General features: G+C 41.6%; 3 protein-coding genes and 1 long non-coding RNA gene across 6 annotated transcripts; 2 read left to right on the forward strand and 2 right to left on the reverse strand.

Moving 5' to 3' along the window:
- Window positions 1-1,344: 1,344 nt before the first annotated feature.
- Window positions 1,345-11,229, reverse strand: HEXD (hexosaminidase D). 3 transcript variants are annotated; one of them, XM_062591491.1, is made up of 12 exons: window positions 10,968-11,229; window positions 10,791-10,900; window positions 10,603-10,690; window positions 10,029-10,193; window positions 8,715-8,898; window positions 7,200-7,271; window positions 5,812-5,905; window positions 4,975-5,057; window positions 4,082-4,160; window positions 3,903-4,004; window positions 3,384-3,473; window positions 1,345-2,928 (listed from the first exon to the last, which is right to left on the reverse strand). In XM_062591491.1, exons 1-12 carry the CDS (start codon window positions 11,046-11,048, stop codon window positions 2,760-2,762), a joined length of 1,317 nt encoding a protein of 438 aa, XP_062447475.1. In that variant the 5' UTR covers window positions 11,049-11,229; the 3' UTR covers window positions 1,345-2,759. The 3 variants fall into 3 exon arrangements, with proteins under 3 accessions (XP_062447475.1, XP_062447474.1, XP_062447476.1); XM_062591490.1 differs by having other exon boundaries at window positions 1,348-2,928; window positions 5,812-6,007; window positions 10,968-11,228; XM_062591492.1 differs by lacking the exons at window positions 10,603-10,690; window positions 10,791-10,900 and having other exon boundaries at window positions 1,348-2,928; window positions 5,812-6,007; window positions 10,968-11,227.
- A 44-nt stretch (window positions 11,230-11,273) lies between these two features.
- On the forward strand, window positions 11,274-58,961 carry OGFOD3 (2-oxoglutarate and iron dependent oxygenase domain containing 3). The gene is made up of 9 exons (XM_062592124.1): window positions 11,274-11,365; window positions 11,606-11,826; window positions 20,109-20,184; window positions 21,188-21,230; window positions 27,071-27,135; window positions 27,745-27,801; window positions 35,889-36,042; window positions 43,419-43,542; window positions 55,794-58,961. Exons 1-9 carry the CDS (start codon window positions 11,274-11,276, stop codon window positions 55,928-55,930), a joined length of 969 nt encoding a protein of 322 aa, XP_062448108.1. The 3' UTR covers window positions 55,931-58,961.
- Window positions 58,962-67,887: 8,926 nt separating this feature from the next.
- LOC134149024 (urotensin-2 receptor-like) lies at window positions 67,888-68,967 on the reverse strand. Its single transcript, XM_062591788.1, has one exon. The coding sequence runs from the start codon at window positions 68,965-68,967 to the stop codon at window positions 67,888-67,890; it is 1,080 nt and encodes a 359-aa protein (XP_062447772.1).
- A 1,789-nt stretch (window positions 68,968-70,756) lies between these two features.
- On the forward strand, window positions 70,757-73,602 carry LOC134149174 (uncharacterized). Its single transcript, XR_009960372.1, has 4 exons — window positions 70,757-70,887; window positions 71,819-71,926; window positions 73,276-73,356; window positions 73,532-73,602. It is a non-coding gene; the product is annotated as an uncharacterized LOC134149174 (long non-coding RNA).
- Window positions 73,603-143,423: the final 69,821 nt, after the last annotated feature.

Below are 143,423 nucleotides of genomic sequence, written 5' to 3' on the forward strand. Positions count from 1 at the left end.
GATGCCATACCTGTATGTATATCACAATTTGATGTTATTCTTCCTGATCCAGGTTTTGAGCTTCCTGTCTTCAAAAGCTGGTTTTGTCTTTTGTAGTTGGAACATGCATCCAGTTTTGTGTTTTACTGTAACCACATGCATGGAAGATTAATTTGCAGATTGCAGTTAACATTTGGCTTTAGCAATGTTTGCAGATTCATCAGTGATCAGATGCAGAATGAAGGAACTGTGTTTAGAATAGCAGTTAGGTTGTATTCTTACCTCTTTCCATTAATCCTCTTTCAGCTCCTCTTTTCTTGTCACTTTTCACTGTTTTGCTGAAATTTTTTGAGCAGTGATTTTTTTTCCCCCACTTCTGTTGGCCTAGCATATTATAAAGCCAAGTAAATGTAGCCTTTTGGGCATCTGATGCGAAGTGGCTTGTACTAAAAGGAATGATGAATGAAGGACTAGTTTTGGCTAGGAAATTACATGCTTTTAGAAAAGTATTACTGGAGATTTATTTGCTTAGTTTTTTTACATCTTTGGTTGTCTAGTAACCTGAGTCTGGACAGCTGTAGTTTACATGTGACTTATTTATAAATATGATTTAAAAACCATTATAAATGACCTTAAATTAGATCTATCCCTGCTTTTCCAAACATCTTCCATTACATCCTTTACAACTGTATCATAAGCATCATTTGGCAGATGCTTCAGCTTCTGAAACTTCTATGTGCATTTGAAATTACTTATGTGTATGCAGTTGGATGTGATCATAGGTTCAGTTCTCATATGGAGAAAAGCATACTCTAAGCCATAATCCATATTTTCCCAAAATGAGATGTTTCACTAACTAGTATCAATTGTGTAAATCTCAAGGTAAATCAAAGTATTTATACTGTATAGCTGAGATCTGACTTCTGTGTTATATTTACAAAGTTACATAGATGTCAAAAAACCAAGCTGGGTTACGTATAAAATGATGAGCGCTAGTTCTGATGCTGTAGTAGATTGCTCAGAGGCAAAAATACTTCTGGAAAATGTTTGTTTAGAAATTACTTTTCTACTTTAATATTGCAAGTAGAATTTTAGCAAGGCCTCATATGTATTTTTTTAAATGACTATCAATAAAATCAACTTAAGCTTGTTCTGTGTCAGTGTAGATTGGTCATCCTTATTAAAATCTATAAAAATACTGATGTTTGTCTAAACTACTGCTTGGTGCAGGCCTATTGAAGGAGCTATTGGGAGTGAGGACAGAAGGAAGGAAACCCAAATACCTAACCTGTTACTGACCCGGCTTTTACTCTTTCACAGCAGCCTAGAAGCCTGAGTTGTCTTGTTTTTATATAAGCTACTAAGTGACTCTTCACTGGTAAATATACTTAGTCTTTTTTTGTTTGTTTGTTTTTTTTCTCCCCTTTAAACCAAACTGACAAGCCACTTGCAAAACAAGGGCAGGTTTCAAAAAAGATACTGTTTTGAATATGGAAGGATTTATTATGGTGATAAACTAAGATGTTGTTCAGTTCCTATTTAGTCCCAAAGTATGTGACTTTAATTAAAATGTACATGGCAATCAATTTTTGTTAATTAAAGATCTGCATATGAAGTTAACTCTTGTAGCTTTTTCTCATATAACAGCAGTTAAAGATTTGTCTTACACTGCACTTCTTGCACTTTCAGTAGCTAGATCATAGTACTGTTAAAATATATTGTTTCAAGAAAATGTCCATGTGTGTGCTGCTTAAATAGAAGACTTTCAAGAAAGCAACAAAGTAGGTGAGATTTATTTTCCCTTGCAGTGATCGTCTCAGTGGTATCGCTAAAAATTATTGAATGTTCAACATAAAAGCAGAATGAAACTTAGCATTTTTCCTTGAAATTCAGGAGACTTTAGATTTGCTTCAAATACAGAAGCAACGGCAGTTCCAATCGGATTTTTGCATAGCTAAGTCAGTATATGCCTTAAGTGACTTGGATGGTGCTTTCCTGTGGGCATGAAACTACGCTTAGATGAAGTTTAATGAAGTTTCAAGAACCCAATATGTTAAGGCAGTCTTAACTACTGGTAACAAGCTCCTCTCCTGAAGCTCTATCATGCTGTGTACTGTCATGTACCTCCCCTGTGCAGCAATTCTGGCTTTCTGAAGAAGTCTGAGCAAGCACTTTCATCTTCTGATCTGAAGCTGAACCAGAGCTGGATTCAGGACTGATAGTTTTATATATTTCAAAAACTGATAAAAATCTGATACAGAACAAATCCACTGCTATGTGCTGCTGAGGGACTTGTGATGCTATGGTAAGATACATCTGTGAACATAGCTGATAGAGAATGAGTCACATTACAAAATAAAGCACATGCAAAGTATCTGAATCTTCCTAATAGAAGTTGCAAGGAGAGGACATGCTGGCTACTGACTAGAACTTGTGGAATTTCCTCAGGTTGTTGTTGCACATAAAATGCATTATTACCACAAATACCAAATCTGGAAAAATGTGTTTTTCTCCTGACTTATACAGCTGAATGCTGCCTCACTCCTGCTTGCTGTTACATAGGGGTCCAGATCTGATTATTTACAGGGCAGGTGATTTAAGATTCAGAGGAGGAAAAAAAAAAAAAGTTGCAGCTATTACACTAACATTCTTTTATGCTTTCAGGTCATTTTTGTTTAATGACAGTTGTTGCTTCAACTCTTAAGATGACAAATTTTGTTTAGCTGCAGACCTCTACTAGCTAAGTTCCCTATACAAGACAGACTGCAATTAGGACACTCTTAACTTTGAGCTTTTATTGCCTTATCTAAATCATCCACCACTTGCTGCAGCTTTTGTAGGCTGGGGTGGACGTTCTCCTCCATCCACTCATCTATAGTACACTTGTGGAAAACTTGCTCCATGGCTGCTTGGAGATCTTGCACCACAGCATTCCACTTGGATAGAAGACTAAGCAAAAATCAGAAGGAAGAAATGAGCATAGGCTGCCACAACATACAAGGCACCAAGCATGTTGGTCAATCATTGCATTTGCAAGTAAGCTCTACCTCAAGGAAAGACTAGCTACTGGGCTTCTGAAGGGAGGACAGTCCTTCTTAACTACTTTACAAGAATAGAAGCATCTGTACAGGAGTAACTACATATACAAGGGAAAGCTTTCCAGAGGCCAATTTTGTACTTGTACTCTATGAATTTGTTCAGCAGAATTCAGACAAAGATTGTTATATAAAGACTGAAGGTGTTCTTCTTTTAAACTGTATAATTTCATATTGATATTTTTTCCCCCAGTGGTGCTGCTGAAATATTAAATGCTGAAAGAGGCAAGAACTCAAAGCTATACATACTTGAATACCTAAATTATGACAAACTTTATTTCCCCTGTAATGCAAAATAAGTGGCATTACCTTACTGCATCTGGCTGAAAGTGATGCATTATTATAGGGTGAATAATTTTCCTCTTTCTGTGGTAGGGACTGAACCAGCCCGTGACATATCTGAAAAGGGACAACAGTATAAATGCTTTTGGAACAGCAGTGATATAAATGTTTGCAGGCTGACAGGGAGGTGATAAAGCTTTAGCTGGACTTGTCTTACACTGATTCATGTAATTTCAAAGGAGTAAGTAAATCTGCATTTTTGCTGCCAGTAACAGTAAGGCTTAATTCACTGAAGAACTTAATTCTTGAAATAAGACAGAACACAGCATTTAGGAATTCTGCTTAAATAATTTGCTGAATTTGCCTCTAAATACTAAGCTCTGCTGAGATGTCAGTATATAGGGATATGATACTTGAAATCAAGAGCTTGATGGTTAAATGATGAAACACCTTGCTGGATCTACCTGGATGCATACCCTCATTTCTGGAATACATGGCCTCCACGCTCTGGTTAAACAGTAAGAGAATCAATATAAGTCTTATTACCTGTTCCTTTCGAGAAGTTCATCTATTGATGATCTGAGGTAGAAACTAACTTGCGTCACAAGTGTGAGGATGTTGCTTCCTGGAAAGGTCCCCAAACTTGTGCTGTCCAAACAAAATTCATTAGTTTCTGAATGTACCATGTAATTAAAAGCATCTGAACATAGCAGCTGGCATTTTACCTCATGAAAGTATCAGTTTCCAGATTAGACATTCCCAGAAGCTTTTCCACATTTTCTTTAACCTTTTCAGAATAGCCACCTGAGCAGAAGACAGAAGTATGTAAAAGGAGCCTAACCAGCAAAATACTCTTTATGAGCATTTTCGTTAGAGTACTCAGTATTGGCCTACTTCTCCCTGGATGAAGTTTTGTTTGTTTGTTTGTTTAAACAAAGTGTAAAAGGAAGCAGACCAAGAAAGAACCACTGGAACTAGGGGGAGAGGGAAGGACATACAGGGATAGTTGGGGGAATACCTTAAACCTCATTCACAGATTAATTGAGCTAGTTAAAGCACTTTCTAGCTATGAGCTCTTTGTTCAGAGTACTTAATATTTTTGTGCCTTGTTTAAAAATAAACAAGCAGTCTTTTTTATTTCTGAAAATAAGAAATGCAAAATATTTATTTGCAACTGTCTGTGAAGAAACGAGAAACTACAGGAAATATTTACCAGACAGTGTACTTGTGTCCTGTATCAGTTTTAAGAAAAAAGGTTAAAATGACAATTTTCCCATGTAAATAAGATTTAAATCTAAATGTAATTGGTCTCACTTATGTACTCGCAATGTCAAGTCAGCTTCATAAGCATACGGAAGTTTGTGGCCATCTGCAGGTTAAGAGATTGTAACAATATATATAATATAGCTACGTGAAAATACATAGGCCACAAGGCTTTCTCTCCCATATTGCATATATGGCAATTGCCATCATCTGAGACATGCCATATGTACAGTTTATTGTTCATAATTCAGGCCAGGATCAGTTGAACACTTTCAAAGTATAATAAGCCTGTGCTAACCTTGGGGCTAGGCCACTTCACTCTTTAGGGCTAGAGAATAGAATTGTCACTATGTACCATTCTTTAGTGCCTGTAGGCATATACCCAGTGATGGAATCCCCACAGGGAAGAGCTCACACAAAACAGAGAAGTGATCATACCTAAATAAGAGAACATTCATTAGACATTTTAATAGTAAAACACACTAACACAGTGGGAATATTTCAATCACTAAAAAATAGAGAGCTTTAGAAACATCAGTTTCTCTCTCAGAGAAGATACCTTTCTTCTTAAAGGCTCAGCAAGAACAAATACCAAACAAATGACCTACTCAAGCCAAATTAGGGTCAGAAATTAGAATTCAGTTCTCTAGTATTCCCTTAGACCACTCGACTGTTGCATAAAAATCCTTTCTTACTTTGATAAACTTTTCTCTTCTCATGCAACCTCATTCTATTTGAATCCATGTAAGACATTCAGATACTAAGTCAAGTATTGCATTAACTATGCCTTTCATTTTCTTGGGCAGTAATTAGGTACCGGAAGGAGTTATTCAAAAATACTGCTGGATATTCATTTCAAGGATTCAACAGGGCTGCAAGAGTTTGTAGTCTGAGCTGCCTTTAAATTCTCTGGTCCTGTACAGCTAGCGTATTTTTTTTTGTAAATATTTTCATGCACTTTCTCACTTGTTGCTCTGAATGTTAAGAGTCAGGGGATTACAAGAAGAACATAACTGGTGTGGGCTAAAAAAGCCCATTATACAGGTGTCTAATAGTAACCAATAGTAACCAGCAGTAGAAGTTGCAGGATTGCTAAGTTCCCATGGGAACTTCCTTGCACTTGTTTTAGAGTTTTTGAGAAGAAATTTGCTTCCATGTAATTCTTGGAAACATTTAAAAAGATGTTCCTTACCTTTGCCAGCCAGTCAGTGCAATACCTTGAAGCACATCTGCAGGGCTATGGCTTGCCACTTTCAGCCACTGAAGATGGTTTTTTAAGTGATGTCCTATAAGAGTTAGAGACTGATTCACTCCTGTAGCTCCTTTGAAAGCACTAGCAAACCACACCTTGGAGAAGCCACATCTACGATACTTCTCTATGAGAAGCACTGAAATAAGACACAAAAGAACACATACAGCACAAGTTTTCCTTCATTTTCAGCCTAGACTGTAATGTTCCAATTAAAGGAATTCTGAGCTTGGAACTCTTCTGTTGGAGAGGCAGCTATAAAGCTTACTGGCATGTGAGCAGCTGGGTCATTTTTGCTGATAATACACGTTATATGCATCATAAGCTTTAAGAGAGGCAGGCAACTCTCCTTTACTTCTCTGTAAAAATTAGACGCTGGTTCTTAAAAGTTAAAGTTTAAAAAGAAATCCCATGGGCAGGGAGGGGCAGCGGCTGTATCTGCTGCCTTAAAGGGATATTTCACAAAAACTCTCAAATGATAAGAATTGCAGAGCTGATCTCTTGGAAGATACCTCTGGACTGAGTCTGTACAAGATCACCACCTTCTCCACCAATACAAATCATACCTATTTTTTTTAAGGCACTGGAAACTTCTAAAGGAATCTTAAAATGATAGTTAATCATGGAATCACAGAGACTTGACAGGAGCTCCAGAGGTCATCTAGTCCAACCACCTGCTCAGAGCAGGTCCAGTAACAACAGGCTGCACTGGGCCCTGTCCAGCTGAGTTTGAGCATCTCTAAGGATGGAGATTTGACATCCTCTCTGGAAGCCTGTTTCAGTGTTATACTGCCCTACTGTTTTAACGTGCCCTAGGACTATATTCTATTTTCCTTGAATTGCTAAATTGTTAGAATGCTATGAAAAGTGTGTATGTAATGAGCACATGCAACACCTGACAACTGGTTCATGTTTCAACAAATAAGTATTTGCATACATTAGATGGCTGATACAGTCTCTCATGGGAATCTATGAGGGTTTTTTTTGGAATTCTATAGCCTTGAAGCTTCCTTTGTAGAACTGTTCAGTATGGAGCTATCTGCTCAGCAGTACTGATTGTAGTACTGATTTTAATGTGAGATGAGCTAATGTAAAACAATGCTTTTGAAAACCCCTTGCTCTTCCGTCAGCAGTTCTGCAGCCCTCTTTTAAGGAAACAAGCAGCAGACAATGAAAATCCTTCATAGAAGAAACATGAAAAGAAAACTACGTGAAATCAAACAAGGATCTAGCTATGGTATGTTTGAATCATATTGATTTGTTATGGCTGTTTTGATCTATAGGTAACACAGCTTTGCTTTTTCCAAGCAGCTCACCAGAGAAGTACAAACCTTTGCTCTCCACATCAAGGTCTGCGGCATAGTCCCATATCATTGGCTCCACAAGCTGTGGGACCCCAGACTCTGAAAGGAACAGAATTCTTTTAAGTAATACAAAATGGCCAGTTAAAGGTGAGAACTAAGTAAACATCAGTGGTGCAGTAACACATAACTAAAACTACTTATGGCTTGTTACTAGAATTCTTCACCTACAGCTGAAGTGTCTAAGTGCCCTTTCAGCCTCGCCAGGACTTTGCACATAAGGATTCAGTTCATGGGCCAGGGCTAAGTCCTTTGATACCTTGAAACCACTAACGTGGGGATCGTGATGGGAATCAGCAGGGACAATTCATGAGAGATCCTCTTCATCCCAAACCCATCCTATTCTCAGTCCTTTGAAGCTATCTGTACACCAGAAGGTCTAGAGCTGCAAATTGTACATACAAGATTTCAGCTGAATTCAAAGGAAGTAATCATCCTTTAAAGCCGAGACTGTCTGCACAGAACAGCATTTCAAGATGCTTTGGAAGTACAAATGACGACAGACATTTGGTTTCAAGTTCCTTTGTAACCAACGCCCTTACTAGATTTAAACATGAAACACTGACCTTTGAGGAAACTGCAGTAAATTGAGTATTTTAACTGCAAAAAAAAAAATCAGTATTTTAACTGCATCTCATTTCACTTTGTTTAGTCTGTTATTGGCTGTGGCAACAGAGTGCAACTGAGCTAGAAGCTGTGTTTTTCTTGTGGAAACTGCATGGGTCCTATCTATGTTTTGGGGATGATTTCCCACTCTCACAGCCATATGGCTAAATAAATTTCTACTGGAGGAGCCACAATGACACCATCTAAATATGTTTAGAGCAGACCTGTAAGGTGGCTCTGAAAATGCTGAAACTCTGTCTTTATTAGGACTACTCAAATGTTAGCAGTACTTGAGTATTTTTCAATGGACAAGGTTCACAAGGATCAGGGTCACAGACCTATCCCACAATTCAGTGTTGAGAGATCCTCATGATGTGTGCACTATGATCAGCTACACTGTCAAAGATGCAAGGTGACAGCTTCTCCTCGTGAATCTGCTCCACCGGAACACAGCTGCAGCTGATGCACTGAGCAACAACTAACATTAGAAAGCACTGAGATGCATAGAATCTTAGGCTGAGACCACAAATACTACATATATATTTTTAATGCATAGAAGAAATAGAATTTATGGCAAAATCCCTCCATGATGACTTATCTTAAGTTTGTCACCTATATATTACCATCTGGAAAGCTAAAGCACATGCAGTATGACACTTGCCCATGGTGACAAAGAAAGTCTGTGACAAAGCTAGAGATTTAGCTAGAGCTAAATACATGTCTCTACTTATTAGTCTAATGGACAATATCTCAGCTATCTTTCTATTTGTTTTTTCACTATTTTCATCTGCCAGCAAATCTGTTTCAAATGCTTGTGTAAACTTTTTTGTATGCTTAAAAAAAAAAAAAGAGAGACTCACTCCATCACTGATCACACACCTGACAATATTTCCTCACTAATTCCTCTCAGCATATCATCCCACACAATAGGTGTCACGGTAGGATAAGATGAGGCGATACAATTCGCAACTGCTTTTATGTGGGACAAGCACAGCTTCTCCGGAGTGTTCTCTTGTTGCTGCAGCCACTGTTTTGACTCCTCTCCTTCACCAAGGTAGTAGACCTGAAATACAAAGCAAATAATCTTGACTTCTTGTATAGGAATAAGGGGGATCAAGTTCGACAGTGTCATGGAATCATACAATATTCATGAACTACTGCACAGATGTGACACACTGTGTGGATAGATCTCAAAGCATCCCTTGATGATATCGCAAGCATCTCTGTCAGCTTGTGGGAGACTAACCCTGACTAAACATGTCAAGTAAGGGAATTTTCCTGCAGGAACTATAATATCTAAAGAATAATTAAGGCACGCTGGGTGAGTCTTTGGAAAGACTGCCCTTGAGGAAGTCGCTCTCATTAGTTTTACTTGGTTCAAGAATTCCAGCAACCCAAGAGGTCCTAGATTAAATAAAATGAGGTTCCTGTCTTGTAAAAGCAAATTCATACACGGATCTAGAACTGACTTGGGAGACCAAGAGTCCTATGCAGACAGAAAACTTGGGCCTGTTAAGATGGGTATGCATTTAAACTCTTTGTTGTTTTAGAGTAAGTTTTATCCAAAATGTGTTTATTCTATGTAGGTAATATCTTGCTTTACAAAAGCTGGCAGGTCCCTATCTAACCCTGCCATTATGACACAGCAGAACTCTAAAGCGCTGAACTAAGGCCAACACTGCCAAGACGATCACAAGGAATTTCAGGGCTCTGCATGCCATAGAGATGGCTTTAAGAAAGCCAGAAGAAGGAGAAAACTTAAGGCTCGCCTTCTCAAGGGGACACACTACTAAAAGAACAAAAAATACTTCCCACCACACAGTTGATTTTGAATGAGATAAAATTTGTCTAGAACAATAAGCCAATGTCCTACATGAAAACTCACATGATTCTTAAAGAGTATTTCCAAATTAGTAATTCAGTTTAAGTTCTCATTTGACATAAAACCAAATGCTGAGTTAGCTTTAAGAGACTGCATTTAAGACTTTGGGTTTCTACCAGTTAGATCAACAGAAATGACATCCTGTAATACTGGAATCATTAAGCGTTGAAAAGACTTTTCTACATTAGCTTCTTTGAAGGTGATGTTTTCTGTCATCAAAATTCCACCCAAGCAAGTTCTGAGACACAGGAGCCTCAGACCCTCATCATTATTCCTCACAAAAGAAATTCCTGCCTCAAGAGAGGTCCCACCTCATCACATCCTATATGAAACCATTTTAAGTCTTCATGCAGTGTCATGACATGGTCAATCATGGCTTTGACCAAAGCCCGGGACTCCTCCTTGTGTGGGTTGAGGGCGTTGGGAAACGTCTTCACCTCCCGGAGATGAGCGAACTCCTTGTGCTTCAGTACGAACTGCAAAGCAAAGGAGAGCTTGAGCGGGGTGGGGTGGACTAGATGATCTCCATAGGTCTCTTCCAACCTCAACCCTTCTGTGAGAGCTCGGGCACCAACTGCACGATGAAGGCAACTACAGCATCTTCTCATGTCACCAGAGTGCTGCTGATGGCTATGCAGAGAGAAACTGAGGGGGACTCTGGCCGCATGTGTGCACCAGGGAGGGCAAGTGGCCTCTCACCAGCGGCAGGGTAGGACGCACCCCGCTGCCCCACTCTCTGCCGCTCCGCTGGGGTCACAGACGCCAAACGGGTGCTCAGTATCGCTTCGGGGTCTGCAATATGCAGCCGAAGGGACACGGCTTAAGATGAGGCTTTCCCGACGGAAAAGACCGGTCACGGCTGCGAAACGAGGCGGCAGCGCTCACCTCCAGGTGCCCGAAGGTCTGCACCAGCGGCACCACCTCCAGCCCCTGCGCCTTGGCCAGCCGTAGAACCGCCCGGATTTCCTCGGCACTGCGGAGAAGGAGGCAGCGAGGGAGCGAGAGGCGGGGGAGCGGCGCTCGCCGTTAACGGCCGCGCTCCGGCTCTAGGCAGCCGTTAACGGCCGCGCTACCTGTAAGCGTGCTGCGCTCGCAGCGGCTCCAGCGCCCCCGCGTAGGGAAACGTGTCCTCGTACTCCAGCAGCAGCCCGGTGGCGCCCAGGGCGCGGAGCAGCGGCAGCACCTGAGGGAAGGGGAGGCGGCAGGACAGCGGGCCGCAGCCGCAGCCGCCCCGGCCCGCTGCCGCTTACCTCCACCACGTAGGAGGCGCGCGGCGGCGCGCCCTTGAGGTCCAGGTGCACCAGGCGCCGCCGCAGCCCGCCCGCCGCCATGCCCGCGAGCCAGAGCTGCTGCCGCCCTCGATTGCTCTGGTCTGCAGAGCGCCTCGCCACCGCCCCCGGCGCACGCTCCGTATGGCCTCCGCCCGCTGCTTCCGCGATGCGCCGCTCGCGCCTGCCCCGCTGAGGCAGCGCCGCTAGGCGGCCGATTGCTCTCCCCGGCTCCCCCCGCAGGCCGCGCGCCGCTGGCCGAGCGCGTCGCTCTGTGTCGGCGGCGCCATGGCTGCGCAGCGGCGGGTGGCGCCGCGCGGCCCCGACAGCGGCGGGGCGTATCTCGGGGACCATCACCACCGCCGCCGCCGCCGCCGCAGGTACCGGCGCGGCCGCGCGAGGGCGGGCAGGGGCCGCTGCGGCTGTCCCCAGCTACTGCCGGGTGGGCTCGGGGGACGCGGCCTGGGCGCCCGCCGGTGGCTGTGACAGCGGGCGGCGGCGGTTAGGGCGAGGCCTGTAACCACCGGGCTTGGAGAGGGGGGAAAGAGCCGCGCATGCGCTTGGGGGCGGGGCGGGGGGCCCCGCGCGCCTCACGCGCGCCTCACGCGCTCTCCCCTCAGCGGTGCGGGGAGCGGCGCCCCGCGGGAGCCGCGGCGGAGGTGGCTGGCGGCGGCCGCGCTCCTCCTCCCCGCCGCGCTTCTCGGCGCCCTCCTGGGCTGGAGCTGCCTGCGTGCCGAGGAGGGCGTCGCCGAGGTGCTGGCTCGCCACCAGGAGCACCTGCGGGACAGGTTCGTCGAGGTGCCCTGCTCTGAGGACTATGACCGCCACAGAAGATACGAAGGTACTTGCGTGCGATTAGGACGAAGCAGCGTGTAGAGGGCTGCAGCAGGCCCAGCGTGTCCAGCTGTCTTGCACAGCTCTGGCTCTTCTAGCAAACACCTGCCTCTGCACGTTACCTAAACCCACAGATCTTCACGCGTCTTGGGGCAGCCCAGAAGCTGCTGTTCCTGAGAGAGCATTTTCCATCATTCCTCTGTAATTTTTTTTTCTGGAGCCGCTTTGTGTAGGCGGTGTGAAACAAACCTTTTGCTAAATCTGGTTCTCTCTCCTTTTCTTGCTCTGCCAATAGTTGTAATGTGCTTGTGGGGGAGTCTGTTACCTGTAAATACCACACAGTGTGGAGTGAAGCCAGTTTGGAACGTTGTTTGTGCTGCCAGCATGTGGTAGTTGCACAAGTGCCAGCTCCCAGTACATGTTTTGAGATGTATATGTTTTAGTTAAAAACAAAAAACCTGACAAAAACCAAAAAGGAAACCACAACTTCCAAACCACTGTTTTCCTGTTAATGTTGTCACTGGTTGTCTGTGACAACCAGTGCTGTCTGCAGTAAGCTTCTCTCTTCCATCTATGCATCTTCCAGCTGATGGTGTTGTCTGTCAAATAGGTATTTGTTTCCCTTGGTACTTTTTTCTTTGGAGTAATGAGCAACAAGAGTCTAATTTATGTTCTGCTGAGGATAAGCTATGCTGATTTTTTTTTCTTTTTCCTTAGACTTGTGAAGTATATCTTGATGAACACTTTAAGCTGGTACTGCTGCCAGAAAGCAGCAGATTCTTTCTTTTTGCTAGTCTGCCTGTCTATCCAGCTGTGCGTTCAACTTGATTGGTGAATTATGCTATCCGATTTTTGTTTTCTTTTTTGAGTTAGTTTTCAGCCAAATCAATTGTCTGTTTTGGTTAGTTATGTGGCTGCCAAAATGCTTACTGACACAAATCTGAAGGTAGTATGAAGGCTGGAGGAAGTTGCTGGGTGCAGAGGAAGAATGACTGTCTTTCAGTGCTCATTCTGGTAGGAAGTATTCGTAGGAAGTGTTCCTCAAACTACAGTGTAGAAGCGGTGCTCCACAAATGTGGAGGTAATTTTCCTTTCCTCCTTCAGGAAGCCGTTCTGAGTACCGTTGGTTTGTAATGTAGCAGCAGAGGTAGTGCATAATCTGTGGTCAGATAGTTTTCCTCAGTGCTGCTGTTGTAGTGTCTGCCCTGGATGAGGTGTTTGATAGGATTTTGCAGGCACCATCCCAGATGTTACTGAGAACAACCAAGCTGCTGTCTGGAAGATACTAGTAAGGGAGCTTTCTTAGTTTGGAGACTTTTTGACTCTGAACCCATGAAAACACATGTTCTGTTTTAACTTTTTTGTGGTTACCATGAGGAGAAATTGGCTTTACTTTTCCACTTCCACAGGCAGAGAAATTTGTGCAGCTATTGTTGCTGCAGATTTGGCAGTTAGGACTGAACTACGGCTGAAACTATCCACGTTCTGTTATCAGGGCTTTGGCTTACCAAAAGAAATCCAAAAAGAACAACTTAACCTTCCCCCCCCCCTTCTCTGGTTTGTTAGGGGAATTTTCCAGACTGGGATTTAACTTACTTTTGGTCTTGGTAATTCCATCAGCTAACCTTTTCCTTGCAAGGAATCAAGGAAGTTTGAGTACACCTCTGCTTGGGAGGAGGAATGAACACATTCTCTAGTCTTGTAATGCAGTGGGGTGCACACTCTGCAAATGCTGGCTTCAGGGTGAAGTGTGACCTGCCTGAGCTTCCACAGGCACAAAGTGGAGTCATCTTCTATGAGTTTGTATCCACACTTTCTAATTACGCTTGTGCATTCCTTTTCCAAATTTACGTTCAATTTTGCCTTTTGGCGGATGTTTTTACATGTATTCCCCTGCACTGTGCTTTGAGAAGGAGATCTGTGCTATTAGACAAGTGTGAACATCTGTTCTGTTGAGCAGTAAATTGAATCTATACTGTGGTAACAAACTTTGCGGTTGTTTTTTTTCTTGTCTTTTGCTCTGTGTCCGCAAGAGGGTGGTCGTGAGCTGGCTAAGTTTCCTCCCTGTCTTGTGACTGTCACACTCCTTGCTCCACATGGGGGTTGCTGATAGCTTTGTGAGGCAGTAAAATGTGGATTACAGTTCTCTGCCAAACTGGATTCATCTCTGGGGCTCTAGTCACTTTGCTGGAAATCACTATCTATCACTGAGCAGCTTTTGATTTTCTATCTTTACTCTGGCTTGATATCCACAGCTGCGGGGTCTTTGTCAGAAAGAGGCACATTTCCGTCATCATTCGATATCTGATGCTCAACTGCAAAGGTCACACAGTTAAGATGAGCTTTTTATTTATGTACTTGTCCCTGCTTCAGCCATGGCTAGCCCAACTGAGCTTCTAGTTTGCTTCAGTGGAGACAATAGTTGATGTCACACAGCAGTGAGTTTATTTTCATAGCAGTGCCTGCCAGTAAACATCTCATCCAGAAATGGAAGGCATTATTTGTCAGAGACCAGGCGCTTAGCTTAGTATGTTAGCAGAAGATATGATGTTCTGTGAACAGTTTGGCTAAATCGTGCAGCCAAATCTCAGCTATTTCTGGCTCTCTTAAGACATGGTTTACTCCTTAAAACTACTGTGGCTTCTAGCTTGTCTGATGAAACTTCTGCATTGTCTCGTGTGTATGCTGACATTTTCTATGTCAGGGTACAAAGCATCCATGATGCCAAGTTGCTTAGGAGGCAACTGTAAAATGCTTTTCCAGAGACCAGATCCATGGACTGGAATTCAGGGAAGTGTATGAGCAGTAGAGGAAAAGGGCAAGCACCTAGACTGCTGCTGTTACTGTGGGAATGTCACTCAAACTATCTTTGTTTTCTTGTCCTGCCGTTTGTACTAGTTGAGCATTGTGATGGGACTTTTGTCTCTTGAGAATCATTCCAGTCCCTGCAATGAGTTGTGCTTGAGTAAGTACCTCTGTAAGTAGGAGACAAAGCTGAAGTCTGGGCACTTGGACCCGTGTCCCGTTGTTACTTTCTGTGCTCTGTGTGCTGAATAGGAAAGGTGGCTGTTGGAGATGCTTGTGTGGTTGCGTGCTTAGGTATACATCTCTTGCCTTGCCAGAAAAAATACTGCTCTCAGACCCAAAGCTGAGTAGCTCGTTAGATATGTGAATGATTTTATGTTCACCAGGCACAAATTTGAAGAAGCTACTGAATACTTTGTAATACTAGACTGAATTTCTAGTGGGTATATATTCTCTGAATATTTTCTTAACAGTTCGGTGGTTCCATCTATAGTGTCTTTTAGACAAGAGTGACACGTTTTTTAATGCTAAAATTGTTTTCAAATAAACAGGCTTACTGTTCTGATCCTTCATCAGCTTTGATCCAGTGTTTGTATCTTAACGTTGGCATGTGACTGGCTTTATGCTGGACTATCTTTTCCTTCTCAGCTTGAAAAAACTTCTGCTATTACCTTCAAAATACCTCCTGCTTTGAGCATTGTCTTTGCTGATTCCTTGTCAAAGACCCTAGTCATGCACTGATTGTCCTCTGTAATTATAGCATTTTGCTAAACTTGGATTCTCCAGTACCAGCCTTTCCAGAAGGGCAAGTCCTGTTTGCTGCTGGGAATGCAAAGTACAAACCTCTTCTGTAATCAGAAGTCTTTGCTAGTTTCCTCTTTCAGAATGTCACCCCCTCTACATTCAGATGGGTTTGTCCTGGAGTAGTGATGATCTCCTTTGGGTTTACTTGTCTCCACTTATTCTCTCCTTGAGCATCAGCTTCCCTTTATCTCAATTTTCTTTGTCTTTCAAGAATTAAAGAGACTTTTTTCAATAGCAGAAGGAAAGTCATTTCCCCTTTTTATCTCTGTCAGCCAAAAGAGTTTCATTGCTTTTCTGTGTTCAACTTTCTTCTGGAGTCCTTAAAATCTCACTTTTCTATCAGTCTGTTAGCTCAACCTTTTTTAATCCTGTTTTATAACAGGACAACTGAATTTTACACTACAGGTTTCCACAACTGTGCTTGATAAAGTTGTTGACATCTCTATTCCTGCCACAACAGAACTTTAGCTGCAGTGTGTAATATGCATTATGTGATTTGTGATTAGTGATAATGGTTCTGCAAATCTTTGAGATGTTAGGATTGCTAACTAAATATTTAGCCAAACTAACTAAATGTGTGGTAAGTGAATCAAAATTAATTCCTTTTGGCTGCTTCTATGTGTGCAGCTGTAAATTTAAAATTGGATGATGGAAGCTGTTACTGCCTCAGTCGTCTGTCCCACATTTGCTAGCCTGCAGGCAGGGATGTCTTGATTCTTGTCAGTCAGCTTCTGGGATGCTCTTCAGCCTGACACTTGTAATTGAGTATCTGATTTTAATCTGCCACTGGTGCACATACATTGGAGCCCTTCAAGGCACAGTAACATAAAATGTGTACTCTTTAATATTAGGACACACAAAGTAGTTTGCAGTGTTTGCTGGCTACTACTTGTTGCTATTCAGAACTGCTAGGTTGTTGAGCTCCAGATGAATACAGCATTTCCACTGCTTGCGTTTTTCTTGTATGATCTGTGGTGTTTGACTTGCAAATTGTCAGTTCCTGGAATTAAGTGATTGAAAAGTGCCAGAACATCCGCAAAAACTGTATCTAGCCTTTATGATTGCAGGAAAAAAAAGAATTACCATGTGCCTGGAATATGGCACAGAAGCTCCTCTTTTCTTCCCTCTCCCACTCCCAGATCTGTAACTTAGAACAACCTTCCCCCTACAAAGCCCTTGTGGGTTTTTGTTTGTTTTTTTGTTTTGTTTGTTTGTTTCTGATGGATCTGAATTCTGTACCTTTGAGGCCGATATTGTATTGCAAAGTGCTCTCTCTATGCAAAGCATCTTTGGGTTACTGACTGAATCTTACCAGTCTTTTATTTTTTATTATTATTATTTGAAGACATTACAGTTTCTGAGGAATAGTATGATTCACTTCTGCTCTTCTTCCCTTTAATTTATAGGGTCACGAGAAAACTGAGCTAGAGGAGCACTGTTCCTAGTTCATTCCTGTTACAGTGATGGGTTCAGTGCTGCCATTGCAGTCTGGATGCTTAAGAGCATAGTGTCTAGCATTATTTTAGGCTACTAATTTCTGAAGTCATCCTGAAATAATTTAGTATGTGCTCCCTGGAACTTGAACCTTCAGCTGACCTCAGTGAATTGTTGCTGGATAGTTAGAAAATGCATTGGATTTTCTGGAATGTAATCCAGTCAGATGGTCTTTCCTGATCTTGGTCTGCCCACTATCTTTTTATTCCAGTGGCATAGAAGAAGAAAAAAAAATATCTTTTCGAAGTTGTCAGGGATGAGTTTTTGACTACATATCGTCATGGTGGCTGACCCGTGAAAGTGATTGATTTTTTTGGTATGGGAATAACTGAAGTCTGAAAAATGATTTGACTGGTGGAGAGCTTGAACAGAGAGAGCTGTATATGTGCACACACAAGTGTGTTTGGGGAAGGAGGTGCTCTGGATGCTTATGTGTGTTTAGACAGTCTGTTTGGTGTGGGTGCCTTTGACATACGTTTAAACTGAAGTCACCAAGTAGCCTCCTTTTCTTTTCCAAAGCAAGGAAACTGTATATACAGATTGGTGTGTTGTTGTCTGTACTCAAACCACTCATTTATGTATCTCTTTCTCATTGCTTCTCTCTTTCTTGGAATGCTGGTGTCTTTGCAGCGCACTCAGAGATGCAGCCAGAGCAGGACTGTTAGGATAGAGTGTGAATTCCTACAAAGCACTTGCACTGTGACAGATTCCTCTTTCTATCATGTTGTGGTCATTGTTTGAATTAGTTACTTTTGATCAGAGCAGATGGAGGCTTTTGACTTGGATGGGTGAATTGACTGATTTTTCAGGAGTGTTTTGCCCCTTATGTTGTGTTCTGATAAGCAAATAATCCTCCAAGAGGAGCTCAGTTCAGCAGCTGTAAGTGTGTTGGCACATGTCAGAAAGCACATTCACCCAAACGTTTCTATCACATTACATCTATACATGGACTTCCCTGAGCAAGGTGCCAAATGCCACATCCCAAGGTCACTCAAAACTGATCATTGTTGTTGTTGTTATCTAAAGATTGCTCTGGACAGGACTTCTAATTCCATAAGAACTTTCATATACTCTTTATCTGGAACTCTTACTGCTGGCTTTTTTCCATAAGCTTTTAATATTAAATGTTGCATTTCTCTGAAATGGACTTGATTTTTTTTTTGGGGGGGGGATACATGTCCAAACTGTGTGTTTTTGATCCAAAATCTTGTATGAAAAACTGCCTTTCAAGATAGATTTGTTTAGACACTACATACAGAATGCTATTAGCTCTTTTCTGACTCATCTGCATTTTTTTTTTAAACGCTGCTTTTAATATCCTGACAGTATGGTAGGAACATTGTTCTGGTATTTTAATTCACTATTTTCTTATGTTACTGTTGCTCTTCTAGTGACTTCAAGTGGGCAAATACAGTGGTTCTCAGCACTTGCCTACAGGAATCTTTGTTAATAAACTGAATCATTTATGATTGACTAGAGAAACCTAAGTTGAATTAAGTTGCTTATGTATTAATACAAGAAATAGCAATGTAAACTAAGGCATATTGCTACTATGCAAAGACTGTATATCTATGAAGGAACCCTCGTTATTTGTAATATCTCTTTCACAGCTTGAACTCTTAGCTGTTTAACATATTTTTCTTCTGTCAAGCAGTGATTCCACTGCTTTGTGCAAGATGTGCTCTCTCTTCCTTGTTATCCCAAGAGTTTTTCAGCTCTTGGAGCATTAGTGGCAAATTGAATCAGTGATGCAGATACAGTACAAATTATACAGAACAGCATCAATTGTAATACCTCTTGGTGCTTTGCTGGGCAGTGGCTGTGCTTCTCTGGACCAAAATCATTGTAAATGTCACTTGATTATTAGTATTTCTTTTATTGGTTTTCAATTGATATTGGTTTTATTTTTATCTGCTTTTCTTTCCTTTTGCTTGTGTCTTTGCCTGGTGCCAGGGTGACTCTTGCAGACAGGTGGGAACAAAAGGAGTAAGTTATCATTTCACAAATTGGTTACTACGATTTCAAAAGAGCGGTTTTAATTTACTCCTTTTCCAGATTTTTGTATAACTTCTACTGTTATCAACTGCAGAGCAAGGTGCTCTCCACATCCTGAATCTGGATCTCTTAGATGGCGTGATGCTGCTGCAGTGGCAAGTCCCTTGTCTGCATCCAAATATCTCTTCTCTTCTGCAGCTAGTTTTCTCTTCCAGGACCTTTCCCTTTTCCCTTTTCCCTTTTCCCTTTTCCCTTTTCCCTTTTCCCTTTTCCCTTTTCCCTTTTCCCTTTTCCCTTTTCCCTTTTCCCTTTTCCCTTTTCCCTTTTCCCTTTTCCCTTTTCCCTTTTCCCTTTTCCCTTTTCCCTTTTCCCTTTTCCCTTTTCCCTTTTCCCTTTTTTTTCCCCCTGATTGACATTCTTTGGTTTAGCGACAGAACCAGTGTGTTGGATCTATGTCTATGATTTAAATGCTTATGTGGAAAACCATTTGTATACAGATACCTGATATTAAGTGGTTTCAGTTGCTGGAGATCTTGGCTGTGTTTGAACTGTCAATTCGAGATGGAAGGATCCATGTGGCACTGCCGAGGTCTGAGCTCTCTCGTGTTCTTGCCCTGCCTGTCTGAAGGCTGAAAAGGAGTATGTAAGATCAAATCATCCAAAATAGTTGTCTTTCCAGAGAACAGTTATATAATCAGGAATTTTGGTTTTAACTGCTGCACTTAGCAAGAAGGGCAAAATCACTAGATATATGTATGTCTATGTATCTCCATACAGATAGAAAAAAAATACATGTGTGTCTATTATAGCCTTACTAAACAGCTCTAAGCAGTTGATTTGAAAACTGACATCATCTCTACTGTATCAGCTTGCATTATGAACTTACCCATTTTGACAGAAAATAACTTCTCAGCTTAGCTGGTGTAATTTGGGTGAGTGTAGGCTGGGACTTGAACCTGGGCAGAAGCAACAGTGCCATTGCTTGCTTTGTCTCCTCTCTCTATTGGTTGAGGTGCAAAACCCATTGAAGTGGAGATGTAAATTCATGTAGTTTGAACAATCTAAAATATTCTGAGACCAGCAATATCCCTTCTGAATGTTGTGAATTTGAAAGGGGAATAGGAGAATATTAATTGATACTTGTTCTGAACCTCTCTTGAAAGACTGTTTCTTTTCTTTTTTGTGATGCAGGGTGCACTCCTAGAAAGTGTGGAAGAGGCGTAACCGATGCAGTGATCACGAGGGAAGAAGCTGAAAGAATCCGTAGGTAATCTTTCTTTTCTTTCCATTTTCTTTTTAGTAGGATTTTAGTTTGAATTATAGAAGCAGGCACATGCTGATGGTGTGCTAGTGTTGGAGGTGCGCTTGTGGCACAAAGCTTACTAGCTGAAGGAGGAGGGGTTAAACAGGCTAAAGCGTTGACCTTATTTTCTAAGCCATTTTATATTTTTGCTGTAATTGAGGCTTTTCTCTTTCATACAGAATCTGCCCAGTTCAGTGTGGGACATGGCAGCTGTAGAGAGTAATTTATGTCCAAAAGGAAGCTGTTATGCTCTGAATTAAATATGTTTTAAAGAATTTTTCACTTGGCGTTGTGTTCCACCTGGTCTTTAAAAACAACAAAACACCAAAATCCTCCTTTTAGCCTTGTGTCTTTCTGGATAGTCATGAGCTGGTGCTGACCATGTAACATCCTTTATGAATACAAAGTGCTGGGTTTTAATCAGATAGTAGGAGACACTGTAAAATTACAGTTAAGAAGGTGATCAGCATCTGAGTGCTATATGCACTTGACAGTCATGTAAGTGGGAAATATCACTGTAATGCTCATCATGCTCCCAGTCCTCAAGCTGAGGTGCAGCTGGTATAGTGCTTTGTTCACTAGTCAGGCTGGTACTTTGGCCATTTCAAATTCTGGGCTCTTATTTTTGATACAGCATTTCTGTGTTATGCCCTTTAAAATGAAAATATGATTTGTGTGTGTGTTTTATCTTATTTGATCAGGATCTATTTGAAAACCAATTTTTTTGGGGTGTTTTGGGGATTTACAAAAAAGGACTACAAGCTCAGAAATATTCTGCCATGCAGACACTTTATTTTCATGACAGACTGCATGATTTAAAGAGTTTCAGATAAATGGCAGCTTCTCCTTTCCACTCAGTTAGGTTATATGTGATGCATCAGCTAACATTTACTGAAGAACTATTTAATGTCATTATTTACAACATAAACAAATCAGTTCTCACTTGAAGTTATTATTTTGCCCGCAGAATAGCAGAGAGGGGACTGTCCTTGGGAGGATCTGATGGAGGGGTGAGCAGTGTTTTTACATTCTTTTGCTGTAACCAAACTTTGAGATTATAAATGCATTTGGGGCTAGAGTGGTGAGGAGCTGAGATGGAGAATTTTTCTTTACATTCAGATTTGGGAAAGTTTCACCTGTTATCATTGTTTCACCTGATGTTATTGTACTTATGATTGCTGAGAAAAATGTGTGAACAAAGGAAGCCGAGAAACTTATGCAGTGTTGTCAATCTGAAACAATATATTTAAAAGATTTAACTTTCTCTATTCAACTCATCAGGATCCCTTGGATTTTTTCAGTTTTGTGGTTGAAAAATTTACCTTTTTGACTAGATTACTCAGACTTTTTACATGTACTGCTTAACTCCTGTCAAGAGTGCTGTCAAGACAGTTTTCTATCTTCTGTTCTCTTGGGACCTACATGGGATTTTCATTAGACTTCCATGAAGAGGGATTAAGAGGGCAGTGTATAATGCAGACACTGTTTTATGGACTTGGACCACAGAAGGTTGAGAGTTAGTGTCCAGCTGAGGGTCAGGAAAGTGGGAAAGCTGAGGCAGGGAAGGCTGGGAGGAGTGATGAGGAAGGTGAAGGCTCCAGACTGCACAGAGGTGGGCAGGAATCCTGAGCTAGGTTACTTGGACAACAAGCCAGACTGTCTGACAAATATAAATCCATTATCTGAATCATCTTGGAAGCATCAATGTGTGGATTTTTAAAGGAGAGAGAAACCGGGAAAAAGAAGATTCTGTTGTTGAAACAAAATAAAGTTCTGTTAAGAAAAGTGATGTCCTCAGAGAGGTCTGTGCTGTGATCCAAATCTCGTGTTTCTTATAGTGTACAAATGTGAGAAAGTTGCTGTATACTGTTACTCCAGGTGGGAAGGTGCTGGAGGAACATTTGTGTGGTGCTGCGTTGAGGTTTTATCCAAAGTAGTAGATGAGCACTGAAAGATGCTGACCAGGGTTTTCTGGGGGTTGTGTTTAGGAGAATATATGTGTTTTGGACATAGTCTCCTTACTTTTTTTTTTTTTTTTATATATATATATATATATATATTTTCCACCCATTCTGACTCTTTCTCTTTGTCCTATGATGTGTACGCTTGTATATTCTCCATGTCATGGAGTGAATCAATGACTGATATTGCTGTGTTGGCTACCAGACCTGGTCAAATATTGGTGGATGTGTGCTGATGGTGTATAGGTGAAACTGACTTTCTTTGAGCCTTTATCCTCTCTGAATAGTGTACAAAATGTTTCAGGTCTTACTTCATCTAGCTACTTTGCCCATAAGCCTCCCAGCTTCAAGCATATTGGATTGGATGTGGTCTGTTGCTTTGAATTCCTTAGGCTTTAGAGCATTTTTGGAAAATTCTGCCCAGTTGTGCTTATTGTTCTAAGACAATGTTTTTTTCTTTTCTTTTTTTTTCCCTGAAGATTTGCTTAAACAATTCCTTGTTTCTATTCTTTTTTAGACAATTTGACCTCTTCACTGTTCCTGATTAAACTTCCTCAAATTCTTACTGGGATACTGAGTGCATTTGCATTCTCTCTCTTTTCCTCCTAACCATGTGTCTGACTTATGTCAGTCATACTTCTTATATTTGGATTCAGCAGAAGTGGACTTGTGAGTGTATATGGCTTGGTATAATTTAATAATTTGAAGAGCTAAACATGCAGTTTATGACTCTGTTGGTTCTCCTCCCATTGTCTGCCACCCTTCCTGCTTCCCTGGAGAACTAGTATAGCGTGCACAGTTCTGGTTTCCCTCTCCATCCTTTTGTGTTGAGAAAGTCCTGGCAAACATCTGAATTACTGAAATGTCCCAGAAGTCATGCTCCAGTCTGTCTTTCTTATCTTCCTTTGTAATCATTCCTAGATTTATATATATATGCACTGAGGCTAGAAGAGGCCATTGCAATCTTCTAGTCCAACTTCCAACAGAATTCAAGCAAGGGCATAATACCCTTCTTTCCCTTGTAGGTCTCTGCAGTCTGCGTCTGTAGAATAGTTTTGCACTCCGTTCTTTCTCTCATTCACAGAATGTCATTTATGTTAGTTATTCTGAGGCTGTTTGCCTCAGCCTGTTTTTTTCTTCTTTATCATGACCTTCCCCTTTCTTCCCTACCTAATGTTTTCTTGCATGCTTGTGTTACCCTTTTAGCCATGACTCATTCATTCACATCTTGATAGGTGCTATCGTCATAACTTCTTTCCAGTGTAAATGAAACTTGACTCATTTATTATCAAACCTACTGGCATTTATTTAGAAGCACCAGAGGAGAAATCCTTTGGTGCAACCAGTCAGCTCTCCTTTGTTTCTTGTGTTGCAGCAAAATTGGTAGGAGCTCCTGGACCTCCTTTTTTTTTCAGGGAAAAATAAATTTCTTAGTCACTGAAAGCAGCAAGCAGTGTGTGTAGCTATTATCTCATGCAGCGGTTTCTGATGTGGACACACAGGCTCATTGTTGAACAGCATCCCTGCAGGCAGTATTACTCCTTGCTCTACCTTCAGCCCTCCCAGCCAGACCCTGCATTCCTCCAAATGCTATCAGTTCTGCATTTTCCAGGGGGAGGATAAAGCCTCTGCATAATATTTGTCCTATCATGTATCTCTACTACAGGCCACATAGTTTCCATCCTTCATATTTAGCCTTGTAATACCATTTGTAAGTAGCTGCCACTTCATACTTGGCAGTGCATCCATCACTTTATTATGTTCTCTTAAAAGTGCATGTTGGTGTAATTGGACTTACACTAGGCAGCTTGAGTAGAGCTGGCATGTCTAATCTGTGTCCAGTGTAAACTTTTTCCACGCACTGTAGCCAAATACTGCACTTAGTTTCCACAGTAATTACCTGCACCTCCTGAAATCTGTGTGATGTATAAATTAGATGAGTTACATTTGTTTCTTGTAACTAATCAATGCAACTTTTAAAAGAGGCCTGACCTTAACAAGAATATTAAGTGTTGGCCTTTTACACTCAAGATTTAAGTAGAGAAAGCTGTTTAAAGTAGTATTGTTTTGAGAACCTGACCATGACCGTTAAGTTTGATGTTGCCTAGGAATAGATGGTAATGTAGAGCCTCCATTGCCCTTCCCTTTTCCCACCATGGGCACTGGAGGAGTGGAGAAACTTTTGAGCTCTACCAACTTCTCTATAGAAAAGTAGAAATGAGTTTTGCATTTTTCTCTTCTGGACAGCTTGTGTCTGCTGTTTTCTTTCAAAATCTTAAGTAAACTTTTTAAGGAGTGGAGGAACAAGGTAGAATTGCTGTAGCAATGAATATATAGTTAATAGTTTGCAGTCCCTTCTGGTGAGAATCAAAGCAAGGACCTATGGTGCTTTGTAAGATGGAGAAGGTGACCCTTTTTGCTGTGTTCTGGGAAGTGCTGGTTACTTGCCTGTCCTTCTTGAATCCTTTCACCAATGGGAGGGTAGAGAGACGAACAATATTCAAGGTCCAAAAGCATGTACATTTGTACTTTATTCTTTTAAAGGGAGTCCAATTTCCTCTCTGTAAAAGTTCTGTAAAGTGGGATGTTGGGGTGTTTTTCTCAGAATTTCTCAGAAAAAGGTGTGTGGGTGTATGTTTGCCACTTTTAGGTAAACTTTGTAGAACTTTCAACTTGGGACCACCTACCTGCACTACAGACTGGTGAACTTTGATCAGATAGTGAAGCTGAAGTAACATTGTTGACACAGGCTTCCACTGAGCCTAGGAAATGGTGCTGGAAATGTTTAATATTCTGAAATGGCAGAGGCCAACAGAAATGCATTTCAGTTTCTTTCCAGAATGGCCGTTAAACAAACAGACACTCTGTACCCAGGTATAATCAAGTCTCTGTCTGCCTCTGCATTGAATTATTGTCTTCTATCTGACAGAGCCCTGAGCAGTATTCTTTGTCCTTTTTATTCTTCTTCATCTGAAGACTTCATGTTATAATCATCCCCTTCTTGGCTGGGAATAACCACAGTTCTTGGGGAGAGTCGTTTCTTGATCCAGTTGATCATTTTGGATTCCCCAGAGACCTGTGAGCAGCTTGAGGAAGCAAGAAGAAATACGTATGTTTAGGAGGCATGCTGGAAGTACTTGAGAGGCAATTTTTTTTTAGTTAGATCTATCTTTTCAGATATGTGTCCTGCTGCTTCCCTTTACAAACCACCTTGCCATGATCGCAAGCATATTTTTGCAGCTCGGAGGCAGCAGTTTTACTTGTTTTATCTGTAACTTAGACTATTGCACAGATCTGGAGATTGATGAAATGAGAATGTTTTCTGATGCTTGAGTAAGGCTTGTCCCAAGAGCTGCTCTTGGATGAATGTCAGGTGTCCTTTCCCTAACATTCCTCTGCAGCTTTTGGAGAACTTCTGTGAGAAAGGGAGGTCTGAAAAGCTCATGCTGTGTCCATTGAAATACTTCGTTACTTTTTATACATTTGTAAAGATGAAAGAGTAAACAAAATTATTTGGATAAGGTGTATTAAAGGAAGGTTGTTACTGTCTTTTGCTTTTAAATGTGGACTTCAGTGGGCTTCCTCTCTTGCAGTGCTGAAGCTCAAGGCAATTGAGCCTGCAGGAGTTTTCTTTTGCTGTGAGGTTGTCATGGATGTCTTTTGCAAGTGTGATCCCGAGAAGGAGGGAGAACCGTGCTTGGAGGCTCAGGCTGAATGTGAAGCTGTATTGCTAGCCCAGTGTTGCAGCTCTGACCCTTCTGTGCCTTGAGGAGGGCCTGGGAATGAGTAGCAGCAACATCCCGCTTTTGGGTAAAAAAGGGCACTGTCCGAGCCATGCCCACAAGCTCTTGTGTTGCTGGTCATGTGGCATTTAGCATTCTTCGTAGGCAGTGCTCTGCATCAAGAAATACCAGATTTCACGATGAGAGCGCTTTTTTTCTGGATATTGTACATCAAAGATGTCAGTATAATTTTTGTGCTAGTGAGATTGACTGGGGCTACTTGATGTTTTCAGTATAGAAAATAAGACCTCTATTGAGCAAACAGTTCTTTAAAACTGATGCAAAGTGAACATGTATTTTATGGACAGCAAGGGACATTCAAAAGTGCACTTTATTCAATTTAGAGAAATGTTTTAAAGTCCTGTGAAGACTCTCCCGTAGCAAATCTTAATATTGATCTTTTTAGTTTGGTCTGGAGGTGAACAGAAGTGTTTGGCTTGAATCAGATGGGAGAAATGGATTTAATTTTCATATAGAAAGATTTCACTCTTTGTTCTTTTACAGCAATCAGAATTGTTTTAAAAAACATGCACCATTTGGCTCTAGCAAGCCTTAGAGTTGTAAATGTTCTTTGAAACAGGCTTTCAGGTCTCTGTTATTTAATATGAGAAATGCACAGGAGCTGTGAGGGAGAAGTAGTTTTAGTAACAAATGATGGGCAAAGTAAGTATTGGTGCTATTCAAGCACTTGACAAATATTGGAAAATTAGTCATCTTTGTGTAGAAGAGAAATGTCTTCAGGAAGGGATCCAAGAACACAGTATCTTACCCTAAGCCCATGAAGAAGACTGGCAACCCTGTATGTCAGATTTGAATCTCAGCAGTAGCAGTCCTTTGTCTTACCCATAGTATTTTTATCTTTTGTCCCTATATATGCAGCCATCTAAAGGGGCTTGCAGTAGTAAGGCAAAATAAGCATTAGTATTGCAAACCTAAATTTAGAAAATAATGATTTAATTTGAGAGGGCAAGAAAAGTAGGAACGAATTTAGGATAGTTATTAAAGGTCATAATTAAATAATGACAAAAACTTTTCATGCTTTTTTTCCTCTCTCTCTCTCTCTCTTTTAAAAAAAAAAAAACAAAAAACTTTTGTCTCTTTTCCCAGGCTTCAATTTTGGATTTACACTCTGGAGCTCTTTCGCTGGGGAAGCATTTTGTCAATCTGTATAGGTAAATTGAGACTGTGGCTTGTTGCTTCTCTTGTTATCCTACAGCTTCAGTGCTCAGTTCCTTCTCAGATTTCGCAAGGCCACGTAGACTAAGGTTAACAGTGTCACACTTCAGGAGTTGGATTTGCCACCGTTTCTATGACTTACTAAAAAACTTCTGGGACATGAAAACTGACAACATCTTTTTTTGAACTGGGCTCTTTGATGGCTACTATTAACTTTTTCCCTCCTGGAGTACTTCATACACCAGAAAATATTATTTTTTTTCACAGTTAATGACCTATAGTTTATCAGTAGTGGAAGAAATCAAGCAGCCTGTGAACTTGTTTTAAAAATGTGAATCCATAAGCTTAATTCTTGAAGTGGGAGGGGAGATTTTTCATGCCTTGCAAATTTTATTACCAGTTTCTGTGTCTTGATCCTTTAGTCTTTTAGCATATCATCTTTGAGCAATGCTTTTGGAACATCACATTTCCTACAAATAATGATTTTTAGTATGTTTTAATTTATTCATTGTGGGTAAAGCAGGTGGGTGTGAGACTGCAGCTTGCTTTTGCTGAGGCAGATGGTTTCAGTAACTGCTCTTTTAGACTCTTGTTTATTTTTTCAGGTACTTTGGGGACAAAATTCATGACATCTTCACAGAAGAGGATTTTGCATTATATCGGTAAAGAATTTAAATAACTGCTGAAGGAATGACAAAACATAATTCGGCTTTTTGTAGAGCGCAGATTGGGAAGGGACTGTCTTTTGTGATGGATTCAGACATACAATTTTATTTGCAGCTTAAATTAGTCATCTTTGTGAGAATTAAGCAGGCACTGAGGAAAATAAGTAAAAGGACCTTTTGTTAACTACTTGGTAAGTTCAAAGCAAGCAGCTACTATTTAGCTGCCTCACTGATGTCAGGATGATACAGATTATGTAAATGTAATCAGAACCATAGCAGTTCTGCATGTTTTAGCTTCTTTAAAGGGGTCGATGGTGGTAAATGCTAATTTGTATGACTTACCACTGCAGACTGTCTCTGTAATGCTGGGTTGCCATGAGGCCTGTGAACACTGCATTTTCCCCTTTGTTGGTAAAGGGGGCAGCAACAAAAAGATATACCTACTGTTGAGCTTAACTGACACCTATACTTAATCACCTGTTGTTTTCTACCATTTTGGATAAAATCTCATCACTGTAAGACTTCATATGACTACTAGGCTAGCCATTCAGTAATCAGTGATTTGAGGTATGCTGAATCCTAGTGGATGCTGGTCCTGCAGACCTGTGAACAAGGAGAGCTACTCTGAGCTCTGTGGTTACTCACCAGAGCATGTTGGCTTTAAATGCAAGGCTTAGGGATGTAAAATGTTTCAGCATCAACTCCTGTTTCACACACGTTTTCTAAGAGATGTTGCTTTAAGTGATAGAGACAGCCGTACGCTGTTACCACTTCAGGAGCTTGAGCTTTTTGTGAAGTGTGGCAAACCATTAATAGGGGTAAAGCAGGAAAAGGAAGGACTTCACGTTCCTGATGTTCTGGCTAGAAAAACAGAGAATATTTTCACCTCTAAGAAGCAAGCGTATGAAATGTTGCTCTAATGTAATTCCTTTGGCATGTCGTTATTTTAGCTTTCCTGTAGACCTGCACAGATGCGTAACAAAGATAACAAAGTTAGCGAGTTCCATGTGTCTGTGAAGGTGTATGGCAAACGCTTAGGAGCAAGCGTTCTGTGTTGACTAGACATGATAAATCTTTAGCTATACATTTGAATTGCTTTTTGTAACATAAAATGTACTTGACTTGAACATTTTAAAGTACAAATTTAATGTTTTCTAATTGTTTCTGTAGTTTTTCTTGCCTTTCTGAAGGAATCTGAACTCCGTCTAGTGCCTCAAGTAGTATTAAGTAGCCAGATAGATTCCTTGAATCTATTAGTTATTTCTCTCAAGCATGTATTTTTAAACAGACCTTGGTAGGTAAATGGAAGTAATGAGTGTGTGGAAGTAATGAGGTGTGTGAGTGGAATATATGCATCTTGTTAGTTTTATTACTATAGTAGTTTTGTCTTAAGTGTTAACCAGTTAGAGTGTAAAATTATTTGACTTAACCATTTTCAGATACTGTTATCTTATAGATGAGTTTCTCTTTCAGATGTGCTTAACCTCTGTGCCCAAACACATCACGAAAATGTGATGCTTTTTGATCAGTAATGAACTTTACATGAACACAGAAAAATTAGTGTCTGCCTCACTGTGAAAGTGGAGGATAATTGGAAGACAGTAGGTTTTTTTTGGCCTTCTGCTCTGTAGATGATCAAAGAACCTGTAGAAATTACATGAGTGCTCGGAGCATGTGTCCTACTAAAGAGTTTTTGTGTTTCATGTGAATCAAAATTCATACAAATTATGTAGACATTGAACATTTCTACTCCTTACTCTATGGGGTGAGACACCTGCCTGTGAATATGTATTCTAGGCCGGTATAGGGAATGTTTCAATCTGCTGTATACAAGTCTCATACAGCATAGATTATAAGAAGGTTTTGTTCATATTAATGGCAATGCTTGAGCACAAGCTGTAGTAGCTTATGTCTTCAAGGAATGGTTTTATGCTATTCTTGGGAACATTTATTTTCATTACTTCTATTTACCTACCGAGGTCTATTTAAAAATACACCCTTGAGAGAAATAACTAAATATAATTTCTCTCTGAGTGTTACTGATTACAACAATAACAAATCTGGGTAGACATCCTGAGCCAGGAGGCTAGTTTCTAAACTGTGTCAAAATTACATTGCTTCAGAATCAATTATAGTTTCTAGGCTGAGGCTTTATCTGCTAACTGCCAAGAATATTACAGCAATTCTGCTTGTTTTACACAACAGATGTATCTTTATCCAGAAGAGAGACCTCTAAAAGTGGGTGCTCGGTTTAAAGGTTGTGATTCAGCAAAAAATGGTGGCGGCGAAGATTTTTCCCTGTTCCTCTCTCATTGCCCATTCCCACTCCTCAACCCATCAAGGCACAGACACCAGATGAGTAGAGAGAGCTGGTGGGATTTGCTTTTCTCCCTCTTCCTTCTGAGCATGTGATTTCTGTTAAAACTCTCGGGTTATAGAAGAGCATTGCTTTGTCTGCTTGTACTGCTTTTTACTGGCAACAGTGCAGAGACATTGGCAAGTGGATGAGAAAAGTTGTATAGTTTCCTGGAGCTTTGTGAACATTCCTGTCGCCATTCTTGAAATCCCACTTTGCACAGTGACTCTTAACAGTGCATGTTTTTTGCTGATCTGACAGCGTTCTTATCCTACAGAGACTTTTATTTGATGTTTTTCGTTCTTTTTCTCAGTCCTTCTTTATGCTGCTGCCTGTACATTAAGCTGGAAGCTTCATCATTTAGTGAACATCCTTTCCTTTTAGTTTTATATTCCTTAAGCTTTGAGCAACCTTATTGACTTTTCTTACTTTTCTTCATTCTTTCTCATCGTTCTGATTACGGAATAAGTTTCAATAACTGCTTTTATAGAAAGTGGTCAGACATTCTTTTCAGTGAGTTCTGCTCTGCTTTTCCACACATCTGACCTGTGCGTTTTGCTATCCTCCAGCAATTTACTGAAAATATGCAAGGATTGCTGCTGACAAATTCTAGGTGGAGTTCAGTTTTTACTTATACTGGTGACTGGATTTTTTGCTCATTTATTTATTGCAATAACAGAGCTCTGTTTAGTGCATCTGATCAGAACAGGGATACACCCTGAGCAGTTTAAATGATGAAATGTTCGCAGTGTTTGTGAAAATAAATGCTTATGTTCTCCAGCATAGGGAAGTATTTTCTTTGCACCTATAGTACACCAGAGGTCTCCCAAGAGTTAAGTATGGAAGAAAGGGAGGAAAAAGTGTAAAGGTTGAGAGGGCAAGAAGCAAGGATGGGTCCTGTCTGCGGCTCCGGCTTTTCATGGGTTTATATGAAAAGTACCTGAGAGGACATTGTGGCTTTTACTGTCCCAGGTCCAAGGTAGCCAGAAGTCTTGGGCTCATTTATCACCAATTTGACAGCATTTTCCAGGCCAAAATTTGGGTGATCAACTTGCCACATGAATTATAGATGACACAATGTCAATCCTAAAATACTTTACCAATGGACTATCTGGGCTACATCTGGAATAGCAATGAAGGAAATGGAAAGAAAAAAATGAGTCATATGAAATTGGAAGGGCCAGGTCAGTGGAAAGCAGACTGTACAGAAGAGATTATAGGCTTTGAAAAAAATTACGTGCTGTGTTGAGCATAAACTGCACAGAGTGAGGTGAAGTACATTGATGCATGTTTTTGAAACATGCTCTATAGGATTATAAAGAACATTCTCACCTCTAAAAGAAGACTTGTCTGTGCTCCTATGTCTAGGTAAATGCTTGAGGCCCCCATGTAATGTTTTATTTCCTATCACAAAGCAGGACACAAGATACTTGCCTTATGGTGTATAAAGCAGAGTTGATGTTTGCATTAATAAGTTTATCAGCTGGAAATGGGGTGAACGTGAGTGTGTGAACCAAAGGGTAACTGAGACTGTCACCCAACACCTTGCAAGCCATAGCTCCTGCAGCACACTGCTGGCTTAGTTTTTGGCAGCAGACTTGTAAATGGATGTTTTAATGCATTTTTACATCAAATGCAACCTCAGATCTCCCTGTCATTAATTACTGTAGTACAATGGAATATTTTCTAGTAAAATTGATGTTCTGCAGCTTAAATCCCACTCCTAACCTTACCCCTAAAATACTAAGTTCTTTCATACTTTACGTGGCTTGCTTTTTTAAAATGTATTTTGAATTGTTGCCACGTACATGTGATAAAGTCAGACGTTTGAGTTGTTATTGACATACATTAAGAAACACAGTCTTCCCTTGGCATTTTTTCCATTTTCCTTTTTAGCTTACTGTATCGTGTATTTGACTGATCCCACTTTAATGGGAAGTATGTATTAAAACACCACCTCTGTATAAAAATAAATTCTATGAGCTGGCTCAACGAGGAATTTCATGGAGTTTCTCTAGTTTTCGAACAGTATCGTACATGTTCAGGAAAAAGAAATATTTAGGCCCTCAGATTGCTCTTTGGAGCATGTTTTCAGCAAATCTTTGCCATATTGGCTATTCATTCCAGTATCATGTATAAATCTGCAGTTTATTCATGACTGATACACCCTTTTTAGAGTTTTCCTGCTACAGTTCTGCAAGTGGGTTATTTATTGCATTGAATTACCAGGGTCTTTTATTGTGCAAATTCGTATGCATAGTTTTTCTGATTTAGTAGTTCATGTTAAATGTAAGTTGTTTGACATTTGTTGGAGATTTGTCAGATGAAATAGTTTCCTAGTACATAAAGTGTAGTGCTTAAAATCTTAAGTTTTATCAGTAGGATATGAAGAATTAGGGAGGCTGAGACAGCCTAACATTATTTGATTCATCATCTGTTAAAGAGGTACTACAGAAACCTGGCTAAGTTTAACCCTGAGCTTTGGGAATATTCACTTTAAAGCAGTGTAGATTTATTACATGTAGTTTTTTGGTCACGTATGTGTGTTGGGGAAGACAAAATTCCAGTCTTGAGTACGTACTTCTGTCCCCACCATTTCTCTTCAGAAAGCTCATCCTGTAAAGGGCCTTTCTTATAAGTGTGCAGGAAGGGGGTCTTGTTTCTAATGGCCAGTAAACTAATAAATAAAACTAATAAATGGGTTCTCACTGATTTCAACATGTGTTGGATTAGACCCTGAAAAAATAACTTAACTGTTCCCCTGTTCTCACAAATATATCTAAGAGGGCAGTGAAGGCAAAGTAGAAGATTAAGTGTCCTCTCCCCCAAGAGACTTTTTATGATGCAGCCCACACATCAAGCAACGTTCATTTTGCTTCCTTAGTTTTCAACTTTTTTTATTACGAACAAGTTAACCCCTTTGCTCATTGAGCTCTGGTGCGAATAGTTAATATCCTGTTATGCATTGACCTCTTTTTTGAAGGAAAGCTGTTGCTATAAACTTAATCCCTGGACATGTTAAATTATGATGTGTTCTTAGTATGTGCAAACGCAGCTGTAAGTGCAGAGGGTAAGTATATGGTTTTTGGAGCTTCGTCCAAGATCCGTTACTGTCAGTCAGGCTCTTTTAGTTTATTGTTCACTTTGTTGAACAGCAGATGTCTGGTGCCTGTAAAGTTCTTGCTAATCTGCTTCATCTTCACTGATTCTTTTTGTTAAGTTTTTGGGAGTGATGCTGGGATATGCAGCGTGTTGGCTCGCAAGAAGCAGGAACAGTGACACAATGCTGCCTTAGCTGACCCCTGCTCAGTCGCGCTGAGGTAAGCAGGAGTACGCACAGGTTAGCTCAGGAAATGCAGTGGTGGCACCTGCTTGGCACCTGCTGTATTTGGAGAAGCTGATGTGATTGAAGAGTAGCAATATTTGAAGCCAGTAGCACAAAGGGAAATAGAAAGCCAGCAGCAGGCTCCAACACCCAAGGACCGGTTACCTGCTCATGTGTGAGTCAGCTGAAGGCAGATGCTTCTATGAGAGCAGGATAGGACATAAATTCATGCTATTAGACCTGTCAGCTCAACTGTCCCATTACTCTGTTTCCTCATTCACTACTTCCCTATTCTACTTAATTTATAAACAGGAAGCACAGATTTATCTTTTGAAGAATGTACTTACTTTCTCTTTACAGCATACTTTTGAATTTGTTTTCTTTTGATAACCCGCTGGTTGGCACAAACCAGCTGAATTTTTAGTTGGCATTTTAGCATATTGGAAAGAGTTGAGTAGAGCTTTGTTTCTTGCTTGGTTTGTAAAACACGTAGTCATGCTTCAAGCCGTTGCACATATGTTAAAACTTCACTCCTCTTTGAGTGAAGCTCAACAGGGCCTTTTCAAGACTACAGAGCAAATCTTAATGGAAAGATTTTAAAAGTAGGAAAGGAATCAACTTAGAAGAGGAAGCAGTGTTTCTTGGAAAGCAATACAACTACAGGAGGTTTAAAGTTATGTCAAGGCTGTTGCCTAACTACTTCAGAGTAGATATATTCCAGCTGCAACTGACTGCCCTGCATCAGAACCAGGGAATATACTTTATTATTTGTGGGTTAGGCTGTTAATTCTTGCATTAGATTGTTCAAAGTGCCAGCTGCACTTTGGAGACAATTCATGGTAAAGTGAAATAAGTGGTTACATTTAATGGTTTTTGGGATACATCAGGCAGCCTCTGCTGAAGTCCTGCTTCTTGAAAAAAAGAGATACAGAAAGACCTGCTGGTCCTTTTTGGATGTCAGTCTTACAAACTCATTGATTGTGTAGCTCTCAACTTGAAACCTCAGGTCATTCAGCCATGTAAATACCTGCCAATCTCAGCTCTCACTTCATTTAAAGATTTTGATATTTTGCATGTAAAATAGCTTGAATGTGCGACTCCTAAACACTTAGACTAAGATGGGTCAAAAGTCAAATCTGTATGCATTTTTTAAATTTACTGATTTTTTGCTGAGAGGCGAGATGTGAATCGGAGGAGTATGTAGGATTTGTCAGTGCTTGTGAAAATAGTCTTTAAGAGGCACCACAGTCTAGCACTGTAGATCTGAATTTCAATTCTTTCACTTCCTTTTACTCACTGTTTAAATTCTCTAGGGAACTACTGGGAAAAAGAGTTTCCTGAAAATCTTGCTGAAGTCCAGTGTATCCTAATGGGGAAATGTTTAATGCATAAAAGATGCAGAAATATTAATGTAATTCCATGAGAAACTTCACAAGTGGGTTTACTCCAATTATCTCTTTTAAAGAGTGCTTCTTCTGAAGCACTTGGGAAAGAAGAACAGAAAGATTAATGCAATACCCAAGAATGTGTTAAAACTGGGAGAAGGCAATATAAAGATTTTTATGAAGCACAGGGGATTAAATTTTAAAAGAAAATAATATTTTCATTTAATCTCACTGTGTTATTGTGTATTATATATATATATTTTTTTGAAACTTCCTGAAGGTTAAATTCTAACTGTATGTGTTTACTGGGGGAATTAACCAATGATGTTCGTCATTGTCATAAGTTTCTTTAAGGTCATTGCTTGAACCAATGCTGAGAGTTCTGGACAGCCCTATTCTAGCTCTGTATGTAGTTATCTTTGTCATGAAAAGAAACATAAGATGCGACTGTATAAGCACTACTGTATAGTAATGCATGTGGAATTATTACAGTCTTCCTTCTATTTTTATAACCTAAACACCCCCCCACACACACATTTCCCCCACCTTTTTTCCTAAGAACTACAGGAACAGCCAAGATGGAGATGTATTGGTTGAAAATTTCAGTATAGTTGGGAAAGACATCTCACATTCAATTTTTTTATTTAGGGAAAATCTAGTTGTGATATCAATACCTATGTCAGCCCAGAACTCTGAATTTTTTGGTGCCTGAAACTTCATTGTTTAGTTTTAAAATAGTTGAAAGAGGCTCTTCTCAAGAGGCAACCCTTTAAGAAAATGCAACTTTCTAGTCATCTGCTGTGGACTGAAATTATGTATGTGAAAAATTTTCTCTTTAACTTTTCCATAATTAATAAACACTGAGATGCGCATGGAATTTTTCAGAAAAACAGATTGTTTACACAAAGACATTTTAAAACCTAAGCTGTAAGAAACAAATGGTTTGGAAGAAGCAGGAGGTGTGTGGCTGTTTGAGCTGTGTTTTAGCACTTAGCCTGTTGTGTTGTTTTCCTTGCAGTGATGTAAGGCAGCGAATTCAGCAGAGAATTGCTCAGACGTTTGATATCAGCTCCTCTTCGCTGTACCTGACGAAGCCGACGTTCTTCTCAAGAATAAATAACACAGAAGCCAAAACAACGCATGATGAATACTGGCACCCACACATTGACAAGGTAAGTGGGAGGCTGAGATGGGAAGACAATGTTTCCTCTTATTATTAGATCCTTCTGAAGCCTGGTCCCCAAAGTGTTCATCATTTAGCAAGCAGAGTCAAACATGTTTGATAACTGGTGCTTGCAAAAGTCCTTTGGGGGAGGAACCTAAGGGAAAGATAAATGAATTTATTAGAAGCACAGGCCAGGATAGTCCCTTTTATTTTCTTTACTTTAGTTCTGTAGTATTCTGCTGGAATTACTAAATTGTGCAAATCACTACTTGGGAATCTATGGCTTGTCAGAAACTTTGATTAAATTGCCCATACCTACAAAGTGTTTCGGTTCCATCAAACCTGCATTTCCAGCTAGAGCATTGCTCTCTCAGGCAGCAGATAGCAGGAGCTATTTCAAAGGTTTTAGATTTCAGTTATGTGTAAACTGAGGGTTGTTCTTTTTTTCTTTTTTGTTTCTTTTTTTTTAACTTATATTCTGCAGTGGGAGAATGGAATACTCTTTTTCTAACAATTTGGTCTTTTGTTGTTTTAAGAATAGAACTATTGTGACTTTTTAAACTGTGTAGGGTCTTCTATGTGTAGGTTCATAGGTTAATACTTTGAGTTTATAAATGGATTTAACTGATTTGGGATTGGTATTGAATTTAACTGGGTTCAAAGGGTCTGTACATAATAGCAGAATGCAAAGAAAGAATGGAAAAATCAAATAGCTAATAAAATTCATGCCGTTGTCAGGATTTAAAAGTTAGAATCACTCTAGAGTTCTGGATCGCTCAAGATGGAACCAAATAAAACTGACTCCATCAAAATGCCTCAGTGTTACAACCTGTGTGTTGTAATGTACCTTGAAGTCTGTATCCTGAAACATCTAAAATTACAAATCAAACAGAGAAATATTCCTTAACTTGAAAATGTTTTGTGGTAAAAGAATCAGTCAGAAGGAAACACAGTGTCTGTTGTTCATCATAGCATTAGTACAAGCTCTTGTGGTCCTTTTTTGTCATGTCTGCTATAGAGCCTACATTCAGACAGAGTGACAGAGTGATGATACCTGAGGCTGATGATACCTGAGGCAGCCTCTGCTTAAAGAAGGTGATGCCAGGGACATTGTGCAGTTGCTGCTGTAGGAAAGATGAGACCAGCTTCTGAATGCCTGTATTTTGAAAAAGCTGTGATTTAAACTTTGGATAGCAGTGGACCTACGATGGAGAGGTGGGGATGACTTGTGGAGTGCGGATGATCTTGGCTCTTGCTGATGGGAACTGTTTGCAGGATACAAGTCATGCTGGCATGGTTGATAGGACTTCCATTGTGTGTTACCATCATTTCCAAGGAACAGCAAATAGACTAGTGATTCTACTTTTGCGGAGTGCAGTAAATTAGTAGGTTTTTCATTGAATCAGATTTGACTGCTTCAGTGGTTGATGAAACTGTAAATTTCAGTAGCTGGTGGCTGTTTTTTCCTTTTTCATTTTTTTCCTTTTCTTTCAGCCTACAAAAGTGTATTTTAGAATTTCACACTATCACTTACTCCAGTAATGTGTTTTGTGTCTGCTCAAGCATTAAATTTGCCAATATTCTCATAATTTCCTCACTCTTTTCTACACGTGTATGGTGCTTGAGTAACCTTGCAATTGGGTGTTTCTACCTAAATCTCTCCTACACTGTAGAAGTGATTTTGTTGTTTGGAAGCAAATCTGTTTCTGTGAAGAGAATTTGTTTTCTATGCGGAAGCTGCTTCCGTGTTATGGCATCCTGACAGTGCCTGTGCATGATGGACAGCAGGCTAGATATTTTGCTACTCTTATCCATCTGTTTTGTCCATATTTTGTTTATTATCTCACAGGCTGTCTGTTTTGGGAGCAGACATGCCAACTGATTGGCTTTGGCTTTAGCGTTCTCTAACCAACCTGCTCCCCCATAAAGCTTCTGAAAGCAAAAAAATAGAACCCAAAATGTGGACTCTTAAATTCACCATACATAACCTAAACCTTAATGACTTCTCTTATAATTGTGTAGTTTAATTAATGATGGCAGTGAAGACATAGTTGTCTCAGTTGGGACAATTCCAAAACATCCTGTTCATAATCATGTAGAATTTTGTCTAAAGATCACATACCTGCCGTAAGATATGAAAATGTGACTTATGCTCAAGTGGAAGCTATTTTTTCAAAGAAAATGTTGTTTAGGTTGCACAGGGAGAGTTAGAACTGTAACCTGTTCTATTTATTATATATAGAATAGTTTGAACATTTTTTTCCACTTCTGTAGCAGCTGTCTGACTTACGCTTACATTAAGCTCTCAGTATTGGCAAAGCCTTCAGCCAGCAAAGTGCTTTTTCTCGGTGTCTTAAACTTGTCTTTCCATTTTGATGGGCTATATTTCAAAAAAGTTATTTTAATTTCGTTCTTTAGGAATGTTCCCACAGTAGGGATTGCACATGAACATGCTAAAGTTGGGCCATTCTCTGCTGTCATGACAGCAACATTGTGTGCTGAGCTGAGAGGCTTTCTACAGATAGTCCAGTAGCTCCTGGGAGGACAGGGAACTTGTGGTCGGTGTGTGGATCAGTTCCTTTTCGTTTTTGGGGGAGCACGGTGGAACAGAACATCCCTGACCCTAGCAGCAGGGAAGGGGCTTTGTGGGTGTGGTGAACCCAAGACCTAGAGCAGACTTCTTGTAAGGGCTTCTTGAACAAGTGCTGCCCTTAGTACCTAGAGTGCTAGAGGGAGAGAGAAACCACTCAGGGTACAGGGAGAAACTGTCATAGGCTGGGCCCAGTTTTGTGAGAACTACCTCAACTCAGTGGTTCATCATTTTCTAGGATAAGGGACTTTGATGCCAGAAAAGGTAGCTACTTTCGTAATCTAAATGATAGCAAATTGCATTGCATGGTTGAAAAGTGAGAGTTTGAACCTGAGTAATGGTGCTCTAAGCAGAATCTGGTGTAGTTGGATCCTTGACTTTGTTCACATCTTCATGTCCATCGTGAAAGTCCTAATTACATCATTACATATCATTGCCACTGAACACTCTCCTTTTTCGCTTCTGGTACATCATTCGCTTCGAAGTAGCATCAAAGGGTTGATTTGAATTCTTTCCTTGCTGCATCCATTTTCTCTCTCTATTCAAATTCTGTTTGTGCATTAAAGGTCTGCTTTCATTTCCCCTTAAGTGCAGTTGGAAGAGAGCTATCTGTGAGTATAACATTTGCTTGCATTTGCCAGATCATGTCTTACAGAAAAAGTTACAGTAAGGGTTGAGTGTGTATAAATGTGTGCATATAATTCTGATCAACTACAAAAGTACACAGTACACATCTATATTTAGACTGTTATGTGTGTAGAAAAGGAAAAAAAAAAAGAGCATTTATGGCTGGTCAAGCTATATAGCATTTGGAGTTCAAAGCTATGCAGAAGACTGAATTCTAATGGGAGGGTTGGTAGGCCAGAAAATATTTCAGAAGAGGCTAAATAGGATAGGTTGTGTAACTTCACAGATTGTCTTCAGCCTAGTCAACCTGCCTTGTATTCTAATTTCTCTGGTATAGAACACAAATTAAATTTCACTTAGCATTTACAAGCTGCAGTTGAAAACCAGGAGAAAATGTATAACTTGATCTGGAGTAAGAATTACAGTACAGAGAGATGTAGTAGTATTTCTCTGTGGCCTCCAGAATGGGTCTGAATTTGTGGAAGTTGAACAAAGATTGAAGCATTTATTTATTTATTGTGGCAGTTTGGGTACTTTGTGTATTATTATTCTCTAGGCTTTCCTCTTGTAGTAAAACAGATCACTTTAATTACTGTGCAGGACTGCTTAGTGATGGCTGCTCCTACAGGATTTTACAATCTCCCTCCACCCTTCTTTGCAAAGTAATGGTAAAATCAAGCCTTTGGGAAATTAATCTGATACTTTTTTTTTTGTTTCAAAATCTGACACTGTGGGTCCAAAGATCAGAACCACGTAATATTTTGAAGAAAGTCTGAAACAAAAGGTCTTTTGGTTCTTTCTGCTTGTGGAAAGCAAGAATTAATGTATTCATCTCGAACAGCCTGAAGATGAGAGACAACTGGAGGGTGCTACTGGACATGCACATGTGCAGATTTTCTAAGTGAGGGTGCTTTTCTTGCTCCCCATCTAACAATTCAGCTGCCAAACTATCTTACGTGCACATTAGTATATGCAGATGTAGGTTTCTTGGAGCACATAAATATTCCTCTTGCCTTTTCCCTGAATTGCTGAGTATATTGCAATTATCTCTCTCAGTCACAACATCTGTGGTTTGAAAGATTTGAATTGCGTAATAGAGTAACACAGGTCTAATGTATGTATGTTAGATTTTGTTTCTTCCCTAAAATGTTTTAGTTATACATGAATAGAAACCATGTAACCACCCAAATGAATTATTTCATCTTGTTGAATTTATAAGCAGCTAAATCAAATGAAGAGTGTTGGCTCAAGATGTGGAGTTTCATCTTGGATGGAATTTGTTTGGAGCTGAGCCTTTCGAAAGTCAATGTGGATTTCTAATGGAATTGCTGTTGCATGCTCAAGTCCTACAACAGAATAATCTTACAGTGTTCTCTAAGAGAAGTAACATGGGACTAGAGGAGTTCTGCAGCCCCTTGCCTGGACAAGGATCCTGTCATCCTTCATAGACTTGTCAAGCTCCGTGATAAAAACAGTTTTGTTTTATTTTCCTCAAACTTCTACTATAGAATATCTCCAAAACTTTTTTTTATTATTATTTTTTAAGGCCTAAATTTGTTTATGGACTGTTTTGGACCTGTTTGGGTTTGTATGGACCCTGTCTTTTAACTTACGCAGCTCTTTTCCTCTCCTCTCCCAGTTCTACCTCCTTCTATTCCCACGCATTTATAGGTAGAAATCATATCCCATTTCAGCCTTTTTTTTGCCTGGGCTGAACAAGCTAAGCCTTCAAGGCATATCTGTGATGTGCTCTGTGTGTTACTAAAGAGTCTGGATGAAACTACTGCTCCACCAGACTTTTTCACTATTCTTTTCCTGCTCCTCAATTTAGCGAAATAAATCAAAGGATCTTGCTTCTGCTGTAGGACAGCTTCATCAACAATTTTGGCTTTTATTCCTACAGGGTGTCATGCATCTAGACGTACGCTGATTGGAAAGCTGATAGTTATATTTTTTTTCTGTGATGGAAAGCAGAGAAAGAGTGTTATATATCTTTCCTAGTAACTGCAGGGCTGTTGCACATTCCTGCAACTATGCAGTTTGGAAATTGAGGAGTAAACGTGTCCCCAGATAACCCAAGGGTATCACACTGCAAAATACAGCTGTTTAATTCTGATAATTAGCTGTATTTATCATAGTATCCTTTGAAGAAGTGTCATAAAAGCAACATTACAAGCATCTACCACTAAATAATAACTGTGTTTGACTTACTTGTGTAAAGGGTAGTCAGAAAGAGTGTAGTAGTGAATTTTAAATTGTGCTCTGTGAATTACCAAACTGCACTGAAATGCCTGCATCTTTGCAACTGAGTTGTTCGTAAGGAGCTATAGAAACCTTATGTGCCTGCAGTGTGCCTATATGGCTTATTACCTGTTTTTAACTGCAGCTCTTCTCTCATAATTCGAACACATGGTTCAGGTATTCAGTATTCAGGTACCTGTATTTTTCTAGTACTGGAAATTAACTACAAGATAATAAATACATTTGATATTCACAGAGGGCTTGTGGTATTTTATAGAGACTAGGTGTAATTTAGTGCCTGCTTTCCATAGGGTAAAGTTTCTCAGGCCTGGCTTATTCTGAGAGTTCATGGTTAACAAGAACAGGAATAGAAAGGCCATTTTTCTTTTGCATACTTGACTCCCCAGATTAGTCTATAGAAATTATAAGACATGTTTGATGAGGCCAAAATGGTTTTTAGTCAGACTTAAAAGTTAAGAATTGACGAGGCTCTCCTGGGAAGGGGGGAAAACGCACTGCCGGAGCAAAACTTGCTGCGCAGTGAAGGAGTTCCATACAGACAATTGTAATGCATCAGACTTGGAAGCTTGAGCTGACGCAGATCTCCTTGAACTTCTACACTAGTACCTTCACTTGCCAGAAACCTCCCTTAACCTCACTGGAGGATTTATCACCAATGTAACAAAGGTGAAAGTAGCTTTGCAAAGATGGTTGCAGTAGGAAGCTGCAGAATGGCTACTTTGAAGTGTTGCAATGGCATATGCTCAGTAATTCCCATTTATTCCCTTGTGTCGGTAGGAAGGTTTGGGTAAATATGAGGAGAAAGGGGCTCATTAAAATGTTTTTTTCATTTTTGTGACTTGGGCTTTGTAGTGAAGTGTATCACTAGATTTAGCTTTTTTCTTTTTCTTTCTTTTTCTTTTTTTTTTTCTTTTTTCTTTTTTTTTTTTTTGTCTTTAAGCCCTTATGGTCAAAATAACAAAATGAGTAAGAATGAAAAATATCTTCCTATTCCATCTGTTGCTGTGTTCTCTTTAGTTGTGCATGCAGAATAGTATGTACAACTGCTCTTGAGCCAAATGTAATTGGCGCTAATGAATGAAACTTAAAAAAAAAAAAAAAAAAAGAAAAGAAAAGAAAAATTTTAGAGAACTTGACTTGAGTTTGGAGGTAGTACCTACATCTACCAGTCACTGGGTCAGACCAAATGCTCTACGAATTCTGTATGTTTGTACAAAAAAATGCTGTATATTTATACAGTACAATTGAATACACTCTATACAGCAGTTTACACAATTGTTGCACATTTTTCTCTTTGACAGTGTAATGCAGAACTTGAATGAGTCATGGTATACCGTAGAGAAATTGAAGAATACAGCCATTTTAATGCTGTATCAATAGCATCTTTTAGGTAGATATGAAAGGGAAGTATTTTCGGAATCTAGCTAAAGTCTCTGGAGTATGTAGACAGCTCCTCTCTGAGCATTCATATATAAGATTTCTTTTTCCATCTTCAGCACACATATCAAAATAAATAATATGTGAAAAGAAAGGAAAACCAACGTGTTATACTTAAAAATGGGGTGTTTGATGGCCTGCAGGCTGAGAGGAAATACACTTATAGAAAGCCATCTTTGAAGATTTTTGCTCTAAACATCTATTAAAAAGAGTAAGAGTTCCTTCAACAAATGTTGTCTAGTGTGTGTATATATACATACATAATGGATTAGGCTAACAGACTAGACTAATAGAAATATATGTAATTTCTATAAAAGAATGGTTTATTTCTCAGCTTTTAGAGACTCTTTATTAAATTTGTGAAGATTGGGAAACTAGAAAAGCCTATCAGATCCATTTGCTTAATTATCTGTGTTCTGCAGAGATGAGAGTAGAATTTAGTAATTCTAATGTTAACTTACTCGTAGGTAACTTACGGCTCTTTTGATTACACTTCGCTGCTTTATCTCTCTGACTACGCTGAAGATTTTGGTGGTGGACGGTTTGTGTTTATGGATGCAGGTTCCAACAAGACTATTGAGCCCCGAGCAGGTAAGATAAGGCTCTCTGTTTGCTCACATTGAGGCAGACCGAATTCTGCCCTTTGTTAACCTACTGAGCTGGCTGATGCAGTGGGACTTTGTATTTTGTGTCAGCAGCAAAGGTGGAAGAATGTAGCATTTTGGGGAGTTTTTGATTCCACAGAGTTATCTGGAGTTAAGCTGCACAAATTGACTTCCTTGAAAGCTCTAGGGCTCAGAGCTGCCATCAATTTTTGACAGCTTAGCAGGTAACTATGGTGTAAGGAGCAACGAGAACAGTGAACATGCTTAGACTACAGCAAGTGCAAGATAAAGCAATTTACTTTAGGCCTATTGACCTGAAATTCCTTTGCTGCTCAAGGTAGGCCGCATGAGCTGTAATGCCTGCAGGCGAGGAGTGTGGACAGGTAATGACCACAGCTCTACTGACTTGCGGGACTATGGTGAACCATGGTGACTTGCTTATAAGTCCATAGCTCCTTTCAGAAGGTTTGACAGGATTAACATTTTGCTGTCTGTCAGTTTATAGCTAAGAAAGTCTTTCCTAAAGGCTGGTTTAAGGGTTTTCTAATATATAGATTTGAGGCATTTTGCCTAGGAAGAAAGTGCTCAGCCTCAACTCATCTGTCTGGCAGATAAGTAGTGAGCTGAAAGCAGTGTTTCTCAACCTTTTCTAATGTAAGACCAGTCATATTTTGAGGAAAAAAAATTCAAGAACAACTTTATTCCTACTGTTTTTAGTTTTTAAAAAAACCCTTGGAAGTTGATTCATTTAAAGACAGCATGGGTAATTGTTGACAGGCATTATCCCAAGCAGAATTCTAACTATGCCTGCCTACAGATAGGCAGTGTCTTTTTGCGGTGGATATGGGTTAGCGGTGGTCCACTGACCAACAGTAGCATTAGCGTAGATAAACTCCAAGATTATCTGCCTTCTGGGTTTGGTATCAACAACTGCGTGTATTTGTTCTGTGGTTGAAAATAAATGCTGAATGAAAAGTAACTTCTCTTGCAAAGTGGTGCTGCCAGTATTTTGGAAGAGAGCGATTTCAACCTGTTCATTTCCAGATGCAATTCAAAGGTGATTGGGCTGTTTTTATCGCTGTAGAGGTGCGAGCTGAATTCTGGGTAGCTGGGAGGGCAGTGATCTCCTTGCATAGCGCTAGGGCACTCAGTCAGTCCAGTTGCTCTGTGCAGCATTCCCCTGACTTAATTTAAAGAAGTCTGCAACTGTGAAATTGCAGCCATTCAGCCCCATCCTTTTAATTTGCAGGCTGTGCTGCAAGGTATTTGCTCTTTGTGCTGTTCTTGGGGAGAAAGGGGAGCAGATGAGGCTGAAGTAGAGGGAGGGAGGGATTTTTCACAGCATCTGGTTTTTGGCCATTCCCTTTGATAGGTTTTTCTCCTGACAGTGTTTGTGGTGGAACTGATTTAACAGACCTTTTGAAACGAACCCATGCAAAGCTGGCAGAGAACAGACTTTTGGAGATATGAAACGTGGCACAAGTATGCAACAGAAGGGTTTTAACAGCAGTAACACCTTCCTTCCACAGCCCTCTGCCCAAACACAGGTTTCAGGGATCCCTGGACAGAAAAAAAAGAAAAAGAAACAAAAATCTCACAAGAGCTTCTTTACAAATAAATTATAATTCTCCCTTTAGTGGACATATATAAGTCACCACTATTACACTACTTCACGCATACAGACCTTTGGGCTGTAGGCAGTTGATAGCAGAGCCTGGTAGCAAGGGGGACGTATCATCTTTGAAGCCTATCAGAGCCCAAGAGAAATGCTTATGTGTCTTTCAACTTGAGCTGAGACCTCTGTCTGCTGCAAGAAATTTGCTGCACCAAGAGTAAGAGAATTCCCAGCTCCAAGCGAAATACTAGTTTGAAAGAAAAATTATCTTTTTTTCTTATAAAGATGCAGTTCTAAAGTAGTATCTGTAGTCTTTAAGTGCCCGTTATTTCTGTTTCCCAAACTGATGCATTGGCGTTTTGTTTTCATCCTTTGCTCCATTAGTTCCCGCTCTTAAACTAACTCAAGTGGATTTTAATCTTCTGAAATGTAGGCTGGCAGCTCCCATTTCATTGCAGTTTCACCAGTTTTATTTCCATTTTATTGTTTGTTACTGACTGTCTGGAATCCTATGATAGTCTTGCTTTGCCTGGCATGCTTTTCTATTCTTGTTGGAAGCTGCTATCCTTTTGTCTAGGATTTATTTATTAAAAAAATAAATCTAGTCACTGACTTGTTAAATAAAAAAAAAAAAGAAAAAAAAGATATTGCCTAGTGCCAGCAGACGTGAATGCATTTGTGACTTAAATCTTCTATGGGCTGTGTCTGGGTTATATTTTTATTATGGACTTGTAAAAATGAGATTACATTCAGTATATTCAAATTAAATCAGATTCAGTAAATTTTAGAATCTAATGGTAAACTAGTGTTTCAAGAGGGAAGAAGCTATACTGATCTTTACTGCTGCAATATGAAATCTATTACAAAATAAGCATATTCTGACTGCATTTCTTTTTTTCACTTTTGCCTTTTTTCCCTTTTTTTTTCCCCTGGTAGCCAAGATTACAGTGAAGTGAAAGAAGTGTTAACAGGCATAACTATGCAGAAGCTGAAGAGCTCTTAAAAGAAATTCTTATTTGGGGAAATAAGAAATAAAAATACAACTTTAGGTGTTTTTTCCAGAGTGGAAACTCTAATGTTGTTGTTTTGCAGATGAACTGAGCTAAGCTGTTAAGGCTTGGGAGAGGAATAGCTCTGGTTCAGAGAAAAAAAGAAATGGCACAACAGTTTGAATGAGCTTCTTCAAAACCAAGGCCGTGGCTCTTACTGATCTGCCCTTGCTTGCTTCAGACCTGTTGCGGCAATCTTTAATAGATATAGCTGGATTAAAAAGGCATGAGAGACGTTAAATTATTCCCTTTTTAATATTAAAATCAGTATATTTAATGCTGCTAGTAAATTTTCTGATGTAAGCCATATTTAAAGCTTAGCAATTTCTGAGTCTGTTGCATGAATTTGGGAACTGGAAATACTGGAGATGAGTCATGGACTGCATTTTGTGATGTAGGTGTGGATGAAAGACTGCAACTGCAATGAAATATCTGTACCTATGTTCTTAATGTGCATGTACCTTTCCTGCTTTCTTTATAAGGTGTGCTTCTTTATTTACTGTGCTTGTCTTCAGCTCACAGACAAGTTTGTCCTTTATGTAAGTTTTCTTTATATAAGTCTAGAAGGAAATTTTGCAGTTGTGCTCTGTGTATGTGTAAGAAAAATAATCCATTTTGCAAAATGAATTCTGTACATTGGAGAATGCAAAATACGACTTTTTTTTTCTTTCATTGAATATCAAATTTAGCATGTTTTCATAGCTGTTGGTGGGAGGTATGCATTTCTGTAAGTGTGAAAAATACACAAAACTTTTTGATGAAGGTATGAACTATCTGGGAACTTGTAAGGTTGGACTATTCTTTATTTAGAATGGAAACAGGTGTATGCTGAAAGCCTGAACCATCAATTTATTTCCTGCTCAGGTAAGAAAACCATATGTTTAAGGATACTTTCCTCAGAGTCTAGGGCCTTCAGAGTTTCTGTGTGTACATTTACAGCTGTAACAGTTGCTTTATTGCAGTGGTTAGATATCACATAATTGTCAGATTCTGTAACCACAAGAATACTTGTAGTATTCCAAGTTACATAGTGGAGATTTGTCATATCTTTATTTTATTGTGCTCTTTAAAAAATCATTTTGAAAGAATTCACTACTACGTTATGAGGGAGTGCAGCACAAGGACAGAAAACAATGAAAAATGAGATTGCCAGATTCAGAAATCTCACGACAACATTAAAACAAGATGTGAAAATTATATTAAGTATATATTTAGTGATCCAGTGTAGTTTGTCACATAGGCCTGTGGTGCTTTAAGAATTTTGTGTTGTGCACTAGTTAATTTTTCATTGACTGTAGATACTTTTGATATTTTTCTTCATTGAATCTAAATGATGCCTTATAGATAATCTGGCATTGCTAGCTTTAGTATTACTCCAATCAGGAAAACTGGATCATATCATCCTGATGATAAATCAGGACAGCTGAAAGCTGAGCATGATTTGGAAAAAAAAATCACACATAAGTAGTTGTCAAAATTAGACAAAAATAAATGGAGCCGGCATTAGTAACTGCAGTAATAATGAGCTATGCAAAGTTTGTCAGTTCTAGGTGGGATGGCAAGTGTGATTGGTATTGCAAAGCAGTAAGAAATTGCATATGGCACTAGTAAGTTGATTACAGAGAAACGGTAGGAAGAAGAGGAGCTGTTGCAATCATGACAAAAATAAATTGAAGCAGACACATTCAGCTGCTCAGTAGCTCCTCATTTCTATGCATAGCTCTGAGGACTTTCTTCTGTTTTCTATTTTTTTTTTCTCCAAGGAAGGATAACTTTCTTCCAGATTGTGATTTCCTATTCCAGTGGTGCTTAGTGATAAGTTTTTGATGGTATTAAATGAATTGATCTCTTAACAGGGCCTTTAAAGCAATGAGTAGCTGAAAGGCTCAGCTCAAACCTGCAGATTACATGCTGCTTGTATGAATTACTTTGTATAGAAAACTCTTGTCCCGTTGCAGGCATCTGTTATTCAGGTTAGTTGTGGTCATTTTATTTTAGTTGGATCACTGAAAGGGTTGAGGAGTGTTTACGTCTTGAATTATAGTGCTCCACAGAGCATAGTGGAGCACTGTCAACATCGAAAGTTGGCCTCCAAGGCTTCTCCCTGGTATAAAATACTTGAAGTTACAAGTGAGCAAATGTAATAGGCACCTTTCTTGCTTTCCATTCCAGAAATAATGTAGGGAGTAGAAACTGCAGGTATTTTGAGTAACCAACTGTGCTGTTGGAAGAGAGGCAGGCAGGGGTTCTATTGGAATGTAAAAATGTTCATGTACTTTTAGCAGGAAGTAATTAAGCTATTCATTTATTTTCTTTAAAAACTGTAATTTAGAAGTTTTCAGTCTAAGTGCTTCTGAATTTAAAGTCCCTTTAAAAGTATTGATAATATTTTAGCAAATTGCAAGCCAGCTGTGAAAGAGTTCACCATGTTAATCACTGATCTTATTTATAACATCAAGTAATTCTTACGTCTCTTAAATTTGGAGCAACTTTGTAACTAGTCTAATTTGATATCTGCTGTGGCTTTATTTCTTTTTAGACCTTTATACTTCTGTGCTTGGCATACTTTTCATCTATGTGTGTGGGGAAAGTGGCTAGAGACGTTTACCCCCTTCCTTCTAGCATAAACATTTGTGGAACGTCCAGAATATTGTCCTTGATGTGAGACCGTTAAAGTTACTTTATACCTGGGGCAAAATGCAGATTAGCAGAGCAGTGGTGTGCAGGTAGGTAGGAAGTATGCATCAAATACTCCTTTATTAGGTCTCTTGTTGATTTGATAATTTTTCCGACTCTTTAACGCAGCATTACCCAACAGTGCTGCTGTCATCTGACACCAGCATCTAGCACATGTTGGACTTAAAAAACCTTGACAGTAGAGCAGTGACAGAAGTGCGACCTGCCCATTCATCTCAAGTCAAGGCACTTATGGTTGCTGTAGTTGTGTATTAATTTTATACGATTCACGTAAGGGGTTGCTTAAAACTCTCCCTATTCAACATTGCATTTATTTATAAGTAATTGAATAAGTATATTTATTAAATAATTTTTATTGTGTGATTACAGGAAGTATTATAAGTTTGTTTGGCTATACTGCATGTTTTGGACAGTTTACATGAGAATGAATTAGCAAAAAATCCCAAACAGATGTTGAGAATAAGAACACAATTGTGTGTGTGCAATTTTCCAGGCAGTACTTCTGTCTTGGTGTCGTTCAGCAGACACCCAGAATTAATGTGGGAGAAAAGTGATGGGGTAGAAATGTCACAAACCATTTTTTCCGCTCTTCTCTGTTCCCTAGTTTGAATAAAGTCAAAACTATTCTTGGCTTTGCTGTCCTTTAGATGCTTCTCAGCTATTAATGCTGCATGAATGTGCTAATGATGCAACCCTGAGCAACCTGGTACAACTCTGAAGTTAGATTCAACTTAGAAGTCATTGTGCTCTGAAGAAGGAGGTTAGACTAGATGACCTCCCAAGATTTCTTCCAGCATAAATTATTGAGTGGTTTTATGACATTAGAGGCATAATCTTGCAGTAGTTATGCTTCCTTGGATGCATTGTGGTATGTTAACATTGCATGGTTTTCAAAGTCCTTTTATGAGTTCTCTGCAGCTTATTACCCCTTACTCTTTTTTCTTTTCAGAATAGAAAGAACAGAGGATGGTTTTATCATACTCATAAAGCAACTGAATATGTGTTAACTGCAAAGTATTGTACTGGTGTTTACTAATTAATTTTCACAGTAACCCTGTTAGAATGAGTCAGTATTATTGTCATTTTAGAGACAAGAAAACAAATGAGAGATTAAGTGGTTTCACTGAAGTCACAGTACATGTCGAGGACATAGTTGTCATTGACAATTAAATGTTTCCTTTGTATATTCCTCCAGTCTATGTTGCCTCCCAAGCTTAGCTACCAAATTATAGGCAATTTGTTTATGGAAGTGCCACGTTACGTTAAAATTCAGCCTGGCTTGTCTCCTGAGAGCAAGTCTTAAGGGAATACTGATGCTTTTACTGTGATACGTGGATGAAGGGATAATTCTTTCCCTCTGTATGCTGCTTCTTGCAGTGGTTATATCTTCTGAATTAATCCAAACACACTCATTGCTAAGGGGCAACTACCTGTGTGATAAAAACTGGGAGAGCAAAGGCAGGAAAAAGTAAAGGTTTATAGTATATGTGGGTATTCCCCTAGTGATTTTGTTTTGAGTAATTAAATGGGGTGTCATTGCTGCATAAAATGAAATGCCCTTTGCTTTTGCTGCTTGTTAAGTACTATTCCTGAAAATAACAGTGCTGCTGTATCAAAATTAGGGTTGCATAAAATTCATAGCAGTGAGTCTTGTGTATCTTTATAAGTAATGATTCCTGTGGATCACTTCAAAAACTGAATCTCAAAAAAGAAAAAAAAAAGAAAAAAAAAAAAAAAAGAGAGAGAATTAGTGATTACCTATACTGTGACTAAGATCTTGCTCCCTGTATTTCCTGTCCTGCTTTTCCTACCACAAGGTTTTCTCAGGCTCACAACTTTTCAGAGCTTGACTCCTGTCAGTGACACCGATGCCCGGACCCAGTTTTGATGGATGCTGTGGTGCTCATCATGTTGGCAGTTCCTTGTCCTAGATCAGTGTGAGACTGATGTATTTAAATGAGTTTGCATGTGAATTTTTCCTGACAGCAGTTCTCTCATCTCTGATACAATTTATCCTTTGTTTGTGCTGTTGAGAGCAAATTTAAAAAAGCATATGTGGATGTTTAAGGGGCACCAAGGGATTGAGAAGAAGCTACACCTATGGATGAAACTTTTGACTAATCTTAGTACAGGTTTTAAGCGCATTCTTTGGGTAGAAAAGGGGAAAGATCCTTGACAGAAGCACTTTCAGAATTTATCTAGGATGAAAGTTGTGTGAGTGCAAAGAGTGCTACATGCTTTGTGGCTTGCTCTGTTAACCTCTGCAGTGTGCCTTGCCCGAATTAGGTATCACGGAAAGGAAGGTGGAGGTGAGGAGGAAGGGACAGAGGCAGAAGATGTGGGAGGGCAGCCCATGCTTCCCTTATGGGGAGCCAAAACTCTCTCTTGAGGTTGAGGTACTGGTCAGAGCATAGAGAAACTAAAGAAGTAATGGAGTTTTCTGCATCTTGCAGTGATTGGGAACATACTAGGGAAATATTCACATTCAGGATGAAATACTTCTTGGACTGTAGATTTGGCTTAATGAAAAAAAAGCATTTGTTTTCACCCTTGGCCTGGGAGGATTTGGCTCGTGAGAGAAGCTGCAAAAGAGTGATGCTCCTGGACACGAAGTCCTAACCTCAGGACTCCTCCATCCTACTGTTCATCCTCCAAGACCCTGCTTAGAGACTGGTGTCTTTCTCAAAGCTTAGAAACATGGAGCCTGAAACAGGAGACAACCCCTTTGCTGTTTCTTCTAGTCTCCAGAAGTTCATGCCTTAAGGATCAGGGTTACCATAACTTTCTTTTCTTATTAGGTAGTATCATCTTATAAAATTGTATTGAGTAGCAGCTTGTGATCTCAAGAAAGGCTACATTTTGTGAACACTTATTGTTAAACTGAAATTTCTTTGCCATGAAGTCAAAATTTCATTAATGGAACAGGAAAGTGTGCTGGAAAGAAATCTGTGCAGGCAGATTATGGGAGGGAAGAAGAAAATGAAAAGACCCATTTGAAGCAATTGTTAACTCAAGTAATGAAAGAAAAGGACAAAAGAAGCAGAATTAGAATTTTATTAGAATTTTGTGCACTTTCCCCTGAGCTTTTGTCATTTAAAAAAATGTTTCAGTGGGGAAATTGCAAGTATATATTTATTAGGTATTTCTGATGTACAATGAATGATTGCTTAGCCATTCTTAAGCATTTGTAATGCAACACTAATCTATTATGAAGCTCAAAAATCACTCTAACCATTTTTCATAGACCAGAGAGCTTAGTGGACCTGCTTTATGCCAGTCTTTCCCTCCATTCCCAATTACAGAAATCCTAACATAGATAAATCAGCTGGTTGTGCTATAAGGTAGCATTAAAAATGTATACTTTAAACACCTTGAATGCACAGATAAAGGAGATCCCATGTTGCATATGGCCTTACACTTGCTAACATGGTTCATAGTTTGAAATTTAGGGGTTTAAAATCTTCATTCAAAATTATTCAGAAACTAGCCAGAACAAGGACAGATTATAATATAGGTATACATATGCACTTTTCTAGGGAAAAAAATTACTTGTCCTGACACACATTTTCTTGTAGTGATTTCACTTTGAAGTGGTTTCCATATATTGTGTGTTGAAGCAAGATTATGAAGGGTACCGTCTCAGTGCGTTTGAAACTTCTGTACATCACCCTGCACTGGTACAGCCTTATTTTTTCTTCTGTTTTTCTCCAGAAGTCTGTGGATAATGATGTTACAGTGTATTCCTTGCAGGTTTTGTCAGGTGGGATGAGAATTAACATTCTTTGTAGATTGTGCTCTTCTTGAACAGTTGGACTATTAAGAACAGTGTAGCATAGAAGGAGTGTGCTTTTGCTTCAAAGTTTTGCAAAGAATCACAGAATCAGTAAGGATGGAAGGTACCTCTGGAGATTGTCTAGTCCAACCTGCCTGCTCAAGCAGGGTCACCTGGAGCATGTTAGACAGGGTTGCATCCAGGCGGGCTTTGAATATCTCCAGAGAAGGAGACTTCACAACCTCTCTGGGCAACCTCTTCCAGTGCTCTGTCACTCTCACAGTGAAGAAATTCCTCCTCATATTCAGGCCAAACTTCCCATGGTTCCGTTGTTGCTCATTGCCTCTTGTCCTGTCACATGGGACAACTGGAAAGAGTTTAGCCTCATTCTCTTGACACCCTCCCTTCAGATACTTATCCACATTGATAAGATCCCCCCTCAGTCTTCTCTTCTCCAGGCTAAAGACGCCCAGCACTCAGCTATTCCTCATAGGGCAGATGCTCCAGTCCTCTGATCATCTTCATAGCCCTATGCTGCACTCTCTCCAGTAGCTCCATGTCTCTCTTGTCCTGGGGAGCCCAGAACTGGACGCAGGGCTGAGGAGAGGGGCAGCATCACCTCCCTCGACCTGCTGGCAACACTCTTCCTAATGCACCCCAGGATCCCATTGGCCTTCCTGGCCACAAGGGCCCATTGCTGGCTCATGGTCAACTTTTCATCCACCAGCACTCCCAGGTCCTTCTCTGCAGAGCTGCTCTCCAGCAGCTCAGCCCCCAGCCTGTACTGGTACATGGAGTTATTTCTGCCTAGGTGCAGGACTCTGTACTTGCCCTTGTTGAACCTCAGGTGGTTCCTCTCTGCCCAGCTCTCCAGCTTCTCTAGGTCTCTCTGGATGGCAGCACAGCCCTCAGGTGTATCAGCCACTCCTCCCAGTGGCTGGACTTCTTTCTCCTTGGGATGCAGTGCTCTTGAGCTTGGAGGAAGTGATGCTTGAATACCAGCCAGCTCTCGTGGACCCCTCTTATTTCTAGGGCCTTAAACCATGGAATTCCTCCAAGTAGGTCCCTGAAGAGCCCAAAGCCTGCTCTCCTGAAGTCCAGGGTTGCAATCCTGCTTATTGCCTTACTTTAATGCAGGATCCTGAACTCCACCATCTTGTGGTCACTGCAGCCAAGGCTGCCCCCAACCTTCACATCTCCAGCTAGTCCTTCTTTGTTGGTTAGGACAAGGTCTGGCAGGACACCCTTCCTCATAGGCTCCTCCACCACCTGTGTCAAGAAGTTATCATTGATGCATTGCAGGAGCCTCCTGGACTGTTTGTGCTTAGCTGTGTTGTGCTTCCAGCAGGTATCAGGGTGGTTGAAGTCTCCCATGAGAACCAGTGAAAATCATTTATAAAAGATTCTTCCCAAGTGAGAAAAAGCATCCTCAAAAACAGGCTGTAGCTTTGTTCAGCCACTTGGAGACCTCAACTGGCAGATAAGGGAAGAGATGCCAAAGTAGTTAAAACATACCACAAACATGAAGATGCATGTTTGTTAAAGAAATTAAAACACCTTCTGTATATTCAAAGAATCCAGTTTAATTAACTGGCTTAAACAATACACTGAAATTTGTCTATCTTTTAATTACTACTACTTCTACTAAGAGATCAACCAAAAAAGCTTGAAATTCCATTTAAGGCAAAACTTTAGGTGAATAGGTGATGGATTGATAATGAAATACTTGAATGATGTGCAAATAAGAGTAAAAATAACATTTTCAGGACAAATAGACTTTGTATGAAATCCTTAAGCAGGTAGTTCTGTTCCTTATAGTACTCACAGGATAGGAGTACATTGCCTGCGTTTAAAGTCTTTCATCCATAAGCGCAGGACACCAAAGTGTGTATGAACTGTTCATATAAATTCATCTGTAGCTTTACCTCCTATTGATGTGCAGGCACAGGCAGAGAAGAATGTGATATATGACTTAATGGGTCTGCTTGGCGGTTAGGACTGACTTGTATGAAAGGTTAAATGTGAACTGCAACTCAGTGTGCAAAGGGGTCCAAGTGTTACAGAAAAGAACTCAGACCTTAGTAGGTGAACCAAGCTCCACGCTTGGCTCCACAAACTTTAATCTAATTTAAATAATGGAAAAATTGCATGAGTAGGAAAACAGCTATTGGGATAAAATAGCTGTGCATGTGAGTATTGCTGGCTTTCCAGGAGAGCTTGAGCAGTCCTGGAGTGTTGCTTCCTTTCTGGGTTACTGGCTAGATGTTCAACTTCTATATTCTCAAACAGTTAAATAATGTGAAAGTGCCTGGGGTGCCTCGTTTTGCAGTTGCATCAAGTCGAATGTTAATACACCTCAAATGTCATTATCAGAGTAAGTAGATTTCATCTTAAAGCCACTTAAATCCAGCAGAACTCCAGCACCGGGGGTGGTGGTGGTGAAAATTTAAAGTGATGAAGTACGGGAGTAAACATTTGCTTCTGTGAAACAATTTTGCTCTTTCTAAGGAAAATTAAATTTGTATTCAAGAGTGATAGGTAACTTTTTTAACCTGGCTGAACAGTGAGTGATCTGACTGTGCAAAAAAAGCTTTAGCAAATATTTAGTACAAAGCTGAGAAGCTGCCACAGGTGCTTGTAAACCTGCTGGCTGTTTTTCCACTTAAGATCTTTTTGCCCCCTGTGTAGCACTCGCTCCTTTTGTTTCAAATTAGAGCCTAGATTAGGAGGGGAGCAGGGAGGAAATCAAAATACTTGGCCGACAGTTCAGTCACCAGAAGTTTTTTTGTTTTGCTTGTTTTTGTTTAATTGATGCAACTCAGGACTGGATTTGAATGTTTTCGGATTCCTCCCACCTTTTATAAACTATGAGATATGGTGAAATCACAGCTCCAGCTTTGTAGCACAAATGATTAATGTGTGTTTTAAATAATCCATAAAGCTGTCAGAGTGCAGCATAAGCTCATAGCAGTTTGTCATTGTGATGCCCTCTGGGCCCTCGGGTAGCTGGGGAACAGTTGGACTGAGACAACAATCGCAAAACTGTGTAGAAAGCTGACAGCTAAATGACTCCATGTCACTGATTCAATAATTTGTCTTTACAGGCCGGGTTTCCTTTTTCACCTCTGGATCGGAGAACCTTCATCGGGTGGAAAAGGTTCACTGGGGCACTCGCTATGCCATCACCATCTCCTTCACTTGCAACCCAGACCATGGCATAGGGGATCCAGTCTTGATGTAATTCTTCCTGGGATGGAGCATGAAGTCAAATGGAATAAGAGAAGCCCTGCAAGGGAAGGGGAAAAATATAGATAACATTCTGTTAAAACTCATGTTCATTTCGAATTTCCCAGTTGGATTAATATTTTGTAATGCATTTCGTTTTCATCATGTTGTTTTCTGTAAATGTTGTGAACAATGCCTTAAGGACCATCTTAAATTTGGTATATACTGTAAATGTTCTGGCCTTTATGTTCTAAGGGGATAGGCTACCAACCAAGAAGAGTCCTGGGGTGCTTATTTTTTTCTTTTTTAATTCTTCTGTTTAAAAAATACGAAACATCTTTTGGACTGTGTCCTGATATGACTCCCCGTGCTGCTGTTATTAACAGCTTCAGTCTCTTCCATTACTAATGGGATATAGAAAGTTTCACGGAAATTAATACAGCAGATGAGCATTATTTTGCTGAACATACTTTTTATTGAGAGAGGAATGTATTCTCCTTGGCATGGGCATTAGTTGGCAATACAGCTGTAGGTTGACTACTGGAACTTACTTGAACTGTTTTTTTGTTTGTTTTTTAATTTTTAAGTAAATTGCTATAGATTTTCTGCTACAGACAGGGAGTAGTTAATACAAAATCAGAAATACAATTCTTTGGTTAGCTGGAAAGCACAGAGCTCTTGAATCACAAATGTTGCAGTACACTCGGGAATGGCACCGCATTAGGTCCCTCTGAGCAGAAAACAGCATTCTGAACTTGCCTTCCGTTTCTCTGCACCTGCTTAATGAAAGTGGTTATAGTCTCTTGGACCTTCAATTTTAGTGCCCTATGCACAATGCAGGATTTCACTGGGGTGCCCATGAAGAGTCCTGATTTCTCAGTACTGCTGTCTGTTGTTTCTGTGCCATAGAGACCTTCAACTACTTTGGATGCAGCTGGCCCTGTAGCTTTAGCAGCATGGAGCTAAGCAGGCCCTGCCAGCTTCTCCTTTCTACAGAAGTTGTCCAAATGCTCAGGCAGCTAGTCTGAGCTCCATGCTGTGACAGCGGTACTACTGATGCTGTCTAAACAAGTTAATGTATCCCTCTTGGATTGCAGTAGTGGAATTTTCAGAAGCTCTCAACATTGGTATGTTATTTTCATTGTAATATGAAGTCCACAGGGAGTCAAATTAGGCAGTGCTGAAAACAAGCAAAAAGCCTTCTCTGTAACAAGGTTGACAATCCCATACTATAGCTGAGAGCTCTTTGTGGCAATGGCTTGGCCACACAAGCCTGTCTTTGGAGCAAATATAAAAGGGAGAGACAGACAGAGGTAGTCCATCAGTCTTCTGGATTCATCTGAGTGAGTAATTCCCAGCTAGGACAACAGGACTTGGGAGAGGACATGGCTGAGAAGAAAGCTAATTCCTTTGGTGGTTTTCCATGGACCGGTTCTGGCCTTCTTAGACTGGATCCTGTAAATCCTGATCCTGTGGATTCTGCCTTGGAAGGCTGGGTAACAAAACCACCAGTGAAGGAGATTGGTGTCCTCCTACATTTTAGATTGAAATGGTACGGGGTTGGAGTTGTTATACATCCATATCTGGCTCAGAAACAGACACTTCATATTGAAGATGGTAAAATACTTTGGAAACATGTTTATTGGGCCTAAACTTAAGATTAAATTGAAGGAAGCTCTAATTTTTGTTAATTGTTTCCACAACTACAAATCTTGTGGCATGAAATACTGTGTTTACCTTGTCCAGAGCAATGTTTTAGCTGCTTCAGAAAGTTTCTCAGTAGGTCTTTTTGAACTTCTTGTTTAATATGAAGACTTTTTTCTATTAACTGTGATCATTGGTCTGTGGTGTTAATAGAATAATAAATTCCAAGAACTTCAGAAAAGAGGCATCACATTGTAATGCAGATGAAGTAATGAAAAAAATGTGTAATCTTGTGAACTACCTTCCTTTGTTATTATAGTCAAAGGTGTTTTGCAGAGCAGCACATTGATAAGTAAATGGTAGGAAAAACTATTTTTTTCCCTCAAAATCTAAAGCAAACATGTTGATTCAGTTCACTAATAATCTGTATCATTTTTAAGACAATTTTTGTTAATCTGGAAGTCTGGTTTGATTTTTCCTGTACACAAGTTTCATCATTATTTTAATCTACTTCTAATGGAAATACTAAATATTGGAGGATTACACTGAAAATCAGTATAAAGAGGAGTGATGACTGAATACTTACATCTTTTTTATTGGTTGTATTCTCAGCTGGCACACCAGCAAGATTAGTTTTCTATCATTTCTTTTTTCTTTTTTTCTATCATTTCTTTCTTTTTCTTTTTTTTTTCTTTTTCTTTTTTTGTTTTTGTTTTTGTTCTCAAACCTGAAAGAGACTGAACACTTCCTTGTCCTTGCTAGCAAGGAAGAATTGTTGCAATGGCTGAATGCTAGGAAATAGTAAAGTTAGTTGGGCTGTGTATCTAAATACTTGCTTCAAAGACTGTTAATTCAGTTTGCATTACACTTCAGTTGGTCATCTGTATGAAGACAGATCAACATCACCAGCAACTGATTTATTGGATTAAAACTCAGTTCCTGCAGTCCTCCTTGTCAGTTAAATGCATGGCCTTTTCCACAAAAAAGATTTGATATTACTGGGAGCTAAATACCTGGGGACCGTTAGATCTGGATTGTGATTCTCCAGGTTGAGGTCCTCTGTTCTAAAATTTCTCACTTCCCTGTATGTCCTATCACTGCTCTATGACACTGTCATGTAAATGAATAGTGTTTTGTCACTCTGGAAGTGTTTTTTATTTCCTTCTGTCTATCAGGCTGGCTTTGAGTTACACTAAATGAAAATGACACTTCTTTCAGCGCTGCCCTCCATAAAAATATTGCTTTTCAAGAACATTTTACATCTTGGGGGGAATCTCAGCTAGCCTCCTCTCAGGTTTTAATCTTTCAGAAGTCCTGTGCATTGTAGTAATTTCAGATCACGGTGCATTTCTTCCCCGCTGTGAATTGAGTGACATTCAGAAATAAAATCAACTTGGTATGTGTGTTGTCTGGAGTTCTTAGCTTCAGTAATGTGTTCAATATGATGACCAAACTTGTCAAATGCAACATGTGAAAAAATTGTGTGTGCTGCACCTAGAAGGGAATTCATGTTTTGGAAAAAAACAGTAGTTCAATATGTTGTGTGTTTCAGTACTGAGATTTTGTATTTGAAACTTCAATATCCAGACTGCTAAAAGCAATATCTAGACCTATGAAAAAACTAAATAGCAAATGAGGAAATACAGGACCATCTAAAAGATTCTGACCATAGCCTCTGCAGGAGAACAATCAGCATAGAAAGGCCAGTGTTCCTGGGGCCGATTGGAAATTGCAGAATTCGAGGACCATTAGTAATAATCTCAACTCAGTTTAATTTAGTCCACTTAAATACGTGCAGTAACTTTTTTTTTTTTTTTTTTTTTTTTTAAGAAAAGGTATCCCTCTGCAAATTCTTAACCAGCAATTCTGAATTTGAAACACTTTTTAATTTCTTTTGATATCCCTGTTCTCTGTCAAGTTCAGCTTCCCCATTGCTGCTGGGAAATGCAGTGCTGTTTCTTAGAACTCCGCTTACATTGAGGACGGAATCTGTTTGGTTAAACTAGTGCAAATCTGCTACCAAGCTGCTGAAGACAAGCGCTTTTAATAGAGCACGTGATAACTGCAGAATTTGGCTTGATGTTTCCCAGTCGGGTGCAAACCTTTCTAAAGAGCCCTCATTGCTCAAACAGAGCAAAGAAAGGTCAGTGCATGTTCAGTGTGAGCTGGGGCTAAGTTCTGGCATGAGTTTACAGCCTCATACCTTAAACTGTACTTGTTTATAAATCTTTGGGAATGTTGATTTGTACTTGTAAATAAAAAATATTTTGTAAAGAAAGGTAGAGCCTGTTTGTGTGAAGTATCCCAGGATGAAACAAGAAAAAATGACATGATAGCAAGCCGACATTTCAATCTCTGCTAAGAGATTAAGTGAGGCTTTTGGAGGAGTTTAGTGAAATCGTATTACTTCTAAAGGTTTTGGGGAGTATCTGGAACTTCTGTAAACTTAACAGATACATAAGCAGATTGTCATTAGCATAAACCTGACTTTCCATCCTCTAGCATGCATTTATTTTTTTAAATCCCAGACAGTCTGATCCTAGTAATGTTGAGCGGACGTCTCAGGATTTCTCACATATAAATTTTTCATTTGTGAAAGCGGTTGTAGAATCACTGAGTTTTGTTTTTAATGCCCCATAAACTAAGCGAAGGCCTGGAAAGGTACATTTATGTCGAGAACGTACTGTCCACCTGAAGTATTATAAGCTCTAACTTAATGAATTTCGAGCCCAGAAACATTTGCCAGGATACTCCATTTATAGCAGGATACTAGCTTTAGCTTTGTATCAGTGATTTAGCTTCATTTCTTAGTTACTTGTTTTTATTCATAAGGTCCACATCTCAACAGGGATTGTAGCACACAATTATGCAGTGGAATGAAAGTGTAGCTGAAGTGTCACTGACTATACTGTCAAGAAAACCTGGTTTTGTTTCCTCTCCAGTTAGAATCCTAAGTACCTTTGAATTTCTCCTGAACAGCTTGCCTCTCCCCAGCAAATAAAGATGGCTGTGTTTTTAATACAGAATTCCTCACGTTCCATCCCGAAGAGTTCAGCTGCCCTTATGCAGGGTCTGTATGTGAATTTGATCTCTCTGAAGTGCTCGTGTATGGCTTTGTGCGATATTTCTGTCTTGTCCTAATTCTAGGAATAATAATCAGGAAACATTGCTGGAGGTCAGATTTTTTCTATGCTAAGTGTTGAGGAAGAAAAAAAAAAAAAACAGCACCCTCCTGTCGCCACTTTAAGCAAACACAGAAAATCTCAGCATCTGTCTTTCCCTTTTGGGTCTACTGTGTGGAAATCCAACCAAGAGATTCCAAGAACAGCAGAACGGCTTTTGCTTTTATGAACCGCAGATGCCTCTGGCACGCGTTGATCATCTTAGCCTCATTCAGAAAGGCAGGCTTCTCTGTTCTTCCTGCATCCGTTTAACCCAAATTCTCAAACAAAAAGGAAATCCAGCTAACAGTGATCATGAAGTGATGAGTAAGTCCCTGGCAAGTGCCTACTGCTTTTTGTAAAATACTGTGAAGGACTAGGGCAGAGTCTGCTTTATCTCTGTTTTTGTAGACCCTCTTAAGAAGCTGAAGGGTAACTTTACGTCATGTTTCCTGAAACCTCGGCTCTCTTATAATGACAATTCATTTATCCCTAATGTACCTGGGCAGGCACTTGATCTCTAATTTTCCGTGTGAATTCTGGTGGCTTGTACTAAAGCTTTTCAGATTCTAACACAGATTTGCATTTATGGAATAGGCCAGATTTTTTTTTTCGTCATGGACGGCATGTCCATTGCCTCCCCTCAGATAACTTACTTCATCTCTCAGTTCCATCCTAACACATTTAGTGCGTTTACCAATAGCATGTACTAAGCAATGCAGTCTTACTTACTCACAAAACAACTCACTAAAACTGTTTGGGACATATGTAAGAGACTATGCAAGCAGTTAAGTAAATGGTGCTGCTTCTGTAGGAGTATTTGGAAAATCAGGACCTTGTATTTTGGTAAAGTACATGCATATAGCCTATATAGCCTATTAATAATCCTGTTTTAAAAGGATTTTTAGTGGTGGTAGAACTGTCAAGCATTGCTCAATTTTTATAAGGTTTTTCACTGTTCATCTTTCATTTTGTCCAAATACTTGTTTTTTTATTTCCTCCCATTACAGGCATTAACCATACTTGAAAAGTCACCCTTTATTTCAGAGAGAGATTTATTTCCATCTTGCCTCTTTTCTTACATCCTTGAAATAATGACAAGGTAGAAATCATTGCTGCTTGCTGTTAAGTGTCCTTGTCTTTTCACGATAACTCAGGGATAGCAAGTACTGAATTATGAAACAAAGACAAGAGAAACTTACATTTTTTCCTTTCCACTGTTCTTTGACAGTTACTGTTTCATATTAAGGAACTGGTCTGGTTAGAGGGTCCTGCTGGCAGAGCTCCTCACATGAAGTCTCTTTGACTTTAAACAGGACCCAAACATGCAGATGAGACTGCAGGAGCACAACAGAAAAGGCCTTGCCTAGATGGTTCTTACTGCAAAGGCAATAAAGCAGCCTAGAAGTACCATCTTTATTACTTCTGGAACATGTAGATACCTCCAAACAGAGCGAGAACCTCAAAACATCCCACTTCTGCTGCTGGATAAACCTGAGGCTGTCCAGGGAACCAGCTGAAGCTGTGACCTGCTGGGTAAGATACATTGCTACCAATGGACCCCACTGAGATGTTCGTCTGAGACCTTAAGCCAAGAGGCTTCCTGGTGTGGTAGGAAAGAAGAGAGACATAGAGGAAGTACATGTGAGTTCATGTGTTGAAGTTTATTCAAGTTCACGCGTTCAAGCCTCTGATGCTCAAAGCTTTTTTCACAAATGGATACCCTTGCTATGCTTATAGTAGATTAGTGAGGTATGCTTTTTCTGGACAGAAGCCTTGAGGATTTGGCTCTTTTTTGTTCTTCTGTTTACAGACTTGTATTAAGCAGGTAACTAGATACCAGGACATTGTGCTGATAACTGCACTAAAATCTTGATGTTTGCTTTCAAGACTGCTTTTCATGGCCAACATAAGGTCTCCAGGGTGCATCCACACCCTTCTAGGTGACCTGCTCAGCCAGACAGACCATTAAATAAACAAAGGAGTCCTAAAGTAGTCATCCTGCATGTGATTGCTCTGAATGATGCTTTCTTCCTCCCTCTCCAGCAGGCAAATATTTTCATTTCTGATGAGATATGCTGCTACTGTACCAAGAGGTACATCCTGGGAGTTGTCTTTGTGTACAAGAACTTGTGAACAAGTATGATTCACTGAATATCCCCAGAAAAAGAGACAGCTGCGTTTAGCAGATGATCCGAAACTTAAAAGGCTGCCATGAAAGTAGGCAACCACCAAGCTCAAACAGTCCTTGCACTCCTCAGTAGACAAAAAGGGAGAAAAATGATCTTATACTTGGATTATTTCTGCTTGCAGGCAGCAAAACTTCTACTGTTAAATCCCTCCATGAAACTTTCAACAGAACCTCTTCCTCAGTGCCATTTCCTTATGCTATTTATCCTATCCATATTTGTTTTAATTAATCCGAACGTAGAGCATGCTAAGGCACGTTGGATGCCTCTTTTGCTAGATGACTAGTTGCAGCCATCTAGGAAAAAAATAAGGAACTAAACTTTCCTGAGTGGGTGTGTTATATATTGGCTGCATCTTGTATTTTTTGTGTGGTATGTGCCTCCATCATCCCGCAGCATCTGGCTGCTGAATCTCGTCTAGCGCTAGGCGGGATCTAGACATGGAACGAGCAAAAGTCTAAGGAGAAATTCAGATGGAAATAGTCACAACAATATGGAGATGAGCATCATTCCTCCGCTTGCACACAGGAAAAAGTTGGTATTCTTGGAACCACGGGCAAGGAAAAAGCCTTACTCTTTTTGCAATGCTTGGGTGGCATGTGGGACAGGCACCTGCTGCTCCGGGCTTCCCAGGGACGTGCTGCTTCACATCTTTGGGCTTGCCCCCTACCTGCAACACTGGGCCTCTCCCTGCTCTCTTCCCTTTCCAGGTGGGCACCCAGTTTTTGAAGCTCTTCTCCCATCCAGACTGTGCCGAGGCAGGGGAAAAAAAATCTCATTTTTCCTGCCTTGCCACAGCTGCAGAATAACTGTGCATGGGGATTTCTCAGCAGTGCTGGCCTCATCTGGAGTGCCTGCTGAAAGCACGCAGCTCCACAGGTGATGAAGGCACGCAGATGTGTCACATTGACTGACCGAGAGCCTTGAACCCCCCCGTCTTCATGGCTGCCTGTGAACCGTTGGTGTTTTCACATGAAGACCTGGCGCTGGAGACGTTCCGACTTGGTTTTCTGAATGCTTTTTGCACCTCCACATGGCTTGTGAGTCTGTGAACATTCACAGGCTGCAAAAATTACCACTTTCTGAAGAAGCTAAACACGTTTTCGCTCCGTAGCTGAGATTTTTATCTAGGCTTTGGAGCAGCCAATTAAAGCCTGTCCTCTCTGTAATCGTCCTCCTCAAATTAAATGCTTGCCATTAAGCATGCATGGCGGGACAGTAATTGAAAGCAGTTCTGCGGCTCAGTGCTGTGAGGAGATGCTTGGGAGACACTTGGGTCTGAGCAAATCCCCCTTTGCTTTTGCCGGGGTGGCGCTGGGATCTGCCAGCAGCGGGTCAACTGTGGGAGCTTGATTCCTAACCATGAGGGTGCGTGGTCGTGAGGAGCTTTGCCTCCCTGAAGCAGTGACTTCGAGCACTTTTTTAAAGAGAATAGCCACGAAGGCTTTCTGATCGATGCAAGGATTTCTGGCTGGAAAACGAGCCAGAGCATGGGAGCTAATCCGAGAGGGGAAACGGTGCAGAGCTGAGCTAGCGTTCTGCAATGCCGGCACGTAGCAACCACGGGGCGCCCTGCAAGGACGGGCCCAGGCTGTCACCTCTTAAAATCAACCTGCTGTGTGACAGCCCTCATGCTCTTCAGTGTTTGCCTTGCAGATAAACAGGAAAAAGGAAAACCTGTTAAAAAAATACATTTCTCTTTTTTTTTTGCTATCAGGGAGGCATCCCCCATCTCCGTTGGGTCACGCATGGTGTTTCTTCCCACCATGCTTGCATCTTAGGAAAGCTGCTGCTGCAATTTAATTATCGGCCAGCCAACTGAATGCACACCAGAGCAATTAGCTGCAAGTCCCCCCTGCATCCCCAACTCCAGTTCTCCGGCAAAGCTGGAAACCCTCAGCACCGAGCCATGTTAGGTGGCAAAAAACCTGCTGGGCTGAACGCCGCTGGTCAGTGGCTCTTGCCGTGGGCACCCAATGTGTGCATGAAAACATACTGTGTGCAGGGAGAGCGAGCGGACCAAAAATGTAGCAAGGGTCAGACGGGTCCCACTGCGCCTGGGGAGGGCGAACAGCCCCACTCATCCTGCTGATGAGCAGTGTTCTTCTCTTTTCAACCCTAAACGGGAAAACTGTAGTCACTGCAGTAGAGGTGCAATGGCAGATGCAGGGAAGCAAAGTGCTCTCAGGAGGAAATTGTGTTTCTTCCCCTCTCCTCCTCGTCCTTTTTTTTTTTTTTTTTTTTTTTTTTTTTTTTCCGTATCTCCCCACCCCGACGGGGGTGGAAAAGATTTTCTTGTAATCAGACTGTTTTCTTTTTTGAGAGGCATAGAGAGAGTTTTGCAATGACAAACTGCAACCAAAAAAGAAGAAAGTTGTTGGCTTTCCAAAAATTTCCTAAAGGCTTTTGGAAAAACTAGCTTGGTGCTTATTTGAGCTGGGTAAGTTAAGGGCTGTGCCAGCCCCAGCTGCTATGGCAGGCAGCTATCAGCCAAGGCAGCAGCAGCCCCATTCCAAAGCTACATTGCAAACTACCAGGTTAATTCATATTTTATCCTTACAGGAGACTACATGAAGCCCATCCCCTCGGTTCCACAACTCAAGCACCTACAGCAATGCCTTGGCTTAAGCGACTGCAGAGAAGGGCAGGTCACTCTCTTTTTTTTTTTTTTTTTCCTGAGGCAGAAAGTATCTCCCCTAATGCTTAGTGAGACGTATAGGTCTTCCAGGAGATCTATAGGGCTTTTCCATCACCCGCTTCCCCTTACATACCCATCCACAGATACATGCTGCACCTCACGCCTGAGAACTTCGCGTGCTGCCATCACTGTACTGCACACTTCGCGTGCACTTCAGCAGCCCTGTAACACCATGGGGGGTTATCGGCCTTCACAGCCGTTGTCCACGGGCCAAGTGATGAAAATAAGATCAGCCACCACGGCATCAGGTCAGGCTCTGGATCAGGGTGGGTTTTTCTTTGTAGGGCCATAAGGAATTGGTAAGAGAGGCTGCCTTGTTACTCTGAAATGGGTGGTGACTTCCAGGCTTGGAAATGGGAAGTGGCCTAAGAGTAACAATGACTTCAATGTTAACTGTAAGAACACGAAGTGATGCGAGAAAAAGTCTCTTAAGCTGTCGAAGAGCCCTGTTACCCTGCCAATCCCCCATGTGCGCTGGGGTCTTAGTCCTTCTAGCTCACAAGGACATGGGCACCTCAGGGTCTGCTGATACCACCAGGCCAGGCAGTGATATTATTTGAATATGGTAAAGCAGGTGGCCGTGCCTTGCTCTGTGGTTAAACATCATGTAAGCAATACAAAGGTGAATTACTTTCCTCCCCCCCCAAAAAACCCCTCATCCCAGCCACTGTACCTGTATGAAGCACGCCTGACTCCTGGCACAAGAACAGGGGTCCCTGGTCTCCACCAACGTATGCCTTGGGGGCTTTATTTATTTATTTTTTTAACACTGTGTGCGTGAAACACAGAGTATTTCTGGGCTGTATTCTCTACCCTTCAATCCTTTGCTCCGGTATTTGTGTGGGCAATTTAGCACAAACCTACCTCAAAGTGTGGCTTATGCTGCGGGACCATCGCCCAAGAATCTGGAAGCCCGTTAACACCAGAGTGCTGCAGCGTCGCTCCTCTTTGCTGGATAAGCGCGTCCACCACGAAAGGGGAAATGACTGTACCCGAAGCAATCATCCTTTCGAAAGTCCCCAGAGCTCCCTATCTGCTGACAATAGTTTAAGCAACTCTTTTCATGCTTTCCTTATTCCCAGCATCTGTCCCAGGATGGAGGAAATTACAGCTCGAAACCAACTTCAACCCTACTGCCAGGCGCTCCGTGGAGGACTGCTGAGCACAGCAGCCTTCACACTCGGACCTGCATTCCTCCGTGCAGGCTCAGGAGACCCTGGCAGGAGAAACCTTAGGACGGTCCACTTTTTAATCATAACTTATTTTACGAACAGAGGCTTTACAATGGTTTAGATGCTTACAAGCATGTTTGCTATCTCCTGTGGAGGGGTACCACTAAACGCTAAATGGGAAGAAAACGAGCAGAGTGCACTGGGGCAAGACGAATAGATTTGTCCTTTTTATAAGGAGTCTCACAATACAGTGTTCAGTCATTTTTCTTAAAGTCTCTGACTTGTGGGATTAGAGGAAAAATTCATTTCCAAGGTAAATTTTAGGGTTTTGAAGCCCCAATGACCATAGAGAAAGGGGCTAATTAAAAAAAAACAAAAACAAAACAACCCCCCCCAAAACAAAACAAAACAAAAAAACCCCAAAAAACAGTGGGCAAATGAAAATCACCTGAAACAGAAAACTGAAAAAAATAGCTCTTTTAGATATCTTTTAGATAACGCTGTGCTTTCTGACAGCTTACCTTGTGGTTTTTGAGTGCCTGGAGTTTGTGGTGCTGCTACAGTGAATTTTAAAATAGAGACTTTAAGCTCAATCAAACTGTAGCACACTTCAACAGGAAATAGAAAAGGGGTTTAAAGGTCTATTCACACCCCCGTGAACACTTAACAGTAATATATAGGGCAAAACCAAGGCCTGCAGCTAAATTAAGCAAGACCAGGACAATTTCAGACCTTTGCATATCTGATCCATCTGTTTGTTGCCTGAAGACAGCACTGAGAAATCACATGGGGAAACCGGTGCAGAGCCAGAGCTCAGCAGCATGCAGCAAAGCTTGCAAAGAGTTTGTCAAAGAACAGAATAGTGTCCACCTCATCTTCTGCATGCCAAATGCCTGAAGGATTTTTCTCCAGCACTTGGGAGTGGAGCCCTACGCCAGACAGAAATTCAAATGCGTTTCACAGTACTTGGTTTCATGCAACTTAGTGCCTGGTAAATAGAGTGGCCATCAGAAATGAGTTTTTAGGATCCGACTGGGCTAGGGGTCTCAAAGTCTTACCTTGGACAGATGCTCTTCTGGTCCTGATGTCTCCAGAGTGCCTCCTCTCCCTCACTTGTCCTTCAGCGTGGCCATGCCCAGGGCTTCCGAGCTGTAGTCATACTGGTTGCTGGAAGACATGGACCGTCCCCAGGAGCACTGCAGGTTGGAGCCCCTCTTGCGAAAGGAGGATGTGAACCTGTAGAAGTTGCGGTGCCTGTTGCGCAGGTATTCCCGGTAGTTTTTGGTGAGCAGGGTGTAAAGGAAGGGGTTGATGCAGCTGTTGCTGTAGGTCAGGCAGGTCACCAGGTAGTTAATGCACTTTTGGGTTTGGGTGGTAAGCTGCAGGGAGCTGCTGTAGAGCTGCACCAGCTGCCAGATCCAAAAAGGCAGGAAGCAGGCCCAGAAAACCAGCACGATGCTGAAGATCATGATGAGGACCTTCTGCCTGGGTGATCTCTTGCTCTTCTCCTTGTGGGGTGGGTTCCTCTGGGACTCCAGGTAGGTCCTGGCCAGGCGTGTGTACAGGAAGCCAATGATGATCCCTGGGGCCATGATGCTGGTGCTGAACAGCACCGTCAGGTAGGTCCGGTAGGCATCCATGCTCCAGGTGGGTGCACACATCCTCTTCACCTTGCCCTCCGCTTTGCCCCCCTCAGTCAGCGTGACCATCAGCATCATTGGCAAAGTGAGCAGCAGCGAGACGGACCACACGGCGCCCGCTGTGACCTTCCGGTAGCCGCGAGATCGCTTCAGGGTATCCAGGGGCCGCGTGACGGCCAGGTAGCGCTCGGTGCACATGAGGGTGAGGGTGAAGATGCTGGCGTGCATGGTGAGCAGGTCCAGGCTGAGCAGGATGCGGCACCCCAGGTCTCCGAAGTACCAGTCCTGGGCCAGGTAGGTGCAGACAATGAAGGGGATGGTGGAGAGGTAGAGCAGGTCGGCCAGGGCCAGGCTCACGATGGAGCTGTACATGGGGGCAGTGCAGCGCGCCGAGTGGCACATCACCACCAGCGTGTAGACATTGCCTGCCACGCCGGCCACGTACATCACCGAGAGCACCGTGCCGAAGGCTGAGGGGAAGAGCAGGAGCCCCCCGCCGCCCGCCGCCGCCGAGCCGTTGCCCGCCGCCGCCGTCCCGTTGGGCTCCATGGGCGGCTCGGGTGGCGGCCGCGCAGCGTCGGACGCCCGCGGCCGCTCCGCCCCCGCGCAGGGCGGGTCGCGCGGCCGCGCCGCGCCCCGCGGGCCGTGCCGGGCTGCCGCTCCGCGGAGCGGCTCCGCCGGGCCGCGCCGTCCGGGGGGCCGGGCGCGGCTGCCGCGTCCTCCCGCTGCCGACGAGGCGAGGGCTCGCGCCGACCCCTCGGCTGAAAAGTTTTCCTCGGCGCTGCGCCGTGATGTCCTCGGGCTTTGCAGTGTTAGCGCCTCTGGCGAGCCGGAACTCGTTGCTTTGCTTAATTTTGCGGAGGCAGGTGAGGAGACTGCCCTGGGAAGGACTGTAGGGAGAGGCAGGGATCCCTCTTGCGTTCCTCGGGTGCGTAGTGTTGGAGGTACATTCAGAAACGGACGGAGCTAGAGCTGCCTACGAAACTGGAGTAGCAACAGTCTGCGTTTCTTTGAAGTAGCTTGGATTTTTATATGCATTTTTTCCTTTGCTCTGCACAGCGCAGCAGCGTTACGGCAGGATTTCAGTTTGAGCCGCAGCAACAGCTGATTCATCTGAATAGTTTGCAGTACAGAATGTGATGAGTGAGGTTCGCAGAAACAACTTTTGCAAACAGTTACAGGCAGGCACTGTGGGGACAGTTGCCAAAGCACCGACAGCCTTTGCCTCTCCATCTTCTTCTAAAGAAAGACGAGATTGGGGCAACGCATATTTAAAGGGGCAGTTTTCCATGCCACAAGAGAGAAGCCTCTGCGCAATGCCCACTGATTTCCCATGGAAATGAGCTGCCTTTTGTGCCTTCAAACACTTCTGCACGTAACCGGGCTTCCTCAAGTGACGGCTCTGTGGTTATTTACTTGTTTTACTCCCTGCTCAAAGTGCTTTTGTGAGCTCTGCCTCTCATTCTCTGAAGCCCCCTACAGAGTGGCAAAACTCCTGTCCACTGACATGAGCAGGATTTAGCACTATAAAAATAATTATATTGAGTACACAGGCGTAATTCACTGTGAAGTTAACCAACACATGCCCAGTTCTGCCTCCTACCCGCTGTTGTCCAGGAGTGTGCATGAGTGTGTTGTCGGAGCTCTGCAAATACTTAAATAATGTTGACTAAAGTGGCCCGGGTGAAAATATGAGTTGAACACTGGTGGGGGGAGAAGACTCGCAAATGAGGTTTTTTCAGGTGGTGATTTGCTCTCTTGAGATTCAGCTCTTGCGCTGGCAGAATTGAAACCTGGCCTCTGGGATGGGAGTTTTCTTCGCTCCAAATTGGGGTGGCCTTGCTGGCGGCCGCCGCTTCACCGGGGCTCTCTCCCCACCGCACAGCGCTTCACGGGATCGTGTGCCATGGGCCCAGTCAGGAACTGGCTCGAGGCTCCCGCGCACCCTGAGAATCGGATGATGCGAAGCTTTTGCCATCCTTTCTTCTTTTTTTGGTTTTGAAGCTCTTGTCTGGACTGTTTTGTCTTTCGTCTTCACTTTAACTGCCAGGGCGGGCGGCCAAAAATTCACTGCCATGTTACCAGATTTGTTTTGGGCGATCACGTGAGGTGGTGGGAACGAGCAGACTGATACTTTCTCCTGAACGGAGAATTACAGAATATGTTTAGCAAGAATCTTCTTCTAATCTTTTTTCCCCCTGCAGAAGAGTATTTAACTGAGCAAAACTAAGCATTAATGAGTCCCTGAGACACTTGTTTTCTTAAACATGCAGGATGCCATGGGCGCTTATTCCTCCTCTTCAAAACGAGCCATTCTACAGCTGAGTGAAGCCTGTTCTTCCCTCCCGAGTTCTGCACTCGCCATTTCTTCTGCACCCCTGTAGGGACTGGCACAGCACTTAGCGCCTGATGGAGTTGGGCCTGGAGCATATGACAACTGTGATCAATCAGACTTAGAAAGGGGACGAGGTAGGAGTCTGGAATACCGATGTTTTATGTTTGTCTGGGTACCCAAGAAACACATTTTTAGCAGCGGAGATGACAGGCTCCCGAGAGAAGTGTGAATTTTCTGTTTCTCCAGATAATGAAGAAAGGACTGCAAGTGCCTTTCTGGAAGATGTATTTTAATTGAAAAACAATATGGAGCTCCCTGTGGATTTACGGTCAGAATAAGTCCTCAGGGATGTATTACACACAAAGCCAAGTCATCAAGGATCTAATTGTCTCTTACGAACCTCAAAAATCTGTAAATCTCATGTGTTTTTTCTTGTAATATTCTAAAACGTATCGATATGAAAATGATTGGTATTGTACTTTATATGCAGAAGTTCCCCTGTGGGAGGCATTTCTGCTACTGCACAAAAACAAATCCAGCCATCTTGAACTGTAGCACGATTTTTTGCATTTTATTGCCTGTTTTGAATAGGAAGCTTTTTCAGGCACTCAGTGCCTAATTTTAGAATTTGCTAACTAAACAGTCCGCTTCCGAGGAGGTTGATAATAGCAGTAGATAGTGGTTGACAGGATGGGAACTATTGGAATAGCCATGTCCGATGTCTTTTTTATAAAACCTTTGGTTTGCTCCTGGAACAGCTGGTGCTCCAGTGTTAGTTATGATGGTAGGTAAGTGTATGGTGGGCCACTGAAAGCTGCACTCTTGGCAAATTGAAAGCAGCCTCTGATTACTCCATTCAGCCATGGCAGGCTTCAAAAGTAAGTGCAGGCTGGGCAAGGAGAAGGAGGTGACTGAGCCTACATTTGGAAGCAGCTGGCTTACTGCTAGGGAGAGTCACTGAAGCCCTCTTGAGGCAAATTTCTTTACCAAATTTGACTGTTGGGAGGGAATTTTGCACTTGAGGATAGGGAACATGTGAAATGCCTGCTTTTCCTCTTTCTCAAGGTACTTTGGACCCTTGCCGTCCAAACTGAATGATGCCACAGTGCGCAGGTCCACCCTTGGGATGGGATTTCTTTTAGCTCCACTAATGCTACCTTCTTACTCGGTCAGGTGAGTGCTGCCATTTCTTGCAATGTTGTTGTGCCCTGTCACCATGTAGCCACTGCCTTTTCTGTTGGATTCCTACTCACCAAGAAAGTGAAATGATTTAGCCAATCACCAGGAAAGGATTTGTTTTTTGCTAAGTTCAGAGAGTTCCTGATACGACTTCCAGATGAGACAGGTAGAGTTTGAGCCAGCTCTGGAGAAGCCCAAGGGTGAGTTTCATTTGAGCTCCAAACACACAAAATCACAGAATGGTTGAGGTTGGAAGGAAGCTCTGGAGATGATCTAATCCAACCCCCCTACTCAAGCAGGGTTGTCTAGAGCAGGTTGGACAGGATCACACCCCCACTGCCAAAGGAGACCCATGAATTCATTTCTTAATCCTAAACCAAGAGGTTCAAAGCTCCAAGTAATCAACTGCGAGTTTAGTGGCTATAAATGAAATGTAATGTTCTAGTGGAAGTGGATGACAATGAGGTATCGAAGGCAACTGCTGCATAACATCCCACAGGACACCTGGTGACTGATTTGGCTGTACTGTTTAAATGAATAGCCTGTGTTATACAGAGCCTTTTCTCAAGTTGCTAACACACCAATATGTAATCTCTGCAGTTTGGCAATTGAATCTTCTTGGAACAATGTTTATTTAGACTCTGCAATGATGTGCATAGGTCTTCATTTATCTTTGAAATTGTTTCTGAATTAAAATCTTCACTCAAGTGCAAAGGATTTCTCGAAACCATGGACCATGCACAGCATAATCCATTGATCTCAGTAGAATCACTCCTGGTCTGCAAAGCTGGCAGCAAAAGCAAATTTGGTCCACTTCTTCTGAATGCTTGTCATTAATACTTACATTTCCGTATGTCTTATACAGTTGAACATTGCCTTAAATAAAAATTTAGAGGTATACTTTAATTGAAAGTTGCAGCTATCTCTTCCCACTCTGGTCTATTAAGAGGCAAGTTTCCCAGCACAGTAGGATTCACTGGAGAGAATCTGAACCCTCTCCAACATCTCTTAAGACCGCATAACAGACCGCATAACATGTGGCAACGATGTGCTGCCTGAATGGCTGTGAAGTGGCAGCGGGGGACGCTGGGTGAAGGGATTTGCTCAGAGGAGGCCTGGTGAAGCTGTGCTGCACCACGGCCATGTGCCATACATGCTGCCCAGGGCCATGCGTGCAGAGCAGGGGTTGTCTCCAGGGTGTCACTCTGCTGGGCATTGCATGGTCTGGCTCTGATAAAGATCAAGAGGAGCACAGCAAAAGGACAGTGCTAAAGGAATCATGATGCTTGTTTGTCTCTGGAGGGGCTTGAGGGCTCATTTTTAATTTTTTTTACAACTTCCAGACAATCAGAAAATCGGTGTTCAGAAACTCAAAGACCTAACAGCTAACCAGTAACAACAGCCTCCAGGCTGCGCATAATCAGGTACATTCACTATTCTTTCCTAAGCAGCCTGGGACTAGATCAGCATATTTATGCAAAGGCTACTAATACTTTTTTTACTGAAGTCGTCCCAGAGCTCAGGCGCCTACAGTTAGTCTAGAAAATGGAATATTTGATTTTCCCCCAGTAATACTATGTTTTTCTTGTCGCCTGGCAGTTCGCACAAAGGCTCTGAAGTACATGACATACTGCAAAGAGAACATCAAAATCTGCTGTGCCATATGATCAGATCACATTGCAAAAGGCAAGTTCCTGGCTCCGCAAGGCTTCAGAGCCATGAAACTATTCCATGCTTCCTGATGGGAATTCATACCTTTGCCTTGATCATCCGCAATAAATTGTATGTATTTGCTCTCATAACATATAATGTTCATTTTTCCTTTTGATGTAAAATATACCTAGGGTCAATAAAAGCATGGTGCAGTAGTCCTGGAGACTACTAGTTTTCTAGTCATCTCCAGAAGAGACATTATGTTGATATAAGTATCCCCAAGTGGTGAGTTTGATGTGAAGAGCATATCTCTGAGGGCAAGTTTGCAAGATGTCCTCTTGCTGGCCACAAACAAATCTTTTTAAACTTTCATTTTTTACAGTCTCCATTTACAAAATGAGGATAATTTCTCCTGCGATTCCTCCATCAGCTATTTGCAAGTCTTCCAGCTCAGTCTCTGTTTTGACAGAGGCTGGGCCATGTTCTGGCAGCTGCATCCCTCTAGGAAATCAGTATTTGGAAGTCAATTGGCATGCTTGCAGCCATAGAGGAATAGGGTGAAACTCATTTTTCCCATTCAGGTGCCAGGTATGATGCTAATGTGGGACCTAGGCAGAGCTCTCCTACCTTCTGTCATCCTCCCCTCAGTAAATTTGCTACTGCGTGTTATGGCCAAGCATTTATTTTGTAGGGACTGCCAGGACAATTCTGGTAGTGATGATGCACAGATCTGTGGTTTCATTGAACAAGTACAATCAAATGGTTGTTTAGAGCAATAGCTCACAGAAGCTGCTTCAGTGACTTCTACAAAATAAAGAGCAAGAGATGACAAAAAGAGGGACTAGACTATATGAGAATAATTGTTTCTCAACAAAAGGTTTCAAATAATTTGCCATGAGTTATGTGCAAATCTTCGACTGAGAATCACTTTGATTAAAATTTAACATTAAAAAAAGAGGGGATTTATCTTCAATAGGATTTTCCTGCACTGGCCTCAAAGGGCAAAATTAAAGATAAACATCAGGGAGAGGACGGCTAGGACAGTGCAGCTGAACAGCTTAGGGCTTTTTGTGCCTGTTTACGGGAAGCTGAGAGCTCTGCATGAAGGGCTGCAGGAGCATTGCTCAAAGGAGAGGAAGCACTACGTAGGGAGTTATTAAACTCAGAGAAAAAGCCACGCCTTGGGGCTGTTTTTGTCCAGCTCTCCAAGTCAGCCTTTTCTCTCCCATTAAATGCAACTGTAAGATGCTACTGTGGTGCCTGAAGGCCAGCGGCTCTGACATACTTTTCCTCTTTCTGAGCTGCAAGCATAAACCTAGCAGCAAGGTTGCATGTCCTTTGGCCTAAGATCTTGAGCAACAGCTCAGGTACAAATAAGAGTTGGTTTTGTAGTCTTCCTAACAGAGACACAGAGAGTATATTCATCTTCTTGCCTGGATTTGGAAGCAAGATTGTTGTTTAGTCCTACAGAGTACTGGAGGAGAGTCTCTGGACCTTGAGATACAGGTAGAAATAAAAATATTTCTAAGGGTAAGTTATAAAATCTGGGCTAAAAGCAGTGTTATGAGGTTTCTGGAAAGACAGGATAAAAGGCTGTATTGGAGGAAAGAATTGACCTCACAGTTTTCTTCATAGCCTCCAATTAGGGGACGGACTTTGCTGAAGCCCAGAAGAGGGACTGGGATCCCTATGCCTTCCTCAGTGCTCAGAGGGAGGAGCTGCAGGGACGCTAACAGTTTTACCTATCAACATCAGACAAGGTTTGACTGCTGAGGAAGAGCCTAACTTTTTTTTCTAGATAGCTTGGACAAGAGAAAGACAGGAGATAGGTATTCTCTGTTAGGGGGAGTAATCAATCTTTCTCTTTCAGAGTCCAGGTTGGTGAGCTGTGGGCTGGAATATCTTCCTGAAATGGGAGAAATAGCAGAGGATATGTGTTTTTTCACTTCCCAAAAGACTCTTTTTTCCCCACTTCCCCTTCCTAATCTGTTCAGAAACGTCTCCCTGTTGCTACCATGGAAAGGATAGAAAAATATCTGACAAAACCTAACATGCTACAATTCAGGTGGCTTTTAGAGACTCTTGTTAGATATTGGTAGAATGATGAATGAATAGCACCAAGACATTTGGCAGCGTTATGACTTGACTTGCCTGGGCTTTATGCTCTCGGTGGCCCCAGGAGTTCTCATTCCTGTGCATTGCAGCTCTGAATTAGCAGAGTACCAAAGGAAGGAGATGATAAGAATATTTGTCTCCCAGCAGAGTGATGAGACATTGACTCAGGTTTGGCTGTTGTCCTAGCACATTGTTTGCTGATTGCAGGTGTTTTCTCTGCTCAGTCCTTGAGGTGTCACAGCGCTGTTACTTGGCCAACATTCGAACAAGCATCTCTGAAAACTCAAATACTGAGTGAGCATTTGAAAGAAGTAGCTGGTTTACCACTGGTTTGATAAAGGCATGTCTAAGCTTCTTCCAGTCCCTCTGTTGCTCCTCAAATGGGCAATTTTGTTACCCTTAGAAAAGGGAGACAATGTAAAGGTTTTCCAAGCAGCCTAATATGCTTCTAAAGCCAACATATTATTTTTTTCAAGGACTTAGATATGTAGGATCATATATTTGATTGAAAATCAGGGGCATTTAGGCATTGAACCAGTTTTGAAAGTCCAAGCTGTAGCAGAAAGGCAGAGCCTAACCCTCCAGTGTCCATGTGGAGCTCCTGGCTCCTTGGTAAGTGGTCAGACTCATAAGACAATGTTGGGGGAGACCTATGCACCTGTTACAAAAAGTAGCCATAAAAGGAGCTATCTATGATAGGGAAGGAAAGGGATTGAACATTGTCACAGTGATCTGTGATAAGATCCTTGCTTATAGCACCTGCCTCTGCTCAGGCTCATCAGCTCTTGAACTCCTCGTTATTGCTATCAACACTAGATTTGCTGCTGGGATGATCCACGCCTTAGTTTCCCATTGCAATTATGAAAGAACACATGGGGAGAGAGCAGAACAGTGATTTGGACCAGGCAGGCTGGATGGTGTGGCTACCTCCTGAACTGTGTGCTCTCAGCCATAACTCTCCTGGAAGCTCTGTGCTTAGGAGAAGAAATTTGCTGCAGATCCTCGAGGGGATCAGCTTGAGGGAGGGCACCAAGGAACCCATGAGGTGTCTGACAGTATTATACAGCCTTGCATGTGTGAACCTGCAGAAACAAAAATCCTTGTGGGGTTATGTAGCAGGGTCTGAGACCAGCAGTGGCACATAAATGTTGGACATGGATGCTAGAAGAAATAGATTGTTGCCTAGGAAACCTTGACTCATCTTGAGTACTGCGTCCAGTTCTGGGCTTCCTAGTACAAGAGAGACATGGAGCTACTGGAGAGAGTGCAGCGTAGGGCTACAAAGATGATCAGAGGACTGGAGCATCTGCCCTATGAGGAATGGCTGTGAGAGCTGGGCCTGTTTAGCCTGGAGAAGAGAAGACTGAGGGGGGATCTTATCAATGTGGATAAGTACCTGAAGGGAGGGTGTCAAGGGGATGGGGGCTAAACTCTTTTCAGTTGTCCCATGCGACAGAACAAGAGGCAATGGGCACAAACTGAACCACAGGAAGTTCCGCCTGAATATGAGGAGGAATTTCTTCACTGTGAGAGTGACAGAGCACTGGAAGAGGTTGCCCAGAGAGGTTGTGGAGTCTCCTTCTCTGGAGATATTCAAAGCCCGCCTGGATGCAACCCTGTCTAACATGCTCTAGGTGACCCTGCTTGAGCAGGGAGGTTGCACTAGATGATCTCCAGAGGTCTCTTCTAACCTTACTGATTCTACGGTTCTATGATTTAGACCCAAGCACCTTTCAAAAATACAATTTCAGCATTTTTTAGAATGTTGCTCTATATTTGTTGCATGCTATTTTTCTCTGGCAATGGAAGCTGTCTGTACCGCATTATATATTAGGCTCTTTAAAGCATAACTAGTTATATAATTATTAGAATTATATCTGCATCTGCAACTAGGATGTATCTTACCATACCTAGTATGTAAGACATGCTAATTAAATACCAATTAATCATTTTAAAAAGTGAGGTTTGACACTAAATAGCTATCACTGGAGCAGTAAATACTCATTGCTTATGAAGAATAAATCAGGTGCGTTTTAATATGCAACCCCAGTACTATATAAACACATATTGCCAATTATTTAGAAAGGATTTAAAATGCTGTTTATTCATATTACGCAACCACTGCTGACTGAGTGGCAGTATGAATCTGAGTGGCAAATACATTATAATGTATTTGACTGCTTTTACGTTTTTGCACATTAATACTTCCAGCTGTTCACACTGTGCTGGCTCGTGTTTCAACCATTGGAAAATATACAAGTTCATTAAGTTTTCCCTATGAGGTAGGTGGTTTTCTCATGCTTAATCCTTCAGATAGGCCACTGGAAATGAGTCTTTGTGTAATTTGAAGCTTTATGACTATAACAGGGTGTCTTACATAGCTTTATCTGCAGGTATCTGAAACTCTGGGGAAGATCTGCACAGAGACGAGAGCATTCGATGCTTCTGATTTAAGAAACATTCAAATTTGCTGCTGCCAGAAAGGGAAGCAGGCTTTTGTACGTTCTGTCTCTTGTACAAGTTTTAGCTGTAAATTTGGAGTTGTATTGTAGACCAGCATTGTCTTGTCTTGTGGGAACTAGTCCAAGTTAAACCAGCAGAACTTACTGGCTGCTCCCTAACACAATAATGTGATAAGGAGCAATCTGAAAGGCCTGTAGTGTGTAATCAAGCAGGGCAACCACGTTAAGACATCGCTAGTAATGCTTCCAACAGAGCCTTTCCCAGTCTTGAAGATGGAGGACACCATGCTTGTCCTCCCATGCCTAAGCATACCCAGGATAGGAGAGGGCAGTAGCACAAGGAAGTTGTGGATGCAAAGAAGGAAAGTGGAGGGTAGCCCAGGCGGAGCTGGTGTGGATGGGATAGCTCAGCTCTTCCTATTAGACCTGAAGCTTGGTTTGCTGTAGCATTGCCCAGCCTTTTCCCATGCCGGGTGTTTGCTTTTGAGCCAGTTTTGCCTTGGAAGCTGTTTCCTCCAAGAAGTAGCAGGCTGGGGAAATGAAGCTGTTTGGTCGTCACCAAGTGTTGAGGTGCCCAATAACTCCCTGCTGTTGAGGCGGCCCACAGCGTTCAGCCGATGCTGAACCTCCAGGCAGGAGATGTGGCCTGGCATCTCACGGTGGCCTCTGCTATGCTTCCAGGCACCTCAGCAACATGCAGTGCAAAGGTTTTCCCACATCAAGGTAGGACTGGGACTTTGGAGATTTCCCTAGATCACCCCATATCACTTCTCAGAGAGTCCTGGGTGCCAGACTCCTGGCACTTCCTCTGCTGTGCCCTGAAAATAAGGGAGGAAAAGTCAGGGAAGGTGCTAAGTACCAGGGCACACTAACCAAGAATGGGTGGGAGGGATGAAATTAATGGTACTTTGCTAAATTACCACTTTTTAAAAGTGCCTGTAACTTCTCTAATCAGTTGTTGTGCTGTGTATGCACGTGCATTCCAGCATCAGTTAGTGTTGACTTATCATTCTTCTTTTCTGTTTAGTTTGTTCATCCTTATTTTTAGAAATCAGACTCACCAATTTTCAGGAGCTTTGCCTTTAATTTCTGGAGATGGTGATATCTTAAATGCATGGTTTCAGCTCATTTGGTTTCATTCAGAAACCAATCAACCTGAATCATCTTCAGCGGTGAGTAATGAAACTAAGTTCAAGCACTTCTCAAAGGGTTTTCCTAAGGCACTCATCTGAGCACAAGCTGTGCTGCATTTATAGGACAATTTAGTTGTGAAGCTCACTTGAGACTTCATCAAGAAGATAAGAGAGTACTGCTAATTATTCTAATTTTTCAAGTCAAGATATCAGTTTACCAGAATGGCTCTTTCAAGTTACCGGAGCTCTCCTCTACTCCAGTAAGCAGGAACAAGAAGGATAAATATTCAGTTTGGTGTTATTTATTCTCCTGATCATGCTATTTCTCAATAGAGAAATACGTATTTCCTATTCTGAACAGCAAGTCTGGCTAACATATATTAACAAGAAAAACACCATTAAAAATTTTTTTGATAGCCCTGATGAAAAGCTACTCTGAATGGAAAATTCAGAAGCAATAATAAGAGTGACACGATCACTCTTTGTTCACATTACTAATAGAAATGTAAAAAAGAAAAGGGGGAGGGGATGTTAAAGGATGTTAAAATAGTTTACCACTGTGGAACCCAGTCATAATCCTGAATCTCTGGGAGATTTTTGGTTTAGAGAGATTAGGTTGGCTAGCTGCATTCTGACAGGCTCAGAAAATGCAATGGCCATGTAGCAAAAGAGAGATATTTTTACATGTTTCAAGAAGGAAAGGTCTCTTCCTGACAAGAAAGTCTTTTTCTCTTCAGTTGAAACATAATCCTGGCACACACCCATAATATGTCTGCCAGCTCGTAACACATATTAATCACTGCAAATTACTTCAAGGCAGTTCAAGGATATATCAGGAGAATGGACACAGAGCCTTTAACCTTTGAATTCTGTGTTCATTTGTGAACCCAGCTGATGTTAACCCTGAGTAATTACTGTCCTGTGGCTGTTTGGTGGTTTGGGCACAATCTGCGGATGGATCTCAAGCCAATTGCCAGAGAAAACAGAAGGTGAGAGAAAACCACCAAGGCTGAAGCTAATGGAGTTAGCCTGGGATTCGATTAATGACAGAGAACAAACTCAAAGCAAATTGGTAGGGTAGCATAGGGAATGCGCTTAGGCTGTTTCTTCTCAAAAGATAAATAGGTGATTTTACATGTTGTCACAGACTTCTCTCATTAGGCTAAATTCACTTGAGAGCGTTTTTTCCTTCAGAAGAAAATCATGTGGAAGAGAAATATCTCAGCAATAAAGTGGGATATAAAAAAAATTAATGATTTTTATAGCAAAGTTAGATATGAGCACTGGTAACATTATAAGTTGTGGTATTCCATTTTTCATGACATTTTTTCCCCCATTTTTTCTTTTCAATGTATGTTTCTGTCTGCATAAAAGTGCTCTAGATTTGAGAGGAGAGTTCATGATTTGGCTCTTTTGTTTGATGTTCTCAAGGCCTGCAACCTGGCAGCATTTAAGCTTTTGCTTCTAGCTTTGTCTTGGGAACAGTGAGCAGCTTCTCTGATTGACAGGTGGAATTAAGGGGTACTTCTCCCAGATTAGAAAACCTTGGCTCTTTGTTTTTCAAACAAACTCAAAGCACCTTCCACTGCCTTTTCAGTCTTGATGTCTCAGTGGAGATGATGGTAACCGAGATGAGGAGAAGAGCATGTCTGCAGTCTCCAGTGGTGAGAAGGTTGGGAGAGCACTTGCTGTTCCCAGAAGCTTCATGAAGGTGGGAGAACATTGCTACTCCTCTTCTGCACAGGTTTCAGAGCCTTGACAGTGCTTCCCTCCCAGAGGTGGAATTGGGGGTTTTGGGTAATTTATTCTGCTTTTGGGTAACTCTGTGGAGCTGTGCGCCTTGAAGGTGGTGAGCTGGGACAGGATGCTCCGGTGTCGGTGGCTATTTCGGGAGAGGAGTCGAGAGCGTGGTGAGCAGGAAGGAAGAGTCTGCCCAGAATAAAGCGACACCATGGAACAAAGTGTTCCCCTGAAATGTGTTCTGCAGCCGGAATAGCAGCAGTGCTTCTGCCAAGTGAGGGGCCTGCTGTAGGAACAATTTGGCAAAGGGGAAAATACAGCCAAATTTATGTTAAGCAGCCTGGTAGTGGGTGGTTGGGTTATGCAATCTTGCTGCTCATCAGAATTCATTATCTCTTGCAAAGTGTCACTGAATGAACAGAAAACTCCTCCCTCTCTCTCTCCAATAACAGCACCTCCATTCAAATCCTTGCAAATAGGAGGATAGAGGATGTAATAAAACCCTAATTGGGAACCTGGAGGGCAGAGCTATAACAGTGAGTTATTGCAATGTCAGATATTGCTGGCTTTGTTGAATCTTTGTCCTGCAAAGGATGAGCCAGAAAGAAATCCTAAAAGGAGTGACAAATACGATACCATTTCCCTTCAGTGTGCTCTTCTGTAAGTGTAGTCATTTCTGGGAGGCACATCAAGATTGCTGCTGTGGGGGATGAATGAATTCCCATGAATGGAAGAATCGTCAGCATGTAGAAATCAGTGTGTTTTTTTTGCCTTAGAAAGTGAGATTTTAGTCTGACACTTGTGCTCTACAGCTTCTGCAGTTTTGCAGTGTACACATAAGAACCCTGTGTTACAGAGTGTTGGAACAGGTTGCCCAGAGAGGCTCTGGAGATACTCAAAACCCGCCTGGATGCAACCCTGTCTAACATGCTCTAGGTGACCGGCTTGAGCAGGGAGGTTGGACTAGATGATCTCCAGAGGGTCCCGGAGGTCAGTCCAGAGGTCCCTTCCAACCTCACCGATTCTGCGATTCTGTGTTAGTTGCTTGCCTTGCAAATTAAGGAAATCAGGCTAATTTATTGCCACGGGCAGTAATTTTGACCTCATGAAGGTGAATTTCAGATTAATATTAACTAAGGGTTAATTAAGTGCACATCTACCTTGTCCCTTGTGAGGTCTCATGCTAGGAGCAAAGAAAGACTCAGCAGTGGTTTTTGGATCTTACAGAGACATCAGAGCTGAAAGCTAGGAGAAAGTGGGTTTTGTTTCCTTTCACTTTTTACATTTCTTCTGCTTCCCCCCCCCCCCAGCGGAAGGCTCAAGTTCTCACAAGAGAAACAAAAGTTTGTTCAGCTCTCTACGAAGACTGATCTGTTAAAAATACAGTCCAGCATCCCTTTAAATGGTATTTTCCATACAAAAATGTTTATTTTTTGGGAAACTACATTGGATGGAAAAAACCCTCTGCATTAGGAAAAAAAAAATAATAATAAAAAACAGTCTACCACTTCCTAGCAACTTCAATATTTAAACGTTTCCATGGTTCAACTGTGGTTTCATGGAGTGAAACAATTAGAGATAATGCAAGCTCTTAATTTTAGCTACAGTTAACTGATTAGATTATTTCCTTCTTAACTGAGGAATGAAGGCTTCCTGCACTAGAGACTCATTCTGACTCAATGAATCCTAGAAATGTTAATGTTTGAGCTGAAAAGAGTGTTATTTTTTTTTTTTTTTTTAAAACTTTTATAGATGTGGTAAAGGAGCAAAGCAAGCTAGGTAAAATCTTGGCGAGATTTTGCGGTGAGTTGCCCTAAACTGCAATTAATAGTTGCTTGTTATTAGTAGATGCAGCTCCGTGATAATCTGAATCAGATAGTTTTAGACCTCAGGTCTGAGGAACCAAACTCTCCATCAGGGCAATGGTTTCCAGAGCATTGATTGAAAACAGACATTTGCAAAGTGTGTGATAAATGTTCTGCAAGCGGTCTGTGGGATTTTGTAGTCCTTTAACACTGGGAATGCTTTGTAAAGGAAGAAAACAAACAAACAAAAAAAGAATTGCTTCCAAAAAACTTCTGGCTGCTGTTCTTTTTGCGCTGGTTTTATAGACTGACAAAAGGACAAAGCAAAAATGAGTTTGAGAATTTTTTTTTCCCCCTTCATGACACTTGGGAACAAAGCCAGATTTCAAAATCCGAAAATCCTTGATGACTTAAAACAAACAAACAATCAAACAAAAAAACCTCTCTTGCACAGCAGTAGCAAGAAAAAGAAACGCTGACACTAATACTAACAGTTTCGCAACCAGAAGCGCCCGAGGGGTCTCTCGTGGTAAGGTAGGGTGGTGAGGAGAGCTGCGCTGGGGCAGACTCGGGCACCTCTTGCTTCTGCGTGTGAATCCCTTAAGTGTGCAAACCTGGCCTCTGCTCTGGCTGCTCCATCACTTCCCAGGAGCATTGGATGATTGCAAAAAAATTTAAAAAAATTTTTTTTTGGGGAGGACAAGTTTTTGCTGAAGATGACTGTCTGCATGGCAATTAATAGGTGTTCCTGTAAAATGGGTGAATAATGCAAAGGCTACTGAAAGAAAACTAGTGCCAAGCTTTCAAAGCACAAGGAGTAAAAAAGATGAGAGGGTGCTATGTGGTTAAGGGAGGCATAAGGTCCAAGCTCCTTCCCTAGTGAGAAAGGAGAGCTTTTTGTATTTCTTTGGGAAATTATGGGCTATGTTTCTGTATAGGTCCCATGCCGCTATTTTAGGATATCCAAAGTTTGGAAATCTTGCTTTTCTCCTGTTATTTTATTTTCCTTGTACCGTGTTCATTTCTTTGTCGGAGGGTGTGGGTCCCCTCCCTTCTCCACCTCTCTGAAGAAAAGCATGTTTAATAAGCAGTTGAAATACATTTTTATTTTTTCCTCTTTTAAAGGTGGCAATGATTGGAGAGATGGCAGGAAGGTAACAACATGAGAAATAGTACTTAAGTGCTGTTTCCTTTAGGGTTTTTAAACAACAGAGCAGATAAATAAGCTAACTCAGGGCAGTTGATTCCCAAAATTATCAGATTATTCAATTATATGTGAACAAGCATCACACGTGGCTCCTCAGAAGTGATGGCGGGTTTCTGGCAGCTTTGCAAGCCCAGCAAAACAAATGTAAATCCGCAGCATGCAAAATCTGAAGACAATATTGTTCTATCCATGTGCACTGCTTTAAGTAGTGGAGAGAGAAAGTGTCTTCATTAGACTGCATACAAATCTCCAGTGAGGTAGATTTAAATTTCTAAAAATCAATATACAGAGGCAATCTATAGCAAGGGTAAAGTCTGTTACTGATTAAGTATCAGGACAAGAAGTTTACTTGTCTAACTCTGAAAGACACTTCTGGGGGGAAGTCTGAGACTGCAATATGCTAAGTGACGTACGCCAAGCCTAGGACCGGCGTGATGGTCTTCCCTCCCTCGTGCCTGTGAATCGAGAGCGAGCAAAGGCTCCTGCCAGCGCAAGCAGGGAAATAGCTGGCTTAAAACAGCAGAAAGTTTTCCCGGAAGAAAGAGCGGGTTTAAAAACTTCCAACTTCTAAGTGGTACAGAAAGCTCCATGCCAATCTGCTTTTCAATTTCTGCTGTGAAGAATGTTCCAGGCAGGTCTTCCCGGGATGCGGGGCTGCTGCTTGGGCTAAGCCCTCGGTGCTGGGGAAGGAGGAGAACAGCGAGAGCTGGGCGAGCTTGCTGATGAGCAAAAGCTGCTGCCAACTCCTGCTCTTTACAAACGTCTCCCGGAGCATCGTGGAGAACACAGCTGGAGGTATCGGGAGGTATAAAAGCAAGTTAGACCAGCACGCTGATGCCATCCCCGGGCCCTCCTCTCCCTCGTCTACCTTGACCACCCCCCCTCCTTGCTCTTAGAGTCTGTGCAAACTCCACCAAGCTTATCATAAATCTTAAAAAGGGAGAACAGGAGCATAGCAAATACCTGCTGGTGACACTATGGAATTTGTTCAAAAGAAAAAGAAAAAACTGTTGTTTTGGATCCTGCCCTTCCTTTTGTACTGTATATCCTTCCACGGGTCAATGTGGTAAAACTGAGAAATCAGCTCAGGGGCAGGTCGTTGTTAATAGCTCTTGAATGTAGATAATCTGGACTACTTATTTAACTGAAATCCAAGCTTATGATGCTTCACGTGTTGCGTCGGTAGACAAGTTGAGGGCTTGGAGCAAAGCCACGCATTTGCAAAGCCACGTTAGGAAACTAAAATTGCCAACTACCGGCTGGTGCTACGTGCTGGTGAGTCAAAATGTCATGACAATCGAAACTGAGTTTCGCGAACAAAATATTAATATTGATTATGTTTTTTAACCCTCAACAAAAGAGGGTGCCAGTTATCTGTGAATTAATTTTCTTAAAACAGTGGTGCATATTTGCATGGATAAAAGCCCATGTTAGTTATATGGAAGGTCTATGGAGAGCTCCACGCTGTATTGCGCAGCACGTGTAGATACGATAGTGCTCTATATGGTCGCTGTCGCTCAGGCATCTACGTGGATCACGATCTTTAATTTGTTTAGAGTGTTTTTATTATTAGTAGTATTATTTTTCCCCATCACCCTTGACATTCGCATGCCACAGTTCTGCTGGCTGGAATCCGTTAGAGGCGGTTGTAGGCACAAAGGAGTTGAAACATTTCAGAAGGGTCGCAAAAGCTGGCCAGACACATCTGTGCTGATATCTCACTATGCCTCTTTTTTTCTTTTCCTTCTCTGCAGAGGAATCTTCTTTTGAAAACAGGGCACTTTCCTTCTAAATCTGTATTCTTTTGTAGAGCATAAGTGTTGTCCGGCCCGTCCACCTCCCTTACATGGAGGGATGTGTAAGGAGGGAAAGAATATGTTATTCCTGTTTCTTTTGAATTTCTTAATAAATCAATTTATTTAGAAATATGACTATAATAGCTTGTGGAATTGTATGTGTGCCAAATGATTATTTTGGAAGTGAAGTTTAGATATTATATTTTTAGGCATCAATGTGTAGAAGTACTGCTTGGCCACCAAAAGTGGGGATTCTTTGAGGGGGAGGATGTGTAACGTAATGGAATAGGAATCCTTATTTTTAATTTTTCTGCTCTAACTTTTATCACGGCAATTAGGAGAAACAGAGAACTGTCTAATTTGTCATTGTCCCTTCTTCCCTGTCCAGCATCTTGGAGTAATGAGAGAAGCTGCTGGAGCAAGGGCACTAAACTCAGCAGTGCATCAACAGCAGCTTGCAAGGACAAATTGCTTTTATAGAGGGCTTCAAGGTGGATGTGTTGACAGTGGGGTTGCTCTGGTAGGAAGTCTTGGAGAAGGGGAAAAACATTGTGCTAGGAGTAAGCTTTGTGAGCGAAGGTGCGTGGTGAGCAGAGACGCCGCCGGGACCACCTCCCTGCTGGGGCACTGCCTTTTCACGTGGCTCGTGGCTCGCTCTTGCCACGACAGCTCAACATTGTAAACTGAAGCTCATTTATGATTAAATGGGCATCTTTCAGGCCAGCTTTCTATCTGGAATTACTTATCAGTGGCTATCACAGGGAATATACTGGCCATTACACCTTTGCCTTCATTTGCAGCTAGGTCGCAGCTGTGATTGCAGCCCAAAATTCGTTGCTGCTGGTATTTTCTGTGAAATGGGCTCATGGTGGGAGGTGATTTTCTACTGGCTGGGAAAGAGGTGCGAACTTTATTAGTCTAAGTATGTCTGTAAGGAGCTCCAGCAGCATAGTATCTCAGCAGACAGCTGAAGATTAGTAAAGCACCCTGGTGGCTGCAGAGGACAAAATAAATTTTGTGAGCCTGGCGTGTATTTCATTTTTGCATGCTGGAATAAGTGGGCACTTTCTGTCATGTGCTGTGTTTGCAGTGAGAGGTTGCTTTGTATTTAAAGCAGTGGTAGGAAAACTTGTCATTTTGTTCCTGGCTTCATCTGCATTAGAAGACTTCGAGCCCCTCGGGGCTCCTGGGGAGAAAGGTGGCCTTGGGGTAAGGGATGGCCCTTGCAAGGACATGCTATAGAGCAACCTTCCTTAGCACAATGTTCCCTGGAGGAATAATGGAGCCGACAAATCGCTATTCATTTCTTTAAAGTATTGTGTATTCCTATGGAATAAAACCAAGCATGAGGTACCAATATACTGACAACATCTTGCTAAATCCAATTCTCCCTCTGACCTAAGGGACCAGTTGTATAGACATACTCTTTTTTTTTTTTTTTTTTTTTTTTTTTAACAGCTGGAGAAATCAAAATGACCTACTATATTCCCATTGCAGGCAGAGAGATTCCTAGGAAATAGGTTAAAACATCTCTTTATAGGTCCCATAAAATGGGTGAAGTCAGAAATTATACTGCAACATCATTGTTTTTCTTTTTATTTTTAATAAGTAAAGGAATAGACTTAACAGTTTTGTCCCTTGGAAGAATCTTACTCTGTTTGTTTTTAATTCATGCTTCAGAATTGCCTGGATTTTTTTTTCCACTGTGTGGCAGCTTTTCATATAGGGACAGGATCAATGAGAGAAAAGGTAGATCTGTGCCACTGCTTGGCTATATGCATGGATGCCCAAACTGAAGTGTCTAGAGATTTTTGCGTTCCTGTTTCTAGGCAGCAAATTTGAAAGATCTTGACAATCTTTGTTTGAAAATTCTCCGGAAAGATCATTTTCCCCTCAGGAAGTGTTTGTTCAGCAAAATACTTGGATTTTGCAGGAATGTGGAGATTTCCACCTGAGCTTTTTGTGGGAATTTAGCAGAGTCATTTGTTTAGACAGCATCGTTTTGATCTTATGCGCTCACAAGAAATCGTGCTATTGAGATACTGCTAAGACCAACATTAACTTTCTCAAGCGTATTACATTATAAAATATTGCAAAAAATTCTAGATTTTTTCTTATTTGTGCTTTTTTATTTTTTTTTCCCTCCCAGTGTCGTATCAGCAGAACCAACGAAAGCTGACTAAGCCTGGAAGCCTGTGGTTTGGCTAGCCTAATTTAAAGGGCAACTCAGGAAAGGAGGAGTACTCACACTTAGAAATGCATCATTTTAATAGGCATCTTGAGTTAGTCATCTGAAAATTCAGGCATGCAATGAGGATTCTCAGCAGATAACTACCGGGGAAAGCAGGCTGTTCTCCCCAACTTCCTTCTTAAGATCGTCACTTAAATACTGGTGGGCGTCTCTGCTGCATTTTGAGATGTCCCCTAGAATACTGTTAAGGCAAGATTTGCTGTCCATCCAGAGAAGGCAGCTATAGATACCCATGCCAAAGCTAATACATGTCTCACAGAAACTCTCTGAATGCTTTGAGATATGTGTAATGAGGCTGTGGAGTTTGTGTTAGGCCAGATTTGCTTTTCGTATATGAAGATGCTGACTTCCTTCATCTGTGCCAGTGTGCAGAGCTGTCCTCTTCCACCTTCCCTTTGCTCTGATGGAGAGGAGGATTTGTAGAGCTGTGCCTCAGACATTTTATTTTTAAATTCACCATCATTTCTGAGTTCCTCTAATTTTGGGCTCCTGTTTCAGGAACAGAATGTCATTTAAAAATAACCCATTTTTGGGGCATCTTGCAGGGAAGGCAGCTGAAGTTACTTAGGTTGGTTCCTTGCTTTTGGTAGCACTAAAATTTGCTCTGTATGCAGAAGAAAAGTAGTCCATCCCTTGTCTGTGTGAAAAGAGAGAAGCTCAGCATGCCGTGGTGGTACCTGTGCTTTCCTTGCCAGCTGCAAAGACTGCAGGCTGCAAAAGCTGGGGCTTCTCAAGCAAGGTCCCAGGGCGTTCACTTCAGTGTCTGGGATGGAAGAGTTTCCGTAATACTTGAATACCTGCTCTGCATCTCCACTTGCCCTTTCATTCCCCTAGTTGAGATGCTGTGTTTGTGTGGGTTGTGTAGCTATATAGCTGCTTTGCTGCAAGATGCAGCTTACACCCAGCATTTTCATCAAGTGTGGGTTTTGCACTGATTGCTATTACTGCTTTTATTTATCTAGGTTTTGTGTTTAAGTATTAAGTGTACTTAATTAAGTGATTAAGTGTAATAAACAATTGCTGCTATTGTTATTTGGGAACAGTAGCTCACAGAAGCCTAAGGGTGAAGCTTACAGATTATCTGGGAAACCCCAGGTGGGTATAGTAAATCCTCCTGGAGGAGGTGGGTTTGTAAAAGGTACTAGATCTCTGCATTCACATGCAGAGTCTGTCATGGCTTGTGAGGCACCTCTGCTGCAGAGCGTCTCATGAACTGGAGGCCCAGCGTCTTCAGTAAAATCAGACTTCTCTCACTTTCTCTGTCTTTGCAATCCAAGGCAGTGGTTAGGCACAAAACTCAATTAGATGTCCTGCTGAGGGCAGAGAGGTGTCAGCTCCAAATTTATTAGACTTGCAGGAGTTGGCAAAGGCCAGAGATGGTATGTGTGAACACCCTAAGTGTTGAGAAGCTGCAGTAGGAGTTTGCTCCCAGCAAGTGTGCCTACCTACTACTCATAGGATGTTATTTATGACTGAACTCAAGGTAGTTGACAGCATTTTTTCTGCCTGTGGTTGTAGGCTCTACAGGCACTGTTGTCTTGCTATGTGGTTTTAAGGAAATCACGGTTAATAACCTTGCATGCATCTTTGAGAGTAAGAGATTAAAAAAAATCACTGCATAGGCAGATCATCACAAAGAGGGAAGTGTGGTGTGGGCAGTGTTGGAGCCTTTACTGGCTTTTGTCTGAAACATCCTGGGGTGCTCGTTTGATGGCTTAATTCCACACTGTAGGTGGAAAGTTTTCTTTGTTGCTGAAAGTTGTTAATCTGTGGTTTCACCTGATGTTCTCTTGTTCTTGAGTTGCAAGAAACGGTGAATAATCGGCCATGTAGTACTTTGTAGAAAAGGCTTTACTTATCACATCAGCATGAAGTCATCTTACCTGAACACGTGAAAGCATACAGTCCTTCATGAAAGCACTGCTCAGCGTCTTTTAAACCTGGAGATGAGTGCAAGGTTCATCTGCTGCTGAGTATCTGTCCACCAACCTGGTCTCCGAAAGTCATTTCAGCAATTGCTTGTTCTGGGTGGTGTTAGCTAGCTCTCAGGCTATAGAAGAATAAAGCTGCTTGCAAACAGTGCTGGCATGGAAATAGAGATGCATCAAGAAAAATGCTGATGTTGTTGCCAGCTCTTCTCCGTCCTGTCAGTCATCCCATCCTAAAGGGAGGACCCAATTCTCTGCTTCCCCCTGCCTAGGGTTATTTATCCATATCTAGCTTGCTCTTGCATTGGCAGCTTTAGACCCTTATTCAGCCTGATCTCTCTCTTAATCTCTAGGCCCTTGGGTGGTGGGGTGGATTTATCTCTCATTGCCTACACAGAATCCACTTGGCTTGTTCTCTGCTGGTGGGAGGCGAGGCTGGTGGCATCACTGGGTGGCTGTCTGGTGCACCTGCTCAGTTCTGTGTGACACGGGTATTGCAATGCATGTCCTTTGCTGCTGCCCTTTAGGGAATAGGCTGCCTTACCGCAGACATGCGGCCTTGCGAGGTGTGGTGAGTGTTACCTCGTAACGGATGTTACATTGGCATTCTATAGCATTAGTACTACTTCTTTCTTGTGATATTTGCAAAACATCTACAGGCAGTAAGAAACGTGAATTTTCTTCTGAATAAGATTGAGGTGGTTAATCAGGTTCATGGAGGTGTTGGTTCACATGCAGGGCACCCAATTTCCTGAGCTTTTGAAGTTCGACAAAATTTCTGTGGTTTTTAATGGAAGAAATTGGGACACTGAAATGTTGTTGTGACCTGAATAAGTCACTGATTATTTAATTAAGACCTTAATCAAAGAAAAATGAGGAAACTTCAATTCTCTCCTCTCCTTCGCAACAAATAAGGTTGGAAACTGCCAGAAAAATACTCTAATGATAGTGTCCTGTTGGTCATCTTAAAAGAGACAAGCGCTTTAAATGGAATTATGATAATGATGTGATCAATGCCTGGGCTGCCTTAATGAGTTTTGGGACCATTGCAATATTAAATACTTTGAAAATGCACTTAAGAAAAATACTTCCCTTCCAAAAAGATCAGAAAGAGCTAATAGAGATTTTGCTGTTGTGCTGGCTATATTTGTTTTGTCCACTACCAAAATACTGCTGTTTTGAACACTGTGTTTCTCTGCAGATTTAACAGCTTGATCCTTCAACATAAATACAAGAATGGGCTCTTAGAAACTATGATCTAGACTAATAAATTATATGATTATAAGTTATAAATTGTATTATACAGTCATGTTAGTGGGAAAGTGTTTGGTGTGTGCATGATATTCATGAATATGTATAAAAAGAGTGAGTTGAGAGTGTCAGGAAAGTGGAGGGCCCTGTGTCATGGTCTTGCACAATTAGTCGGGGCATTAGGGGATTTTGTGAAGAGAAAACAAGATGAAAAACGTAGGAAACTGGTGAGGTGGCTCTATCTGAGGCCCTGTCCCGGATCTAGTTCTGTTAAGCGGTCTCCAGTTGCTCCTTTAGATGGGAGGAATGGTCGCAAGAGCATCTCCATCACTGGTGTTATCTTGCCTCCTTTTGGCAGCATCACCCTGGGGGCTGAGAGCTGCTGGAGTAGCTCTGTGCCTGGGCAAGTCTTCTGCATCAGTCAAGGAGAGGCAAGTGATGGCTGGTGATGGAGAAAGCTTGCCAGGCTTCACTGGAGAGAGTGTCTTGACCAACCCCACTCTAACTGTTGAAAATGCCAGAGATGGGTCAGAGAACATGTTCATGGAAGAAAGTCCAATTTTGGTGGAATTTCTTGCTCAAGAATGAAATAATCTTTCCATAATCTGAGTTACATGAGTCTTTCTTTTTGCCTGTGATAATTTTAAATTGTGAAGGTGAGGGGGATGTAAGCTTACATTGACCACTACTAACTTTGGGACTCAGATAAGTGATTGCCCATGGAAATGAGATATGTGCCATTGCTGTACCTCCTTTTGACCTAGGGTATTCAGTTTATACATCTGACTGCTTGGCACTTCTACCCAGCACTGATTTCAGTTCAAAGGTACATAATGTTAATGCTCCCACCCTCTGCTTAGTCAATGGAAAGGACTTGTGGCAGGACTAAGAATGGTCTCTTTGGGAATTAACATTTTTTTGTATTGGTAATCTTAAATGATTTTCTGGACTGTTAAAATTTGATTAGTTTTACTGTTTAGTAATGATGCTCTGTATTTTTTGTTAACCCCCCAAATTAATTCAAACATCTATGACTTCTGAGGAAGGTGTGGGTAAATAAGACCAGCTCACAATTTCTGGGTATAGTTAGAGAAGCAAACATCCTTCATCCTTGGAAACTTGTTTGTGGTCTTTGAAATAAGTTTTGGAAAAAAAAAAAAAAAGTTAAGACACATGCCCAGAGCGTTAAAGAGATCCACAGTATTAATAAAATGTGTTGCATATGGTTCACATGACAAAGATTATTAAATGGATAAATAGTATTTGAGCAATCAAAGGCAAGTAATAAATCACAGCTCAGTTCAGGGACTCCCAAAATTCACGTGGCAGTGATCTGATTCACAACATTGTGTGCATCTCTTCATACCAGAAAAATGTCAGGTTTTGTTGGTACCTGGGTAGGGATCTCGGCATAAAACCTACAATTGTGTTGCAGAGAACTGGCACAAAAGTTTTATTGATATATATATATATACACACACACACACACACACTTCTGCTGTAATTATTTAAAAACTTAATGCAAATACAAATATGCCTGTAAAACCATATTATTGGGATGACTTTAGAGGAGGAAAAGAAAATAGGATCTCTTCTGTAGTTCTAGTGTGATCAATTCCTGTGCCTGCCACATAAATCTTGTTTGCTTGCCTGTTTTAAATTTATTTATTTATTTATTTTTTCTGCCAGTGGCTGAAAATGGAGCCTCTTTTCACTCCGGCCTTTTCCTGCTCGTTCAGACTGCAGATTTCCTCCTTCAAATGCACAACTCGGATTAAAACCTTCTAGCTTCCAGCTGTGGAGGCATATCCTAAGCAGCAGGTGTGCTAAGCTCTCATTTTTGGGCTCTCTAGCCAGGACATAATTAAAAAAAGTTCTGACTTTTTTTTAATCCCTATCAGCTTTCTGAAAATTAATTTCATATGCTGCTTGTTGAACCTCTCAAGTGGGATGTGAAAAAGAGAGCTTAATCAGTATGAATAAAACATCCAACGTTTAGTTACCAAATGGTCCCATGATTCATCAACAATCCTACTTCTTGGAAGGCCACTCCCCAGCCCCACGATTCAAATCATCAGTTGCAAACCTCTTTCTGAAACAGAAATCCCTAAAGAAAGAGGCAGCTCTCCAAAGCTGAGGCAGTAATCAATGAGACCGAAGTGTAAAATTGGCTTTCAGGCCAGTGGGGCAGGTGGTGGCTCTACGCAGTGGCTATGCGGTGTCTGGCATTGGCACAGCCCCGGCTGGTCCCCAGACTGCAGAGCTCCTCAGACCCTTCTGTGACACCCATCCAGCCCTCTGCCTGGCTTTCCTGCCCGTGGAAAGCTTGCATGTTCTCCAGTCTGGATGTCACCTGAATGTCCTTTTCCAGAGAAAACAGTTGGGGAAACCCTCTCCTTGGACTGGCATGCAGAGGGATGATCTGGGACAGAATCTCCAAACTGAGTGGAGAGTCAAAGGTGTCAAACCCTAAAGATTGATCCCATCTATGTTAAAAGCTGAGTTACTAGGCCAGGTACGCAGCTATAAATGCCCTGATAATAGAGGTCAATTTTGCTAGAGTACCGCTAATAAGCCCTGAATTCATCAAATCAACGCTGATGTTCATCTGAACACCTGTCATTGCTAAATTCAGCCCTTTTCTGATATCAAAAAGCCTTTGCAGGATGTTTTGATATGGCATTTTGGATGCAAGCCCTGATGTGCTCAGCAGAGGCAGCCAGGAGTACTTGTGGTATGAATGGTGCCATGGGCTTCATGAGCTCTAGATGCTGTCCTAGATATGTCTGGTGCCTTCAGCTGTGCTGAATAAATGAAACGACAAAACATCCCAAGTGGTTGAGCTGGTGAGAAGCTGTCACCTGGGTACGTTGTTGGCCCTGCAGCAGGTGCTGAATTGCTATTGTTTCCCATCTGTTGATTTTATTTAACAAAATAAGCTGGACAAATATGAATAAAGGTGGTGAACAGGAACATCCCACTGCATTTAACTCTTTAAAATTTTGATAAAGTAGCCAAGTGAGATGCCTTCATGAGATGACATCACAGCTTGATTTTTAAATAAAATGCAACAGGGATATGCTAAAATCTCAGGGAACTGTGAAGGTAGTAAAGGGGGGAGTGCAACTATCCAGTGTCCCATAGCCTGGAAGTTTATGAAGCATTACAAGAATGCCTGGAGTCCTTCAGTGCTGCATAAACTATTCTCTTACATAAGTATGTCATGTTATGGCATAACTCGTGGGTAAATTCTCTCCAGGCTGATAATGGGACCATGCTTCAGCCTATAAATGTCTACTATTTATTTATTTTGCAGGTTTGGGGGCAGAGAGAATGCTCTGCTGTGTTTAACCCTTCCTGTGCTTAATGGTTACTCCATAGCAAAAGTTACAGTTGAACTGGCCGTAAAGCCATGTTTATGTTTGCTTCCCTGCTGAGTCTTTACCCAAATAGTATTACTAGCCTCAAATTGGTGTGATCTGTTTTTTTGCCAGTTGTAAAATTTGGCACAAGTTTAAAAGTGCTTGGGACAGGGGAATGGTGTCCAGGAATGATCAGTCTAGGTTTGGACCTGACAGAATCACTGGGAGGCTGCCAGTGTCTCTGCAGGAAGCAGACCTGGAGAAGGCTCTGTGGCTGCTGCCTGTGCTGCCAAATGCAGGTCAGCCTAGACGGCATTTTCTGCTGTGCAGGCAGCATCAGCTTGGCCTCGAGTTACAAAAGAAGCACTCAGTTTCTACAGCTGGAACTGTCCGACTTTTTTTTTTTTTTTTTTATCTTGAATGAGCTTAAAATGGCTTAATCAAAATAAACCAAAGGGAAAAATAAAGAAATAATTTACGGCTTTAGTGGAGCTTTCTCTGCATCTCCAATATTGGCTATAAAGCAGTTTTGGGGAGTTCAGGAATTTCTTGGAATAATTTTCTTATCAAGAAAGCCAGTTAGCACATTCTGGTGAACTCTGATGATGATGTTGGAGCAACTCATGCTCAGTGATATCCAAAAGATGAGTCATTTGTTTGCCAGTAGTCTCAAGTTTCCGAGTCCTCAGTGGCGCTCACTGGCAGGCCAACACTGAGATGCCTTGGGGACTGTCATTTGGGGTTGGAATATGCTCTCCATGCACTGCATTGCATTTACACCTCAAAACGAAGAACTTTTTATACTTCAGGGTATTGTACATATATTTATTTCATGTCCATATTGCTGCATATTTACACTAAAGAAGAAAGATGGGAGTGGTGATGGGGAGGAGATCAGAAAATGACTCTAATCTTTTTTTTTTCCAATTGGTATCACCCAATGAAGGAATAGGCTCCAAATCTGGCACTGTGTGTCTATCAACCAGCTGTGTGCTGTTACTGCAAGCCAGCAAACAGGTACCTGTCCGGAAAGCACTGCTGAGCAGGCTGCGATGTGGGTAGTGTTTCTGCTCTGTGGGAAACCCTTCTGTTCTGGCCTGGCTTTCAGGCTGTTTGACTTTTTTCTTTTTTTCTTTTCTTTGCCTCATGAGACCTGCATGAAAACCTTCCCTGCTTGAGCCAGCCCTTCTTACTACCTACCTATGTTGAGCTAAGCAAAGCCTGGATTTGAGTAACATGTTTAACCTCTAACTGACCTTCAGTTGAGTTTCAACAACCTCATAAGTGCTGTTAGTAAGTTTATACCATACATACAAATTCTCCCTGCAATCTGCACCTGTAGTTGCCATTAAAATTAATGGCAGCTATTATTTGCTAAATAGACTTCTTGGTTAACTGTGTCCTCATTGTAGGTTGTTTGAATAAGGTCAGAGTGTGATCATTGCTATGTAGTAGCTGCAGGCCTAAGGAGGGAAGAGAAGAAATAATTAGTTGGCAGGTAGTCTGTAACTGCTGGTATAGACATAGTCTGTCTATGCAATGCAGTGCTCAGCATTTGCCACGTAAATGAAGTGATCTACTTGGCTGATACGTCCCCTGTAACTGAGGCAGCAAGTTAAAGTGCAGAGCACATCCATCTGTAAAGCTATATAAAAAAACCTAAGCTCTTTCCTAAGCTGAATCCCTGACTGGTGTAAATCTGGCCTGGATCTTTCTATGGAAGTGGAGTAATGTGGGCAAAAGTCATGCTTTGGCCAGTTTTACTGGCTTTCCTAGTTAATTCAACAGGTAGGGATTTATGTTAATGTGTTTGAATGCTGCAAAATTGAGTTCTCTTATTTTGGCAGCTGTTGTAAGTCTGCACTTTAATTCAAATGTTTAATTATCAGAAATGTTTTTGTATCAGTGATCTGATTAATGTTTCAAGGAAGGCAGAATCTCCTGTTTCTCCTGTGCTTCTTTACACTGGAGCATTTTAGTATACTTTTCCATCTTTAGAATGCTAACTGGGGAGGAAGGACGGAGATTAAGGCTGCTATTCATCTTAAAAAGATGGAGCTAATTATAAGGCATCTTTAGTGCTAAGACAGGCTCAGCGGCTGCAAAGGGTGCAATTTGTCTTCAGTGATGAACTGTTAGTTTATCCTGAGTACATATAAACTAGATGAGACTTCTTCAGCCTCAGCCACTAATGTCTCTAAAACCCTGATCTGAGCGTGTTTGAGCATCTTGTAGCTCTTACCTTTGGGCTAGAAGGCGGGTGGGCCATCCCTGCTGGGTGATGGCAGTGCACTTCCCTGCAGTGAGTCTCTGTGCCTGTTTGGTTCCCTTCCAAGCCATCAGTGACTTCTAATGTCATGCTGGGGAAGTCCCTAAAACGATGGCTTTCACCAGGGGCTATCAGCCATATGCACCTTATTTTGAAGACTCTCGGTTTTAAGTTCTGGCGACTTATTTGCAGAAGCTCTAATTCCTTCAGCTGTACTCAGCAGTAGGTATTTGCGAAGTCTTACTTTAGTGCAGGGAGGTTAGTCCCATAACCTGCTTCTGGGCAAAGGAGAGATGTGGGCATTGCCGAAGTCCTTCAGGACATCCAAATTATGCTCAGTGGCTGCAGCTCTGAACAGAAAAGGTTCAGAGCACTCGCAGATGGATCTTATTGTAAAAGCTAGCGTCATCATGTATACATTCTGGGAGCCAAACTACAGTTCTTGCATTTCCTATCTTTTGAGTGCTTGATTTGCCAGCTTCAATAATGTTTAGTAATAAGTTATATCTTATTGATGCTCTCACTGGAGTGATGGGAAATCCAGTTATGCCACAATGATAAGAAAAAAGCCTGCATAACGTTTAAATGAATTCACTTTACAAATAAATAGAATAGAAACCTTTTTAGTTTGTGTTGTGTGGCTGTTGTAGTTCACAGAAGCAAGCATTGTAAAATACATATTTCACATTGTAAAACAAATTGAAAGAGTAATTTCTCCTTTTTGCTTCTGCCTAAGATGTAGTCCAGAATTGATGTATTAAAAAAATGACAAGAAACTGTTTCCTGAAAAATAATAAGCACACCACTTTAGAGAGGAGGAGAATTACTGTGAGAAATAGATTCTTGAGCATACTTAATTTTGCAATGGCTAAAGAATGGTATCTAATGATTTCACATTTTCTGGAAGTATTGGAGTGCTGTAAATCAAGCATTCAGTTTGTTGGCAGAATAATATAGAGTCCAGGTCAAAACTGAAAGATGTCAGAGCAGCATGATTTGTATTGCGAGAGATGTATAGGAATCCTTCAAACCCTCTGATTAAATGCTATTTGGGAATGGACTCAGATTATTCATCACTTATTTGTGCATGTACAATAGCATTTTCTTTTTTATCTTCCTTCCGTTATTCATCAGGCACCAACTTATCAGAACTGTAGCGCAGATAAAAATTCTGTTGTGTCAAGACAGCAATAGAAGAAAGCTCTAGAGACAGACTCTGAAGCAGTAGTTAATGCAATTGTTTTGCCCCCATTCTTGGAGGTGAGAGAAGATAATAGAACAAAATTTTAAAATTATGAATATGTAACAGTTTGTGGTTTGGATCGTGTGTTAGCCATGTGATTTTCTTTGCCTACATATTCTGTGAAGGTACCTGAGTTAATCTAGAGCTGCCTTTGCCTCGTCTGTTCTGCTTTTTTATGGCATGGATGTGGACTGATGGAAAATATTTCCCAGGTCACTACACAAATTGGAAAGAACATTACGGTTTTCTTTCACCTTTTTCTTAGCTCTTCCTTCCATGATCTTTCTGCCTCTTTTGGAAAGCATTTGCTGTATACAATATCTAATGAATATTAACTGATGGATACTGTACCATGAATACTGTACTGCAGGGAATCCTCTTGGCCACTAAGTGTCATTGTTAACTCAGGAGAAATGGGGTGATGAGAAGAATCTCTTTAATTGGAGAAGAGAGAGTTGAATCTCTACTGTGAGCTTTGGAAGGTACCGAGATCGCTGAAATGATTTGTTGAATGTCAGAGTCCTCCAGCCTGCAGAATATTCAGTCTTCCAGAAAAGTGATGTGTGTTCCTGAGCATGCTGAAAGGTAGACATGAGACAATACTGCAAAATGTGCTACCATGTTCTTGTTAGACAGTTGACTCCATGGCTAAGTTGAGTTTAATGCTATGAGTTTCTGGGATTCTCTCATTTGGGCTGGTTTATTGATGGGCATCTAAGGTTGCCTCTGATTATATGTTCAACCTGGATCACAGGCCATGGAGTTTTCCATGAGATTGCTAGCACTTCTGATGTCTCACTGGGCCATCTTCCTTGAGGCTTGTGCCCAAGGTCATCAACTTTGGGTAAAAAATATGCTTTTCTAGCCTGCTCTATTTTTATGCCTGTGTAGCACTCTAGCCTGGGGGCAGTTGGTTAGTGAACTTTGAAGCAATGGGTAAGTGGGGCTAGTGCCCTCACACGAAAATGCAGGATCCTTTTTCAGCTTGTAAAGCCTTGAAATGCGATAGCCTGGAAGGCAGTAATCACCATCAGAAGCAAGGTTATTTCCATAGATGGAAAGTACTTTAAGAAAAATAGTTCAAACAGTGTTTTGTTCAGCTGGTTTCAAATGGAAAAAGAATTATATTATCTGATGATTTCCACTCTTCTTTATGGCCATATGTGTTAGTTAGGTGGACAGGGTCCAGTTTCCTCATATCTAAGCTTGTGAATTAATACTTCTACTGAATGTATTGTTTGTAGGTGATGAGCTGCTGCTGATCATGAGCTGATGATACTGTAGGTCTGAGATACGATCAGTGCATTTTGTCCATGAGTCATACAATATACACCTACACATGAAATTCAAGGTTCACAGGGAACTGTAAAATTCCCCTGACCTGACTGTGGGCTGTTTGCTTGAGGGTAAGCTCATCTTCACCATCACCAACACTGGAACTAAGACAGTGTCTCTGTTTTCAGGACTTTGGGCTTAAAATGTGTCCTGCGTTAGCATTTGCGTTAATAACATTGACTTCAGTGAGGACAAAAAAGAAAAGATGTGGCTGGAAGGAAAGAGCAGAGGGTCTAGTGATGGAAACTATCACAGGTAGGAAGGAATTTGATTGCTGGGATTGCCAAATGAGTAAGTGTTACTTTAACTTTTCTTCTGAAAACCATCCTGTTTTTAATGTCATCTTGCTACATCTCACTGTAGCTGTTTTATGGGTTTGTCTTCACCTCTGAAAAAAGAGTCTTTTACTGTGGACTTGCAAATGTGTCTTAAAGCTTCTATACTGCTGGAAATAATATAGAAAACATATATATATGTTTTCTGAAAAAGAAAGGGAACTCTTTCTAGCTGCCTCAGCTTCGCTGGGATTTAAAAGCAAGTTTGCTATTGCCTGTTAGTTACACTGCTGTGAAAACACCACCTTTTTGGCCCTAAAAAATCTACTTAATCTGGGCGAGGGCTTTGAAAATCATGTCTGGGCTCCCTAGCCTGGGTGTGGGGCAGCCAGGAGGAATTCCTGTCTGCCTGTGTCTAGCCGTCTTGATGGAGAACGGAGATGACCAGCATGGAGGGAGAGACCAGCCTCTACTATGCCAGCAACCACCTCCTTCCTTTGCTGTTTTCCTTCTGTAGCCCCATAGCTGTGGTTTAGCTCTACACAGTCCCAAAGTTGAGGTTCTTCTCTCCCTTTTGCATTAAATCACTTTTCTTCTGTGGATGTTGTTTCAAGAAGTTGAATTCAAGTGTTGATTTAAGGCCGTTGTTTTCACTCCCATGCTGTAGGATTTCTGGGATTCCCAGGGGTTGTCTTGGTGTGTTTGGCCAGAGCCTTGAGTGCTATCAAGTGCAAGAGGAGACACTAAGTTTTTTTTCTTTTTCTTCCCCCCCCCCCACAAATGGCTTTGCTAAATTACAGTAATTTTTTGAACCGTTCTCTACATTTTGGACTTTTTAAAATTCTTTCTTAAGGTCAGTTTTCCACTATGGCTGAAGCTGTAATCCAGCTCCACTTTCATTTGTGACCATTAAGACTCTTCTGGGAATTCAGATGTATTTTTGCTCCACAGGCTGAATGGTTCCTGGCCCCCTTGATTCAGAACCACTTATCTCGGATGTCTCTTGCACAGCTTTAGTCAATACAGGCTGTGAAGAGACCTTACCTATTCTGAGCAACAGGTAGCTGCAAGCCTAGCATTACTCCAGGCTCTATGCAGCTGGAGGAGGGAGGGCCACTGGCAGACTAAGTGGAATGGGCATTATTACAGGAAAGAAAAACAGTGTTGAAAAAATATAGGTACAATGTGTCTTCTCTTTCCTGTCAGTACTTGTTTTTCTGCATAGCCAATTAAAGTCCTTAATTGCTACCTCTGCCCCCATGGACACTGTGGAAATAGCATCTGCTGACTTGTGAGCTGAACACTTGCACTCAGAACAAATCAAACAACCGAGCTATTTGGAAAGTGTAAATGTAAAAGACAAAATGACAGCATCTGAGCCACAACCAGTGTCGTTTCCAGGTTTGGATGCCTTCTCCCATGCTATGAAAATATTCTGAGAATGTCCATCTTTTGTAGAGACCTCTGTTTTGACACACAAGCCATTTGCCGTCTAGCAGCTCCTTTATGTTTTCACTGATTTTACACGTGTGTTGTTTTGTCGGGGTTTCACTTTTCAAAGGCTTCCCCATCTTTCACTGTTGCTTTGGCTTAACACATCTGTCAAATATTGTAGAGGTCCTGCAACAAGAATGAGCCTCTCTACGAAGTGTTACTATTGGACAGGTATTTTATTAAGAAGGACACCAACAGGGGAGAGATTTCATGCTTTTCACTTCAGAGCGCTCAGGCTAGGGGAGGCGTGATGGAGCCTTTCCTCAGATTCTCGGCTTGTGAAGTGCAGCTGATAGAATCCGAGCATACCTGCAAGGCTGGCAGAAGCGGGTATTCTCTGCTTGTTAACTCTGCAGCAGCTTCAGCCTCCTTCCAGTATTCCCTCATGGGTGAGATAGAGGAGGCCTGAAACTCCTGCAAGATGAGAGGGTGCTTGCACACTGCTTTGCTTCGCATTCAATTTGTTTCCTGATTGATGGTTTGCAGGGAGCTTTAAAAATAGATTTTGCATCAGTGTGCAAAAGTGCAGAATTCACAATTCATCTGATGCAAGACACTTGTGCCAATTTATAACGTAGTCATACCTTGAAGCTGACTGTCAGTTTATTTAATGAAATGCTTCTTGAATTAGAGAAGCCTGAAAAGAAGGCAGTAAAATGTGCTTCAGGGTGAGGAACCTCTATACTGATTGTTGCTGCTGGGTACCTGTCACTAAATCTTTAACTTTTCTGATTCTGTTCCAAAGCACCCTGAAAAGCCTGATGTTGGTGTGGATATGTCTTTGGCAATGGTTTTGCTCCGCTCCTTTACTCGCTGCCCCAACAGGGACGGGTGGGAGTTTCCTGTGGGATCTTCCACTTTTCCCCACACATGCATGTGGGCAGCACAAGCCCTGAAAGCACGAGAGCAGCAACTGGGGCTGAGTTTCTGCAGCCGCTGAAAGCAGTGGTCCTGGGTTCTGGGAAACCTATCTATTGACCTTGTGTGAAAGGTGGCTAAACATTGGATTGAGACTGACTTTTTTATTGTCTCTGCATGCCTTTCACAACTGCCACTCCTTTGTGAGGCTAGTTATTTCAGATTTATAGTCCCTGCTTTACTGAATTTTAAAGGTTAGACAGAGGCTGTCACTCAGCTGTAGCTTCTGCTTCTAAATCGAAGTGAGGACAATGCATCAGCTATCTCCAGCTTTGAGACTTCCTTAGTGCACGCATGGGGAAAGGCATAAAAAAGAATATTGAAATTACTGTGCTTAATTAAAATGACTCATTTGACAGAGGCCCCCTATTTAGGCCGCTGCATAACACTGAGCTGATCACATCAATTGAGTGAGTTTAAGGCAGGGCTTGATAAGTCTTCTATCTTTATTTTTATTTAGATTAAATTCTACCTCAAGTCACAGGAAAAAAAAAAAAAAAAGGCAAGGTAAATACATCCACCAAATGAAATGAAATATATCACAGCTTTGGGCTTGGCACTCTTCTCTTTGCCTTTTCTTTATGAAATCGTATTTGGGTGATCTGTGGTCTCCTGAGCCCAAAGGGGGCTAATGGCAGTGACTAAGACTTGGCAAGGCCAGTATTTTCTCTGGCAACTTTCTCCACGGCCATTCTGCCAGAGATCTGGGGCGAAGCTGCTTTTCCAGCCTCTGAATAGTTTGCAGACTGCTCTCCTTGGACTGTGCCGACGATTATTTGTGGTTTCTGAGTGACCACCTGAGCCCCAGGGTGTTCACTTGGACTGAGACTTTAGCTTTTTTTTTTCCTTTCCCCCTCTGCTCCTTTCCAGAAGCCTGCAGTGCATGGCTTAACACCACTCGTGTGAAGGCATATGTGGTGATGCATTACCTTCACATGTGTTTTCATCTTTCACTCGTGTTCCTGCAAACAAAAACTGCAATTTGCATGCACATGTGCAGAACCAAGCACAATTGAGCAGAGCACCTGCTGCACGGGCTGTGGCAAAAGTGACCACTTGCATGCTGAGGTGGAGCTTTCTGGAGACATGCTGGCACCACCTTGGTTGGTGCGTGGCTCCTTGGGAAGCGCAGCAGAGGACTGGAACACAGGGGATTTTCTTTTGTCTTTTTTGCATGCTAATAATTCTGCAATCCCGTTTTAGCCTCTAAAAATATGCCTTTTAAAATAATTGTATGTTTCCCAATTTGGTCGTATTCAGCATCATAATCATTACTGTATTTTTTCTGGACAATTTCCTTGTGAGAAAAGGTGGTGGAGTTTCCTCCATTTTTTGCATTTAGGCAGCAAAGAGCTGAAGTGACTTAGCCAAAGCCTGGAAAGAAGTCACCCCCAGAGCAGCTCCTGAAACCACATCTGCATTCCTGGCTTAGGTGCTTCCCCTCAGGGCATCCATCACCTCCAGCAGCCGCGGGGGGCCTCAGCTCTCCCTCCTCCATGCATTTATTTTTGCATGTGCATCTGGCTGTGGGTTGGACTCAGCAGCACATTGAAGGACCTTTGTGCGTACTCATGCATCTGTCCTCCTCGCTGTGTCCCTGCTGCTGGTTCCGAATGCAGTCGGGGGTGGGGAGGGGTAGACCCTTCGACCTGAGTCTCTCCAGGAAGTGAGGATTTGAGGCAGTAATTTGGAGTAAGGACGTAAAACTCAAGCCTGAAGATAGCAGCTCCCTTTAGCTGGTGGGAACCTCCGGCAGGTCTTGGTGCCGCTGCCGTTTTCAAAGGGATGCAGTGATGGGAAGCCTGAAGGGGAGCAGTGTGCTGGGGATGGTGGTGCTCTCCCTTGCCTGGCCCTTGGCTCTGGCGATGTTATGTCTGTCAGCCTTAGCCCAGCACACAAAGCCCTGGATGGGAGCTGCTGTCTGGCCCAAAGTAAATAAATGAGGCAATTGCAGAAAGCCATGCAGTGAAGGTCATCGGTGCGCCAGCTCTGTCGTCTGCTCTGGTGTCTTGTTTTTAAAGCAGGTGAAGCAAAATGGGGAAAATTAAAATTGTCTGGGATTTTTCAAGAGCAAAAACTAAGCATGAATAAATTGGGATTCTCCTTCTCTTGCTGTGGCTCCCCTCCACTTACACCACTTATACCGTGGCCTGCGGCTCTGACGTTGAAAGATTTATGTTTTGTGAGAAAAAAGCATCTTTAATTCTTATATAGGGCTTAAGTGCTTTTCATTTGGACTTGGAAAAATCCTCTGCTGTTGGAGAAACTTAATTTGTGCGTGGTGGAGGAGCAGCCCCGTGTGGCAGGGGAGGCCTGTGGAGAGTGGGCCATTGGCCATTGCCCGGCTGGCAGCGGTGCCACCCAGCACACAACAGCATCGTTTGCTCAAGAGGATGCTGCTGGTGCTGCTGGAGCGTGTTCGTCCTTGTGGCTTCATCTATCCCAAGGGACAGAGCAATGCAACAGGATGCCCAGAGAGGTTGTGGAGTCTCCTTCCTTGGAGGTATTCAGAAGCTGCCCAGACGCAATCCTGTGCAATGTGCTCTAGGTGACCCTGCTTGAGCAGAGGGGTTTGACTAGCTGATCTCCAGAGGTCCCTTCCAACTTCAACCTTTCTGTGATTCTGTGACTAAGACGCCACCAGCTGTAGCCATGTGATGGGAGGCCTGTGAGCAGGTGCTGGTGGCCCCAGCTGGTTGGCTTCTCCTTCCCTTCAGAAAAGAGTTGAACTGATTTCTTGCATTTTACTGATGCTCTGAAATGTGGATTGAAGAGAATTCTATTAAGCTTTGCTGCTGTGTCTTAACTCTGAGATAGATTTCACGATCACATTCATTTCTAAGTTTCCTGCATAGACCTCTAACAAAGCACTGCTGATTTCTACCGATCATGGTTAAATATTTATAGCTGCCTGTTAAGACAAGGGGCGCACTGCCACTTGCTTGCTTTAGCGGGATACACAGCATGTGTTCCTTGAAGCGTCTTGTGCTGGTGCTGCTTGTTGGGCTGTGTTGTATTTCTCTGAAAAATGCATCTCGTTTCCATGCTGAAGTTCTGAGCTGTCAGGGCACGAGTAGCTCGTGGCCACCAATTTGCTTAGAAGAGGTAGTTATTAAAGCATACAGCAGCAGCCTCCAAGGGCAATAGGAAGATTTTTGACAACCTGTTGGAGAGAAGAATTAGTCTAATTTTGGGGATGCAGTTAAGGATGAAAATGTGCACTGAGGAAAAAAATGGGCCAGATCCTTCTTTGCTGCAAATTGGCTTTGAAGTCAAGGGAGCTGCTTTACACAGAGAAATTGTCTTGCTGTATTTCATTTTTGGTCATTTTATTTTTATTTAAAAATACAGTCCACTCTTAAGCTCTTTATTTGGGGGGGGGGGGGGGGAGGAGGGGGCTGGTAGTATAATTTATGAGTTGTGCTGAATTCCAAGCTTGATTTCTGATGCTGGAGCCCACAGGCATCCTTTGAATAGTGAACCAAAAAGCAAAAGCAACTCTTCTAATGTAAAGTGGCTTTTTTTCTTCTTACTGGCTTAACTTTTCAGGATATAAACTCCTTTAAGGGGCTCATGTGGTTTTTATTACTTTATGTTGTTTATAGGTATAAAAGACTTTGGAGTTTAAAATGGTGTATTTTCTTATAAAGTTTCTTGATGTTTTAAAGAAACCTTGCAAAAGTCTGCTAACCAACTTATTAGTGGCAAGCAGTCAGTATGGTGAAAGGTGGCCAGGTCTCTTTCTAAGCTCAAGCTGCTTGCTTGCCATGATTATTCTGCAATGCTTCTTTAAAAGGACTAGAGGAAAGAGAAGGAGCACCCACCACGAAACTTGGTGAGATTTCAAAATCCTAATCCATCTCAACACTGAGCATCTCCATCTCTACATAGAAATGCAGCTTTTGGCTACAGACCAAGCAAAACTGTGGAACATTCACTTATATTAATAACAGAAATAAGAACATGTTAACAGGGAACATGATTTGGAGTTATGGGCTGATGTGCTGGGGAAAATTAAGAAAATGCAAGTCTGGGAGCGGTGTCCCTTAGTAGGAGACAAGAACAAGAAAGGAGAGATTAAAAGTGACCACAGCAGCCCTTAACAGAGAAGTGCAAAGAGTAAAACAAACAAATAAATTCAAAACAGCGACTGCAGCCTCATCCCTCAGGTCAGAGAGGACAGGGATAGGCAGAGGAGGCACAGAAATTCTTATTTCTGTGCATAGAAAAGTAAGAGATGTGGCAAAGCAGAGAAGCTCTTCCTTCTGAGAACGTCTTGCCCACTCCCAGGGAGACAGTTCTCTGCAAGACTAGGAAATAGCTGTAAGTACTCAAGAAAGACATGAGACAAACTGAACTGGTTCTGACTTCCTCTCATTTTTAGGAGCAATATCTCCCTTTAAGTTTAAGGCCTCTTTTAGTGGTATCAGCAAACTTTCTAAACACAGAAAATGATTTTTAGCATTGTTTTAGAGATTGGGAAACTGAGGCATAGAGAGCTATGATTGGGTGCTCTGCACCCAAAATCCCAGCCCATGCAGGACACGAGGTCTGAGCTGCTCACTCATGCAGGCGGCCTGCAGGGCTTTATCTGGTTGGCCAAGTCGATGCCTCCCTCCACAGGACCTAAACCCCTGCTTCTCCTTTCCCCTGCTTCTGTGCTGAAGTACTCAGTTCCCCAAAGGCTCCAGTCACAGCCTCTGAGGAGGAAACCTGAATTTATGACCCTGAATTCCTGCATTTTGGAGAAAGCAAAAATGATCCCAATCTCGGTGAATCATTTGGCTTGGCAGGAAAGGCTATTCAAACACAGAGGTGTTTGAGGAACCGTTATATGTTCCTTAAATAACTGCAGAGATTTTTTTTTTCATCTGGTCTCTCTATAGAGTGCAGCCGGCATCTGTGTAACTAATCAGATTTTCTTGCTGATTGGGCCCTAAACAATTACTGCATCTTCCGATTCCTAATAACTAGTCTGTTAAGAGCAGAAGAGACTCTACGAGGAGACAGGGACCCAGCTGAGAGCATCCCAGGTGATGGCAGCTAATGCCCTTTCTAATGTACACCCGGAGTTGGACGTGCACATGCCTAATTAATCACAGTGTGAAGCCCCTGCAGTGATGGATTGATGTTAATCAGGCCAAGCTGGGGACAAGCACAGTCCCCTGGGCTGCACATGTTGATGGGGAGGGTAAGCATTTCTCAGCTGCAGGGAGGTGGGCTCTCATCTATTTATTAGCAGCAGCTTCATTGTTCTGCCCTCCCTTCCTGCTTTCCATGTGTGGATTAACTAGGAGACAAAAGGTTGCTTCAAACAGCTTTCTGGGCAGCTGCTGTGACCAAAAAAGTCTATGTAACAGTTTTGTTCTTCCAGGATAAATGATGTGGTGCTTTCTTTTCTTTTAGCAACCAAACAAAACGTTGCCAGCAGCCCAGTGATTCTGAGAAGCCCTACAATAAGGAGCAGGAAAATGAAGTCCAGCTCTTGTGAGCCATCTTGTGTGTTTTTTTATATATATATATATTTATATAAACACACATATATATTGTGTGTTTTTTTTATATATATATATATAAAATGTTGTTTTTATATGATATATAAAGATTAATTTTTGTCCCATCAGATATTGGATTAAGAATGATAGGATAAAGAGGTCTGGGTGTGTCTTGGTACAAATTTGTTGCTGTTGGTTGGATTTCTTCTGCTATTTTGTACATGACTTTCAGTTTGGGGCCTGGCATGGACAGAATAGCTCATTCATTCCAGAAGAGCTTGCAATTTCTGATCTACAAGGTTGGTCAATTTAGAGTTTCTGGAAATGTGGGTGTGCTCCTTCTTGTGCACTGATCTTTAATCTGCAGTGCTGCTTTGTTCGTTTGTTCAGAGTCCTTTTTCACATATGTTCTAATGCTTTTCTAATGCTTTCCTGAACTTTTCACTCATAAATTAGCATTAGGGTGTGGAGGATGCTTTTTTTTTAATATTTTTTTTTATTTTTTATTTTCCATCCTCAGGTAATGTTTTGTTGCATGGCTTTCTTCTGCATATTTAATTAAAAAAAAAGCGCACCAAACCCCCCCATGCTTAAACCCCTTCCTTTTAAGTTGCGACTCATTGCTGTAAAAATAATTCTCTTTATTCATTCCCCTGAAGACAGTAGCCTACAGACATATCAGGCCCCAGCTCATAGCTGTGCATTAGGTACAATGTCAGTGAGGCTTTGCCATGGTAAAGGTGGCTCTTGCCTTCTATGGGGTCTTGCAGGTGTGTGGCAGGAGACAACTGCTCCCAAGGTGCATGGGCAAGAAAGTGTGTTGGGACTGGAAAACAAATGGGGAGGGGATTTCTTGCATTTCTTCTCTCTGTTTCTTGTTGTCAAATATTTTGTTTTCCTTTATTCCTTTAATGGCTTGATTCTGGCTGTGATGAGGCCGTGGGTAAGGTGTGTTGTGTGAGCAGTCTAAACTCATGTTTCCAGGAGGAGTATTTGATTCATTAAGCCTTTCTATGATCTAAGCATTTCACTTCTCTTTTCAAACTGCTCCTTAGCTTTGCTAGATGTTTCTTTTGTTTGTTCTGTTGGCAGGTTACTCCTTTAGTCCTTTTTTTTTTTTTCCTCTTTTCTGGATCTCTTCCAACTTAGTCTCTTTTTTTCTTTCAAATATGACTTTAATCTACAGTCCCTGGAGTCATTTTTGCTGGGACACTGAACAAGAACAAAGTATTTAAAGTGTTGCAGAGTTTGTCACTGTGGTTGAACTGTCTGCTACTTAGAGAGCAGCATTATTACAAAGCCATCAGGGAATAACCATAGTGGTGTGCCTGTGTCCCCCCTTCTCCCCCTACTATGCTTTGCAACTCTTTATAGTCTAGTTTAGAGTAGCTGTTTTAATTGCCATTTTTTTTCCTTTTATCTCCCTGCACCACTGTGTGCAGATCTCTGTGTTCATACCCAGTGCTGGAGGACCTCTGTTGGCCAATCAAAGTATTTTTGTCATAGCAAGAGGGGTATTTAAATGTCATCATATAGTGATTATACAAAGTCTGATGCTGAAGTATAATCTGGCTTCTCCGGCTGAAATCCACGTGCTCTTTGTCTGCAACCAAGAAGATTACTTCAGCTGCTGTGAATGCTCTTACTGATAGAAGCTTAATGGGAGAAAAGGTGGAAAGTGCAAATTGCACAGAAAAGATGTTGGGCTGAGACTATTCTGCTCTTCTGTGTGTGTCCAAATGCACTGCAATTCCAGCTTCAATGGAGAAGGAATGGGCTTGCGTTTGAAGTGATAGCCAACAGACAAGACCATTAGGATATATTGCAGAAAGATGTTGCTAACAGTTTATTTACTTTACCTAAGTGCCTCTTTCCTTGCCAAGGAATGGCTCCAGCTGGAGCCTGTGGTTACCTCTCTAAATCTGCAAGGGGCAAGAGGAAAAGAGAGGAGAAGGGCTGGTTTGAAAAGAAAGTATTTTTGCTTTATCGATTGGAAATCAGAATCCATCCGACAGCAAGGTCTTGAAAAGATGTCATACATTTTTAAAGTCATCAGCTTCACCTGCCTAAGTAGGAGATTTTCTCACTGGCAGTATTCCCTATGGGTTGAGATGGTAAAAAGCAGTTACAAATGGGAATCTTTTTAGCAGAGAGCTTTTAGAAAGAAAATGCCTGCAGCTTTGAGTCTTGTCTCGAGTCTGTGGCAATCTCCTGTCCAAAGTAGAGGGCTGTCCTCCAAAGCTCTTGTGTATCTGGTTGAGCACTGGAAAAAGGTCTTTGTAAGAGCTGGATCTTCTCTCTCTCTCTTCGCTGCTTTATCCTGTCTGTTCTCAGTGGGCCTAGGGTGGGGTCTCTGAGTTCTTTAGGGTCACGGTGAGTTTTTTTCAGGACTTCTGGTAAATATAACTTGTCAGCTCCAGGGGCTCTTGCAGGGCAGTTAATCTTCCAATAAGTTGGATTTTTTTTTTAAAAAAAAATCAAGAGAAACTTCCAATAAATCTTAATGCTTTAGACTGTCGCAAATACGTTGTTTCTTAATATTATAAGCTAGTTACCGGAAATAAAATTATTAATGAAAGTTGCTCATGTAATGTTCAACCTAGGAACTTCCAGAGGGCTCTAAACACATGCAGGCACATGTGTATGTGTGTAAGTTTGTATGGGATTTCTGCTTTTATGTTGCTGGAACATCCTAAATGTGTTTGACTAGCTTCAGCAATGAAATCTGAGACACCGGGGTTATCGATTATGCTGTGAGAGAAACAGTAGTTTTCGAGATCAAGGATGTCTCTGTGATTATGAATGCTTTTTCTGCACCTACTTTCCACTGATAAGGGATAGAAGTAGTAAATTCTTCTGAAGATGGCTTTTCCCTGGCCAGGTAGTCAGGTGGATGAAACACAGCAGGCTTTGACCTGTAATACCACCTGTTGGGACTCTTGCTAAGCAGCAGTAAGGGAGAAGAAAGGAAAATTGGAGCTGAATGATGATTTAAGCCTTCTCTCCCCCCCCCAAAAAAAAATAAAAAAAAAAATCCTCAACTTCTGTAGAAAGAGGCAGATAAGTTAGGGAACATCTCACTTTCTGCACTGTAAGCTTCAAAGCTATGCAACTCTCGCTGATGGAGAATTTGGACTGATTGACTAGTTTCCCCTTGCTGTGCAGATATATGTGCAGAGCATGCTGTGTGTGCCTGTCAACACACTCAGCTCCAATGTTATTTGATGGTATTTGGAAACTGAAATTTTTCCGGAGGTGGGGCTGGATTGTGTCTTGTGCTACTTTGCAGCATTTCCCTTAACTTCAGGGTCCCACTGAATACAGTGGGGTGTGGAGCCGTACAAGGATGCTGAGACACTTTCAAAGGTGGCAAAGTACCGTAGGTTTTACCAAAAAGTCTAGCTTTGCATAGACACTTCTGCAAATCCTCCTAGGTACCCCTTTCTGTATTCATTTGGTTGTTTGGCTTCATGGGACTTCTTTAAGAGTGATTGCTTTAATTTAGTGTTTTCGCAGCCTAGATCTGGCTTCCCTTTTTTATTATTCCATGGAAACAGCAATAAAAAGGTCAGCTTAATGCTGTGTATTTTCCCACTTTGATATTTCTTAGTAGCTCACTTATATAAAAATCTTGTAATAATGACTGGAAAGTTATTGATAACTACAACACAATAACAATAAAGCCAAGCTTTAAAAAAAATTTTACTTGGGAATAAGCTACACCCTATTGCCCATTTTCTTTGTCCTTTTTGTTTATGTATCTGTTTTTTTGTTTGCTCAGTCTTTTTGTCTACAAGGTGCTTTTAGTAAAAGGTTAGATTTGTAATGATGAAAGTTCTTCGTTCTTTAAGATCTGAAAGTGCAAAGCAGTATTGCAAAAATCTCTGAAATGAATTCCTATTGAGTGAAAAGGCCTATTAAAAATATATTCTCAAGGCAGAAAAAGATACTGGCAACTGACCTGATAAAAGGGTAGCTTTGTGGATGCAATATTTATTCAAGGTATAGCATCAAACCATATGTTCACAAAGCAGTACAGCTGTGTTGCATGAAACCTTAATAAGGAAAATGGCCCTGTGTTACCACCAGAGGGTAACATTTTGAGAAAGCAAAATGATCTTGCTAGCATTTATTCCATTGTATGTTTGCCTAGAAAACTTGCAGTCAATTGTTTGCATGATGTACACCTGAATTTTTTGCTGCCTCTGGTTATCATTGGCCTGATGCAGAATAGTAGGTACCAGCTTCAGGACAGCTACTGCCATCAAATGCTGCATGCAGTGTATGTGTGGGGTGAGATGGAGTTGATTTAGTTGCCCCTTCAAAGAAGGGTTGGAGGCTGAAGCAAAGAGCCAGTAGTCAAAGGGTTTTGGGGTAGGGTTGTGTTTTGGAGGTAAGACTCTATCTCCTCTTTCCTTTCTGCTGTGATTCTGATTTATCAAGGGCTAATCATGGAGCAGCTTTAACAGTGCTAGGCACAGAAGTGTCTTGTGAGAACTTAATAAGTGTAAATCCCTGGATGTTTGTTCCTTGGTTATATAGGGAATACTCTCACTTCTGCTTTGTGGCCTCAAGCATTTAAGGAATTTTGGACTTGGCTGTAACAGAGAGGGAAGCCTGTGGAGATGCAAAAACTGCTCTGGATCTCGTTATAGGTGCCTCAGCCTCCTGCATATGTTGTACAGTCATGATCACCCAGGAAAGCAGATGGCTTGTGGTGTCTAAACCCATTACTAGTTTGGGTCAGAGTACGGCATGCCCCTAATGGAACAGCAAAATGTCTCTGTCTTGCTTTGCTGCTTCTCACACATCCTGGCTCCTATTTTTGACTCGACAATTTGGCACCTTTGTTCTAAGGTCAGTGCACGTTTCAGTTGGTGGAAGGTGCTCTTTCTCTTTTCCTCTCTGTTTTTAGACTCTTCGGTTCATTCTTAAGGCTTTGTTCATCTTGGGGGAAAAACATAGAAATGTGTGAGCTTGCAAAGCCTCCAGTGTGATTCCTGTCTCCTTGCTGATTAGTTTTGATGCAGAGACAAAACTATTCTTCAGACCTGTGGTTTCAGTAAGAGGGGAAGCAATAAAAGTGCAGCAGAAATCAGAGTTAATGACTGCTTAATAACTGAAGGATAGGACTTGATTTCTGCCTTTGCATTATGAGAAATAATGAGGAACATAGCAGGGTGAAAGCTGCCCTGGGGCCTGGGAGGCTTTGCTCCTCTGTAGGTAATGGGTGCATTTAGCTGTGTACTGTTTGAAAATCCATAAGATGAATGCACTTCACACGCTATTTCCTGATTTTCATGCTATCCTCTTTTTTTTTGCCTGATTAAAGTTTTCTACAGAATGTGAAAATTGCTGTTGATTTTTTTTCCAGTTGCAGCTGGTAAAAATTTTATTTGAATCTAACTGTACTGCAAGATGTTTGCCTATATAGGTAGTTTAATTTTTAATGAGTTGTCATGATCCTTGTCTTATTTCAGTCATCCTAGCTCTGTGCCCTGTCCACCTTGTTGTAGGACTCTAGGATTTGCCTGTTTGTCTCTGCTACAGCTTTCCAAGATTGTTCCTGAAAGTGGGTGTGCAGTTCAAGATGTTGCTGGAGAGATCACTCCTAAAGCTTTCAATGGAAAGTGAGGGATTTAGATTTATTTTGCTTTATAGTATCACCTGGGAGCCCATGTTATGGGCCAGAGCTACTTTGTACCAAGTGACTTAGCATAGAAAAGAAATACATGGTTCATGCTGCAAAGAAAGGAGAGTCAAAGAGTACCCAATTCTTGGTTTACTAGATGTGCAGGTTCTTTAGGTGTATCTGAAATCTCGTTCTGAATTTCAGTGGTATTGAGCTAGTACGTAGCTCTACCCTGCCACCTCCAATACAATATTCAGCTGGTTGCACTTCTAGGATTTGCATGTGGTGGAAACCTCCTGAAGGGTCACTGTCACTAGAACCATAGGCTAGTGCAATCCCTCTGTCATAAAACTGAGAGCTACTTTGAGGAGTGTGAGGAAGAGGTATATCCTGATTTGTGCACTGGGGACCTTGACTTCAGGCAAGGCAGAAGAAAGGAAATCCCTTTGGAACTTGCATTGTTTTATCCTTCTGGTAGTTTTCCAACTCACCCTGGTGACCAGTTGAGCTGATGGGTCTGTGGGGTTTCCCACACACATCTTTGCCTGTGGCAGTCACCCCTTGTGACTTTGCCTGTGGAGTTCCCCCTCCTGGTTAGTTAGGACTAGCTATCTGTCCTTCTTCCTCACTTTGTGATCCACAGAGATACTGATACAAGCATCTACTTGGTGGGATTTTCAATGCCTCATGCACTTTGGACTACGCAGTTGCTCCCTGGAATTTTTCTCAAATGGTCTAGAGTCTGGAAACGAGGCCACCATGGTGTCAGATAACCTCCACTGGTCTCTTTTATACACCTTTGCTTTGTCAGAGTTTCCACCAACGCATTTGGTTCAATGCAACTTTAGGACAGCATTGATTTCAGAAGACCATTTCTTATTTCAGATTAGCTCTCTCTTTTTGTGAGATAAGGAAACATATTTTTTGACTTATGAGATTATGTAGCATACATTTGTTAGAGGTTGTTTTGCTAATTGGGTACACTGACAGCACAATGATCTCACTTTAATTTTAAGCATATAAAACACACCCAAATGTCATTGGAAGAAATTGACGATATTACAGTCTGCTGCTAAGAAGTGGTTAGCTTTTGGGGGAATAGACAGGATATTTCTGCAATTCTGGAGGAATGATCTGTAGAGAGGGCACACCAAATCACATTCATGTCAGTTATCTGATGAAAAGGGATGTAGGAAATATTATCAGATTAAAGAATGAAAACTACAACCAAGGTGTTACCTGAGGGTGTAATTATGAAACACTTGAAAAAAAGAGATGAAAAATAACAAGTAATTCAGTAAAATGTGGCAGCCCTTTACCAAGTCGATTGCCTGCTCTATTGCAGCTGGGTGAACTGGGAGAGGCAGCTGCCTGTGATATTTGCTTTGATGTTTTTTCACAGTGAGAGATGATTTTGTCTGGAGTTGTTAGATTCAAATGTGATGTGGGAAGAGGAACTGCAGTGTAATTATGTCCTATTGAGGGGTCATGAAACTGTTTCCAGTGACACTGGTATGCTCTGGACTTGGATGTCTACAGTGAATCTCTGAGAAATAGAAATAATGTGAATGAGGATAATGCAAGTTGGAGACTATTTATCAGTAAGTGAAACTAGACTTTGTGCCAAACCAAACCTGGTATCTTGGAGATATCAGAGAGTTTGGCAGTATGCTTTAGTGGGATGGGACTGAGTCTCTGGTAGTCAGCTGATGACAAAGGGTAGGACCCGAGTGTTTCAAAACAATTATTTCTCTGTCATTCATTCTTTTATTTTCCCTGCTGCTAAACCCTGCTTATTTTGTGCACTTGAAAAAGGAGGAAAATGGTCAAAACCTTCAGAAGGAACCAAAAATATACAAATCTTGGAAAGTTCTCCTCATTTGGGTGTCCTTGAGATCAGACACACTGAGAGCTCTGAATCTCTGGCATACTCAGTGCTCCTGACTTTTTGAAAGTTGAGCTCCTTAAATAATCCCCATCTGAGCAGCTGGAAAAGAAAGAGTACCAAGAATCACTAAACAGCTGTGAAAATTTTTTTCCACTGTGGTGAACTGTGCTTTCTCTGTTTTAACTCTTTCAACTGTAGGCCAGGATGCTGTGGTCAGAGCTTTCAGGAAGAAAAGTTTGGGTCGTCTTCTTGACTTGCTGAGAAATTCCCCTATTCAGAATGGACCAGAGGATCTTTTCCTGGTAATTGTAGCCTGTTCTGTGCTAACTGGTGAAATGGTAAACCTGGAAATAGGCTTTAATGAGGTAATTTCATTTAACAAACTGTTGAGGTCTGTCTACTCTGTAAACTGAGGAAGTTTAAAAACCTAGTTACCCTGAAGACAACACAGCTATTATCTAGCAGTGAAGCGAATTGGCCATACAGGATTTGTGTGAAAAGCGCACTTGAACTTGTTCTGCCCCTTTCAAGTAGCTCATATAACTTCTGTTATAATTGTACTCTAGGAATAGAGCAATGGTTCTCTGTCCTTAGCACATCAGAAACAGAGATATACTTGTCAATAAACAGATTTTCTTTTTTAAATTGATATTTGACTAAAAGCTGAGATCAGAAAACCAGGTTCTGTGGTACCCTCTTAGGAGAAGAGATTGTTTAAGATGATGAAGCATGGTGTTGTCAGTTTAGTTGAGCTCGTTAAAGGGGGGTGCTTAGGACAGAGTTTGCCTTGATGTAGAGCATACGTACCTAAAACCAAAGTGCCACGGGACAGACTGAGCAGGATCCTACAGGCCTTTCCTAGAGTCATGCAGCAGCTGTGGTAATATTTGTAGAGTGGAAGTTCTGATTATTTTCTGTGTGTTCTATGAAGGATTGTTCGGTATTATTACAGATTTTTCCCCTTTTAGACGCTCCAAGTGCTTTTGCAGAAAGCACTGCTGAACAGTTTAGATATTCAGGACTAGATGGGGTGAATTCATGTGAGGTTACTAAACAGTATTCAGCAAAATTAGCAACATTTTCCCATCATTACCTAAAATTAATGTAATTTGTTCTTCATTGCTATTGCCAAGGAATGAGCCTGTATCCATATCAGGCCTTCTGACTGACACTCCCTCATTGGATTTCTCCCAGTTCTTATAAAAAGTAAAACTGCTAAGTTCTATCACCTTTCTTCATTACATATGAAAACTACTCCTGGATCTCCTTGTCTACATTCTTGCCCTCATCTCCTGTAGACATTCCCTTTTCCCCTCTGTGCTACATCTTTCTCCCAAATGCGTCTTTTGTTCCCTCTAAATTAGGTGCTAATCTACAGCATTAGATAAGACTAGTTTCCTAATGAATGTGCACTAATGCCTTTCCCTTTAGAACATGATCTTTTCGTAATATTATTGACTATGGTGATTGTTCAGGCCTGTGTTTGCCATTGTACATGTTGTACTTACTGTGCTTTCAGTCTGTGCTCTCTGCAGGATATAGAAGGGATTCTTTGGCACATTCACTTAGTGATTAGTATTTGTACAACTCTTTGAAAGCTTGAAATGCTATAAGAGGGATAAGTAGTATTATTAATAACAACATGTGCTCCTATACAAAATGGAGCTTCTGTGTATTCGTGGTGATAATCCCCAATCTCCTCTTTTCCAAATGCTGTTGTCTGTGTGATCTGCCTCTAGTTTATCTTCCTTGCACCTGTCAGAGCACTTTTCAAATGGCTTTTCTTCCTCTGATTAAAGGCACATGAAAAGAAATGATTCCTCTTAACACAAAATTCAGATTGCAGTGACCATATCCAGATGTGGTCATTAAACCATGTTAGGGGACTTCGATCTAATCAAATTTTCATTAACCTTTCTGATTATCAGTTGCTGGCCAGAGATCTGCCATTCATTAAAATCCATTTTATTTTTAGCAATATTTGAGCTTCGATATTGCTGGAGGAGTGCTTCCCTGCATCCAGATAATGTTTTATCTGAGCTCTTTACAAATTCATTTGTTTTTCTGTCATTCCCTTTAGCCTCTCTGGGAGATCAGCTTTGTGACAGAGTACAGATATGCAGAATATCTGAATCTTTTGTTCTCTTAATGCAAAGCTTTCTGCCTCTTTTTTCAAGCCCAGAAAACTGGGAAAATTTTGTATGTTTACTCTTCAACTGTGCACAGTTATACATTTTTAGAATTTTAGAAGTGGGTGAATAATTAGAAAAGTTGCTAGCCTGCATACCAGAGGGTCCTGTCTGTCGCCATGTAGGTGCCATGAAGTGCAGAAAAAAAATTGGGAATTGTGCCTACAAAGAGCCTCTGGAAATGTTCCAACAGTAAGGAAAGAGAAGAAAGGGCAATGTTCTTTGGACCATCAGTCAGGAAAATCTTCCTGTTGGTGAAAGCATAAGAGGGGAAACGGGACTGGTACTTGAGACCTGTAACCTTTAAAAAAGAGTGAATAGAAGTCCCAGGTGGCATGTACACCTCACCTAGCTATCTACTTACTATGAGGTGTCTCAAATGAAGCAAGCCTTTCCTGCCTACAAATACATGAAAGCTTGAGATTTTTGGTATGTCACCTCTAGGTTGACCTGATTCTCTTAGAACTTCCAAATACCTGTATATAAAGGGGCACAGGAGAAGAAGAAAAAAAAATAGTGTATTAGAATGAGTGTAATGAAGTGGAGAATCAGGCCTTCTGAGGAAATTTGTTTTATTTTTACAAATAAATAATAGCAAAAATCAAATTATCAAACCCTTACCAATAACCACCCTCCCAACAATATTAGGTTGATGTTTCTCTTTCAATTACCTGTGGCATGTTCAGAGACTTGAGTGTAAACAGCAATTCAAAGCTGCCTGCTGCGCAGAGGCTTTAATTAACTCTAATGATAATTGTGGAGCATGCATTGCCATTTTTGGCAACAATTACCTAGCTTATGAGGGAAATCTTGTGTGGGTTGAATGGGATGGGGGTGCAGAGGAAGGATCAGAATATTTATGTTCATTGCTAACTCCTACATGTAGAGATGCATGTCTTCAGTCCTGAGAGCTGAAGAACACGTAGCCCTCGCTGCATGCATTTGTGCTGCCATGTGAACTCAGGAAAAACAGAGACTGGCTCAGCATTCATTTTTACTCTGAGAAAAAGCAGAACCAGTCTTTTCGTTTATATTTCAGTATTTCAAAGATATTTCTGAATGGGAACAGAAACATTGTGAGGTTTTGTTTTCTGGGAGCATGCTTGCTTTGAAAATGACTGAAACTTGAATTGATTTTTTTTTTGCAAGAAATCTAGATAATTTCAAAGGAGCCTATATTAATAAGGTTGACACTTGGCGATTAAGCTCCAAATTTCCTTTACCTGTCCTGAAAAGCCCAGCCTAAATATAGCTCTTTTTTGTTTAAGAGCACAAACATCCATATGTTGTGAAATTTCTTATATAGATCTATCTTTATTTTTTGTAGTTTTCTTGGGCATAATTGGACAAATCCTATTTAAAATGATTCTATTATAAATTTATTCACAGCCTCTCAAGTAGCTGTAAAGCTGGATAACACTCATAGGGTGCAGTAATTTAGAGGTTACTGTCCATAGCATGCTTAGCAAACATGCATAAAATCGCCATAAGACAATCTCAAATGATCTTATTAAGTGCTTAAGTGTATCCTTTTCCCCTCTCCTTTCTATGACTCTACTAAAATTAAAAGTATAGGAGATTGTGGTATGTTCATCTTACGTGAGAAATGGAGCCCAGTTCTTTGCGTTTTCTTTCACTGTTCGTTGTTTTAGGTAAGTTATTTCATGTCATCATTTTAGGAATATTGCTTCTTAAAAACTGAGTATTTCACTTTTATTTCAAGAGCATGAACTAATTTAAAGGGAAAACTTGCTCAGTTTTCATTTTTGCCTGTTTTTTTTGACACTGAGCATGTTTGCTGGGCTTTCTTACAGTATGCTCTTATTTTTATGATGGTAACTGAAATGATCTCTAAATGTTGCATTTTACATTTATCAGCAGTCTAAAACATGAAAAAGTAGTTGAAAAACTGAAACTTAAATTTTTGATCAGAAGTTGAAAAAAACCCTAGTGCCACAAAGACATAAAAGAACTTCCCATACAAAGGCTATACTGGAGGCAAAACTGTATACATAGATGTTTTGAAAGCTAAGCTAGTGGCCTTGTTTCAAAATCAAAACAAAAGACCAAAAATGATTCTATTTCTCTGCTCTCTGATCTTACAAAACATATGAGATAGACAGAGCTTTTTCTAGCAAAAAATAAATTTTACTAAGTGGTTTGGTCCAAAAGGATCAAATGGGATAGTCTGTGTGAAAAACATATAGACTCTGAGTTGTAGTTATTGCTTGGGAAGGATGAAAAAGAGACAAAGTGAAAATAATCTTTGAAGAGTGTTTTAGAGGTTCTAGGCTTGGCATTTGGTAGAAACATTTCCTTAACCTGAGATTTAAGAAATCTTTCCTTATCTAAGCTGGGTCCTAGTCTTAGGTGGAATAAACCTTATGCAAGAGGAGAAGATCACCTGTTTAACTCCTACCTTCCTTAGACTCAGTCCTTCAGCCTTGGGACTCTTGCAGAGGTAACTTCTCATATACCTAGCAGGATCCACCACTTGCTCTTTTAGGAGTCATTTAGAAGCCTGGTGAGCCATTGCTAATGATTTGGGTGCAGGATGGGGGAGAGTCAATAGAGAAAACTGACCCAATTACTGTGCTACTTTAGTAGTAGTCATGTTTGACATTTTGAGTACAAAAGGAATTAAGCATCATTTTGGATGCAGATTGCATTTTGAGTGTGATCACAAATTTTTCAGTGGCTGTTTCATGCTGAGAACTCCCTGCAGCATTTGGGCTGATAAAAGGTTGCTCTGCCTTGTTTTACATGAACTTCAGCTGGGCACCAATTCTACAATAGAAGCCATGGAAATGATTTTGAAAGCATTATACTACCACATCTGATGCATGCTTGTTGAGGATGTATGTGTGCTTCTGTGCATTGTTTATTTGAGGGGAGAAAAAAAACATCTAAAGCTGAGCTTTGTGCTTAAATGCAATTATAAATACTCCATCAGTGCTTATATTCCTAGGATCTGGGGCAACCAAATACTGCTCTTAACTTGATATGGGTTTATATTGCGGTAAGAGTCGTGAAAAAGGTCAAACCTAGAAGGTAAAACCAGTAGCTTTTGAATTCTATTAGTAATGCTGACAAAAGAGTGTTTTTAATAGTGTCCTTTAATTTAATGCAGCAAGTCAAGCCTTTCCCAAGGTTATAATATATGTGGGAACTTCACAATTATTGCTAACTATAATGTAGTAAACAGAAGTGCTTAATATAGGATAGGTGCTACTGCTGGTTTTCTCATGTCAATTCTGCCAGGAGAAGACCAGAGCTTCAACACTCGGCAGCCCACCACTCCGGTCTCAAAAGTTGTGTCATTTTCTTCATCTCTTAGAATTTATTTTCAAGATGATTGTGCATTTTGCACATTGGGCTAGTTCAACATTAGTAGTATTAGTAACACAGTGAAGCTTGTAGGTCCCTGCAGTGTGATCTTCCAGGGAAAATCCCTGTTCACAAATTCCACTAGCCTTTAGGGGTAAAATGTTTTCACTGTGGTACTTTTTGCAGGTTATATGGAACTGAGTATTCTTATGTGTATCAGTGGAGTCATTACAGTCATTGTTTTTGTCGTGCTGTGTCCAGGAAATGGTGCTGGATGTTAGAGATGTGTTTTGGATCATGTTGCATTTGGAAGGATATGACTTTTTGTGGTTTTGCGCACAAAAACAATGAACCTATGTCTTTCCTGGTTTGCAGGATGTAACAGTGGTCAAGGTGCTGGGCTTGAGAATGTGTTTGAGATGTGTTAGGCTTAACAGCAAATAAAAATAATAAAAAAAGACTATTTCTACTCTTAAAGCAATTGACTCTATTACATCATAATAATAATATCACTATCTGCATTGTTCCATAGAATGAAATTTAATTCTAGTAACACACAAAAAATGCGGCTGCTGTTATAGTGCTGCAGGTAACAATTTTATCTTCTTTTGCAGATAGGTTCAGGGCTGATGAGTACTCGCACTGGAAAGCCCTAGGACCTGCAGAAAGCTGTGCTGATGCCTAGCACTATCCTGATAGGCCTTGTTATGAACAGCACTAAGGTAACCTCAGATCTTGATCTCAAGTCTGTATTCAGATGCATATTAGCACTGTTCTTGTTTTAGATTTAACCTGAGGCTAAACACCATCAGATTAGAAAATCTTGATGTGATCCCTTCTACTGTTACATTTCAAGAGGGCTGTGATTCAGCTGGGCATCAAACCCATTTGTCTTTGCTCTCTACCCTCATCCTCAGGTGTTTGTTTTAATGATGTTTCCTTCTCAGGCATTAATTGATTCTGCCATCACAGAATGTGTAGAGCTAGAGCTGTCCTTCCCTCTCCCCCCGCCCCCCTCCCCCCAGTTTTGGCTGGGCTTGTGCAACCGCTGCTCTTAAAGGATCCTCATCTTGACATGGTTGTTTCTATGGACAATAGTGGTCCTATTCTGAAAGGTGATTTAAGGCAGAACATATGCTTTATTTTCTTTGTTAATTCAGTAAGTCATCTTTGGTTTATGATCTCAATGTCTTGCAGTGTGTATAGTATTCAGTTTGCCTCTGCCTTTGTGCTAGAAAAATTAAAGGAGTAGCAGAACAATAAGTGTCCGAGAACAAGTTCCAGTATTTGTGCTAGAAAAAATGTAGATTCTGATAGGAATGAAGGATAATAGATAGGATGGAAGTGCTTTTGCTGGTAGCTGTTAATGGGCATAGTGAATGAATGTTGTCAAATTCCTGTGCAAACACTTATGGATTAGGCTACCCTGATGTAACTTGTTTTGTCACTTCTTGTGTTAATCATGCAGTAAGGGTAAAGCCCAAGCTACAGATACCACTGATACTTTAGGCAGTTCATTAGGAGAAAGATGGGAAGAGAAACCTAAAGTCTGCAGTGATCAGAGGAAATGCTGGAAAATGAGCTTTTCTAGCACCCTGTATCTCCCGAGCTGTACTTGCTCACAGCTCTGCTGCCTGCAGTTCTCAGGCCCTCCATGCTCACTGGTCTTTGAGGGTATTTGATGCTTCTGTAAGAACCTAGCAACCAGCTTAATCAAAACTGTTAGACTGGCTGTTGCTTGAGCTTGTCTGAACTGCTTTTTATGGAGCACAGTGGACTCCCAAGTGTAAGCTATTGATTACATTTACAATAAGTGGCTTCTGAGTCTCACCTCAGTGCTCCACAAGGAGAATAGGTGATGCTAATTGCTTTGACTCAAGGGCAAAGAAAACTTTAATTTATAAATTCATTATTACATGGTAGCTAGGACCTTTATTGGCTTCTCACAGGTAATTATATTGCTGAAAACTCCACTGATCAGGAACAAAATCATTTATAATGTTTAATAGCAATCAATTTTAAAGAATGGAGATCATTGTCAAAAATGGTGGAGCAAAGACTTGGAGATTGCTGTGTGTGGAATAATTTATGGCAACCCCCAAAAAATCTATTGGCATGGAATCCTGTAAAAACAATAACAGATACAGCTATGGGTCCACATGCACCTACACTTAATCTGAGGGGAACACAAAATAACAGCTCAGATACACATCTGGAAATGGGGAAGATTGTCTTCTATACACTTGGCCACAGAAGGGAGAAGATTACTATCCTAGTTGTGAAAGGAGACCTGTCACTGTTTGGAGGATTTACCTGCAGATGCTCCAGACAGGCAAAGCTCATTCCTCTTTGCTAATGATCTGGCTGGAGCTTAAACCAGTGAAATGGTTGTGTTGCAACACGTGGAGACCTTGATAACTCGATCAGTGTGTCAGAACAATTCAACAGCCTGGATTACCATTGCGAAGTGCAATTGCACAATTAAATTACCACAGACCTCAAGCCAAGTTCTTTGGACTTTTGAATAGGAAGCAGTTGAGCTACCTGGTGTATCCAGATACAGAAGTAATAATAGTGCAGGGCTTCTAGTTCAGAGGGAGAAATATAAAATTTTATTCTCCTTTAAAGATTTTGGCTGCCCTTGTTCATGAGATTTTTAGCAATGTTTATTTAACTTCATCACAATACATCTCGTCTGTTTTGCTGCTGATATGCTATTTACCAAGAAGTCTTTATCATGCCGCAGGAGAACAACAGCAGGAATGAGACAAAAGAGAGAATAGAGCAATTTTGGAGAAGGAATACGTTTACTAGGAGGTTGAAGTCCATTGTAGAAAACTTGGTGGACCAAAGCACAATCTTTTTTTGAGCTGAAGTGTGCTACTTCATCTTGGCCACCAAGTTAATCTTCCTCAAGGGTGAGAGGTTCCTGAAAAAACTTTGAAAGCAGCACTATATGTGCTTACAAAATGCCATCCCTAGAGGGAAGACGGCTAAGGAAAAAGCTCTGTGGCTCAGAGTTGTTAGCAGATGACAGATTCTCATCCTGATTTGACTTCTGCCTCACTCAACAGTAGCTGAAAATCATTGTCGTTTAACAGTCTTGTGCAGACTTAATGGCAGTGTCTCCCTAGTGTTCTGCATGGTGCCTCCTTAATGAAGGCTACTGCTTCTGTGCAGTGATATGATTGATTTTTAAGTAACTCGAGCTTTCCAGGGACCCTAGATACAGTATTCTCTAGAGCTTTCAAGGGAATACCTGGACACAGAATATTTATAGGAATTTTCTAGCACTTCCTAGATCTAGACAGTTTATATGAGGTCTTTTTGGTTTGTTTCAGCATTTTCTGGAGACTTTTATATCTAGGATTTTTTATTAGTCTTGGAAATTTCTAGGAAGGCAGGTGATATAAAATAGCATTGAAATGATTCAAAGAGTATGACAAGACATGCCTAGACCAGATGCTACCGGGCTCTGTGGAGTTCAGGGAAAGACAGCATGACCCTGGTGCAAATGGAGATATTTGCCCTGTTGGGCTGTGGGCTGGTGAGGGCTGTGGTGGGGGCTGAGGAGAAGCACTCATGCTCCAGGTGTGTGCTGTGCTGCAGGTCTTTTTTAGCTCTGTGAACATGGCTTGTGGGGCTGACGACCCTAAAAAGCACCATTTCCTCCTGCAAGTTGTCTAATGTAGTTTGGAAAGAGCTGCACTTTTCAGTGGAAAGCACTTTCGTAGCATTTTGACTAGCATTAATTTTATGATTAGATATGTGAAAGCCACAGTCTCCAATTAGGATCTAGGATCCCATTAGTCAACCTGGTCTAAAAACAGTGGGACTTCAAATGTTGAGATACTAGACAGGAAGCACTTCTTATCAAATTGTGCATTTATAACTTCCAAATGGTCAACTAACACTAAAGAGCAAGTCCTCCCCAGCTTCCTTTGAGAAAAATAACTATGGGTAAAGTGCTGGATGTTATTATTTGGCCATTTGTTTCTGGGAGTACCAGAAGTAACGTGTTGGCATTATACCTGCTGTTGTATATGGTGCAAATGTCAGACTTTAGCCTGTGGTACACTGAATGAGCCAAATGGATATCTTTACTGCAAGCAAAAATATTCAGGAAGCTTATTGTGGCTAAGAGTTGCTCTGACCTGGAGACGGCCTTATTGGGGGAAGAGAAGTTTTTAGGTTTTCAGATAGCACCTTATGGAACCTGCAACAGAGGGAAGTCAAGGCACAGAGCTGAAGCTCCAGGTGCTTCTGCAAGAGGAGGAGAGTACACCTGAAAATATTCTCTTTTTGGTCAGCTAGATGAGAAAGAATGCAATTCTGCAGGGAAGTAATGGGAAAATGAATTAGGGAGAAATGAAGTGCATTTCTAGCCTCTGTCAAGTGTAATCTGCATCAGGCAATTAGCAGTGAGCTTGCTAACCAAGTGCCAAATGAGGATGGGACTGGGTGAGAGCTGTGAATTCACTGCCAATTCTCAGGCTCATTATTCTCCTGGAGAATGCGGCTCTGCCTGTTCTCAGATGTCTGCCTCTTTCTGGTAGTGATTTTATTTTTGTTCTCGCTTATGAATATTCTTGCAGGATGCATCTGGGGAGAGGGAGAGGAGTCCATTTGCCTTGGATAGGAGCTCCTGCTTGTCCTTTTTGCTGAATGTCTATTGTGGTACCTTCACAAACTACTGCATCTCCTCCCACCCACTGAACCCAAGCTGATGTCTGAGCACTGTTGCCTTGCAGCTGGGGATGGACAACAGGCCCTGGAAAGGGAAGGTGCCAGACCGATGTTATTCTAAAAAGACAAGGTGGATAGCACCTTCCATAGCACCCTCTGGAGATCAGAGGATGAGGAATTGTATGTTTCTTTTGCTAGGAATAACCAACTATAGGACAATCTGTGAAAACAGCAATTAAAGTGAAATGGTATGACTGTCCCAAGGGTCTGGGAAACATGAGCCCCAAAATGTGGATCAAATCCAAAGTCTCTTGATATATAGGAAGTTCAGAATCGGCTTTAATGGACCCAACTTAGACGTTCCTCTATAGGAGGAGTTTAGAGCCACTTGAAATCTTTAGAAATTTATATCCAGAACTGCACTCAACTCCAAGAATCATAATTTGAACATATTTTGGTTAGAGAGCAAAGCAACCACGCAAACGGGGTAAGTTCTCTTAATGATGGTGTTACCGTGTTGTAATGGCCTATGGCCCCTTTCAAAACAGTTAGAGCCAGCTTGAATCCTAGCTGCATCCCTTTTGCAGTTTGAAGATCAACTCTGTCCTTTAAACTAAGATCCAACTTGATCAACAGTAAATATATTAGTTACCTGGGGAAATGCTGGCAGTTCTCTATTTCTTGCAGACATTAATAAATCTGCCTTTCCAAATAGAAGCAAATTTCCTTTCCTTCTCTAACTAATCCCCAGAGGGTAAATGTGGAATCTACATGTAAATAAGCTTTGCTCAGATTACCAGTTTGGAGCAGAGTTGTTCTTTCCCTCTCATTTATTGCTTAGTTCAACAGTGTAAATAGCTTCTCTGCTTTCCAAGTCTGACTTTTTTGTAGCAAGTCTCTTGGTGTGTGAAATTACAAACAATGTGCAGGATGCTTCCAGGCATTTAAAAGTCGAGCAAAGAGCCCAGTTAAAAGTGATAGGCAAATGTCTGAGCAGAAATCAGCCCTGTGCCCTGCCTGTCTGAGAAGATCCCAGTTATAAAAAGTCTAGCTGCTGGATTTTGCTGGGAAATAGGCTTATCTGTTCCCACCAAGGTTCGTTAGCCAGACCTGCCCCTGCTTCATTCAGCAAGTCTCGTTCCTGTCTTGTCACAGGCATCCACAGGGTGTAAGGTGGATGCAAACCAACTGGTGAGATTGGGTACTTCTTCCCCCCACTCCTGGTTTTGTGGTGATCTCCTTTGTTTTTGTGGGCGCTTGAGATCACTGGTATGAGACTGGGAAAGAGCTGAGGATACCATGCACTGGAAAGAATATGCTGACTTTAGTCCTTAGATGTTTCTATACCTAACGTCTCTTCTTTGAGGTCTAATATGTATACTTGCCAAATAATTTAGTTCTTGAAAGAGGGATGAAGCAGAAACACTGTATGTTATTCCATTACCAAAGCGTTCCTGGGATGTATTTTGTAGAGGCTTTTGCAGTTAAGGATATGGAAGAAGAGAGATAGAGGGTCCTTGGGGTCATTGGTCTAGTTACTTGATTCTGCAGCTAGCTCTGACAGGCAGTCTGCTCAGAAAGTAGTTGAATGCTAGAGACTTTACAGAATTTCAGCCTCTATTTTAACTACATGTTTTGTTTGGGGCTACAGTGAAAGATACTGTAGCCTTTGTCTGCTTGGATCAATGTTTTTGGAGTGTGATGCGTCTTTGAAATGATCAGTGGCAGGAGAAGGAGTCTTAGTTCCTGATGGAGGATACTGTAGAGGGGGAGAGAGAAGCAGTTGTTATCTTGTCACCCTGAACTTCTGGAGATTTGAAGCTGGACCTCACATCTCCCCAGTTTTGCAGTGGGGTTGAGGACAAAAGCTTTGGGTCGTCACAGGCTTTGAAAGATATGAGTATGGAGCCTAGTCATGTTTCTTGACTAATCTTTCTAAAATGTAGCAGTACCTTCTAGCTTCCAAGACTTCTTGTTATTATGTTGTTTTGAAAATCCATCCTTTGCCTGAGGATGGCCTCTTCCGCAGGCAACTTAGTGGTATCTTTTAGTTGAAAGGTTGAAGAATCACTCCTTATTGTAACAGTCAATAACTATTTCCAAGCAGTTCCAGCAAAAGCTGCACAGCTTTGTAAGAAACATCCCATTTTCTTACTACATTCAACAGCTTCTGTATAACCAAGTCCTCTTGGATGACCTGCTACTTCATTAACGCACTATCAATCATTCCAGCAGCACCTACCCTGTGCCTTATGGTTCTCTAATGCACTGGCCCTGATAACATGCCTATAAACAGCAGGTGCCACTGGATGGAAAATGAGAGATTTGCCAAGCTTTCCTTCCACCAACTGGACACAGGTAGATTTGAGTCATTATATGGCTTTTGCTCTGTGCAAAATGGCTCAGAAGGGAGTTTCTGGTGCCATCTAGGGTAACAAAAGAACAGGTTTTGCTCTCTTATTTGTTCTTGAGTCTGTCCTATCCCTAGAAATAATTTGGGATTGCAGCAACCAGTCAGGCTATTCAGAAATACAAAGTCTTCTATGTTGCCAGAGGGTGGTACGCAGGCCCCTCATTGGAGGACTGCCATCAGTTGGGATGAGCACTTATTTCAGAAAAAATACCTTCTCATTTGTCATGAACTAAAAAACTTCAAGGGCTCTGAAATGTTTTGTACACTCTCCTCTATTTCTACTTTCTGATTTAATCTGGATTAGAAAATTCTGAAAAACGTGGTCTAGTTTAACAAAAACAACGAGACCCTCTGGGAGATGAATATTGTTCCTATGCTACTCAGAGAGCCAGCTGAGTCTTCAGAATGCTCAGGGTTATACAGACAGGGGAAAATTCATCTGTCCACATAGCTGAACTGACACATAGCTGCTCAGAATTTCCCAAAGGTGTGCACAGAGGAAGGAAACATGTCCTGCAGGCATGTGTGGGAGCCTGGAAGCTGATAGGAAAGCAGGATACAGCAAAGAGTTCTGTCTGGTGCTAATGTTTGGTGAATGTCTTGCATATATCTAGCCCCAGAATAGAATGATGATGGGCGTGTCCATCATCTGAGAGATGCGTGTGTATGAAAAGGTGAGCTAGTGTTGAGATCAGAGTTTTATTAGTTTCTTCCCTCTTTGTGTGAAATTATATTGGGCTGTATGTAAGCTACAGTTAGCTAGCTAAGCAAGACGTAGGCCTTAATGTCATTCCTTGACCTTTCTGTACAAACAGTGCAGGCATATTGTGTCTGATAATGGCTGTGTCTGAGCTGCAGTGAGCTGAGCTTGTTTTGTTCTTGGTCATTTATGATGCTCATCCATCAAACCTAGTGAGGTAAAATTAAAGAATGGTGTTTATAAGCCATTCAGTTCCAAAAGAGTCAAAAAGTGCATTAATGAGCCCATCATAATGGATGATTCTATACACAGACAAAACACAGTCTAATGCTAATTATGCAAGGAAAGAAATCAAAGGCCAAGTGTCAACAGTTTTCATTGTACCAATAAGAAATCTTCCAACAAAACCCATGTGAAAAATTCACAGGCAGGATTGGGGTGGCATGTTTTATTATGGGATGTCACCCTGTGAAGGGGTTTGTCTTAGTGACAAGAGCCTGGGGAGCATCTACAGATCAGGAAGAAAATCCATGAAGTTGAGGGGCTTTCCTCAATGAGCAAACTTGACATTCTAGTTCACAGGAGTGTCTGATGTGAGTATTTAAATGGAGAAATATGTGGATGAGATTTTCATAGACTACTTTTCTTCTTTTTCCCCCCTTCCCACTACAAAAGCAGGAGAGGGAGGTAGATGTTGGGTGTGTTTTTTTTTTTTCATCCAAATCCTTCCTAGTCCTTTTAGAAGCCAGGAGATTAAAAATGCATTGTATAATATTGCTGTCAACATTTATATATTGTTGAAATCGTGGGTCCAATACAGGAAATGACAGCTGTGTTAAAGGACTCTTTCTTCTGTGTGGAAAAACTGCAGCTACTGTCAGTGATGCTGCTAGAAATGCATTCCTCATGGAAGGAATCATCTAGTAGGAACAGCTCCAAATAACTGGGATAACTGCAAGAGGAGACAGCTCCAGGAGGTACTAGAAAGTATCTAGAAAGGCTGAAATTCTGATTTCATTTTAAATTTCCTGAAATGATGACTGAAACTGTAAGCAAACAATTTTTTTCCTCTTTCTGGTTCTCTGGATGATAATTTTCCTGCATTATGAGATACCATTACCTTTGCTGGGCAATACATCCTCAGCTCCCCAACTCGGCACTTCTGCACAGATTCGGGCTGCTGGGGAAATGTTAATGGAATGGGCAGGAGGAGCCAATGTTGTTGCAACTTGCTGGAATCTAACACATCACTGACAACTGTTTTAGGAAACCTGAGCTTTCCAGGTGCACAACACAACTCAATGTAACACTCGCTGCTATCACCGCTTTTGAGAATGTGCCCATTCCTCTTCCTTCCCTGGGTGCTGCTAGGGATTTGGGGTAATCTTGAAATTCTGCATCAGTCTGTTTTCTCCAGTTCTTGGAGGTGTTACACAAATCAGACCTAGCAGAGAGCTAAAGACTCTTCAGAGTTTGAAGCTGAGCACTTGAATTCACAAAATAAATTAAGTTTTGGTGTAAGTAAGATTTGGTTGTGCTTGATGAGAAGAAAAACTTTGAGAAATTTAGGCAAATGTTTGGAAAATCTGCTCCAGAGCAGAATGCCCTGGTCTAATTGCAGACTTAACCCACATTAATTGTGTCACTGTTTAAATGTGTACTTTAATACAGCTGATTTTTTTGGTTGCTTATAAAGTAGAGCTGCAAAAAAAGGATGAAAAAGCCAGAAGTATGTGGGTCCTCTCTGACCTCCTTCAAAGTCATGCTCCTGTGCTGGTGGGGCCCTCGAGAGCTACTCTGCTCTCTCAAACTGGCCTGTTCCCAGTGCCATGCTCCAGTTTGGTGAACTTGGACACAGGTCCTCTGAGGGAGCATTTGCCGCGGGGAAAGCAGCAATGCTGTACTCTAAGCATTGCTGCGAGCCCCAGCTTTTCTGTTAGGCTGTTATCTGACTACATAAATCCCCTCTGATCTTTTCTTCCAGGCTTGACTACATTTCTCTGTCTTTATTATTCCGCCCTATCTCCTTTCTCTCTACAGCCAGTAAAGCTCTTGAACTAACAGTAGAGTTGGACTCTGGAGTTTGATTCCTGAACAACATTTACCTTTTCCAGAATTGTTTCATTTAAGCTGTTAATATGTCTTGCCTCCATTCAAGTTTTATTTTCATGACTAAGTTGAGGCTGATGTATGTACAAAATGCTAAGCTCTCCCTCTCTGAGCTGGTTTTTTTCCCCCTTTTTTTTTCTTTTAACTCAGCTACCTTTTACATTGGTAGCAATTCAGTGCGTCCCTCTCTGGATGTATGGCACCATCTCACTTTTTGTGCAGTAATGTTCATACACACCTGGAGAAAATCACATAATAAACAAATAGCCTTGGATTTGAACTGCAAGTTGTCATTGTTGGAAAGCTGCCTGCAGTGAAAAGCAGGGAAATTTTTCTGTGTTATGTCAAGCCAGCAGCGTTTTCATTATTGTTGTTATTATTGCTATTATTTACAAGAGATAACTTTAAGTTGGGCATCAACTGTAGAAATACAGAAGTCCTAGGCTGTCCTTTTTTGTAACAGGAAGGTTAGGCAAAGATACAAAACTTAACCTATATTCAGATTTTCACCCAAATGGAGAACTGTTAATCTGGAGGCATGTAACCATACTACTTGTCAGCCTTCTGGTATTGGTGCACTGGTCTGTGGCTAGCCTGATGGCACGCTTGCACCATTTAACACAGTTTTACCTCCAACTTCTGCTGTGGACTTGTGTCAGTGCATAAGTAGTTGTATACAAATTCAGTTTGTGCTTGTAAATGTGTTGGCACCAGAAAAACTATTCTAAGCTGAAATAGCATAAAATATTGTGTGTGCTGAGTTGTGCCAGATTTACCAAACTGACAATCTATGACGTCTCTAGCTACACGTGAAGAATAATGTGTGCCAACCTAAGCCCTGGAGGCCAGCTCTATTGGGGCAAGCCACTGTGGGCTCCAGTGTCGTGGAGACACAGACTCTGTCTTTCTCCACTGTCGAATGTAGTGTTTCAGTCCTGCTCTCTGACCTTCCTCAAATGCTTCCCAGGCACAAGGTCTGGCACCTTCAGATTTCTGTTTCTGCAGTCCTTGCCTGTCACCACTTAATTGTTTGTCTCCAGCTTACTTATTGTCCTTTATAATTGGCTTTTTGCTAATTTGCTTAGTTATCTCTTGGAATGTAATAAATAAGAAAGATGGAGGTGACTTGACATAATTATTCTCTGGTGGTTAATAGGGCCTTTCAACAAGCACAGAGTGATTATAAACATTAAGTCTAATTAGGAATGTGGATGACAGTTCTGGGAGAAGATCCACTTCTATCTTTTCTGATCTGTGATGGATTTCATCCCTTACAGAGCTCAGTGCTTTTAGATTTTCTGTATCTATGCACCCTAAGGAGGGGAAAAAATGACAAATACTAGGCAGCATTCCTGACACAGTAATGAAAAAGGTGCATTTTGACAATTTTGATCACTAGACTGCTTTGTTTTACTAGCCCTGTGATTGCAATAGGATCCTACAAAGATAGAGAAGTCATGAAGAAAAATTGCTCAAGCTCTAGGGAAGTGAAATGGGGAAAAGGAATATGTATTTTATGAGAGAGAAAGTGTTCCCTTTAAAGCTGAAGGGTGAAGAACAGAAAAGAATGAGAAAGAAAATTGCAAGCTCCCCCTCCCCCCTGCCCCTGGCACGCGCGCGCGCGCACACACACACACACACACACACACACACACAAAGGCATTAGTGATGAAAGGCTTGGATGTATAACAAGGAGCAGGTTCATGATTGCAGGCATCTGAAATCTCCTCCAAAGCACTAGCCCAGCAGGCAACTTGTGTGACCAAGGTCAGGCACACCAGATCAAGGGGGAAGCAGTAGCAAAGGCTTTGGCTGGGAAAGCTTTGGAGAAGGTATGGTATGCAAAGGAGAAGAGGGGCAGATTTTCTTTTTTAAATGCTGATGACATGTTACAGTATTTATTAGTCATCTAGATTGCAGGAGTTGCATGGGATTTAGCCATATACATCTGTATAGGCTTACTGCGGAGCTCTGGAGCAAGGAGGCTAGGTAGCCAACTCGGAAAGTCATCCTATGCACAGGGCTGAGTGCAGGATGTAGCAAATTGGAGCGCTTCGCTTTATTGTCTAGTTGTAGCAGTTAATATCAAACCTCAGCATACAGAAGACTGGACTTTTCAGACCCTGAAAATCTGCAAATTAGTTTTCATCTCTCTTACTGACCTCAGCTATAAAATCATGCTGACTGCTCTTCATCACTGGCTTACAAAGGGCTTGGGCATCTATAGGCAAAAAAAAATCTAGGGAAGTATAGACCTGAACAAAATTCTCCTTTATACTGTTTGCAATGCTTACCGAGAAGGTGGCTGTGAAGAGAGTTAGATATTTCAGAGAGTGATGGAGACTGGCACTACTATAAAGGATGCACTGTTAGATACAAAATATTGCAAAAAATACAGATTCACATACTGTGTGCGTCTTCAGTGGAAAGTAGAACAATAGGACAGGAATGGGAAACAGTCATATACTATTAGTTTTGCTCAAAGCAGATGCTACTGTCAGAATCATAGAATCGGTAAGGTTGGAAGCGACCTCTGGAGATCATCTAGTGCAACCTCCCTGCTTAAGCAGGGTCACCTAGACAATGTTAGGTTGCATCCAGGCGGGCTTTGAATATCTCCAGAGAGGGAGACTCCACAACCTCTCTGGGCAACCTGCTCCAGTGTTCTGTCACTCTCACAGTGAAGAAATTCCTCCTCGTATTCAAGCTGAACTTCCTGTGGTTCTGTTTGCACCCATTGCCTCTTATCCTGTCACGTGGGACAACTGGAAAGAGCTTGTCCCCATCCCCTTAACACCCTCCTTTCAGGTACTTATCCACATTGATAAGATCCTCCCCTCAGGCTTCTCTTCTCCAGGCTAAACAGGCCCAGCTCTCGCAACCGTTCCTCAGAGGGCAGATGCTCCAGTCCTCTGATCATCGTTGTAGCCCTACGCTGCACTCTCTGCAGTAGCTCCATGTCCCTCTTGTCCCGGGGAGCCCAGAACTGGATGCAGTACTCGAGATGAGGCCTCCCCAGGGCTGAGGAGAGGGGCAGCATCACCTCCCTCAACCTGCTGGCAACACTCTTCCTAATGCACCCAAGGGTACTGTTGGCCTTTGAGGCCACAAGGGCCCATTGCTGGCTCATGGTCAATTTGTTATCCACCAGCACTCCCAGGTCCTTCTCTGCAGAGCTGCTTTCCAGCAGGTCAGCCCCCAGCTTGTACTGGAGCATGGAGTTATTCCTCTGTAGGTGCAGGACGCTTGCCCTTGCTGAACCTCAGGAGGTTCCTCTCCGCCCAGCTCTCCAGCCTCTCCCGGTCTCTCTGGATGGCAGCACGGCCCTCAGGTGTACCAGGATCTTATCAATGTGGATAAGTACCTGAAGGGAGGGTGTCAAGGGGATGGGGCCAAACTTTTTCCAGTTGTCCCATGTGACAGGATAAGAGGCAATGGGTGCAAACAGAACCACAGGAAGTTTGGCTTGAATATGAGGAGGAATTTCTTAACTGTGAGAGTGACAGAGCACTGGAGCAGGTTGCCCAGAGAGGTTGTGGAGTCTCCTTCTCTGGAGATCTTCAAAGCCTGCCTGGATGCAACCCTGTCTAACATGCTCTAGGTGACCCTGCTTAAGCAGGGAGGTTGCACTAGATGATCTCCAGAGGTCGCTTCCAACCTTACCAATTCTGTGATTCTAACTGCTCCGTACAGATCTTGGCTCTGGAAATGGAGAACCACCTGCAAAGGAGAGCCGCTCAGTGTCTGCTTCATCTCCACCACCTGTGTTATCACCAGTGCCACTGCGTTGGTGGCTGGACCACTTTTGCCTTCTTTCTTGCTGGCCAAAGGAAGGCTGTTTAATTCAGTGTCAGCATAAGCTGCTTTACAGACCAGGAGTCTGAGAAGAAAAGCTCTGGATGTGACCTAAATTGGGATCCTTGGATGGTATAGGAAAGGGAGGAGACTATTATTTACAGTTGATACCCCTGGGGAAAACTTATTAAACAATTTTCCAATATGATAAATATTCTGAGATTTATGTTGTAATTGTAGAGTTGAAAAGATACCTGAGATCTCTTCCAATGTAACATTTTATCTTCACACACTATCTCCATGCTGTCTGGGAATTCTCATTCCAGTAGCTATTTTTAGAGAGAAGGACTGCAGCTGTTAGTGCCCGGGTACACACAGCGCTAGGCTCTGCACAGGGTCAGCCATGCCCAGGCGGCTGCCTCCCTGGTACCTTGGCTGCCTCTGACACTGTCAGCCCATGCCACAGCATGGTTAGTTGGGGAGAAAGTCTAATTAGAGACTGCGGTAAGTTAATTCTGTACTGTCTGGAGTCTTGATTATGTCACGAGTAATGGTACCATTCATCTCTTGCTTATCAAAGTGCCATCAAACTATTTTTCATCCTTTTTTATTCTTCATCGTAAACTGGTAATTTATTTAATGCATGCTGTCTCTCATGCCTGTTTGATTTCTTAGATCTTGGTGATGTTGCATCAGGGCATAGAATAGCAACTGTATTCTCAGTAACTGAAATAGAAGTGACATAAGCTCTTAATCAGATAAGTCAACTGGGGTCAGCAATGCATTTCCAGCCATTTTGCATAAATAAGACATGAGTTTTAAATCTTAGTGTGAAATAAGATTAAATATACCTGTGGCCTTTTTCACCACAGGAATGCTGACATTCCCATGAAAATGCTGAATACTTTTCTCTTGCCTTAACCTTGAAAAGTGTGGCAGCCAAAGTCATCAGCCAAAATGTGCTTGATTAATTTTATCCAGAATCCAAACACATCCGGCAGCCTGGGTTTATCTCATGTAATTTCAGGCACCTGAAACTCCTGCTTCTTATCTAGTTAGTGAAGAGAGAAAAATGCTTTCAAGGCCACTTCAGCCCACCTAAGATTTAACTATATGCCGGTCAGCCCTGGCTTTCCTGAGGTGACTTGAAGTGACTGTGTCCGAGTAGTGAGGATCTGGAAGCTGAGCAGGATGAGCCCCTGCTCATCCTGACTTGAGGTAGGTTAGCTAAAAGGCTGGTTTGATATTTTAGCTGGCCTGGAATGGGACTTCAGCCAGGAATATCGTGTCTCTTAAACAAAGCAGAAAATCAAAACAAAAAAAATTGAAAGAAATGAAAAAGAATTTAAAATTTTTAAAAAGATGTTAGGTACCTTTGTCTTGTGCTATTCGAAAATCTGAATTTGTTGTGCACATCCACTAAATTAAAGGTGAATGCTCTCCATAGGCCCTCTGACTTAGCCAGCTGGTTTTTGAAAGTGGACATTTATGTTTGCCTGAGGCTGTTCCTTTGTGAGAAGGCACCAACAGTAACTGTGTGTGGTCGTTTCTGGACTACAGGATTGCTAAATGCATAGAGCATGTTACTGGTGGCTGTGCAGGGTGAACTGCTGTGATTTTCTTGCTTTTCAGAAGCACTACATGATTTTGCTATTTCAGCTTGTAGCAAAAGAAAAGGAGACAGCCCGACCTTGTACTCTCAGATATAACCCTTTTGTGTAATGCCTACATTATGGGGACAGTTCTCACCTGTTCTGCTTTGGCAGCAAAACAAAGATCCAATTGCCTTTGGTTTTCAGGATGAAATGTGCAGCAGGTAAGAAGTGGCAGGATAAGTTTCAGTTACTACCCTGAGTGCCACAGGAGCTGCCCCACAGACACTATGAGAAATGGGGATCCTGTGCTGTGTGTGAGAAAGTGGGCCTGCGTGTAAAGCTTGTGTGAGAATTAGGTGCTTTCCTTGATCATGTTGCAGACTGATGTCAAAGGAAGAGAGCTGGCAGGGAACACTGTTGCTTTTTCCAAGGAGGTGAGGGAAAGAGAAGTCAGTGGGGAAGTTGTCAGTGCAACTTTCTGACTCAGCGCTAGAGCAAGTATTGTTTGCTACTACATAGTTATTCTTTTTACTGAGGACATTTTTCCATAGTCCAGCGCTACGGAGCAAAGGCTGCAGGGACTTGGTCTGTTCACATAGCACAGGAGAGACTAGCTTCCACAAGGCCACCTATTTCTGGTAGTGAGCAAGAGAGAATGCTTCCTACAATGCAGGATGCCCCACCAAGGGAAAATGAGCCAAAGTAGCTTATGGAAGACAGCCAAACTTTCTGGAGTCACAGTGCTAAAAAACTGCTGTGAGTTGTGGGGACTGCAAACTTATAGGGTTCACTTATGCAAAATTATCATGTCTCTGAAGGGGGAACATTACAATATGGCATTTAGGGTCATTGGACTAGCCTGAGGTAGAGGGTCACTTGATTTTTTCTTTGTATCTTTTTCCAGTGCCACCAAAGCAATGGACATCAGCACATGCTTTGAATAGAGCCCATTTAAATCTCTCTGTCGGTCTCTCTCTCTCACACACACACTCAGTTTCCCTTGGCACTTCTGCTAGTGATCAGAGCTGGTTCTTCTGTGATGAACTTGTCCACTCCTGCTTACTTGTCTGCTTCCTTTAGCTCCCTCTTTCTAGCCAAGTCATAAATCTGGGTTTGTAGCTCATACTGTTCCCAGAGGAGCAGAGAGATAGAGCACAGGCAGAGGGTTGTGACTTCCCTGAGGGATGTGGTTTAGATGAAGAATTGGCCTATCGAGTGGAATAGATGAAAAGTAGTCTGAAAGTAATAGACAAGTCAATTGATTTGGATAGACGTCATCCTAGTTTTAAGTACTATCTTCATAGGAAAGCCCTTCAACCTCCACATATCCCTCCCCCCCCCCGAGATCTCAGGCAGTTCCTGGGATCTGAGTAATGTCAGCTGCTTCATTGTTTGCACTAGTTTATTTTTCATGACACTTTTTTTTCTTTTACCAAGTCATTTATGAGGCCAAAATACAGAAAGATATTCCCCTGTGATTGTCACCACCTGGGAGCTAACCTGCTATCCAGACAGATCACGCTGTTGTGATCACAGAAACTGCACAGAGGTGTAGCAAAGACTTGTGAGAAACAAAGACCAACAGCATGAATTTCTTGTTTGCTCTCCGGGTTCTGCATAGTTGGGATCAAGGGTACTATCTAGGTCTTGTTTGCTGCCGTATTGGCTGATGGGGGAAAAAGCTGGGCAAAGCTGGGGTAAGGAAGATTGGGTTCCCATATGGCATGGCCACACGAGATGTGCAGCAGGTCTAGTAGCTCAGGGTCTGCGAAGGCAGGGCCATGCAACTATTTCCCATCTCTGCAACTTGCTCCAGGGTCATCCCTGCCTTGCTCTGTGTAGTTGTTTCCCATAAAGACTAGATAAGGAAGCTTTAAAGGTGGAATGAGGGAGCTTGGTCACAGTAAGAAACTGTTGTCTCTATGTTTTTTAACAAATTGTCTGTACAAATGTTGAAGAAACCTTCCAGTGCAGCCTATTGCAGAAAAAACCTCTATAGACAGTGGAATTAGGTAGTAATTCCACATTACATTTAGCTTTCCTTCTGCATGAGTGAAGGTATAGTGCTTGACAGTGAAGGATCTGTAAGCCCAGAGGGTATCTTGGTTGGTCATTGCATGGGAGCATGGAAGAGACTGGCCCCTTACTCTGCCACAACTTCCTTCACAACTGTGAGTTACTGTGGCATGGTTCCCCACCTGGGCATAAACCAACTTATTTCTCCTCTTCCCTAATTAAATATTTTCTTAGAGCAGGAACTGTCACCATTTCTATGTAATTGAGCAGTGCCTGAATACAATAATGCCTCATGACTCTGTTATACAAGTGCTGATAATAAATGCTTTATGCACATTATTGGCTTCATATCATCTGAGATAGATAAACTGCAGATCAGTGAGACTATCTTGGCTAAAACTATGTTTTGAGCCTGCAGTAAAGTCATGATTAGTGCTAAGTTTTGTTGCCTAGCCCTGTGCATTGAGTGTAGCTGCAGGGTAGCCTCCACAATAGCTAAAGGTCTGTTAGCTGGGAAATATCAAATAAAAAAGCCCTGCAAAAGCTTTTTTTTTTTTTGCTAAAACTCAGAGCCTGAGAAATGTTGGAGACAGCAAGTGGTTATGCTTCAGCATCTGAGAAATTCCATGAGTCTCCGGGTGTATGCAAAAAGCAATAAACACAAATTCTGAAACCTAAGTTGGCAAACTCTTAGAGTTGCAGATCAAACCCACTACCAGAGAGTTGTTTATTATCTATCGCATTTTGATAATTGTCATTATGCATTAAATCCTTCAATTAATTCCATTTTTTCCCCCCCACAAATTGGGAACACTTTATGCATTATGGCCTGACCTAGTGGCAAACAACAGCAGTATAGAATTTAGATGGAAAATGTTTAGATGTTAGGCAAAGCACTTCCATTGACTGGGAGTCCCAGTGAAAAAGGGGTTCAGTAACCCTTCGTAACCTGCAGAACAGGCACAGTAGAGACTAGCATTAAACCTAGCTATCAGCACGTTGTGAGCTCCCAGCTGCTCATCTCAACTTGATTTTGAGGAGGTAAAGCTTTGCTGACTTAAACAAGCAGTTTCCAAACTGTGGACTGTAAGTGGTCTGTGACATTCTGATAAGGAGGATTGCAAATCTACTTTGTGCCTATGGTGCGTAGTGATTTGCGGCAAGTTCTGAGGGTAACACCCAGGTCCAAAATATGTGAGAAATCATTGCCCTCCATGTTTTTATAAGAGGTTTCTGCTGATGTGTAGCCACACGAGATGTGGTGCACTGTGGGTGAAGCTGATCCACAGTGGAAATATTACTCTAATCCAGCAGTCTCCGTGATGTTATTGTATGTTTGCAAATCCACGGAAGCATCATAATATCCTGCTCTTACCAAAGAGTCTTTTAATTTCAGAATATTTAAGTAAGTTCTTTACAAGAATTTATTGGCTGAGCCTTACAAGGAGGACTGAGGAATTATTTTTGTCCAAAAATATATTTGATGAACTTTGCACTGTTGTTGTGAACTATCTATGAGCAATTTATAATGTGAGGAAACCTGTATATAATTCAAAATAGTTCATCAAATGATTTCTGGTCTGTAAACTACAGCAAACAGTATGGGAATACGTATTCAAAATCTGATTTTGCATATCTGTTGGGTAGCTCTGACTTGGACTATAAAGGCACAACCTACTCTTTGTACAGTTTGGAGTGCAACCATTTCAAACTTTTCATAGCAAAAGGAGTTTTCTAGACCAGCTTTAAGCTGAAAGTTAAAAGATTCTTAGATGATATGCTAATAAAGGAATTATCTCTAGTAGGAAAGAATTTTTTCAAGCCTGTTTTGTTGCTTATAACAGTCACATTTCCAAAAGTTGCATGTATTTTTTGGCAAGTGCTGCCCAAATCTGATAATCTTGGTAATGTGTTACTTCAAAATTCTTTGTTTTATAAGATGGCATTTATACAGTTGCTGTTGAAATCCCAGCTAAGGAAATAATAGTCTTCTTATCATTTCATTGCCCAATAAAACATATCAATGAAAACAGGAAAACAGCTCGCAAAGTGAGTTGAAATCTGCTTACAGCCAGGTTCTTGAGCCATCCTCCCTGTCCCTTAGAAACTTTGCAGAGTATGAGGGATTTTGAATCGCGTTAGCTGGAACTGGAAGCCTGGTTTTTGAATCTGCTTAGTGAACCCTTTCATGGTGACCTTGCCCAGGCCCACAGGGACAGGCTGTGTGATGACAGCAGCCATGCAAACCAGCTGGAGACATAGGACCAGAGGGATCAGCAGAGTAGATGTGTGTTCAGCAGCTTCAGCCAGAATTGCCCTCTATCGACTCTCCTCTGGAGTGATGTCCTTGGAGAGCTCACACAAGAGGAGGAGGATGATGGGGCAGCATTGCGCTGAAGAAAGCTGGTGCATGTTTCCAAGCAGTTTCCCTTTAGATTTGCTTGTGGTTTGCTCCTCCTCTTCACAGCCTTGGCATTAGCAGTATCTGCTCTGCTGAGAGTCTAGGTGGGATTTAACCTATCTAATTCGGCTGTGTAAAGCTAGATTTGGAGGTAAATGGGACAGATAGTGCTCTTCTGGAGTAAGTTGAGAGAGGCTGGTGCTGCTGACCTTCTGGATCACTAACTCAGGCTTGAGTGACTCAGCTTATCCTATAGATGGGAGGCCTGGAGGACCTGTATAGACTTGTACACTGCTTCTGAGATAGCAGAAACGATGCTGCAGGTTGATACCTTATAAAATAATACAAAAATGCTTTCATTTGTCTCAGAGCTGCTCTGTGTATAAATAGCTAATTCTCCTGGAAGACTGCCAAACAACAGCACTGAGACCAGTATCATCTATTCCTGATACAGGGCTCTGGGAAACAAGTGATGTGCCTGCTTAACATATACTTGCTTAGTTTCTTTACAGACAAGATGGGGGCTGGAGCCCCCAAGTTCATATTCAGACTGAGCACTGGACCCAGCATAGGTGTGCAGCAGAGTAACAGGCTTTCACCCAAAGGCCTTCACACTGAACACAACAGCATTTCTGTTGGTAGATTCAAGCACTGTGAAACATTGGCAACTCATGGCTTGCTCTCCTGTTCAGTCCCCCATGCTGACTCTGCAAGCCTGTAATGAAAATCAGCTCCCTAATATTCCACATCTGCATGGTTCATGATCATGAAGAGCCTTTCATGAGGGAACTGTGGGTGTGTAGTAGAGATTTTACCTCTGTGCAAGAGTTCAAAATCCACAGCTGGTATCTGCTGTAGAAGGAACTATGTATGTAATTACATTCTCTAGGCATTCTCTATGCTTATTTTAATCTTGTAGTCTGCTGTATCCTGCTGCTCAAACTGGGTATCAGTGGAAATACTGACTCCATTGTATTTGCCTCTTGCAGCTACCTGGCTATTTATCTCTTCATGATTGTTACCTGAGATTTAACAATGAGATTTGTTTAGTCCCTGAGCATGCCCTTGACTGTGATGATGTCAAGGATTTTTCTGTAGCTTCTAAAAGAACCCATTCATATAAAAGGAGCTGAATCTTTTCCATGGGAATGGGGTGCTCAGCTTGCTCCACAATGGGAAACATTGATTTGCTTTCTATGCAAATATTTTAAATATTGAGGAGAGAAGAGGCTTAGACCTGAGCTCTGTCTGATCCTCTGGGCATAGCAGGTCAAGGTCTGAACTCCTGACCATTTGAGAAAATTTGGGCTTTTTCCTTTTTAACTGTTAGATTCAGCAATGTGTCACAGGTCTTATCTTCCCCTCAGTATTAACTTGTGTTATCTGTTGTAAGAGGTTGGTCTTCTACGTTGAGGGCATGAAAGTCCAGGACTAAACAGACGTGTTCAATTATCTGGGTGCTTATGAAGGCAGTGTGGGGTTCAGGAGATGGCTCATTTTTTCAGCGGATCTTCAGAGAGAGGAAAAGGGAATGCTGTCCTATTAGTCCAGAGTGAGGAGCTTTCCTGAGAGCTGGAGGCAATGCTGGTAATGGCAGCTATTTTGCTTTAATATTTTACTTAGGTTTTATGTTGGAGAGAAATAAGTAATGGCAGTGGATCATTCCAAGAGAACTAGTCTGTCCTGTTGAGTACAGTGTCTGTAGAAGAATATAGGCGCCCTTAAATTCAGGTTCCTCCATCCACACACCTAACTGGCAAGTCAACCGGCTAACTTGGGTTTTAGTCTGCTTCCCTTCACAGCCAACTGCATTTGTGACCTTGGCTATTTGCAGCTCCTCTGTTAACTCTGCAGTAAAGACAAGCTGTGAGATGCATTTTGTCAATTCATGCTTCCTTGGAAGAGTTTAATGATAACCCTAAAGAATCACAGAGCAGCCAATAAGGGTGAGATAAACCATGTTTTATCCCTGCGTTGAAATGAATGTTAGTATGTCTCAGAGCTGGTCCAGACTTAGTTCTGTTAATGCTGGCAGTTAGAAGGTATATCTGTGTGGAGCTGTATCAGGGGAAGATTATTACACAGCTTAGCCTTACTCTTTCGAATCCCTAATGGATTTTTGAAATTAGTGGAGCTAGAAAGATAGTTGTAAATATAAATTAAAAGGCAATTATAAATGTACAGGGCCAATTCAGTTCCTGCTATATCTCCGAGGTCTTTATGGAGATACACCTCAGATTAGTTTTTCCTTTATAGCTTATTTTTGCATTCATGGAGAATGAGGCTTGCAAAATGCTTTGGAGTTGTCAAATTGACTGGAATTCTTGCACCTTCTTACCATCATTTCCTATGGTATTTATCTTCCTAAGAGATGAGTTGCTCCTACAAGCTTCTCTAGCTCTAGGGCTTTGTATGTTATATATAACATTCCTTAAAGGGCTGCAGACATCTCACAAAAACATGTTGAGAGTATTGATCACCTGGTACTAGACCTGTATTTTGTAGTAACTTTATAGGGCATTACCCCTTTATATTGTTAGCTTTGTTCTCTGCCTCCCTCTCCAACTTTCTCCTGCTTTTTCCATTTTAATCTTTTCCCCTTAACTTAACATCATTTTTGTACTGTAGTTCTAGCTCTGTCTCAGCCTTGCTGTTTGCTTTGCCGTTATCTTACTTTAGCAGAACAAGTATCTGTTTCTGTCTGAGCCTGAGTCAGACCCATATGATGATAATGTCTGTGACAAGTCAGCCACCCCTAGTCTCAGCTCTCAACTGGATGTAACTGGAGTGATATTTTGCTTGCTTTACTAATTCCAGGTGGTGCTAAGAACAGAGATAAGGAATAAAAGCAGAGATGAGGAATAAAGCACACAATGGAATCTGTGTTAAAACAGAAGTACTTGCATATTGTAACTGCTGTGTTTCATGAAAGCTCTGATTTTTCAAATAAGATGTTCATTTAAGTAGGAGAGGCTTGTGTAGAGGATTACACCATGGTCTGTTTAATC

The sequence above is a fragment of the Rhea pennata genome, chromosome 19 (assembly GCF_028389875.1).
Source record: "Rhea pennata isolate bPtePen1 chromosome 19, bPtePen1.pri, whole genome shotgun sequence".
NCBI classification, from domain to species: Eukaryota; Metazoa; Chordata; class Aves; order Rheiformes; family Rheidae; genus Rhea; species Rhea pennata.

Excerpts from the sequence above, each read along its gene's own strand:
- HEXD (XM_062591490.1), bottom strand. The coding sequence starts at position 11,048 with ATGGCGGCGGGCGGGCTGCGGCGGCGCCTGGTGCACCTGGACCTCAAG. Across the intron at positions 10,691-10,790 it reads CGAGCGCAGCACGCTTACAG|TGCCGAGGAAATCCGGGCGG; the intron begins GTAGCGCGGCCG and ends CCTTCTCCGCAG. Across the intron at positions 5,058-5,811 it reads GCACTGACTGGCTGGCAAAG|GTATGATCACTTCTCTGTTT; the intron begins GTAAGGAACATC and ends TCTCTTATTTAG.
- OGFOD3 (XM_062592124.1), top strand. The coding sequence starts at position 11,274 with ATGGCTGCGCAGCGGCGGGTGGCGCCGCGCGGCCCCGACAGCGGCGGG. Across the intron at positions 11,366-11,605 it reads CGCCGCCGCCGCCGCCGCAG|CGGTGCGGGGAGCGGCGCCC; the intron begins GTACCGGCGCGG and ends CTCTCCCCTCAG. Across the intron at positions 21,231-27,070 it reads TGGGAGGATCTGATGGAGGG|GCTTCAATTTTGGATTTACA; the intron begins GTGAGCAGTGTT and ends CTCTTTTCCCAG.
- LOC134149024 (XM_062591788.1), bottom strand. The coding sequence starts at position 68,967 with ATGGAGCCCAACGGGACGGCGGCGGCGGGCAACGGCTCGGCGGCGGCG.